Genomic DNA, 123790 nt, shown 5'->3' on the forward strand with positions numbered 1-123790 from the left:
CTGGACAGCAGGTGCCCGAGGAGCCGGGAGGGTGGGATTCAGACAGAGGAGGCTGCACGCCCCTCAGCTGCCCCGTATCGCACCGCCACCCAGCTGGTGACCTAGCGACCGGGTTGCGGGACGGAATGCACACGCCCACGGGCCTGCGGTTTCCCCAAAAGTTCTGGCATCAAGGGAGGTGGCTGTCCTGCCCCCCCTTTTTTGAAAATGCTTTATTTTTTTCACAAATTAAGTCAGAACAACACAGAACCCAGAGACCGGATGTGTAGCAACTCAGACACCTTGTCTGCTGACCCCCAGGAAGCTAGATTCGTGCCCTTGTACCCACAACCTGTGAACGTGACCTTAGTTGGAAAGAGGTCTGTGCAGATATAATTAAGGATCTTCAGATGAGATCGTCTTGGATTTAGAGTGGTCCCCAAATCCACTGACAGGCGTCTTTGCAAGAGTGACACAGAGAAACTGAACGCACGTAGGGCAGGTGGAGACAGAGGCGGAGGCTAGAAGGGGTGAAGCCACACGTCCAGGGATGCCCGGAGCCCCCAGAAGCTGGCGGAGGCAGGAGGGATTTCCCTCCAGAAACTCCAGAATGGAGAGAACAAATCTCTGCAGTTTCATTCAGCCTATTTCTGGTCATTTATTCTGGAAGCCCCAGGAAATGAATACACCAGCCGTCCTGGCTTGTCCTGGGTAGAGCGGTTTCTGGGACATGGGTCTTCCTCTGTGTGACTTATTCACTTACTACGATGCCCTCAGAATCTGGCCACACGGTCGTCAATGGCTGGCCATTCTTCCTTTTACAGTGGAATAATGTCTGTTGTAAGCACACCACGATTTCTTTACCCATTTGTGGACGGACTCTTAGGCTGTTCCCATGTCCTGCCTATTAGGAACGATCCTGCCGAGAACACGGGAATGCACGGATCTCTTAGCATGATTTTGTTTCCTTTGGACATGTGTCCAGGAATTAATTACTGGATCAAAGGAATAACTGGTTCCTCTTTTTTAACTTTTTGAGGAACAGCCATACAGTCTTCTGTGGTGGCCACGGCGATCGACACCCCCAAAACGCATCTAGCGTATTTGGTGAACGTGTCAGTTTCCTGAGGGTCCCAGAACAAAGCTCCTCAGGTTGGGTCCACCACACAACAGACACTGATGCTTTTAGTCCTGGAGGCTGGATGCCGGCAGGGCTGGCCCCTCCTGGGGCTGGGGAGGACAATCTGTGCGAGGCCTGTCCCCTGCTGCTGCTGGTGTGCAGACGGCCGTCTCCTCCCTGTGTCTTCACACGGGTGTCCCTGTAAGTGTGTCTGTCTCTGTGCCCAAGTTTCCCCCTTTTTGAGGAGGACATCGGTCATGTTGCGTTAGGGACCGCCCTAGCGACCTCACCTTAACTCGGTCCTCTGCAAAGACCATTCTGTTCCCAAATAAAGTCACAATCATAGGTACTGGGCGGGGGGGGGGGGGATCAGGAGGAGCTCAGGCCGAAAGGAGCCAGCGGGAGGGACGACTGTCACTCCTGGTCCGAGGTACACAAGAGCGGTGGGGGTCCCGGACTCTGCCTTGCTGCCCGCCTGGATGCCCACGTCACCACCTGGGGCAGAGGAGTCCCGGAACCCACCAGAGAGCCGAGCGTGTTCCCAGGGTACGGCCTCATCTAATCTGACAAACTTGGTTAAGTGACTTAAACATCCGCAGCCTGGTTTGGCCATCGGTGAAGCAGGCATGAGAGCACCTGGCCCCGAGGACCGAGTAGGGGTCAGGGGTCAGAGGCCCTGCTCCGCATGTGGGCACTGTAATGCCTGCTGAGGCGTGCCCACCAGGCCCCTGGGCCAGCCGCCCTTCTCACCTACTTCATCAAAGGGGCGCCTGGGAGGCTCAGTCGGTTGGGCGTCCGACTTCAGCTCAGGTCACGATCTCACAGTCTGTGAGTTCGAGCCCCGCGTCGGGCTCTGTGCTGACAGCTCGGAGCCTGGATCCCGCTTCGGATTCTGTGTCTCCCTCTCTCTCTCTCTGCCCCTCCCCTGCTCATGCTCTGTCTCTCTTGCTCTCAAAAATAAATAAAACATCAAAAAAAAAAAAAAAGACAACAGGTAACCGCTCTTCTTACAGAAACGAACGTATCATAGAATAGAGGCAACATTCGTGTGCTAAAATAAAAATGAAGCTTTATTTTTAAAAAGTTTTTTAAATGTTTATTTATTATTTTGAGAGAGAGAGAGAGACAGAATCCCAAGCAGGCTCTGTGCTGTCAGCACAGAGCCGGATGCGGGGCTCGATCCCACGAACCAAGAGATCATGACCTGAGCTGAAATCAAGACTGAGCCACTGACGCTCAGCTGACTGAGCCACCCAGGCACCACTTTAATTCTAGACGAGGCTAACTCTGTCACTCTACTGTCCTGAGTGGAAGCAGGCAATACTGGGTGTCCAGAGCTTTCTGGCCAGTTTGCTGTCGAAGTTACACAGACCAAACTTCACGGAAGAGAATTTGTACAACGTCTAAAATGACAAGAGATTATCGAAATCTGAAAAAAATGAAGAAAACAGTAGGAAACCCTAATGAAAAGCAGACAATTCAAAAGCAGCTCACATGGGAAAATGTGTGTGTGTGTGGATGTGTATGTGTGTGTGTATTTATGCAAAGGTTTCTGTATCTAAAACACCAAAAAAACCCATATAACTTTTGTTAGTCACACACATGCACAATGGTGCCTCTGGTCCGTAACTCATGTTAAAGGTATATAGGCCCTTTTATTATCTTTTGGCTATTTAGAAGTTTTGAATTTTAGGGATTCTTTCTGTCCTCAGGGTGAAACCCCAGGAGCCAGGCTTCAAGAACCTCTAAAAAAAAAAAAAAAAAAAAAAGGAGTTTTGAATTTTAATGTAGTTGAAATTTTATGTCTCATTTAAGAAATCTTTCCTTACCCAAGTTTATAGATATGTTTTCCAATATATTTTTTGAAACTTTAAGGTTTTGATATTCATTATTTACATTTTTTTAAATTAATTTTTTTTAATGCTCATTTATCTTTGAGAGAGACAGAGTACGAGAGGGGGAGGGGCAGCGAGAGGGAGACACAGAACCTGAAGCAGGCTCCAGGCCCTGAGCTGTACAGAGGATCTCGGGCAGGCTCTGTGCTGTCAGCCCAGAGCCCGACGCAGGGCTCGAACCCACGAACCTTGAGATCATGACCTGAGCCGAAGTCGGACGCTTACCCGATTGAGCCACCCAGGCGCCCCTAAATTGTTTGCTTTAAAATGGTTAATTTTATATTATGTGAATTTCATCTTAGTAAAAAGTATACTTATTTTAAAAAGAGGTAAGAGGCACCTGGGTGGCTCGGTAGGTTGAGGGTCTGGCTCTTGATTTTGACTCAGGTCATGACCTCACGGTTCAGGGGATGGAGCCCTGCATCAGGCTCAGGGAGGAGCCTGCTTGGGATTCTCTGTTTCCCTCTGCTCCCCCCCAACTCGCTCTTGCAAACTCTCTCTCTCTCTTAAAACAAATAAAAAAAAAACCCACAAAATAAGATAACTGAAAAAGAAACCCTCTCTTCCGGCACCAGCCAAGCTGCATCATGTCTGCTGTCATGTTGCGTTTCTGGGGACCATGTTCCCTTTGGGACACCTGAGGGGGGAGAGATGTCCTCACTGTCCCTCCCCCATGTCCGCCCTGGCCTGGCACCCGGTCCCCATCATCACCAACAGAGGGTGCCCAGAGAGTCCTGGTGCATAGCCGGGGCGTGCCCTCAGCCCACATTTGGGGAGTACCGGGGACAGGGAGAACCACAGGGCCATCACCCCGAACCAACATCTCACATCATGACGCCATATTGTTTAGAGGAACGTGTACCCATTCGGTGCGTGTTCACGGCCTTGTTTGTGCTGTGGGCACACGGACTCGGGACAAGCATGTGTCCTGCTTCCAACAACGGCTCGGGACTTCGGGGGCTCCTTCCTAATGGCTGCGAGTTCTGGACAGTCGTTGGTTGTCGCACACGTTCACAATCTGGACGTCACAGGCAGGCTTGCTGGACGGAGGATTGTGTCACTACCTGGGCCGCCCGCACCATGCCGACCGTCCGCAGCCGTGGATCTTTCTAAGGGAGTCACTGCCGTCGCCAGGTGCCCTACCTGCTTCTGGGAACACAGGAAGTTTATTTCAGAAAGCAATAAAAAAAAAAAAAAAGAAAGCAATTCCAAAGCAGGAAACTCTGGAGGAATCTCCAGGTGAGATGAGTTTTACGGCACTGAGAGCCCTGTCCAGCCTGTCACTTGGCTGTCTTGTGACTGAACCTGGCCTTGGAGAAGTCGGCATGTAAGTCCTGCCCCCACCCCAGGCCCTGGAGGGCCTGCACCACAGCGCCCCCCCCACGAGGTGCCCGGCAGGCATGTCGTCAGCCACTTGTTGTCAGAGGACAGAGGTGTGATGGCCCAGAGTCCGAGTGGGGGCATCTTCCCACCTAGAACGCCCTACACAGCCGGCCAGTAGCCGCGAGGACAGAACAAAGGAGTAGACCGAGAAGCAGGCGTCGGGGGACCAGGACCCAGGAAGGCGGGGAAGGGAGGTCTTGCCCCAACAGCTGGGAACAGACTTTGAGAGCGTCGCGTCCAGTTGGGGGCCAAGAGAACACGAGTGATGGATGATGGACAGAGAGGGTGGCGGTGGCTCAGAAACAGTGAGGCAAGAGGAGGGCAAGTGGGCGTTAAAACAGGGAAATGGGTCAGAAACCTGAGAAGAAAAAGAACTGTTGGAAATAGAATTGGGCCAAAGAAGAAATCCCCGGGGGGGGGGTGGGGGGGGGGCGCAGCTCCGTGGGCCTGGGGGGAGGAGTCACCTGGCCGGAGTCTGCGTGATCCCTGGGCTGGTGCTGGGCTGTCCTCACCCCGTCCCCAGTCACGCGTCCTGCTGGTTCTCGGCGACTGAGAAACATCCCCACTCAGGCCCAGACCCAGAGCCACCTCTGACCTCCGCCCAAGGCTCCTGTGAAGAGTGTCACTTACGTGGCACGCCGGCTGCAGAATCCCGAGGGCCCCGGGTGGCTCTGGCCACGGCCTGTCTGGCGCTGGTGGAAGGGTCCTGTGCCACCATTTCCTGGTCTGCAGTTCAGGGAAGACCGAATCGGTCCGAGGGGCACGCCCTGTCCTTGTGCGCACACAGGGGCTCCCACACGGTCACGTACGGGACTCAGCCAGACACAGCGCATGCGCCGATGGCCCCGAGAGCTGCCGAACGCCGTAGATGATAATGCTGGGTGTCTCAGTACATTTGGGGGGGACCCCCCAGGCGCATGCCCACAGCCGGCTGCTGGCTCAGAAGGTCTGCGCAGATAAAATTCTGAAGCACGGGTGCCCCCACAGGCTTCTATTAAAGGCCGTTCCGATGTGTACGCACAGCACTAGGCAAGGGAGCACTGTTTCGTGAGTCCACTGTCCCTTCTCTACCCAAATGCCGGATCAGGGGGCCCTTGTCTCTTCTCTAAATTTTCAGAGCAAAGCAGCAGATATCCGTGTGGCTAAGGATTCGGGGTTCGGTTCGTTGGCTTCTTTAGGGCATGTTCCCACCTGGCCAGGGGGCTGCAGATTTCCGAGCAAGAGAGGGGCCTGTGGCCGAAGACTCCCCCTCAGAGCTAGTAGAACACGGAAGCAGGAATCCCGGCCGTTGGGAAGCACCGCGCGTGTCCCTGTGTCACGCTTCACGCTCACCTGTGTCACGGATGTGCTCGCCTGTGCAAGAGGTCAGGCACCGCGCTCAGATCCCGCCCCAGGGTGCAGCCGGGGACCCAGGCTGTGCCGGCCACTCATCCAGTCCCTGGGGGCTTGCCTGGGCAGTACGTAAATAGAAATACCTACGTCCGGAGTTTTGGAACTAAATACTCTCTGGGTTGTCACAGTTTCTGGGAAACCACGAATGTCGAGCTATGTTGCCCGCCTCCGTGGGCTCCAGCCGCTCCAGCCACCGGCCCTGCATTTGCACCTGAACAGCTGCGCCGTGGGGGACGACAGGGACCCCCACGGGACCCCGCCCCTTCGACCTGTCAGGTGCTGAGGCCCACGGAGGAGCATCGTGTCCAGGGTCCACGGAAGAACTCGGACAACAGCCCAGCTCTGGGTGCCCCCTGCCAGGTCTCACCGCCCAAATCCCCCCCTCCCCCCAACGTTGGACACCGGAGCAGGTGATGGCTGCGTGAAGCTTTGGGGCCCAGCGTCGCCCCCACGTGAGCACGACCTAGGTTCCCTCTGAAGGCACCTGAGATCTGACACACGTTCTGTTCCTGATCGGATAACCACTCATCTCGGCCAGTGTGGGTTTCCCTTGCTATGTTTGCTAAGAGCGGGATGGTTCTTCCTTCGAGACGTTTTTTCCCCGGGGCCTTTCCCACCTTATCAGCCCTCCACCAGCCTCTGTGTTGCAATGTCAGAGCTTAGTTTACCTATTTATTCTGCTGCACAGCCGGAAAAAAATGAGTTTGGGGGACATCACCGCCCAGCTGAGCCCGCACACCAGCAGGCACTCGCCCCTCGGGCCCCCAAGCCCGGCCCATGGGAACTGGCTGCACTGCGGCGTGACCCCCAAGTCCTGGGTACCCACTCTTGGCACTGTGTGCTCTTTTCGACGGCCTTGAAGGTCATTTCCAGGAGCCGGAGGTCACGTAGCCTCTGACAGCCACGTGACAACAGAGACCTGGGGCCGAACGGTCCTGAGGTCTGGTTGTTAAAACGTCAGACACAGAACTTTGAAAGGGTCCAGACGGCTGTGTGTGTGCTCGGCGGGTCTGGAAGGGGCGAAGCCAGCGCGTCTTGGCTCGCGGCTCTCTCTGGGGTCACCCATACTGAGTTTTCACGCCCAGCGGTGACACACGTTTCCTTTTCAAAACAGACGGGTTTAAACTTTGAAAGTGATTCCGACTCGTGAACAATATTGAAGTCATTGTCTAGATGCTGGGCCCCGGGGTGGTACACGAGCGGGCAGCTTTGGGGGGGCACACTGACTCTCCAAGCCCGTGTTCACAACCTGACGGTCCGCAGACAAAGACAAGTGCCATACGATTTCACTCACGCGTGGAATTTAAGAAACGAAACAGATGAACATGTGGGAAGCGGGGGAGGGGGGAGACGAGAGGGAAACGAAGCAGAGGAGGGAGACTCTCAAAGAGAACAGAGTGAGGGTGACAAGGGAGGTGGGTGGGGGATGGGCACTAACGGGGACACTTGTCTGGATGAGCACCCGGTGTTGCATGCAAGCGATGAGTCACCGACTTCCACTCCCCAAACCGACATTGCCCTGTATTCGAACTAACCAGCGATAAAAACAAAAACCTGATGGTCCGGTGGGGTCAACGTTACTGCCCCTCTTTACTGACGGGGAGAGGCTGTCAGCAGGGGGCACAGCAAGGGACATCACTCTGCTAGTGAGATGCCTTGATGGGACTATGAGTGGTCTGAGGCTCTCCTCCAGTGACAGGGACAGGGGACAGGGGACAGGGAGTCCCTCCCGGGCAGACACACTGCCCCCAGCCGAGTGTCAGGGCCGTGACATCAGCTCAGGTGGCCACCACAGTCCCCCTGTGTCCCGCATCGGTCCCGCCCTCTCCGCTCAGCACACAGCGTAGAGTTGGGGAGGGGGCTGTTGGGGTGGATGCCCTGGAACCAGGGCGGTGGTGGTTCTTCTGTGGGAATCGGACCCTTTCTCCGGGGGGGTGAACAGAACGTGGCCCTTGCACTCCCCACCCCCCTCCTCGGTCCCCTAACCCTCCTCCAACCGTCCAGGACAAGAGCCCCGCACTCCAGGAGGGAACTGGCAGCTGCCTGCTCCTTCTGGGGGCGGGGTGCGAGGGGGATGGTCTCCCAGTCCTGCGGGGACCTGGTCGCTTCTATCAGGAGACCTTGCTCCTAGAAACTGCTGGCAGTTCATCCAAGGAGATGAGAGCTGTCAGTAAGGTGGCTGTCACTGTGTCACAGGGGGAGCCGCATCTCCTCCTGCCCTGGGGTTCCTTGGGGGCAGGGCTGGAAGCGAGGATCATCGCTCCCTCCCGGTCGAGTCTGGCACAGATGGCCGCGAGCCAAGCCAGGTATGTTTTCAAGGAGGCCAGGAAGGGGGTTCTGGGGTGCGGGGAGGGATGGGAGCTGCCGCTCCGGACCCACATCTTTCTAGAAGATCACCGCCCGCGTCTCTGTGCCCGAGAGCCAGCCCCGTGGGCCCAGACATCACGTCCAAGTCCCTACTATTTCAAGGTGCTGCGATGTGCCCTCATCACCACCCATTTGGACGTGAGGCCAGCTGTCTCTGTGGGATGAGTCCACTGTCTTCTTTCCCTGTTGATCTAGAATAATTCTTGGCCCACCAAGGACGCAGAAATCATTCTAGAGGCGGTTCTGAGGCTGCGGGGGGCGGTGGGGGGCAGGGGGGCAGGCTGTGCTTGGGTGGGTCGGGCCCGCTCTCTCCAGAGCAACGTGCCGTGGCATCTGCGACCACCTTGAGGGCACCCACTCTCCAACGGGGGTGGCCTCCACCTGAGGGTCCGAGGCCAGTCTGGGGGCAATCCAACCCCAGAGCCAGGCAGCAAGAGGCAGGCATCCTCAGCCCCGCCCAAGCCCCGCCCAGTCCTGGGGACCGAGGGGGAGAGGCTTGGAGGGGCGAGGTGCCTCTCTCACTTACCTGCCTTTTTCCTTTCATCTCGCTTCCCCTCCATGTACTCCTAGGGGTGGGCCAGGTCCCCCTTGGCCGGGGCACGTGGGGTCCGTGGCTGGCTGTACCCAGACTCTCCTTCAGGGGCCTCCTGGGCTGTCCCAGCAAAGACAGGGCCCACTCACTCCGGCCCTCATGGCTGGGAGTACCCGGGGCGGTGGCCACGGTGGAGTCAAAGCAAGGGCTGGGCTGGGGACAGCAGGGAGGGGGAGAGGGTGGTTATTGGTGGGGGGGGGGGGGGGGGGGAAGAGATCAGGCAAAACGGGCTTCAGGGTCACCCACAGTCTCAGTGGCTCCCTAGACGGGGCAGGGCCACCTATGTCCTCAGCTGGCTTGTCGGACGGTGGACGGGACCCCCGTCTCCCAGCACTTGCTCCACTGGGTGGGCCTGCTTCCCACAGTTCCCTGCAAACCGCACCCCGTCCTCTCCTGGCCCCTCCTCTCCATCCTCATGGCCTCGGGCCCTCCCTGGGCACCTCCAGCCCCAGGCAGCCCCTGTGGGCACCAAGTCTCTCCTTGGGAAGGCTCCCCCGTCTTTCCAGAAGTTCCCCAAGAAGACAGCACGGAACGCGGATGTGTTTACTTCAAGATAAGGGGCGTAGACTCGCCCCCAAACCTGGGCGGGAGGTGCGGGGACAAGAGCCTGCAGACCAAAACCGGAAAACGAGACCATCCGTGCCGACGGCATGGCCACAACGTAGTTTAAGGCTCTGTGTGTACCTCTACGCGCAGGTGCTCACACACACGTGCACACGCACACGCCCACGGCGGCACCTGACAGAGGCACGGAGGCGGGATGCCAGACGCTGCCTGCAGCCTGCCTAAAATACCGCGTTTATTAAAAAAGTGTAAAACAGGAAGACCGTGCAGCAGTCTGAGCAAAGTGGCGAACTTGGGCTTCCCCGGCCCGGGGGATGCGGGGCCAGCGGAGCCGCCCGTGCACCACAGCCCACACGTGCACACCTGTGCACACCTGTGGTCAGGTGTACCCCCCTTGGCTCGCCCAGGCTGCGGGAGGTGGCCGGGGGGGGGGGGGGACACGAAAGCTGCATTTGGCGGTAGCGTTAAGGCCGGCCCTGGGTGGAGGGCCCCACGGGAAAGGTCAGCACCTCCCCTGGAGGAGCCCGGATGGCCCCCCAGGTCCTTCCTGCGGTCCTCCTGCTGCCACGGGCCCCTCCAGCCACAGTGGCCGCGCTTGTGGGTCTGTCTGCCTCCCCCGGGCTGGCTTAAAGTGCTAGGTGCCTGGGAGGGAGGGCTGGGGCCGGCCCAGTTCTGCGGGCGATGCCCACGTTGTCCCCAAGGGGCTCCTATTTGAGGACGTAGTTAATGAGCAGCTGACACGCCATGAACACGCAGAGCAGGAACCAGGAGCGCGGGCTCTGTAGGAGGCCTGGGGCCGGCACCTGCCTGGCCCTCGCCGTGGAGCTCAGCATGGCCGAGAGGTGCCTGCAAATGGGGTGGAGGCTGAGCCAGGGCCCAGACAGGGGGGCCTCCCCTCCCCTCAGCGGACGGCTGGTCAACACAGGGGTCCCAGGGCAGGGTGGAGGCGGCAGGCACACATTCCAGGGAGGGAGGGGTCACGGCTGGGGCGGGGGGGGCTCTTGTACCCCCTTTCCCATCCCGCTGTCGGCCTGAGCCGTCTCCCCCTCCCCCAAAGCCATACGTTGGAGCCCGACGCCCAGCACCTCAGAGGTGACTCTTTTTGGAGACGGATTTTTTCAAAAGGTAATTAAGGTAGCACGGGGTCACCGGGGTGGGCCCTGATCCCGTGTGACCGGGGTCCTTGTAAGAAGAGGGGATCGGGACACAGACACGCACGGAGGGACGGCCCCGCGAGGACACAGGGAGAGGACGGCCGTCCACACACAGGAGAGGGGCCTCGGGGGGACCCGGCCCCGCCCACACCTGGACCTCGGGCTCCGACCTCCAGGACGGCAGGGGGGACAGTGCATCCTGTGGTGCGAGCCCCGTCTATGCACGGCGTCACGGCCGCCCCAGGACAGTGACCCCCACCCTGGCCTCGGATTATCGTCGTGTGCCTGGAAACTTCTGGCTATTCTCTGGCTACATGCCTCATAGCCAGCCTCCTGTGTGGGGCCAGGCGGCTGCTCCCACGGCTTCCTTTCTGCTTCCAGGCCGGCGCCATGCTCCGCCCCCCCCCCCCCCCCCCCAACCAAGGGCAGTGCCTTCTGACTCACACTGACTCAACACCCAGGCTCCTCCAAGCCTACACCCTATGTCAGGCATCCTGCTATTCATGTTTTTAGCACAGAGCTAGGGGCCCCCCGAGCATCGCCAGCTCATCCTGTTCAGAGGGACCCCCTGCAGCCCCCACACCGCCCAGAGCTCCTTCATCCTGTCCTCATGACACCAGACCCCCGGCCAATCTTCAGGGTTCTGGCACCGGAGCGACATTCCGGATTCCAGAGCCCCTGGCGCTCTCCAGGCGGGGACCCTGGGAGCGAGCCTACCTGTGCAGCTCCTGCTGGGCCTCCCGGATGGACAGCACGGCCTCGTGCAGCGCCTGCAGCCGCCGAGCCTCCTTCCCACACCGAGGGCACGGGCTCTCGCTGCCTGGGGTGGCCGGCCGCACGTCAGGGGACCCAGGGGACAGGGGATGGAGGGGGAATCTAAGGTGAGTTGCGTGTCCCGGGAGCCAGCAAGGGGGCCCCAGGGCCACGCCGCACCTCTCGGGTGAGGCTAACCCCTCGAGGATTAGAAGCACGGGCAGCGAGGGTCCCCCCCCAACCCCCACCCCTGGCCAAGCTCAGCTGGCCTCTGACAAGCCCTGGGACACAGAAACGGATGAGGCACAGCCCATCCTCCACAGAGGCAGGGACAAAGTCGGAGAGACACAGGGGCAGAACCGGAGGGTCACATGCGGACAGACACTGCCCAGCCCCGCCCCCCACACTGCCCCTGCCAGCCACGGGAGGCACCACCCTTCCCCCCCCCCCCCCCCCCCCCCGCCCAGAGTACAGGGTTGGGGACCGCTGCCCTCCACGCCCCTCGTCCGCCCCCGGGCTCAGGGAGGCGTGTGAGGGCCCCTGGGAGGAGGGTTGAGGTGGACCCTGTACCTGCAGGGGCAGCCGCTTCTCTGACCCCTCCCACCCAGCTCAGGAGGGCTCACCGGGGATGAAGTCACCGTCCTCCTCCTCTTCGTCGGAGAGCTCTGGGCAGGACTCGGGCGTGGAGCTGCTCTCCGTGACCTGGCTGTGGCCGGACGGCTGGTCGCTGGCCTTGCGGAGCCGCCGGTGTGGGCCGGGCCCCTAGAAAGAGGCAGAGCCACTGCCGCTGGGGGCCCGCCTGTGCCCACCACACCCCCCGCTGGCCTCATGCTCCGGCTGAGCCCCAGGGGCCCTGCCGGGGATGTGCCGGCCCGCGGACACGGCGGCACGGTTATGCCGGGACGGCTCTAGAAGGAGCGGCCGTGGCCGCTGGTCCCGTCTCACTGCGTGAGCTGACAGCTAGGGATCCCCCGGCACGGGGAGACGCGTCCAGAGGGACCTCCAGGATTGGCTGACCCCCAGTGCTTCCCCAGAGTACAGGGGCGGCCGAGGCGTGGCCGGCCGGAGGGGCTGCGGAGAGGGTGGGGGGGGGCCCGGGGGGCATCCAGGTGGAGGTGGCTGGGGCTGCCCGTCCGAGTCAGGGCTGAGGGGCGACGGCAGGGGTGTCATGTGGACGGCGAGAGACGTGGCCCCTGCTTGCTGGGGAGACTGGGGCCACCCTGCCTGTCCTGCCCGTGTGGCTGCCGGCCTCCAGCTGCGAGCACGCTGGCCCAGCAGATGCCGTTCTGTTCTCACAGACTCTGTGACGCGTGGGGTGGGTGGCACCCGTGGAGGACACCGCAGGCTTCCCTCACGGGCTGCGCCCTGGGGTTTCTCTCAGGAGACCTCTTGCTCGCCTCCTGGAGCCCCCCGCCTTCTCTCCCTGCTCTCCCTCGGCAGGTCGCTCCTTCTCCTACCTGACCGGGCCCCCAGGCTGCCCTGAGCCTCAGTTTCCTCATCGGCTGTCAGCCTCACAGAGGGCACCTCCGGGGAGCAGCGGGCCAGGAGCCAGCCGCCCCCGGCACCGCGCCCTGCACATCTGGCTGCCCCGTGAACCCAGCCTCCTGCAAACCCAGGCGTTTCGGGTGCCGTGCTGGGCAGGGCAGGGCAGGGGATGGGGGGCGCAGAGGAGGCCCTGCTGGGAGGGGGCGAGTGTAGGTGGGGGGGGGGGGATACCGGAGGGGGAGGGGCGGGCAGGTAAGAGTGAGGGTGGGGGGCGGCCGCCACACCCACCGCCTGACGGTCCCCTCCCGCCGCTGAGGTCGACCCCGGGCGGGGACCCTGGGGGAGCTGACCTGGTGCCTGGGCCCCGGGCTGCCCAGGAAGGCGGTCCGGTGGGCCGCGGTCCCCCGCTGCACGGTGTGCAAGACCCCGTCTTGCTCAAACTCGCCGATGTCCTTCAGGGGATCCCAGGGGCTGCGGCTGGAGGGTCCGGAGGGTCTCCGTTGGCAGAGGCAGTGGCCCCTGGGGCGAGGGGACCCGTCCCGGCCCAGCCTCAGCCCCCCAGCTCAGCCCCCAGAGGGGGACTACTGCCTAGGCCTGTGTGCAGGGCCCACGGGAGGGCGGCCGCGGAGCCCCGGGAGGACCCTCCCGCCCCCATCCCTGCCCCTCCAGGGCAGCCGGGGCCCCGTGTGGAGCAGTGGCCCCGGGGCCCCCCGGCACTCACTCCTCGTGCAGGTAGCGCCACTCCCGGGTGGCGGGGTCCAGGCGGAACAGCTGCGGTTTCCAGGGCGTGAGGTTCTGCTGGCGCTCGCGAGCCCGCTGCCGCTGTGCCTCCTCCAGCGAAAACTTCTCCCGTGTGGCCTTGTGCTGGTCGCCCTCGCCGATGGCCCTGGTGACGTGCTGCCAGAGCCTGCGAGCAGGGCACTCGCTCTGAGCCGGGGGCCCTGGGCTGTCCCGCCCGCTTGGCACCGGAGGGGAGGCTTAGAGCAACCTCCACTTGGTTGCCTCTGGCGACAGGCAGCTCACTCTCTCTCCTAGGGTGCTGTTTACTACGCACAATGAGATGGCTCTTTCCTACTCTGAGCTCACACCTCTCGCCCGCAGGGTCCTCCCTGTGGAGATGCTGGTCACCTGCGGGCAGTGACGGATCCCCAAGCCCTCCGTCCCTCCCCCCCGCAATTGCCCCAGCGGGACACGTCATCTGTCACGAGAGGTCGGCTCTGGTCCACCCTCCCTGCCAGCGACATCCTGGGACAAGCTCAAAGCACCGTAGCCCTGCCGACCGGGAGGACAGCCGCCTGCCCAGCCACCGCGGGCTGGGGTCCCGGGTCCCGCGGCCGCCGGCAGGCCTCACCTCTCCGACTCCAGCTCGGTCTGCTCCTCGAATAGCACCGTGTGCCGCTTCAGCCTCTGCCCCCGGACCTCCCCACTCGGGTTCCAGAAGAGCTCGGTGCTTCCTCGGCCCTCCTCCTTGATAAACACTTCTCTGTCCTGCCCCAGACGGCCCGGGCAAGGTCAGAGGTGCTGGCCCCATGGCTGTGCCCGTGCTCCGGGGGCCTGCCTGCGCCAGCCTCTTACCCAGTGTCCGGTGAGATGGGCCAGAACCTCCTCTCCGGACGTGATCTTCCCCGAGATCTGGTTGATGCTGGTGCTGCCCCCGAAGAAAGGCTGCGGGGACACCCCGCGACAGTGCTGCTGAGGGGTCGGTGGTCTCCCCTGGACCCTTGTGCCCCTCCGCGGGCCGGGGGAGGAGGAGGCTCCTTCCTCATGAGGGTGCAGGCTCCCCGCCCCCGGGACGTGGGAGGCTAGGATGCGACCCAAAGCTGGGGGCGGCCACGCTCACCCCAAGCCTCAGCTTCAGCTCGAGGATGCCTCCAGGGCGTGCGCCCCATGGAGGGGAAGGGGTCTGGGCCTGTGCCGGCCCCACCGTGCGGCCTGCGGGAACCCCCTCCTCTCTCCTGGCCCTGGCTGTGCCACGGAGATGCCAAGGGCAGCTCCCTCCTCCCGTGGGCATCTGCTCCAGAAACCCCGGGGCACCAGAAGGCTCCTCCCTGCCCTGAGGTGGCTGGGGGTGTGGCGGCCAGTGCTACCTTAAGCTTGAATTCCAGCTCAACTTGCAAGTTGTTCTTCTCACACTCGATGGTCACTCTGCCTCCCAGCTCCATGGTCATGGTGCCATACAGGATTCCTGAAACACAGTCCCTGCTCGGTCCTGCCTCGTCGTCCCGACCCAGCCACGCTGACCCCGAGGAGGCCGGTGTCGGACCCCAGGACGGAGAGAAGGGTCAGGGTGGGGGAGAGGACAGGGGCCCCTGGGGGCAGAGTCTCTGGGATGGAGAGGAGTCGGTCAGGGGGAGCGTTACCCCGACCACACCTGGCTCCTCGGTGACCCTCTGCCCCCAGGGAACGGAGTCTCTGCCCCCAGGGCTTGTGCTCCCAACAGTTGCTCTGTCCAGGGAATGTCCTGCCCTTTGCTGGGTGCCCTCCTCCAGGACCCCCCCTTTCCAGGCTCCCAGGGCCCCCACGAGACGCTCATCGCCATCTATCATTTGCTCTGCAGTTTGGGCCCCGACGTGAGCTCCTACATCCTCCCCGCTCATGGCTGCGCCCGGGATTGGCCCGGCATATTTATTTAAAGTAACACACGTATTTTTTAATTAACCTAGGAATGGATGAATCTTCCGTTTCTGGCCATACGGAAGACTTACTCTAACTAAAGACAAGAGCTGTGTTGTGTCGGTTGTAAAACACCTGGGCGTGTGGGATAACGTGGAAGAAAAAAAAAAAAGAGACGAGCCACTTGGAACAGAAAAGGGCTGGGAAACCCCCAAATCCCACGGGCACACCTGCGTGCTGCCCAGGACGGCCCTGCACCAAGTGGGGCGGGGTGCTGCAGAGCGGGGGGGGGGGGGGTGGTCCCCTCTCCGCTGGTGGGGACAGGGTCCCGAGACAGACACCAGCCTCCTCTGACTACACCTGTGGTTTAGACTTTGGAACCAGATAAACACTGCATTTCCACAAGCACTTAAAATATGACATTTGCCAAAGGAAAATGAAACTAAAACCAAGTGGAATTTTCCTGGTAGTGTGATCCTGCAGGGGGATCCGTCCCCGGGACTTTACAGACCCCAGGGAGACAGGCCAAGATAAGAACAATCACCACAGAGAAAGCACAGAGCGCTTCTGGCCGTCACGCTATCGGGCTGGGTGGTCAGTGTCATTCTGACTGGTGTGCGTGGTGTGGGAGAGGAAAGGTGACCGCGGTGGTGTCACTTAGAAAGGGGCTTTGTGGCAAGAGGGAGGAAGACGTTGCAGGTGCCCGGTCCCCAGGACTAAATAGAAGTCTGACGTCTGGGATCTGGATTGGAAACACGTAAACTCGTGATGTATTTTCATCTTAAAAAAAAAAAACAAGATTAGCTACTGTTTAGTTACTGGAAAGTCCTAGAGACAATGACGAAGCACTCCTAAGAGGCAGGTCTGGCTTGCAGCTGTGATACCGAAACACCGTTTCCTACTGGCAGGAAGCTTGGCTTCCTGCAGAAATGCCTGCCTCGTGGTCTATGGCAGGAAGCGTCACGCTCCCGTGGGGCCAACCGGGAAGGAAGCGGGGTGTTAGGGCCCGAAGGCGTCTTCCAAGAGGAGTCCCACACCCAGGTAGGAAGTCACTGAAGAGTCGAGTGCACCTTCAACCGACCAGTAAGGACCAGGGCGTCTGCACCGAGGGAGCCGGCCTGGGTGCTGCCGCCCTGGGCAAAGGGAGCCCCTCACCTTTGCAGTGGGCGTAGGGCATGGTGAGGATGTAATCCTCCGCACGGTTCAGGAACGTGAGCGTGGCCTTGCCGTCCAGCAGAGCCGACAGGGAGTTCCCTGCGGAGATGCGGCCGGGGGAACCGGTGAGTGGAGACGGACCCTCAGGACCCCGGGGGCCCGCCCCCTAAGTCACAGGCTCTGAGCTCCCTTCCAGCAGGTGGAAAGAGGCCCCTGTCCCTCCAGCTGTGTGACTGTGGGGCAGCCAGGCCTCTCACTAACCCTGTGGGTCACTTAACCTCTCTGTGACTCAGATTCTGGAAAAGGCCCACCCAGGATGCCACACGTTAAGGTTGATTTCAGTTACCGAAGGGGGGATTTTCAGGGCGTAGGCTGCAAACGTTTGCAAACTAGCCCAACTCCCTGCTTGGGTTGTTTTTTTTTTTTTTTTTTTTAATGTTTATTTATTTATTTTGAGAGAGAGAGAGAGAGAGAGTGTGAGAGGGAGAGCCAGCACAGAGCCCAACGTGGGGCTCGAGCTCACGAACCGTGATGTCATGACCCGAGCCCAAGTCAAGAGTCAGATGCTTCACTGACTGAGCCACCCAGGCGTCCCTACTCTGTTCGGATTTCGGGGAGACAGAAGCCACGAGCCACGTGGGGCCACAGAGCAAGTGCAGGGCAACTGAGGAGCTGCTCTTAAAACTTCATTTTGATCAATTTAAAGAGCCACACGTGGCTAGGGGTGCTGCATCGGACAGCCCAGCTCTAGACGGCACCTGTTGGCGCAGGTCCTTGCCCGTGACCCTCACAGTGTCCCCACAGGACGTGCCCTCCCTGCGGCTGAGGGGCGGCCGGGCTCTGCACAGACCCTGCCTCTCTCCGGGTCCCGAGCTCTTCACCACCCACGTGGTCCCTGACCCGGAGACGTGGGGAGGGAGACAAAGCCGGCCACCACGTGCGGTCTTGGGGACCTCCGCATCCTATCATCCCCCGGCTGGGACAGCCCAGGGGAGCCCCCTCACCGTAAAACCGGGACTTGGCTGTGATGTTGCCGCTGATGCAGAAGCCGTCCTTCCTGTTACTGACGTGGAAGGCGGACACGGGCGGGTGGTGGGACACCTGCGGGCAGAGGACAGAGGACAGTCCTCCCCGGGGAGGGCAGAGCCCGGCTTCCTGACGAGAAGCCCCCGTCCCCTGCCCCACCGCATCCCTCCTGGCCATTCCCGGCTCTCAGTCCCGCTGCCCAGGGAAGCGGAGGAGACCCCACATCGGTGCAGAGCGCCCGGGGGGTCAGGGTGTGCCGTCCCCTCCCGAGGAAGCACCTTCTGCTGTCCTGGGGCCTGTCCCCGACTGCAGCTCCCGGGAGGATCCCGACGGCGGCCGGGGGGCCGCCAAGAACGTGCACTGGGGTCGGAGTGCCCACCACGGGCCCGGCGTGCCGCCTGGGAGCGGCCGGGCCTTACCTGCTCCGCGATGTAGAAGGTGTGGCTGCTGGTGTGGGGGTGGAACCAGCGGCAGCGGAAGGTCTCCCCCAGGACGGGGTTGTACGGCTTCTTGATCCCCTGCGGGCAATGACCGAGAGGCGCACGTGAGGAACTGGGCCCAAGCGGGACGGGGTGTGGACGCAGGGACAGCCTGGGGGGCTGCCCACTGCCCACCCCCATCCCTACAAGGGACGGCCTGCTTGGCCACCAGCACCTGGGGGCAGCGCCCCACTTCCGCTTTGGGGAGAACACGCTTTGCCCATGGTTTACGTTCTGGGGGGGGCAGCCTATGAGGTGTCCTGTCCGGTTCCCGGCTCCGAGGGGGACCGGAGACCCTGAGCAGGTCACGCTTTCCCTGGACTTTGGGTGAAACCAGTGCACAGCCTGTTCGAAGCCCCCAGTGGCTTCTACTGACCCTTTCAGTAGGACCCCAAGCCCCCAGCCCTGCGCCCCACTCCCTAACTCCGCTCGCCACCTTTCTGCTCCCGCAAACCGCCCAGGTTCGTCCCCACTGCAGCAGGGAACAAGTTCCCGCTCAGGACAGCCCTCCTTCCGGGTCTCGGACCCCCTCATCTGATCGGCAGCAGCTGGCCACCCCTTCACGCCATCCAGCAGACCTCTGTGCACACGCACGTGTGTGTGCCTATACGTATGTGTGTGTGTGCACGTGTGATTGAAAGTACCTGTACGTGTGTGCCTGTGAGTGTGTGCATGTGTGCCTTATGTCTGTCCATGTGTGCCTTACATGTGTGCCTGTGAGTATGTGTGTGTGCGTGCACACGTGTGCGTGTGGGTGCCTGTAAGTGTGTGTACATGTATGTGTGTGCACACGCACATGTGCGTGCCTTACATGTGTCCATGTGAGTGTGTGCACATGTGTGTGCGCATAGGAATGTGTGCGCGCACGCACATGTGTGCGTGTGCCTGTACTTGTGCGTGTGTGTGTGTGCACGTGCGTGCCTATACGTGTGCGTGTGTGTGTATGTGTGTGCATGTGTGCCTGTACTTGTGCATGTGACTATGTGTGTGTGCATGTGCGTGTCAGTGTGTGCCTGTGTGTACATGTACGTGTGCATGTGAGCATGTGCACGTGTGCGTGTGTGCACGCACGTGTCTGTGTGTGCATAGGAATGTGTGCGCGCACGCACGTGTGTGCGTGTGTGCCTGTACTTGTGCGTGTGTGTGCACGTGTGTGCGTGTCAGTGTGTGCCTGTATGTGTGTGAATGTGTGCACGCGCGTGCCTATACGTGTGCGTGTGCCTGTATTTGTGTGCATGTGCGTGCACATGTGCGCCTGTATGTGCGTGTACATGTACGTGTGCGTGTGTGCACGCACGTGTGTCTGTGTGTGCATAGGAATGTGTGCGCACATGCACGTGTGTGCCTGTACTTGTGCGTGTGTGTGTGCACGTGTGTGTATGTCAGTGTGTGCCTGTATGCATGTGAGTGTGTACACATGTGCATGCATGTGTGCACGCACGTGCCTATACGTGTGCGTGTGTGCCTGTATGTGTGTGCATGTGCGTGTGTGTGTGCACGCATGCACTTTCCCCCGGAGACCGGAAGGCAATTTATTGCCCTCGGAGGCAATCGCTCCACGAGCGATAAAATGCCCTCGGAGGACGCCTGCCCCGCCTTTCCGAGCCCCGTCTGCAGCCTCCTGTCCGCTCCTCTCTGCCGAGCTGCCCGGATCCCGCCCGGAGCCACCCCTGCGGCGCCCCGTCCTGCCCTGGCCAGCCTCCCAGACGGACGCTCCTTCTCTGCCCCAGCAGCGTCCCACCCAGGGCCGCCACGTGGGCGCGCACCCCGCCCTGCCGAGGGCCCCGAGGCAGTGAAGAGACCTTGGATCTGCTGTGTGACTCTGGGGCCGTCCCTCCCCTCCCCCGAGCCCCAGTTTCCCCTTGGGCGCAGCGGAGGAGCAGAACCAGAACCACACGGTCACGCCCGTGTCCCACAGAATCGCCTGAAGGGCCCAAGCGGGACCCTCCAGGTCTGAGAGACACAGCGGCCACACACAGCGGTGCTGGGAAAAGGGCTGTCGCCCCTGCACCTCAAGGAACCCCTGGGACCTGCTTTTCGTGATGCATCTTGGGAGTCATGGAAACCTTTCTGAGAACCCAAACTCGGGCTCTGATGAGCACAGGGCTGCTGGGGTTGCAGTGAGAGCAGGGGGCCCACAGCCCCACACCTCCACTGGGCCCGCCCTCCCCGCCGGGGCCCTGACCTTGGGTTTCTTGTAGAAGCCTGACAGGTACCACCGCAGTACAAGCTTGATGCGGCTGTAGGCGTCCTCCTCCAGGGCGGCCCTGTGCCAGGACGGGAGAGGCCCCTCAGTCCAGGCCGGGATCCCCCAGGCCACCCTCTTGCCCTGTCCACCTTCCATCCACTTGGCTGGACACGGGCCACCGGGCCCCTCCCGTCCCGCCCAGCCCCGAAGCAGGGAAGCTGCCCGCCCTCCAACAAGGAATCCGGTTCTCCACCTAACCAGAAAGTGCCGGGGTGACCGCAATGCTGGGGCAGACAGGGTGCTGCTGGCTCGAGGGCTGGCAGGGCGCCTCTGCTTCCAGGAAGCCCTCCGGGGTACTCCTGCCCTCGCCCAGCTCCCGAGCCTCCCTCTTTCCAGCCTCCACAGCCTGCAGGGTTCGGCTTGAGGGCACCAATGCCCAGAGCTCGGGACACACAGAAGGTGCTCGGGGCTGGCCCCACGCTCACCTTTGATGGCTCCGGCCCTGACCTGACGGGCAGCCTGCCCCCCTCCTCCCTCTCGACCTGCTCCTCCTGGGGCCGGTCTTGGACACGGGGCCCGCTACGAGGCTGAGCTCAGCCGCGGACCCCGGGGCCCCTCCAGAAACATCCATGAAGGGGCCGGGGGCTGAGGGAGGCTGGGCTCTCCGGGTGCGCACGGGTAGGAGGGGCGCCCCCTGCTCGCTCACCTGGACAGCAGGTCGGCGTGAAAGTAATAGTCTGAGAGCTTGTCCAGGAAGGAGCGGGGCTCTAACACGAAGGTGGGCAGCACCACGCGGGACAGGTCCATGCCCGGCCGCAGCTGCCTCAGCAGAAGCCACATCAGACTTTTGTTCTCCTCGGACACAGTCTCCACCTGGGAGGCCTGGCCCAGCTGCCGATGGTGGAGATGGCGGGGGGGAGGCTGCGGTCAGGCCCCCGGTCCATGCCTCCCGGGGGAGCGGGGACGGGGGGCAGGACAGGGGTGGCCGGCTCTGGGCAGGGGACGTGCGCTTCCTTGGTCTGGCCCCCGGCAGCCCAGCCGGCCTGTCTCGCCCGGTCTGGCCCCTGTTCTCTCCGGCGACCCCAACCCAGAGGGGCACGTGCTGGCCCAGGCTGGCTGCTGTCTGCCTCCGCTCCTTGCCAGCCTGGCCGACCTGGGCTCTCCCCTCGGTCTGGGCGACCCCCGACTCTTGTGCGCGGGGTAGAGCCCGCCCACCCTGGCTGCTGAAACCCAGTGGTGCCAGGAGGCACGGTGGGTACGGGGAGACCCCACCCCAGCCCATTCAATCTTCCCAGTGGCCTGGAGACATGGGTGCGGGGGGTGCTCTGGGCCTGCGCTTCCTTTAGAAATAAGGGTCCAGGGTCACACTGCCGGGTGGGGACCGCTCTGGCCCCCGCCTGTCCTTCCCAGTAACACACTCAAGGAGACAGAGCTGTGGGGGCTCAGGGCTTTGTCCCTCTGGGTCTGGGCAGCGGGGTCGGGTGGCTGCACCTTGCCGTCCACGCCAACCAGCAAACCCTGAGGCAGGCAGAGTCTCAGAGGGTCACGGAGGCGTGGCCAGCTCCGTGGGGCGCTCACAGGACGGGGCAGTACAGCCGGGACACGGGGGAGTCCCACAAAGCCCGGGCGGAAGTCTAGCCCATCATCCCTCCCCGGGGACCCCACCGTCTTCAGCCTTTGACGCCTCTGGCCTCGGGCGGATCTGGACTCAGCTGGTGTGTGTGTGTGGGGGGGGGTCCCCTCAACTGCCTACCCCTCTGAGCCCCGATGAGGCCCTGAGCTGGATTTGGACCCAGGTGGCCCCTGCACCCCTTCTTCCCAGACTTACTCCTCGCAGTGGCCCCTGGGCACCGGCACTGCGGTCGTCCCCACGTTACAGAGGGGACAGGCGACTTACCCGAGTTCACACAGCTGAGCTCGCACAGCACAGGCGGGCCGTGAACTCAGGGCTGTGTGTGTCTGTGGCCCGAAGGCAGCCACCCCGAGGGAGGCAGGATCGGTACCTGTCTCCACCCTGCTGGGCCGCCTTACACAAGCTGCTTTGCCTCCCTGTGCTAGCACACCTGTCCTGGGGCCCCTGCCAGGTCTCCCGGGTCCCTCTGTGGAGCCCAGCCTCGTCTGTGCTGGGCCTCTGAAGGGTCCCTCGGGCTGCCCGCTCTCGGCCCCAGGGCCCTCACGTGCATCTCCCCCAGTGTCACGGCCCTGACCCTACCCGGCCTCACAGGTGCGTCGCCATCGGGCTGGGACCTGCCCGTCCTCCTCCGATGTGTCTTGAGCCCCGCCCCTTGGCCCTCCTCCAGGGCTGCCCGGGACCAAGGCGCCCTTGTCAGCCTCCCGACAGAGGCTCCTCCCTAGTGGCTCCGGGTTTCTACCCGCACTCCTTGGCTTTCTAAAGGCCTCGCTGGACCTCGGCGGGCCCCCACCTAACCCCCCCAGGGTCTTCCCAAACCCTCAGCAGAGTCCTCACGGCCCTCTGGCTCTCTCTGAGTTGTGGACACCACCCTGGTCTGGTCTGGTCCCCCAGCACTCCCACCCCGGGCACTACAATCTCCTGTCCAGGGGCCAGCCGGGCACCGAGGCCTCTGTCTTTTCCGGGGAGGCGGGGGACGGGGCGACACCGGCCGCCCAGGTGGGGAGGGCTCTCACCTCCCCAAACTCCTCGTGGACCTGCTCCACATACGTGGTCCCCCCGGGCGCCAGGCCCTCCAGGGTCTCCGACCGGACACTCCCGCTCTCGTTCGTCTTTCCGCTGTGGTCCTGGGCCTCGTTGTCCGACTCCTCTGCGTTCTCCCTCTCCGACTTGTCTGAGAAAGCGTCGTTCTCCAGGGAGGAGCCATTCAGCCTGGAAGGGAGGGGCGTGCCGGGGGCCCCAGGTCAGGGGTGCGGCCCGGGCGCCCCCACCCAGGGCACGGCTCACTGCCGGCACTGCACCCACATCCTCGGGTCTAACCCAGTGTGCACGTGAAGAAACTGAGGCCCCCGGGCCCAGTCTGGGTGAAGGAGGCTGCCTCCTGACCTCGGGGTCTGGTGGCCAGACCTCCATGGTGCCTGCCCCCCGCCCCACGTACAAGGAGACCCGTATGTGAGTCCCGGTGACAGCCGGGGTCCTGGGGTCCCCAGCAGGCCGGAGACCCGGGCTCGACCCCTGCCCACCGCACCCCTGCTCACGGGCACAGGTCTTGGTCGTGGATGGTGGCCGAGGGGGGCAGCCCGCAGAGCGAGGGGGGCGACGCATCCGGCGAGGACCCGGGCTCCCCATCACGGCCCTGCTTGCACGAGCTGAGTCGCAGGAGGCTGGAACAGCGCAGAGCCAGCTCTAGGGCGTCGAGCCAGCAGCGGCCTGCGGGGGGGGGGGGGGGGGTGAGCCCACTGCGAGCCCGGGAAGGGCCCCTCCCCTGTGCGTCCCCCACCCCCCTGGAGAGCCTTCCCAGGTGCCCCCGCCACGCAGGTGCACGTGGGCGAGTGCGGGTGGCAGACGTGAACAAGGACGGGGCCTGGCGGCCAGCCCCCGCCTGACTGGGGGAGACAGGAGCCCGGGGCAAGGAAGACGCCCTTCCCTCCCTCAAGGTCACACCTGAGCAAGACCCAGGCACCTGCAGCTTCTGCACACGGGGCCCTGCCTGACCACAGCCGCCTGTCCCAGGCCTGGGGGGCAGGGGTGCGCCTCAGGGGCCCCGGGGCTCCTGGTGGCCCACGGCACAGGCCAGGACAGTGGGCGGCAGGCTGGGGAGGGGGCTGCTGAACGTGGCAGGCAGCCAAGGGCGTCCTGGAGGGAGGGTGGCCCTGAGGCAGAGCCGGCCCAATCCACCCGCCCCCCATCCCTGCTGCCTTCCTGGCGGAGGCTGCCAGCGGGTGAGACCAGCACTGCTCGCATGTCCCAGGCGGCGCTCACAGCTGTGGGGACGCCTGTCCGCCAAGGTGACCCCCAGTGTCCTGGTGGGATTACTAACAGCGGCCTTTCCACTCACGAGGGCGTCTATGCCCGCACATCATGTGATCAAGCGTTATTCCGAGAGAAGCTTCAGGGGTTCGAGGCGTGAGATTAAGGACAGTGACGATACCTCCCTAGTCTGGGCCTTCAAAGTGCGGCCTCTCGGAGAGCGTGACTCTCGTTCCCTAACTTTGAAACCCACAGAATCCTTTGGGGGGCATCCTGGGCCTGGGACTGGGAGGCGAGGGTTTGCAGGGACGGTGGCCCCTGGTTCTCACAGGGGCACCCGGGGTCCTACGGGGTTTCACTGCAGGCTTGATGGGAGCCCGAGCACCCAGCCCTGGGGGCAGAGGTGGGGGTCACGGGAGCAGCCCCCGCAGGAAAGAGTGGGGACACCGAGGCCTGCTGAGCTCGGGGCTCGCCTCGTCGTTGCCACAAAGGACCAGACACCCCGAATGCTACGCATCCTTTGAGGCCCATTCCCGGGCCCCCTCCTCGTCCTCCAGAAAGCCCACCCTCATACGCACAGGGGATGTGGACACCGTCCCTCCCTGCTCACGGCCCCCCCACCCATCTGGGACCCAGCTCACGCTTTAGTCCGATCTGCCTTGTCTGACAGTGGGCTGCTCTCCTTCCCCTGAGACCACGGGCTCCACGAACACGGGGGGGGGGGGGGAGGGTGGGTCCCTCCTGGGGTGTGGACGGGACAATGTCCACCAGCCCCGCCCCCCCACCGCTCTGGGCCCCGAGGGCTTGAAAGAGGGGCAGCTGCATTTCCCCAGAGCCGCCACTGGAGGGCGCTCCAACAACGCGCGCCGCACTCGGGAGCCCGGGAAACTAGATGGCTCTCCAGACCTCAGGGCTTCCTTGGGGACAGTGTGCCCGTGCCTCAGTTTCCTCGTATGTCAACGGAGGTGAAAACAGTAGAACCTGCTGATTCGACGGGGCCTGGCATGTGCGTGGTGCTCAGCAGCTGCCATCTGGTTGCTTTAAATAAGGTCACTGGGTAGTCGTTACAACTGGGTGGCCGGGCAGTATTCATGTTTTGGCCTGGGGAAACTGAGGCTCCGAGAGGTAACTAGTGGATGGCAGGCCTGCCTGGCCCAAGCCCAGGCTTGTCCCGTGACATCTGCCTGCGTCCTGCTTGGGCGGCAGCGGGAGGGTCTGGACAGGGGCCGCGTGCACCTGGTCTGCGATGCCCCCGGGGCGCCCACTCTAGGCGGGGCCCCACCAGGGAGACCCACAGGGCAGCGGGGGACTCACCGTCGGACTCTGAGGCGGCCCTGAAGATCAGGTAGCTGCTGGGGAGGGGCTGTGTGATGGAGCCCACACTCTCGCCTTTGGGGCCCTGGAGAGACAGAGAGCCGGCGTCAGCCGAGGGGACACGCAGGCACGGGCGGAGATGCGGGTCACGAGGGGTCACGCAGATGCGCACTGAGACACACGCGGCCTCAGGTCCCCCAGGTGGGGCCAGACCCCCCCGGCCACGCCACACGGACACAGCAGGCAGTGAGAGGAGAATGAGCCCGCGGCTCGGTCCTGGGCTCTCCTGCGGCTCTGGAGTTCTCTCCGTCTTCGGGTGGCCGTAATCGGCACGCGCACGTTCGGGGTGCCCGTTCAGCGAAACGATGAGTAACTTTTTACAGCAGAAGTATACCCCCTGCAATCTCTGGGACATACCTACACTAAAAAAACCATTTGGGTGTTCGTCTGAAATCCTGCCGTACCTGGACATTCTGGATTTTATCTGGCAACCTGATGGGCAGCCTCCCGGTTAGGAAGGTGCAGCAGGGAGGGCTGGGCTAGGAGCGGCTCACACGGCCCGATTCCTCAGCCTCTGCGCATCGCCGTGTGCTCCGCCCGGGCCGCATCTGGTCCCCGGCCACCGAGAGACCTAACCCACGGCCGGGTGGGGGCCGGGTGGCGATGGGCCCACAGAGCAATTGAGATTAGGCTCCTGGCCGCCCATCGGCGCCCGTCTCTTACTCGGCCCGCCCGCGGGGCCTCGCTCCTCCCGGGGCCCGACCCCCCTGAGCCCTGGGGCCCCCCGGAGGTACCTTCACGGCCCAGACGGACTGGTCCAGAGGGTGGAATAGCTTGAAGCAGAAGCCGTCTTTCTTGGAGGGCCGCTCGATGAGCTCGCAGCAGTGCAACAGGACGGTGCCCACCCACTGGCCCACCTTGGGCGTCTTGTAGATGAGCAGCACGCCAGGCTTCAGCACGCACCACAGCTTGGTCCAGCTCTTCAGCGTCCCGCGGATCTGCGGGGAGGGGCACGGCTGTGGGGGGGGGGGCGGCGCCCCAGGGGCACCCGGACAGCTTGGGGGCAGAGCTGGGCGGTGGGCGAGGTCCTCGGGCTTTGACAAGGAGCTCAGAAATTACAGTGAATCCAGAGAAATGAGGCACTGCACCCAGGAGCAGGTTTCCGGGTGAGGTTCAAGGCCAGATCGGAGCCCCTCCCCCCGCCCCGGAGGACCCAGCAGCCGATGGGACTATTGTGATTGTCAGCTTTGTAAATTTTGGAGTTGGTCAGTTCTTGTCTCGCTCCAGAGAAGAATTTCACTGTAGCGCCTAATTTTTTATTTTGTGGGGGGCCAAAAGGAGCCCATGCCGGCCCAAGTCCTAGGCAGGTGACCTGGTGCTGGTACACTTGTCTCGGGGGTCCTTGGTGGCAACCCCGGGGTTCAGCAGCTTTCCCGCCACCTTAGGGTGGGCAGAAAGAAGTCCCAGGAGCTGAGGGGACCACCATCACCCCGGTCGAAACACAGACTCTAAGCCCAATCCGTGAGGCTGTGATACGGCCTCCCCTCCCCCGCAACCCCGGCACGGGGCCTCGTGGCATCCTGGGACTCCCATCCACAGGCCAGGAGCCCCCCCCACCTCAACTGGACACAGGGTCTCTGCAGATTTCAGCGGGTGAACATGAGGCCACAATGGAGCCGGGTGAGCTCTGATTCAATGACGTTTGGACACAGACACACGGACACAAGAGGGGCCACGTGAAGACAGAGGCAGAGGCTGGGATCAGCAAGCCACAGCCCAGGGCTGCCTGGGGCCCCCCAGAAGCTGGGGAGCAGGAAGGATACCCCACTAGGGGGCGGGGCGGCCCGGTCCACACCGGATTTCAGGGGCCAGCCCCCGGAACTGGGGGAGAATGCATTCCTGTCTTTAAGCCCCCAGCCTGTGGTCCTTTGCTGGGGCCCCCACGGGACACTGATCCAGACTCACAGCAACAAACACACCCAACTGCCTCCTGGGTGACTCTGCAACGTCCCCTGGGAAGGCCTGAGACTGGGACAACGTGCCCGCCCGTCTGGCCTACCTTCAGGCTGTCGGCCATGATGACCACGCTGGGGTCCGTCAGGGCGCTGAACAGCTGCTTCGTGGCACGTTTCTTCTCCTGCCGGTAGTTTTCCTTCTGCGCCTGGGAACCCGGTGGGCGGGTCAAGGGAGGAGGCCCTGAGCTGGCCCCCGCCCCCCTTCCTCCTGCCAGCCCGCCAGCCCACCGGGGCGCCCACTGCCCAGGCTGGGGGGGGGAGAAGTGGGGGTGGGGAGGTGGCCAGAGCACAGCCCGCCCCTCCCGCTGGCAGGCCGGGCCGTGGTGACCTCACTGGCCCACCCACCTGACAAATGACACACTTGTGTCCCCACTTCCTGGGCCCGTGCCCACCTTGAGAGCTTCCTTCTTGGTGACCTTGGCTGTTGGGGACACGCATTCCTTGTCGGACCCATTGTATAGCCTGTGTTCTACCTGCAAAAGAGATTCAAGTTGGGGAGAGAAGGGGCATCAGTGTGCACTCGGGGGCTGCAGAGGGCTGGGGGGTGGCCAGGTGCACTCGGGGGCGGCAGAGGGCTGGGGGGTGGCCAGGTGCACTCGGGGGCGGCAGAGGGCTGGGGGGTGGCCAGGTGCACTCGGGGGCTGCAGAGGGCTGGGGGGCGCCCAGGTGAGCTCTGGGGCTGCAGAGGGCTGGGGGGCGCCCAGGTGAGCTCTGGGGCTACAGAGGGTTGGGGGGGGCAGCCAGGTGCATTCTGGGGCTGCAGAGGGCTGGGGGGGGGGCAGCCAGGTGCATTCTGGGGCTGCAGAGGGCTGGGGGTGGCCAGGTGGGCTGGAGGCCAAGAGAACCAGAGAGGTCAGAGAAAGGTACTGTCCTCACATCCGTCCGACACCCTCTGTTCAGATTATCGGCAGTGGTGGGGGCCAAGGGTACAGAGACGGACAAGTCAGGGAGGCTGAGGACAGCAGGTGGACAGGAGCTCAGAGGTGCCGGGAAGCGTCCACCCTAGCCACTGCCGTGTGTCCAGCCTCTGGGGGGGGGGGGCACACGTGCAGAGGGGACTCTCACTCCTGGTGCCCTGGGAGCTGCTGAGTGGTGGGCAATGCCCAAGCCCTGTCCTGAGCCCAGACCAGAGCCGAGGACGAGGCACAGCCTGCCAGGCCCACTGGACACGCTGCACGGGCTGAGAGCAGTAATCCAGGATCTGGGGCTGGAAGGGGCTGCGGTCCTTTAACAGATAGAGAAACTGAGGCCCTGCGGGTGGAGAAAAGGCCAGGACTAAAGGCTAAGAGGCAGAGGGCGGAGCAAACTGTGGCCCAAATCCCGCCCCCCGCCCCCTTTCTGTTCAGCCTGTGAGCTCAGAACGGTTTCAACTTTTTAAGTGGCCAAAACAAACCACCCAGAGAATAACACTATTTTGTGAGACGTGAAAATCCTATGGTTCGTGGCCGCTTCTCCCCTGAGAAGCTTCAGAAGCTTCAGGCCCTGGGGGTGGAAAGGAGGGGCAGGCCACCACAAGTGGCAGAGCTGCGAGAGCCGTGGGTCATCCTCATTGTCCACATCCCGCAGATGAGACTGTGGCACAGAGAGGCTCCGAGCCTGCCCAGGGTCACACAGCTCGTGAGGGCCGAGCTGGGGCTGAGTCACAGGAAGGACAGGGTGCCTGCGGCCTCTAGAGCCAGTCTCGGAGCTGAAGCTCGGGTGACGGCGTGCATGCCAGACTTGGCGGGTGACAAGCCTCTGGGGGCCGGGACTGAGCTACAGAGACGCTCCTGGTTGTCCTCCTGGGGAGCCGGGCCTCTCACGCACCGTGCCCCAGCCCCCTTAGCACATGCTGTTCCCCCAGCCTGGAATGCTGTTCCCTGTCGCTGGGTCCTCAGGCCCCACCGAGCCACTCCCGAGAAGGAAGACAGCTCTGACCGCCCTGCTGCCTTCAGACCCTGACATACCTGCCCCTGGCCGGCCCCACGCCTTTTACAATTACCGCCACGCAGGCAGTCCTGTTGTCTGGAACTCCTGCCAGGGAAGTTCCATCCCAGCACACGCCCCGCCCTGGCAGCTGGGGGTTTGGTGAGCATCCTGGATGAATGAATGAATGAGTGAATGAATGAACGATCCTGCCACCCAGCTCTCCTCCAGATGTGACTCAAAGGAGTGGGGTTTGCTTTAAGCAACAGAGGAAGAGACACAGGCTCTGGGGCCTGGGGACCGGGGGAGGGGTGGGGTGGGGTGGGCCGGATGGAGCAGAACAGAAGTACTTGCAGTCACGTATCTGACCAGAGTCTGAGGTCTGGCATATATAAAGAGCGCTTACAACCCAACAACAAAGACAACACAACTCGAAGGCGGGCAGAGAACCCGAACAGACATTTCTCCAAGGGGACATCCGGTCGGTCAAGAAGCCCCGGACGGATCATCAGTCATTAGCAACACGCAAGTCAGAGCCGCAGGGAGCACCACAAAACGATGGAGGAGAACCCAGAAAGTACAAACGTGCTGAGAACGTGAACAAGGGGAGCCCTCCCTCGTCGCTGGTGGGGTCGTGAAACGGTGCAGGGGCTGTGGGAGCCAGTTTGGCATTCCCCGAAAAGCTGAACACAGAATGCTTTAGAATTCCCCATGACCCCAGAACGACCATCTGGCCCAGCAACAGAACAGGTAAGGCTCTGAAGGGTTTCCGTCTGGGGGGACGGAGAGGTTTCGGAACGACCCAGCACCGAGCACCCACTAAACACCACTGAGTTGTGCACCTAACACAGCGGGTTTTGGGATGTTTGACTTGGCCCCACGAGGAAGATGACAAGATCTGTATTAGCTTGTATCTTTTCCCAAGCCGCGTCCTCACAGCAGCCCCAGGTTGCCCTACGGTATCTGGGGTCCCCCCGCCAGGGGCCGACACGTTACCGGTGGCCTTGTCTCGTCTGGCGCTGTCCCCCCCCCCCCCCCGCCAGGTCGGACGCACCAAGAGAGCAGGACGTCGTTCTCTCCGTGAGCCCGACGCAGCACCCCAGCAGCGTGTGCCCCTCAAGAGACGCTCAGACACGGTTACGGAACAGACCGGATCTGAAATTTGAACCAAGTCAAGGGTTGCTGCCAGTGGCTGTGTTTTATTGGCTCGTAGAAAGACACAGCTGTGTTTCCAGTGTTGTTATGCCATAAACTTGTGTCTTGAGAAAATAAGTAGCCCAAGTGGTCCACCCCTGTCAGGGAACAGCATTGAGCCTTAAAAAGGAAGGGCGTTCTGACACCCGTTACGGCGTGGATAGACCTCGGGGACGTGATGCTGATTGAAACAGGCCGGTCACAGAAGGTCAGATCCTGCGGGATTTCACTCGTACGGGGACCTCACGGACTCACATCCATAAAGACAGAAAGCAGACAGTGGGCGTCGGGGCTGGGGGAGGGGGTGGGGGGGGTAGTGTTTTAATGGGACGGAGTTTCGTTTCGGAAGACGGAAATTTCCGGTCGCGGATGGGGGACGGCGGCACAACAGAGTTGAACGTGCTTAATGCCACCCGGAGCTGCGTGCTTAGAAATGGGTAGGGCGGTAAATCTGGGTTATGCGTGTTATACTGTAATTAAAAATGAAAAAATTAAATTAAATACAAATAAGTAAGCAAATAACTACGCTCTGACTCCTCCTCCCCAGCTGGCGGCCCTGGGGGCCAGGGAAGGGACATGCGGTCTCCAGCAGGTGGGGGGCACCCACCAAAGGTTTGGTTTCTTCTTCACCCGAGGCAGACACAGGGACAGACCACGAGAGCCACAGCAAGCCCTCCTTTGCTGGATGAGGCCACGAGGCCCCAGGGGAGCAAGGCAGTCACTCGAGATCACACGGGGTCGCAGGTGGTCAGGCAGGGGGCCAACCGCCTGTCTGTCTGCACTGCTCCCCAGCCCCATGGCAAGAAGCCAGAGCCACCAACCCCCGTCAACGTCTGGGGACCCTGGCCTGAGACCCTCTGGGGGACAGAAAGGTACGCCTAACACCCTCCACGCACTGCCCGGGGCCCCGGTGCCCACCCTGGATCAGAGGTTCTGCCTGGAAGGGCACAGCCGTGCCTGGGCCAGGAGAGGCTGGCCTGGGAGGCCCGCGGGGGGTGTGGGCGCGTGGGCTTCCAGAACTCGCCCTGCGGAGGGTGTACCTGGTGGAGGGAGCGCCGAGGCAAAGGCAGAGGGAGGGGAGGCTCGGCGGTTTGCCTACAACAGAAAGACTCCACGGACTCCTCTTAGAATCTCCTGTCCCCCAATGCCACCGAGCAGCCCAAGCCTTGGTCCGGCCCCAGGCCTCCCCGGCCCGTGTTTTGCCACAAAGGCGGCTTCGATGACACAGCCCATGGCACTGTTTGTGACTCCGCCCCAGCCGTCCTTCCCAGACGTGCAGGCCGGGGTTCAGAGCCACTCCTCCGGGCCCGCGTGGGCTGGGGACGGCGGGCTGTCCCCTTCCTCCCATGGCCAGGCTCTTACCGGTGGCCCCTTGGTGGCAGAGCCCGGGGTCGGGGGCCCTTCGTCCCTCGGCAGCGGCTGGCCATTGGGCTCCAAGTCCTTCCCTGCAAGAGAGCAGCTGGAGTGAGGACCTGGGCACAGGGAGGAGCCCGGGCACCCTGGGCGCGGAACGTCCTTCGAGGACCGTAAGGCCAGGCCCCTGGTTTCAGGGGAGGAACGCGGTGTCCAGGTTTGGAGGCCCATGGTGGGTTCAGGGCACCTGGACCGCGCCTGGCCTGCCCCCTCTCCCTAACCTTCTGGGAGCTGGACTCTGGGAGGGAGGTGGCCGGGCACTGTCCCTGCACCTCGACCTGGCAGGTGCCCGTTTTCCTGGCCAGCTTGCTTGAGGGCGAGGGAGAGAAAGGGGAGGCGTCCGGATTCAGTCCCGGGGAAACAGCTGCCCTTGCCTAGCTCCTTCTGTCCTGAACGGGGCTTCCGAGGCTGCGGTTTATGGGCAGGAGGAAGAGGGGCTGGTTTCGGGCTCACAGCCGGGTCCCTGTGCTGAGGAGCAGAGGTGGTAGCGCTGGGGGCGAACCATCCCGGTGGGGCGGGGACACAGGTGTCCCCAGACCCAGCCCTGGCAGGGGCTCCACAGACCCACCTCCCGGAGCCCCTGGGGGGCCGGGGGGCCGGGGACCGAGAGCCGTGCCCTGCAGAAGAGCCAGTATGGCCACCTGGGGAAATGATTCTGTCCTGGGGGGCCCGGCTTCACCTAGGGCAGCAAAGGCCCTAGGACAGAGGCCACTCAAGGTGCCCTGGCCTCCCGCCCCGGCAGGGATGCTGCCTCTCTGCCTCTGCTTCTGCAAAGCCCCCTGCGCCCTGACCTGAGGCCTGGGCTGGGCGGTGAGCACGGGGCTTTCCCCACCTCCAAGGTGCCCTCTCCTCCAGGCCCCCTCGATTCAAGGGCTGTCCTGGGGGGCTCCCCCAGCCTCTGTCGCCTCCCAATGTGGGTGACGCCTGCTGGGGGATCCTCCTAGCTCAAGGGAGCTCCTCTTGGAACTGGCTCCTCTCCTCCGTCCACACCCACCTCCTCACCCCTGCCCCCAGGACCTGCCCTCCCCTCTTGAGAAAAGGTCTTCACCTGCCGGGTCCTGCACTGCATGGGGCGGCCACTCTGGGGACCAAAGACCTCTGAGACCGGCCACCAACTGGGATGTGTCCTTCCCACCCCTTCCACCCCCCGCTCCGGAGAGGGCATGGGAGCAGAGAACAGATGTCAGCTTTATTTCCCTAGGTGTCCTGTGCCCTGGCCCGTGTGACCTGACACGGCATGTTCCTATCTGCTCGTGAGACTGGGTGGGATGTCCCCAGAAGCCCCTCATGTCCTGACAGCCTACTGGCCTGAGGCTCTCCCGGTGGCAGGTGGGGGCAGGACGGACACTGCGGCCGGAACAGCTGGGGCGTCCCTCTCCTCCCTCCCGAAGCTGGCAGCGGCCGAGGGGCGGCCTGCCCGCCGAGGAGGCGACGTCTCCCAGGATGGGGAGGGAGGCGGGCCCTCTGGGGCAGCAGTCACAGACACGCAGACGGCTCTCAGCTTGGGCTCTGCTGGGCGGGCCCGGGAGGAACGAGGAGCTGGGGTGGCGGGGACCTGGGGCCGGGCAAGCACCAGCAGGTACGGGTGACCCGGTCCCCTGCGTGCTCAGTGCTTCACCCACCGGCGGCCTGAGGGCACCCAGTCTGGACTGTTCCCTCCCAGAGCCCGGGACTCCTTTGTAACTGGGAGCTCACATCCCCATTTCACAGAGGAGGAAACTGAGCCCCAGAGAGGCCCTGAGGCTGGCCCAGGGTCACCCAGCCAGAACTGGGGCGGGGGTTCAGGGGGGCTGTCTCAGGAGGGCAGGTTTGGGGCCGCCACACCACACGGCCTCTCCACGGACGAGCTGCCCCATAACCCCGGCGAGGGAGCCCCCTGCTGACCTCCCATGACGCCACGGTGGATGGGGCTTAATCGCCCTCGCTGACCAGGACAAAACCCGGGAAGCCACGGGCACTGACCTGGGCCGAGGGGGTAGAGCTCATTCTCTCCACTGAAGACCAGATTCCGGGTGAACTTCCGGGGGTCGGTTTTCTGGGGGGTGGAGGAAGGTGGACACAGAGAGAAACGGCGCCTGAGGAAGGCCTCCTCCTTCATGGCCTGGGCGCTGGGAGGCTTCTGGAAGGAAGGACGGGAGAGAGGCGGTCACACCTCACGTTGAGACCAGGGGAGCCCAGGGGCCGGCGGGCATCCTCCCACCCGCCCCATCTTAGGGGCATGGAGACACATCCTCCCACCCGACTCCTTAGGGGCACGGAGTCGGGAGTGGAGGGCGTCACCCCGTCTTATACTCAGGCCCTCACTTGGGGCGTCTCAGGAGTGGACGAGGAGGGCCTGGCGGGGGCGGGGGCGGGACCCAAAAGCAAGCAGGGGGTGTCGCCCGGTGAAGACCACGCCCCCGTGGGAAAGACCACGCCCCCGCAGGAAGCCCCGCCCACCCAGACACACGAGCCCCACACCTTGCTCTGGGGACACCGCACCCCCAGGCCAGCACTCCCTTGGCTCTGCAGGACCCTGGCTGCAGCCAAGTGGACCTGAGATGTGCCATGGACCCAGGCCAGGCCACCAGACCCGCCCTCCCCGGTGACGGAGCCATTCGAGGGGAGATGGCCGCTGACGCACCCAGGGGAGGCGGCCGAGAGAGAAGGGCTGTGCGGTCCACAACCCAGAGCGCCGGGGGCAGCTGGCCCCGCCTGCACATCCTGCCTCCTGCACCCCCTGCCCCTGGCTCTCCTCCCTCTGCCTCGGCTCCTCCTGGGGGTCTCTGTTGCGGGCGCCCCAACAACGTCACACCGAGAGAGAACGCAGGTGTGCTGAGAGCCAGAGGCACCCCAGTTCACACCCTGCCCTGGCTCTCCCGAAGGAGCTTCCTCCCTGCCCCAGGCACAGCCCAGCCCATCACTCACGAGCAGGCCTGGGCCCTCTCCCAGATCCTCCTGCCCTGGGCAGGCCTGGGGCAAGCGGTCGACATAAGTCCCCGACATCAGCCCATTTTATAGATGAGGAAATCAAGGCTCGGAGGGCTGGAGGCCTTGCCCTGTGGTCATGGCCCGGTGGGTGGTGGCACAGCAGGGACCCTGACTCCTAATCCCGTGCTCATCCGCTCCCTGAGGACCTGGTCCGTGAAGGCCCACTGACCCATCTCTCCTCCAGGTCTGGGGCTGCACCACCTCCCTGGGTGGGCCCGTGGCTTCCCGCCAAACCCAAGACAAAGGCCCCATTTCCTCCTGAGGCCCTGGGCTTTCAGGGCTTTCAGGGCCGGGGCTCAGACACAGAGCCTTTCCTGCTATGACTGGGCGGGGCTCCGGAGTGGGCGGGGCCCAGGGCATCTGGTGGTGGCCCCGGACCTCCTCCCGTGGCAGCCCCAGAACCTTCTCTGTGCCCCCCCGCCCCCCGAGGGTCAGAGTGAGGGGCTCCCAGCCCCTCCCTTCCTAACCACTATCTTGTCACCTGGCTAAGCTGGTGGTTACCTTTGCTGTTTGGGATTTGGGCCCAAGGTCACACAGCCAGTAACTGGCGAGACCTGTGTTTGAGCCAATTGGGACCGATTCAGAACCCAGCTCCTGGCCGACGCTCCCACTACCTCAGCTGGGCTTCTAGCAAACCCGCTGCTGGGCCAGAAGGACGGGCATCTGGGGGGCCCAACCCTGCCGATCAGTGTCAGTGGACACTTCTAGCCTGCCAGGAAGCCAGCACCAGAGACGAGGCCCAGCTGACTGACTGACTCATCCGGCTGAGATTTTCCAAGCACCCAGGTTGGTGGCCAAGACGAGTCAGACATGAACTTGACCTGCAGGGGCCCCCAGGGAGGATGATGAGGGGTGATGGCCCAGGTAGGCCTCCCTCACCTGGGGTCTCACCTGTCTTAGTGGTTAAGTCTTACAGACTTGGTGTGGGTGGAGGGACTCTTGTCCACACTGCCTGAGCCTGGCTTACAGCTCAGTCTCAGCTCCCAGCTGGCCCATCTGCCCCAGCTCCACCCAAAGCAGAGTAGAGACGGCGTGAGGATCCTGGCTGCCTTCTCAGACCCTATAGGTGCCTTCCCCCAGCACTGCTAATGGCCAGTGGGACTCTAGTCTGTGAGCTGCACCATCCACCCATGTACACCGTCCTCCTTCCCTCCCCCTTCCATCCATCCACCTGTCCATCCACCCGTCCATCCATCTATCCCTCCAATCATTTATCCATCCATCCGTCCATCCATCCATCCATCCATCCATCCACCCATTCATCCATCCAATCATGTATCCAGCCAGCCAGCCAGCCGCCCATTTGCCTATCTATCCATCTATCCACCCAACCTCTCATCGCTCCCTCCCTCCCTCCTCCATGGATCTTTCCAGCCAGTCAGCTGAGTAGTCCTCCTTTTCTCCCCACTTCCTTCCTATTGGCCTAACACATCAGAGGTGACCTTCAAACAACTGAACTGCTCTATGGACACCCTCCAATCCGAATGCAATGCAGGTGTGCACCAGTGAATGTCCCCTCTGTGTCCTGACACCCCAGAAGAGTGCTGGGGCCCCTACAAGCCGCCTCTGACCTGCCCAGACGGGGAGGGGTCTCTGAATTCGTACCTCCCTTGGTCGTCCCACCCTTGGCTGCTGTTGACTCTGGGCGCTTGATCTCTGCTGTGGGCAAGGCAGGGGTGAGGTGTTGGGGAGGGGGTGCTGTTGCATCCACTGCAAAAGTTAATCCGGGTCACATCTCCCCAGTGGCTCCCGGCCCAGAGAACACAGGCCAGCCTCAGTCCCCTGGCCCCCGTCTTCCAGCCCCTCCACAGCCCCACCCTTCCTCCCACTCACTCTCCCAGCCACACGGGCCCCTTTCTGTCCCTGGAGAATGCAGAGCCCGTTCCCCGAGGGCCTCTGCTCTGGACCGTCCCCCCTGGAATGCCGTCGCCCACACCCCCGCCTGGCGGGGTCCTTCCCACCCTCAGCTGCAACGTCGCCTTCCAGAGGGCCGGCCCCCTTGCACCTCACACAGCAAATTCTCCACATAGCGCTCCGAGCTCCACAGCCTTCTCCCTAGGGTTCCTTTCTTCTCCACTAGCTTTTCCCACAGGACACAGGTCCTAGGAGAGGAGTGGTGTCTGTCCGTCCTGTTCACTGTCTATCCAGTGCATGCATGCCAGGAGCAGGGACTTGCGGCCTGCCCCAGAGGCCCCTGGGGCGAATGAAGGCTGTGCAGCCAACGTCCTTGGGCCTCGTTCCTCCTTCTCTGCAGGGCAGGGCAGGGTCCTCAGAGAGGTGGCCAGGGTGGGTGTGGGGCAGATCTCCATCGTGGCCCTGGAGAGGGTCCTGTCCCCACCTGCCCGCCACGCCAGGGGTGGCGCGAGCACCAGAGGACCGCGGCCCCGCCCTCCGGGTGCCGGCAGGGGCGGCGGAGGGGGTGGGTCTGGCACAGGGAGGCCTCCTGAGGATGAAACGGAAGGCTTGCAGGCCCTGGGCGTGCAGCCCCCATGCAGCCCGGGGGAGGAAGGGGGTGCTGAGGAACGGGGGACGTGACGACACAGACCCCCCCCAGCTGAGCCAGCCCCAACCTGGGGCCGCACTCACGGTGGGCAGCCGTCCCCTCTGTCCCTCACTGCCTGCCTGGTTGCTCCCCAGGCCCAGGGTCCAGCTGCTCAAGGGCGCAGGGGCACTCCCTCTGGTCTCCCATCTGGGGCCTGAGAGCCCCCCAACATCAGTGGGCGACGGGTCCCACGCGGGGCTGGCCCCGAGCACGCAGGTACAGGTCAGGCTGTGCCCCTGGCTGGGCCAGCCCGGCGTCCCTGAGTTGACATCTTCGTTTGGGCACCTGCCAGGTGACATGCTCTCTGATGCTGGGCCAAGGCCAACAGCAAGGCCTGGGGAGTGGGCACGGAGCCCACCCCGCCCCCACCCCGGCACACTCCCAGCCCCCACTGGAACCTGCCTTCTGGGCAGTTTCCTGCCCCCAAGCACTGTCCCCTCCACCAGCACCCAGACGCCCACCTTCGAGCCAGAACAATGGTATCCTTATAAAGAAAGGTCACTGGTGCCTTATCAGGGCTCCGCAGGCGGGACGCACAGCCCGGTTATCTGGGCCAAAACCCGCCAAGCCTCAGCTCTCCGTGGGAAGGCCTGAGACAGAGAAGGAACCCAGCAGGATCCAGCAGAATGAACGCACCTCCCACTCCACCCGCAGGCGCACAAGTGGGGGTACGGTTCTGACCACATTCCCCCGGTCCCCCCACAGATGCCTGGGGACCACACACAGAGCTGGGGAGAGGGGTCCAGCCCCACTGCCGACGGCTGTGTGCCCCAGCTCGCCACGTTTCTCTCCAAGTCCCTATTTGTAAATGGAGGTTTCTTCTGAGCAGGGGGGGCAAAGCCCCAGACCCGCGGGGGCCCAGGGAGGGGCCCAGAGGGGCCTGGTGAGCTCTCAGACCAGGGGCCAGAGTGAGGGTCCGGCCCAGCCATGCCGGGGGCAAGAGCAGAGGTTCCCAGGCAGGGGGGACAGGGCTCAGGTCACCAGAGGCTCTTTGTCACCGATGGGAGCAGAGAAGCAGGGCCTCGTGGCCTGGCTCCCACCACCACCGCCGCCAACGTGGCTGGGCTCATACCTTTGCCTGAATGCAGGGGACCGTAAAAGGCTGCGGGGAAAACGCTCCAAAGTCACAGACAGGCTCAGGGATGAAGCGACATAAGCCCCCCCCCCCCCCCCCGTTTGGCTCTCTGACCTCACAGCCAATGGACAGGGAAGGACAGCAGCCATCAGTTAGAAGACAGCAGCCATCAGTTGGAAGACAGCAGCCACCCTGTCAACAACACCCCCTTACGTTCCAGAAACCTGCTAAGGTCCCAAGGCTAGTGGCCGTGAGGACCCTGCTGAGGGGAAAAACCACCCAGGTCTCCAGAGCCACGCCAGGGAGGCCACCCTACGCTCCAGCCCAGCAGCTGCTCTGGTCCCTCCTGAGGGCAGACACCAGCACGAGTTTTCAGAAGCGTGCCGGGCTGCCGTCCCCAGGCTGGACCGACCATTTGGCTCAACCTAGGCAAGGTTGAGAAGGCCCCAGGGGAGTGGCAGCCTCTTCAGGACATCCCGGCATGCACTTTGGTGTGTGGGGGCTGGTCCTTCAAGGTCTCCCGGTGCCCACCTGGACTGGTGTTCGGGCCCCAAGGGGCTTTGGGACTGGGGTGTTTCCCATCTACCTGCTGTGCTGGTGACCCCCAAGGTGCCCCTGGGCCCTTTCATACGTGGTACCCCATCAGATGCAATGCAATGGCACCCAAGAGGCAGGGAGAGAAGATCTCAATGTCCTGTTTAACAGATGCAGAAACCAAGGCCCCCAGAGGGAAAATGACCAGTGTAAGGCCCCGTGGCATAAGCCAGGCCCTCTCTGGTGGCACAGCTTCAAGCCCCGAGTCCCTTCTGTGCTTTGGAGGGCTGAAGCCAGGGCCAGAAAGGAGGGGAGGGGGCCAGGCTCCGGTGGGGGGTGGTCAGCAGAAGCGGGGCCTCCCCCAGAGAGACATTTCCCAGCCGTGGCTGTGGAGCGTGGAGGAACGCGGGGCGGGGGCAGGAAGTGGCCTGCCAGCCTGGGCGTTTCTCAGGCTGACTCAGCTGGGTCATGTGGCTGTGGGTTAGGGCCGGGTTCTGGCATCCGCCCACCTGGCCTCCTGACCGACACCGGGCCAACTGCAAGCTGAGTGCCGGGGTCAGCTGGCCTGGGCGCCGCCCACATGCACTGCCCGGTGCACACCGTTCCCACCGGGTTCTGGGAGCCCCAGTCCCCGGGCTGGGCTCCCTGTGGTGCCCTGAAGGCCTGACCCCACCATGTCCCCCCAGATCCTGCGGCTGTCCCGACCGAAGGGGGCTGATTTTCAGAGGCAGACTGTAACCCCCTTTGGGGCGGGGGTGCAGTGGGGAGGGCCACCGCAAGAGGGGGCATCAGGAGCCCAGTCGCCCCACCCTCCCACACCTGGAGCAGGGAGGTGGGTTGGGGCCCCGGAGCGACCTCACGCCCCCTTCTGGAAGAGGAAGCCCATGTGGGGGGCCTGGCCCTCGTCTACAAGTCCTGGACGTACCTGGGCGGGGGGTGGGGGGGACCTGCCCCGGGTGCTGAAGCCCTCTCTCTGGGCGCCCCCACCGCCCGGCTCTCCCCCCGGGGGAGGAGGCCCCACGGGCCGCTGTCTGCCCTGGTAAGGGGACTGACGGCCCCGCAGTTAGGTGGCCGCCGCAGTGGGGGCACACGGCCAAAGCTGGGGCGCTTCTGCCTGGAGCCGGCTGCTCGTCTTCCCTTATTATGGGGCTGGAGCCTCGCGTGTGGGCAGACAACTCCCGCAAGAAAGCTGGAGAAAGTGGGTCACGGGCTGCAGTGAGCCACAGCTCACGTGTGCCTCACTCCCCCCGAGGCTGGGGCCCCAGGGGCTGCAGCAGGCTGGGGCGGGGGTACAGTGCAGGGAGGCGGGTCACTGCGGACCCCAGGGGCTCGGGCCAGCCTCCCCTCTCCTCCAGACCCCTCCAGCCTCAGTGTCCCCCACTGCCCGCCCCCACATCCCCCCATGGGACCCTCTGCAGCTACTCCTGCTCAGGAGACTCTGGGGTCGGCAGGTGTCGGCCCTTCCCGAGGGGAAGGGGGACCCTGGGGAGGGGGGAAGCCGAGGGTTGGGGCCGCACCCTGCTGGGGACCCTGGGAGGGGGAGAGTGTGCAGGCAGGGATGCCCCCAGGTGGATCCCCCTCTGCGGAGGGGAACCGGGGGTCCCTCAACAGCGGCCACCACCTTGGACTCCACCGGCAGGCTGAGCCCTCAGGAGGGAGGAGGGTGGTTCCGGGGCCCCTTCCCCGGTCGGGCCGCCCGGTTCGCTGGGCGTCTCAGGAAGGGGAGGCCCACAAGGAGGCCCAGCTTGTTCTGCACCCCGGACGGACCGTTCCCCTCTCCAAAGAAGGGTGTTCTCACACACGTGGCCCCTTCACCGGTTCTGTCATGGGTTGTCTTAGACGCCAGCCTGCCTGGCCCCAGGCTGCTCGGCGCTGGGTGGGAGGCGTCCTGGCATGCTCAGGGGACACGCGCCCCGGCTCTTGAAGGACCCCCTGTGTCCAGCCCCTGGTCCTGTGCTCCTGGGCATGTGGGGTCTGTGCGAATGTCACGTCCAGTTTTCACACAATGTAAATCCCACCTGGGCAGTGCCCGAGGCTGTTCTGGGGCATGACCGGAGCATCATGACTGCACCACATCCACCAGCCCAGCTGGCCTTGGGCCCCCCCCCCACCCGCCATCAGAAAGGGGGGGCAGCCTGGGCCCCTGGGGATGGGCAGCATCCTACACACACCTGCTGCACGGAGTCAAGTCAGCGACGGCGGGGGGGGGGGGGGCGCTGCTGGGGCTCCTGGCTCCCCGTCCTCTGGGCTTGCACACCAGCCTGCACACACACACACACGAGAACCCTAACCCATACACTCGGACATGGTGCTGTTCCTGCCACAATCGTCGACAGGAGCCCACAAAGAGAACACGAGTGGAACAGGGCGGAAGGCAGCCCCCGTCGGGGCCCAGGGGCCACTCCACTGCTCTGTGCTGTGGTTTCGCGGTCTGTGACAGGCCGATGACGGTACGGACGCGGAGGGCTGCTGTGCAGGCTAACAGACGAGGCTCAGGAAGGGTTTAGAAGGGCTGCGTGTGCTGTTTGCCAGGAAACGCGAACTACCACTGTTTGTGACGCTAAGCCCTAAAGAAATAAGCCTGGTGGCTCAGGAGCGTGGGGACGCCACGGGGACGCCACGGGTCCCGAGACGGCGAGCGCCAGGGCCAGCAGAAACCAGCACAGTCTCCCTCCCCAGGTGGAATGAGGCTGGGGGGGGGGGGGGCTCCGGAAGGCGCGGGAGAGACCGCGAACAGCGCCCACGAAACGCAAAGGTGGGACGTGCACGCGGGGACCCTCGGCGGGTTCGCACGGCGGCCCGGGGGATCGGGCTGCTGGACGCCACGCAGTAATTATGCTCCATCCTGTCCCAGAACCAGCCTCGGGCACGGTCCAGGCGGAATCTACCTCGAACAACGCGGGATTCCCACAGGCCCCTTCCCCGCTCCCCACTCTCCGGCTGCGGGCATCTCCTTCCCACGTGCACCATTCATTTAGTGCCCGTGGTCCGGCCACACGAGGGCTGAGATGGCGGCGTGAGCGGAAGTCGGGGGCAAAATGATCGAGCCTCTGCCACAACTGACCGTCTCAAATAGGTAACACGGAAGACACGTGTCCGACAGCCGCCTATTGGGTGGACAATTCTATTGCCCCCTCCTTCATGCCCCACCGGACCCGGACTCCACAAAACCACTTCAGGCCACGCGGGTCCCGGGTCAGGGTGAAGCTTCCTAACGGACCCCTCCAGACTCTCCCCTGCAGGGGACAAGGCTCCAGATCTGGGCGGGAGCACCTCCCTGCCCCAGACGGCAGCGGAACCCCGGGCCTGCGCGGTCCCCTCTGCCCCTCCGTGCACGCGGGGTCAACGGAGCCACCTGGGAGCGCCGCTCAGGGATCTGAGCCATGCCCGGCTGCAGCTCCCCTATTCGCAGGAGCCGCCAAGGACCCGAGACAGGTGGGACCACCACCCAGAGTCGCGGCTGCTCCTGCCAAAGGCCAAACGTGTCTCCAGGCCCGAGTGCAGGGGTGCAGAAACCCCCTGCCTCCCTCCCGCCCACCTGGAAATGGGCGGTAGCCGGCTTCCTCCAGGAAAACCTGCCCTGGGACGGGACATGCACCCCCACACTCCCCCCTCCCCATCCTACACGGGCTCAGCAACCCCCTCCCCCCGGCTCCCGGGTCCCCCGCAGACTGGAGCTTCCAGAAGGGCTCAAGCTCATGCCTGCAGAGCACTGAGGTAGGAGCAGGTTTCACCGGGTTTTGCGGCGTGGAGGGGCCCAAGGGAGGCCTGGCTTCCCCGACGTGGACGGTGAATCCTTGTATAAACTGGAAACTCCCTGCTCAGCGGCGGGTGCCGGTTCTCACACAGCAGAAGCTCCACCAACGTGTGCACGCCACCCCTGCGCTCTGTCCTCACTGGCACCGGATGCTGAATGAGTCAGCAGGTGGGCGGCAGGCACGATCCCCCCCCACGTCTGCCTCCCACTCTGTCCAGGGGCCGGGAGGATCCAAGTCTGGAAAGCAAAGCAAAAAAAAACCAAAAACCCCAAGCATTCAAACGCTCCCTTCGCATGCCTTCTCTCCATTTCACAGATGCAGTAACTGAGGCCCGAGAACCAGCTGACTTGGCCAGGGCCATGCGGCCGGTTTGTGGCGGCCCTCCCCGCTCCCAGCTCGCCCGGAGCAGGTGGTGCTGGGTCCCGGACCCACATCGCCCACTTCTGCTGGGACTGCTCCGGGAGCCAGGACTGGAACTCCAGAGAGGGAACGTTTGCCGGGCTGCGTCTTTGCGATATCCCCAGGCTTCCCGGCCCTGGGTGAGAGCCCAGGACCCCGCTGGGTGGACAGGCCGTCCTCCCCCCCCCCCCCCCGCCACTCCCAGGCCTGCGCTCAGCGGGCCCACCTCTGCCGACTCCCACTGTGCGCTGTGCCATCCTCCCCCTCGCGAAGCCTGGCCCTGCAGGTTTTCATCCATCAGGTGAGCAGCCGACGGGGTCTCGCAGGGGTCCGGGCCCCCCCTCCCTTCAGCCTCCAGCGTGAAGCCTTATTCCCCCGCGGACCAGCTGGGCAGGCCGCCGCTGGGGTACGAGCCGCAGCCCTGCCGTCTGGGCCGCTCTGCTAACCAACCGTGGCGCGCTCCTGGTGACCCCGAGCCAGGCACCCCCGGTCCCCGCCTCCACCAGCCCCGCCCTGCTGGCTTAAGGGGAAACTGGTTCTGGCAGAAGTCACGTGTCTGGAGGAGAAAGTGGCCCTGCCAGTCAGGTGGGACCACGGTGGCACAGAGCCAAGCACCCTCTGCCCGTCCTGCCACGGTGGGGACGGTCCAGGAAGGTGACGTGACGGTTCGAGGATGCGGTGCCCAAAAGGCCCCCAGGACCTGCAACCAGCCCGGAGCCAACCCCAGGTGGGGGCACCCAGCCTCCTGGGGAGAAAGCATCAGGAGACACTGGCCTGACCCGTGAAACACGGGGGGCCATGCCTCGGGTCCCTGAAGAGGCCAAAAGGGAAACGAAGACGTATTCCACACAGTGACGTGGGCACCCACGTTCATTCACGACGGCCCGGGCACCTGCCGGCGGGTGGACGGGTAAGCCTCGGCCCATCCACGCCAGGGACTGTTCTCTGTCCGCGAAAGGAGTAAAGTATTGTAACCCCGTCCACAGGCCCTGGAGGGCTGTGTCAGGAACTCTGGCAGAGGCACTTGTGTGGGGTCGGGCACGGTTTCTGTTTTAAAAAGTTGAATTTCCACTGGGGCGTGTGGGTGGCTCCGTCGGTGGAGCGTCCGACTTCGGCTCAGGTCGCGATCTCACAGTTCGTGGGTTCGAGCCCCGTGTCAGGCTCCGTGCTGACAGCTCGGAGCCTGGAGCCTGCTGCACATTCTGTGTCTCCCTCTCTCTCTGCCCCTCCCCTGCTCATGCTCTGTCTCTCTCTCTCTCAAAAATAAACAAACATTAAAAAGTTGAATTTTCACAACTTATCACATCTCCACTGACCATCGTCCCCACCTGATTCCGGCAAACCCCAAGCCGCGTGGCGCTGACCCATGACCCTGACCCTCTCTCTAGCAGCCTTGTTGGCACGCCTGAGCCATTTTACGGACACTGAAGCAGTGGCCATCCAGCCCCGAGTCCTGCCACCTGTGAGCCATCCAGTGGAGTCGCTGAGACATGGAGAAGGGACCCCTGATGACCCAGGTCGCCGAGAGTGGGTCCCCCAGAGATATCAGGACTGAGAAACCGCTGTGGGGGAGATGAGAAGGCTTATTCCCAATGTCCCGAGACCTACATTTGGGTCTATTCCCGACACACGGGTCACACCGCAAGATGACATGTCCCAAGACACCAAGCGCTAAGCAGGCGCCTCGTGAGCAGCAGGGGACAGCTAAAAATGACACCGAGAGTGACAAAGAGCTGGTCCTGGATCATGACATGTCCTTCTGGGTCAGGATGGACACCCGTCCTGCCATGTCAGGTCCTGATGGCCCGCTGTCCCTTCCTCGACGCCCGCCTTCCGGGACGCCCCAGGGAACCCAGCCTGCCAGTTGGGGCCCCGCCCTGGGCACCTGCATTGGCACACAAAAGCCTCAGCTCTGTGTTGGGGACAGCCTGTCCCGGCCCCCGGGAGGTGGTGCTCGGGGGAGCTTCCCGGTGGCTCCCCAGCCCACGTGGGGTCAGACGCCCAGTCACGTCCTGAGACCACAGGGCCACCCCCTCCAGGCTCTCTGACCCGGGCGGGTGAAGGGAAGAAGCGTCCCTCCAGCCTCTGCAGTCACATGGCCCTCCCCTGTGTGTCTGTCTTAATATCCCTTTCCTTTCTCTTAAAGGTCACTGGATTTAGGGTCCACCGGACAATCCAGGACGATCTCATACCAAGACCCTCCATCTGTAAATCCTTAATTCCAAGCAAGGTCATGTGCAAGCAAGGTCACATTCACAGACTCGGGGGCTAGGACTAGGACAGATCTTTTGGGGGGGTCATCATTCAACATTCAACTCACTGCAGGGTTTGAAGGTCACCCAGCCCAACGGAGACCTCCGGGATGGCGTGTGGGGGGCTCGCCATGACATACCCAGTGTGGGCAGGTACGCGGTGCCCCCCTTGGCTTGCGGGGACCCACCGGGCCCTCATCTGCTCTGCATCCACCTGTTCAGGCCCCTCCTGCTCAGCCGGGTTAGGCCCAGGGCCTGCCGGTTCCTCCCACTGCCCTGAGGACCCTCAGCACAGCCACTTCTTGCCCTCCCACCCCCTTGACCAACCTCCTCAGGGCTCCATCCGCTGGATGACGCCTCAGACCCGCCCACCCCGTCCCTCTGCCTCGAGCCCGGGCAAGCACTGGAAGGTATTGGCTATTTTGCCCCGCTGGCCTGTTCCCGCACCAGGTCGCCGAAGCCAGGGAGCTGGCGATGCACCTGTGTCTGGGCCAACGGTGCCTCCTTGCTGCCCACGCCTCCCTGCGCAGCCCCACCCCGCACCCAGCTCGCCGTCACCCCCACTGAAACTTCCAGAGAGCCAGCAATGCTCCCCTGTGTGCTGAGCTGGCCATGGAGGACCCGATCTGACTCCCGCCCGGGACCTGCTCGGGACCCCAAGGCTGGGAACGACCATCGGGGCCTGTGCATTTCGGGGTCGGCCAGGAACAGGCGTCTGCACTTGGAAGCTCCTGGAGGAGGGATCACAGCCGCCAGTGCTTAGACCCAAACCACCAAGAGCCACCTGCTGCAACGTGCACATCTCAGCACCCAGAACAGGAAGTGTAGGGACAGCAGGGGGCCCGGGACCTTCTGGAACGGGTGCTCGTCCATCACGCACCTTTATTTTGTCCCTGGAGGAAGGCTGTGCCACCCACGGCACTCCCAGAGGATTCAAGCGGGCTGAGAGCCGTCCAGTTAGGAAATGCACCCTGAACACACACACGGGGTGCAGCTGCACCTGCAAACGGGGGGCTCGGGGAGCCCGCCCACCGCCCCACCTGGGCCACACCAGGAGCCCAGAGAGCTGTCACTTCTCTCTGGACAGCCACCTGGAGCTCATGGGGGAGGGGAGGGGAGCCGGTTCGCTCGCCGTGGGAGGGTGGAAAGGGGGTCTCGTGAGCGGATTCCCCTAAGGACCTGGGGGGCCGGTTGTAGAAAATGCTAGGAGAGATTCCAGCCAGAGAGGAGGCTGGGAGGGCCCCACGGGCACGGATGCTGGACCCTGGGGACAGGGCACCTGGGGAAGCCCCCTAGGTTTCCGTTGCACTTTTGGTGCCACGTCTTCAGCAGAATCACTAAGCTGCCGCAAGCAGGCCGCATGCCCAGGGCGCCCAGGACGGGCAGGGATGGGGGAGGAGGAGGGACGAGCCTGGGGGCACCTGCAGGGCTTGGGAAAGCGCTGAGTCTCCACAGCCTGTTCCAGAACAGCACCTGGCACAGAGGCACACAGACCGCACGAGACGATCAGGCGGCGTCGAGCCCCCATCGCCGAGGTGGGGGGAGCGGCACCCCTCTTTACGCGTGTGCCCCTCACTCTCCTTCCCGTCACGCACAGCGTGGAGGGGCTGGGGGTTGAGACGTGGTTCAGCCGAGGACAGAAGGGTCTGGCACCACAGCTGCCCTCGCACCCCGTCCCCAGCGATAAACACACAGATAGCGCCTCCTCGGAGTGGGGACGGTGCGCGTGGCCTGGGCCCGTCTGGGCCCCAGCAAGGCTCCCGGGGATCTGACCACTCGCCCTACCCCGGGGCTTCAGCTCTCTCCGCGGCAAATCCAGGCACGTGAAAGACCCGCGATCCCAGGGGAGGGGGCCGGGGCACGACACACACGAGCGACCAGCTGCACGCCTCGCCCAGTCCCAAGGGCACTAGGGGCGGGTGTCAGTCCTGGCCGCTGAGCCTGGGGCACTCCGCTGGGGGGCTGGGGCTGGGCGGGGGTCCTGAGGGCCCAGCTGAGCCTGGCAGAGGCTGGAGGAGGGGTGCTCGGCCACAGCCCTCACGTGGGATGCGTCTTACACTGTGTGCCCCCAAAGGGCCTGGTGTGGGGCTGCCTTGGCCTCCAGCTGCCCAGGTAGGGGGGTGGGGCTGGTCACAGACCAAGGCCGGACCACGGTGACAGGCCCCGGTCTGCTGGTCAGTGGGAAGTGCTCCGATTTGGGGATTCCCCAGTGTACCCCGCAGGCCAGCCCAGCGGATCCCGTTGGCACGCAGCCCTGCGCGGGCCCAGCTCAGAAGCAGGCCTTGCGAACGGCGGAAGACGGACGGACGGACCAGAAGGAGGGAGAGAAGGAGGGCAGTTGTAAACGAGAGTCAAACCCTCAAGCCCTGGAATCCGTTAGGCCGGTGAGCCACCCCCTGGAGACTTACTCTAGGGAATAAAATCCCATCCGATCGATATGGGCGCGAAGGATGGCTCTGCGGGTTATTTACGGCACCAGGCACAGGTGGGCACCAGCAAGGGAAGGAGCGTCCTGCTGTGGACATCGAGCGTGGCAGCATAAGGGCCACGGGATGCACGTCTGTGTAACAAGGGGCTCGGAAGGCGCCAAGCGTGGCCAGCAGGCTTCACCGCAGCCTGAGGTCTCGGTGATAAGGACCACGGAGGCCTGCGTGTGTGCACGTGTGCGTGTGGCGAGGGGCCTCCTCCATCTGCCTGGGCCCCACGACGAGCGTGTGCGGCTTCGCTGTAGGAAAACGCCCCCGGCCCAGCCATCCCCAGGCTGAAAATAAGTGAGGACAATTGGAGACGCTGTCTCCTTGGGGGGACGCGGGGGGCGTGGGAGGGGAGGGCCTGGCAAGGGGCGTGGGGGGGCGGCGGGGGAGGGAGGCCCAGGTCCCGCCTGTCGGGCACCCAGTGGGCACTCAGCCAGTAGCAGCTGTTAACGACCCGGGGGGCCCAACCCACGGGGGGCGTGTATACATTAGGTGCTTGGTGTCCACACGAGGCTGACTGAACAACTGACCTTCAGGGCAGGCCTGAGCGGCCAAGAACAGACTGGGGGGATCCCGGTGGGGGCGGGAGGCGCCAGTGGAGGCAGAGGCTGGGGACCCTCTCTCACCCCAGAAGCCCACCACTCTGGGAGGGAAAAAACGGCCCCAGGACTCTGTCCCCTGGGCGTCTTCCAGGAGGGTGGCCTCAAGGTCACGGGGGTCTCCGGGGTGTGACCTCCAGAACCCCGCCCACAGCACTCAGGTGTGGACCGCCGGCGGGCCCTGTCCTGGGAACCCTGCGCAGACCTGGAGGGGAACCTTGGGGGCCCACTCCCCTCCCCTCCCCCCGACCCCCACCCCGCCCGGGACACGCGCTCTGCCGTTCGCCTCCCTGCCGGTGGCTACACAGCAAATGAGCTCAGAGGGCTATTTTAAACCGCATTCAGGTAGATGAGAAGCGGCCGCCTTTGGGGGTTGGTGTCGGCAGCCGCGGGGTGCTGAGGGGCCCCGGTTCCGCGTCCTCTGCGCGTATTTGACATTTTCCATGCTTTACAGTAAAAAAGGAGAGGCTTAAAGCTTCCTCTTCAAGACGAAAAGGGAGAATTCTGTAAGAGCCTTAAAGCAAGAGAAGAAAGTAGCACATCAGAGTCCCAGCCTCCCGGGAGGCTCGGACTTTAAAAGACTTAAAAAGAAGCCACGCACCTCTGAGGGTGCGAACAGGTGACAGCCAGCTGGGGAGAGGCTCCAGACCTGAAACAGGGGCAGCAACTAAGATCCAGAGCCCGCGGGACGACGTGGGGGAACAGGGGGCAGCGGCCACTGCCGACGGTGCCCAGCGGCCTGGCCTTTGGGGGCCCGCAGCCCCCTGTGAGCGGGGACCCCCAGTGGCTGGGAACCTGGCCCAGCCAGGGCCCCTGTCCCCCTGCTGCAGAGCCGCCTGCGGGACCCTCCGGGCCTTCGGCTTGGCAGAAGCCTCCCCCAGAGGCCCCAGCCCCTGACACGGTTCCCCCCCCACCCCGCGCCCGGGGCAGGTGCCCGGCCCCAGCACACGGCGGGGCTCCCAAGGCGAGGGCTCCCCCCAGCCTCCTCCTTGATCATCACCACCTCTCCCTGACCTGACGTGTCAATGGGCAGCCGCTGTCCCGGCCAAGTGCCAGCGGCTCGCGGGGCAGCCAGCCGGTCCTTGGGCACGACCAGTGCGCTGAGTGCCTGGTGCTGGCACACAGGAGCGCGGGGCCGCTCTGCTCCCTCCTCCACCCTGAGTGCTCACCACCCTTCCCTAAACACACAGCCGCGCACGGGCGCGTGCACACACGGGCACACAGACACAGACACACAGGCACGCACACCCTCAGCAAACCAGGAGTGACCCAGGTGTCTGAACCTCATCAGCTGCCGCCTCCCCCTTCGCCACCCGGCCTCCGAGAGGGCAATGCCGCCAGGTGTCAGCGCTCGGGATCTGGGCAGGAAGGGCCTCAGGACTACGAGTGTGTGCACGCGGGTGCACGTGCACGCGCAGGGAACAGCCCCCACCGGCGAGGGGCACCCAGGAGTAGTTCTCGGGGCCCCCGGGAGACAGCACTGTTTTCTCCCTTTTCTTTTTTGAGACGGCTCTTTCTGAAGGTGTGCTTCGACCCCCAGGTAAACACATCTGCAGTCGCAGCTGCCCTGCCCCCAGGTTCTCTCCTCTGGTCCTGGGGTCAGCAGAGAGCCTCAACCGTGGGCCGGGAGGGGCTCTTATCTCCGGGCAGGTGAGGGGCCAGGAAGCCAAGGGCCACGGTCTCCCGCAGCCTGGATGCCAGGGCCAGCAGCCTGTGCCCAGCGGGCGCTGTGAAAGCTCGCGGGACACACGTCTGGTCAGGGGAAGCAGGGACCCAGCGTCACTCCCAGCTAAGCCCTGGGCACCTGTGTGGCCCCTCGCCTCTCCAGAAGCCTCAAGGATCTTATGTATAAATAAGGCAGCCCCCGGCCCACACTGAGCATCGCTGGGGACATGACATGTCTGTACCTGCGACATCACCTCTGTGTTTCCAGAATGCCGTCCCTCTCCTCGCCACCACCCTGGTCAGCTGAGCCCAGCTGTCTCGTCTCTGCAGCGAGCTCCTGGTTGCTGCCCACGGTGGCCACCCTCTCCTGGTGCAGGGGGTCGAACGGTGTCCCCCCCTAAAAGATACGTCCACATCCTAACCCCGGGACCTGTGAGTAGGGCCATCTGTGGAAAGGGGGTCTTTGCAGATGTGACCAAATGAAGGTGAGGCCACACTGGAGGAGGGTGGGCCCTGATCCAATGACTCTGTCCCTATAGGAGAACAGGACAAAGAGACGCAGGAGGGGCCACGTAAAGACAGGGGAGAGGCTGGACGAGGCAGAAGGATCCTGAGAGCCTCCAGAGGGAGAGGGCCCTGCCCCCACCTGGATTTTGGACTTCTGGCTGCAGAACTAGGAGAGAATATTTCTTTGGTTTCAGCCCCCCTGCCCAGTGTGTGGTCCCTTGTTACACCTGCCCCCGTGGGACGCGGCACTTGGTTCAAGGTGAACGCTGTGAGCGAGAAGGGCCTGAATCCAAGGCGGGTGGGACCTTCATTCCTCTGCCCGGAGGACAAGGCTGAGGCCCCTCGGGAGGAGGGAGAGGAGAGAGACGCCCCGACAGGGCAGGGGGAGGGAGAACGGGGCGGGGCGGACTGCAGCTCCCCTCAAGTACATGGGGCCTTCCGGCTCCCCATCTGGGGCGTGTCCAAAGCAGCCCCTGCCCCGCCCCCTCGGGCAGCCCACAGGCCCCTCCCAACCCCAGCAGCCGAGGACGCAGTCCCAGCCTAGACCAGGCAGAAAACTGGCCCAGACTTCACAGATGCCAGCCTGTCCCCTGGGGAGGGGTCGCCAGGCAACGCGGCAACACCGCGGCCCCACGACTGAGGTCACCTCCCAGTGTCCCAGCAGCAGCCTCTCGTTCCCACTCACCAGTCCCACTCAGCGGCTCCTGGAAGCCCCTGGAATCGGCCACCGAAGGCCCCTCTGCCTCCAGAGCCACGTCACCCACACACAGTCCCAGAAACGTGGACCGAGAGCAGACAATGCTGGGTGATGGCGGGGGCTCTGATCCTCGCTGGTCTTGGGGACGACGCTGCTCCTCTCTTTAAACGATGTTTCCAGCCTCCCGACTGTGGCAAGGGAGGAGGGTCTGGTCTTTCCGGTGCTGACCTCTGTCTAAGGGCAGGTGGCTGGGGCGTAGACAGCAGCCCTGGAGGCAGGGTGTGGGGGTAGCCACGACCCAGGCCAAGGCCAGTGTTTTGTATTCGCCTGCTATTTATTACAAGCAGGTGAGGATTCAGCAACTCAAATGTTCTTTTTAGATACAAATGCACGTAAAAATAAGTGAGTGGATTTAAAGAGCCATGTTTTAAAGTAAAACAAAGTCAAGCCACAGAAAACTCCAGAAGCTGTGTCCCGAAAATGCCAGAAGCTGCCGAGTACAGAGTCCCGCCCCGGTCAGGGACCTTGTGCTTCCTTTGGCCAAGCAGGCCCAGGCCTCGGATGCTGTGGGTTCCCATTCCCGGGGTCCCAGCCAGAGTGGCCTCCTTTGCCGTAAAATAAAATGTAAATACTGGAAGCCACACAGACGGTTGCTTTTTTAGACACGCCCCTCTGCGGTCACCCAGGCCAGAAACCCAAGCTGTCCCGCCGCTCAGGGCCCCGCCTGCCCTCCCAGTCCAACCAGACCCACCACCGCCCAGGGTGCACCTGTAGGACCCAAGCCCCAGGCCCGTCCACTTGGAAACATTTGCCTCTTACGCCTGTTCCGCAGTCCCCTCCCTGGCTCACAATTTATCTGAAGCCCCCAGCGTCCGAGCCTCTGGACGAGCAGGGCACTGGAGCCCCGGAGCCCCAGCCCCAGGAGCCCGGGGGCCTTTCCTGAGCTTGAACAGAGCAGAGCAACCCCCTGAAGGTCTGGGTTCGAGGGAGCGCTGCATGCCCGTTGGGTGCTGCCAGTCTCCGTGAGGGTCCCCACTGGACCCCGGGCCAGAACGAAGAACCCACAAAGAGCAAAGCCTCTGAGCGGCCAAATCAAGCATCACATCACAGGACACCTCCGTTCAGGGTCTCGAGCGGCTCACTGACCGAGCTCGGGGTCTCCCTCGGCACGTGCTCACGCTGGGTCTGTACACGCTTGTAACAATCTTACTGACCTGGTTCCCTCGGTGAGAGTGGACTAGAAGCAGAAACAAGCCTTTTAAAGAGGAAGATAAAATAACCAAGAACCCTCCAACAAGAAGCATAAGGAAAGGAGCCTGGGGCCACTCAGTAGCGTGGACAAGCCGTCACGGCCACGTTGGCAGGTGGGAGGCCACGCGGGGAGGTGGTGCCCCTCCCGGCCGCATCGCGCACCTCGCCGAGTCTCGGAACAAAACGGGGATGAGAGTAGGACTTGCTGCGTAGGGTTGTTTAAAGGATTAAAGAAAACAGCTCATTTCAAAGCCTTCAGAAAAATGTGAATCACTATTAAAATTAATCGTAACGATCCCACAAGAAATGTCGCTGGGAAAGGGTTCAATTATTTCTTGCCTATCCCCCAGGTTGCAAGGCATCCTGTGGGTATAACTCACTGTGGAAAGATTTCCACTGAATGTGTTTCAAGGTCTGGTGCTTAGCGGGGTGAGCTGCCCTCGCCAGGGAAAGCCCCGTGTGGCCCGAAGGAGCGGGTCCCCGAGGGCCACGCACTGTCCGGGGTTCCTCCTGCTCCAGCAGGCAGACCGGGGCGGCCGGGGCGTCACCCTCCAGGCTCAGCCCCGGCAAGTGATGAATGGCCACGTCGGGGAGAACAGGCACACCACAGACAAACAGCATGTCCCTTGCGCTTTCGAGATTTAAAAATAAACTGAAGAGCAGACACGGTTCAAAACAACGACCAGGTTGGTAAGACAGTCATTGGCCTGTGTGCCTTCCTCCTGTCGTTCCTTAAACCGCAGTTTAAAAACTGACCGCCAGTCCCGGAGGCCCCTCTGGCAGAAGGCGGGAGTAGAAGCTGGTGGCACCCCACGGGGGGGCCGGCGGTGGTCTCGAGGGGGCAAGGACCCGCCCGGCCGCACCAAGAGGGACAGGGACACCCAGATGCACCAAGAGGGACGCACCCATGTCCGCTTTACCCGGAAGAAGTCCCTCCCCCTTTGCTGCTGACCTGGAGGTTCTGGGCAGGGCCCTTACGAAGCTCACGTGGTCCACCCCACCCAGGTGCTCCCAGGATTGCCTGCTCTTCCCACAGGGTGCTCCCGGTGCTCTAACCGCATGGGCCGAGGCCGCTGAGCTCTTCCCCTCCTCCCCTTCCTCCTCTGCAGGGTGGGTACAGGTCCCCACACGCCCCACACCGCCTGGCCAAGGACGCCACACAGCAGCCACCCACCTGGTGTGAAACGGGGAGGGGCAGGGGACCGGGGAAGACGCCCCCCCTCCACCCCCGCCGGGTGTTCCAGAGTGCAGGGCCGGAGGGCAGATGCCTGCGGGCTCTGAGGACTCCGCTCAGTGGGCATCAGCACCCCCCACCGGGGCGTCGTCCGCACCCACCCTGAAGGAAGGGCCGTGTTTGGTTCCATAGGGGCCACCATGGAGGGACGGCAATACCGGGGTGTGGGGTGTGGCCGTCACGTGCCCCGAGGCGCCCACCTCTGGCTCCCGGCCAGAGTGTTTCAACCTGGGGGCCTCTCTGCTCTAACCGGCTCGGGGCAGAACCCTCAGCTGGACCCTGGCCATCTCTGGTTCTGGCTACTTTTGTTCCCCGCCTATCGAGGTGTAAAAGAAATTTGTAAGATATTTAAAGCACACGTCACGCTGCTCCCATGTCCCTACACATCGTGAAAGGACCCCCCCCCCGCCTCGAGTGAGTACATCTATCACCTTGAAATTTATCTTTTCTGTGGAGGTGAAAGCATCTAAGTTCTACTCTCCTAGCATATTACTTCTTAATTTTTTTTAGGTTTATTTATTTTGAGAGAGAATGAGCATACCAGAGGGGGAGGGGCAGAGAGAGAGGGAGCGAGAGAGAATCCCAAGCAGGCTTTGCACGCTCACCGCACAGCCCGACGCGGGGCTCGAACTCATGAACCGGGGGATCATGACCTGAGTTGTGATCACGAGTCAGATGCTTACCCCACTGAGCCCCGCCCCGGGTGCCCCTCTCTCAGCATATTTCAATGACACAATAGTGTGTTATCCACTGGAGCCACGATGTTATAGATCTCTGGTTAACAGAACGTTAACAGAACGTGCTGGTCACTGAGGGACCCCTTGGGGACCCTGGCAAACATCTATGTAGCATGTGCCCCTGCGGTGGGGCCATTCGGCCTGCAGCCCTGGGCCAAGGGCAGGTAGGGGGGAGGCATGTTCCTCCGGTGGGATGGGCGAGCCTGTGGTCTTCCCACAGGGACAGGACGTGGCAGGTGGGGCCCCAAGGCCAGCAGAGTCGGTGAACTTGCTAAGAAAGTGCGTCTCTGGAGCCCAGGACCCTTGCCCTCCCAGTGGACGCGGCCCCCTCCCCCCAGCCTGGGCCTGGGTCCTGGGAGGAGCCCCCGCTAACCAAATGTTGTCACTTCAGCTCTGCCCCTGCTGTGTGTTCTTTGCCCCAGCTGCTCGAGGGGACAGGCTGACTCCCCCCGACACGTGCTGGGGTGTGCCTGGCCGCCACCTGGCCACATCCAGCCGGGCCAATGCCCCAGGGCGGCTCCTGCCTCGTGCCCCAGGAGACCCCGAACACACAACACGCTCCTGGGAGACGACGGAAACGACCTGAACGTCCCTCGGTGGGAGAAGGGAAATGCGTGATGTGTTCTTTACAAAAAGCAGAGAACACGAACGAGGACCGATCACTTGTGACAGGGCGGCTCAGGAGCCTGCGTACGTGCGTTTATGTGGTTCTCGGCTACTCCAAAGTCACGATGGAACGAGAGAGAGCACGAGGGGAGCGTCGGCTGGAGGCGCCTGCATTTGTGTGTGGGTCTATCCATATATAGTCAAAACACAAAAACGCCTGGGAACGTCCGCTCACAAACCCTCTGGGAAGCAGGGCCCCGCGTGGCTCAGGGCGGGCGGTCCAGGCCCTGTGCTCTACTGGAGCTCCCAGCCCTTAAACTTGAAGCAAACAGAGCCAGATGTTGAGGCCTCGAGGACAGAGCAGAGGACTGGTTGTATTCTTTTGTGTGGTTCCGGTGTTTAAACATTTCACAATCATTAACCACTCATCAAAGTTTTAATTGGTGATAAGGAGACAGTCCCTCCCTGTTCCCAGCCGCGCCTAACCCAGGCCCAGGGCCGACTCTGCACTTTCAACCCCCGCTCTGGCTGCCGTGATGGCCCATTTCACAGATGGGAAAACCGAGGCCTGGAGCTTAAGGGGCTCGCCCAGGGTGGGCGCCCGGCCTGGTGAAGCGTCAGAATCGGGCAGGGACTCCTGGCCAGTTTGCCGACCGCCGAGCCTCCGTTCTAATCACCGGGCGCTGGGCATCCGTGCGGTCGGACGGGTCACTGCACAGAGTCCCCACAGGAAGTCAGGAGCACTTTCTACAGGAGGTGTTTACAGACCGGGGCATCCGGCCTCACGAGCTCCAGCTATCTGCCTGCCTCTGCGTGGAAAAACAAAACACCCAAAGCAAACAAACAAAAGCAGCAGCGGCTCGTGGAGCAGCCGGGAAAGAACAAACGACGTTCTCCCAGCAAGTGTGAGAGGGAGTCGGGGGCTCAGACCGGAGGGAGTGCGGCCAGTAGCAGAAGACCAGGCACATGGGAAGGGAAAGGGCAGATGGTCGCCCCGGAGACTTCAGGCTCCGCAGAGAAGGTGTCCGGCCAGGGCTGAGCCTCCCCGAACGTCCCGTCTGCTGTATTCAAGAGCTTTCCAGGCAGGGAACAGCATATGCTAAGGCAGAGAGGTACAGGCAACAGGTCCTACCCCCTCCACCGCACGACACCTATGGCCCAGCTTTGGGCTTTAATGCCAGGCCCCAGGACCCCCGAGGCCCTTCTGTGCAGCTGGCCTCGGGTCAACACGGACGTCTGGTTCCTGACCCACAAGGAGCTGGGCCAGAGCCACCAACTGGAGGCGGACGCTTACCCAAGGGGCATAGCAGCCCCTCTCCCGACTTCTCGCAGGACTGCCGTGGCCCGTGCTTACAAGCGGGGAAAGGCAGTTTTAGGAGGTAAACAGATTGCTGTCAGGAATCCCTGAGCCAGATCTTCCTTGGCCAGGCCTCCAAATCCGGACTGAGCCCTAACACCACCCACCCCTCAGTCCCAGCCAGGCCTCTCCCCGACCCAAAGCCCCAGGTCTGTGCCAGGCGCCGGGGGCCCGGGTCAGGATCTCCTGTTGTTGACTCACCTCCCTGCTCAGCCGGGCCCCAGCAGCCCGGGGACAGGGATCCCAGGAAGGACAGGGCTATGCTGCTACCCCAGTGCTACCCCAGAGACCACGAGAGGGCTCTGTTCCGGGGCGCACTGCGGAGAGGTGGAAACAGGGCACCCCCTGCCTCCCAGGTTTGGGGTGAGGAGCCCACAGCCTACGCCCAGGGCAGGGCCGTGCCGGTAGGGGCATCCTGAAGGCCTCCCCGCCTCCAGGGTGGCCGAGCACTGGTGGCAAATGAGAAGAACCCGAAACCCAGTCCCAGGCGTGACAAAGCAGCCAAGGCACAGAAAGCCACACCCCACCGACACCCCGTAAGCAGCACGGGCCCCTGGCAACAGTTCACGTCCCAGAGCAGGGGGACTTCAGGTCTGCGTGCGGGCTCTGGGTTTGGGGGCCTTCCTGACGAGTGGGGTGGAGTCTGTCCTAGAATGGCCTTCCTGTTGGGCCGCTCGTGGTCCCCTGGGGCCGTGGTGGCCCAGGGAAGCTGATGGGTCACCGCAGGCCCTCTGAAGGGCCCTCTGTCATATTCGCCCCAATAGGTGGGCAGGACACCGGCCCACCGTTCCTCCCCAGCAGCAGCTGGCCCTTTAAGCGACCCTCCTGGTGCCTATTTACCCCAGCAGGCAGCAGGATGATGCCACCACAGGGGCCCCCTCCCCTCGGCCTGGATGGCCTGCCCTTCGTGGAAGAGGCTCTTCCCAATGTGGCTGTGGGTGAGGGACAAAAGTTCCACCCTGCCTGCTGGCCGGCAGAGGACCAGGAGGCCCTGCTCCCCCTCCTCCCTTTGCCTCCTGGGGACTTGCCTGTCTCCACAGCAGAGCGTGGCCTACGCCTGGGCAGAGGACCAGGAGGCCCTGCTCCCCCTCCTCCCTTTGCCTCCTGGGGACTTGCCTGTCTCCACAGCAGAGCGTGGCCTACGCCTGGTTTCCAGACTCCCCTGGCCTTAGCCTGTGGGACGGGGTATTCCCAGATCCCCTCCTTAAGCCTTGTGCACATCCATGTCACTGGGCGGGCACCGATCAGCCATGGGGGCCTCATCTTCCCCTTGAGCCCTTCGTCCCAGCCAGGGTCAGAGGGGCTGAGGCAGGCCAGGCCACCTCGCTTGCCAAACAAAACATTAGGCGTTCCTCCCAGGTAAGCCCCGTGCGCTCTCTATTTACAATTCAGGAATGACAGTCACCCTGGGGAAGGCGGGAAGCTGGGCCTTTTGAATATGAGCACATCCGGTGAAGCCAGGGGACAGGGACAGGAGATCTGGGAGATTCGGGACAGTGTGGGAGGAGGGCATCGCATCCAGACACTGGCTCCCCCAGGCAACGACGATCGTAGGGCTTCCCGTGACCAGAGCACCCACTACGTGCCAGGCCCCGAGCACGCATTCAGCCAACAAACGAACAATGACCTCCCGTGCTAATAGTGCCCGCCGTGGGCCCGGCTCTGGCCCACCTGCTCTCTCCACAGCCAGTCATTCAATGAAACCAACGCGGAATGGAGATCGCTGAGACACGGATCAGGGCTGCTAAGGAACAAGTAACGGCCCCCCAGCCACGGGCACTGTCCTCGGGGACAGAGGGTCTCCAGGAGAAGCAACACCCGAGTTGAGGTCTGAATCAGCATCCTGGGCAGAGGGCACGGGGAATTCAAAGGCCCCGCAGGGACGGAGGCTGGGCCTGGGGCTGGACGCCGGCGGGGGAGACCTGACAGAGGTGGACGGGACCTTGTGCGGCTCAGGAAGGAGTCTGGAATTATTGGGAGATCAGCGTGAATGACGGGGCACTCTAATGGGGAAGCTATGTGATGTGGTCTATATTTTTAAAGCTCATGCTGGCTGCTGGCCGGAGAAGGACCAGAAGGGCAGGAATGGAGCCTGCTGGGTGGCTGGTGTGGTCCAGCGGCTGCTGGAGGACAGCCAGGGCCGGGCCTGGACAGAAGAGTGGACATCAGGTAGGCTACACCAAGCCCTGGCTTTGAGACGTGCGACAAAGGCCCGCCGCGTACCCTGGATCCCCTAGAGCCAGCCGGCCAGCTCAGGTCCCGAGCGGTGGGGACCGTCTCTCCCTGGCTCGATGGCCTAGATAATGCTGGCAGGTCTCCGGTGGCCCTGGGCCTCCCGGGGGGCCCGGCCGGACGGCTCTGGGGCCCTTCCTGGGGTCATCGTGCACCCCTCTCTGCGACTTCAGGCTCTGCAACTCCCTCCCTGAAGCTCTTTCAGGCTGCCCCACATCTTGGGCCCCCGACTCTCCTGGTGCCGGAAAGATGATTCCTCAGCCACCTCGCCGGACAAAGAACTCCAGGCTGGACCCATCGTCGTGCCCCTGTCCCCAGCCCCGGTCCGCGTTTTCAGTCGGGCAGGTCCTGAGCACACTGCTGGTGCCCGCTCACAGACGCCAGGCCAGCATCAGCCAAATTCACGCCCGCCTGCACACGCTGCACGCCGGGGCCCTGGTGTGGAAGGACCCCCGTGCTAAGAGAACCAGACGCTCCCACGTGCAAGTTCCTCGTATTCACCCGTCACTACCGCCCCCTGCAGAAGTTCCATGGTCCGCCCGGACGGCTCCCCAGGTGAGCAGCCTGTCCAGGCTGGCTTGGGACCCTCACACAGCTCATCCTTCGGCTGTTAGGTTCTGTTTCCCTGGCCTGGAGGCGCCGTCGGTTATGGGGCAGAGCCGGCACCCAGGGCCATACCCGGTTCCTTCGAGTCAGGACGCCAGGGTCCTCTGCCAGGCACGGTGCGCCCCTGCGCTCGGCCCCCTGCGGCCCCACCCCGGGGTCCGGGCCTCCCCCATTCGCCTGTGAGCCGGTTCCGCACCGCTTCGCAGGGCCGGCCGCACACCTGTCGCCTGAACGACAGCCGGGAAAGGGGCGGGGCACGCTGCTGTCACCTTGGGTCGCGTGTACGTGTGCTGGCACACTCACAACCAGCTCAGCCACAGAATCAGCAGAAAGCACAAGTCCCCAAAACACAGCTGCCGAGGAAGACACATAACAGTCTTCAAACCGCCAGCTTGTCACGGGGAGGAGGAGGGGGTTCTCCCCTCCCGGAGCGCAGCCTGTCGGGTTACTCTCCCAGCTCGGGAAGCTTCCGGGAGGAGAGATTTCAGGAGAGACATTGATCCTGGACGCTCTCAGCATAGTAAATAAAACCCACCCTCAGCGGGGAGGGCTGCGTTCGGCCTTCTGTAAAGAGCCAGCAGCAGACCTTCGAAGACGACAGGTTCGATTCGTGGCCCCACTCCGAACCCCACCCCCACCCCCTCCCCGCCCCCGCCAGGCCCGGCCCAGGAAGGAGGTGCCACTTGGCCTCCGGGATGGACCGCCCAGGCTTCCACATCTGCACAGAAGGTCAGAGGGTCCTCGCCCGGTCCATCTGTTCCGTCACCTTCTCTGAACACAGCCCGGCAGGACACCCCAGACAGACAGACACCCTCGGCGTCCACCTCCCTGGCACCCGGGCCCTGCCCCACACACGCGTGCTGAGCCAGCACACAATAGAATCTGCAGATCTGGAGCTTGGAGCCTGAAGGGGAGCCGCCGGCAGGCGCCCCCGAACTGCCTGCTGCTCGCAGAGCCTGTCAAGTTCAAGGAGCCAAGGAATTGGGGCAAAAATGCAGCCAAGAGACCACTCAGCCTGCGACTGCCCAGCGCAGGGTTTTTGCTGACTGGGACCTGGTTCCCTACGGCGCACACAGGTCCAAGGACACACACGTCCAACCCAAAGGCTGTGTCCGCGTCCCTAGCTGTGACGCCCTGGGCCTGCCCCTGGCCTGGGGGCTGTACCCTGGGGACAATCACAGACGTGCGCCTGTAAAAGGCATTTGGAAGGGGCTCAGGCAGACATATAAATTATTTCTAGCGTAGACAGAGCAGCAAGTTAGTCAAACCCTGGACGGCAAAAGAGCAGAAATCCAACCAGCTGCTCCAGCAAGGCCAGGCCTGGCTCAGCTCAAGGATGTGTGGGGGCAGAGAAGCCACCTCGCCCCTGGAGGGCCCTGTCCACACCCCCAGACACTCGAAATCCTAACTCCAGCTGGCTTCTGACAGCAGACGGCCCAGCCCAGCGGGGGAGGGGGCCCTGGCGGGGCCGGGAGGAGCCCAGTTGGAGAGCGGCCCTCCAGGGGCTGCCGGCAGCCCCCCCCCCCCCCCCCCCCGACACCGCGTCCCACCCTCCCAAGAATCCTCAGGTGCACAGGACCCTCCTAGACTCGTGTCCCTCCCCCCCCCCCCGCCCCAACACTTCCTGACGCTCTGTCTCCCGGGGCCGGTGGCCTAGAGACGGTGGCTGGGGCTGGTGGGTGAGGCAGGGGTCCTCCCTCCCTCGCGGCCCACCCACGGCCGCCCTCGGAACCATCCCGCCCCTGCGAGGCCGGCGGCCGGATCCAGACCCGGCCCGCCGCGGCACACCCCCTCCCCCCGCGCCCAGACCCCTCCCCCCCACCAGGGCCGGCTGCGTGGGGGGCGCGCAGGCCGCCCCCCCCTCCCCGCACTCCCGCGTCCCCGCTCCCTGGGGCCCCGCCGGGCGGGACTCGGGCCGCGCGCGCCGCTCCCCACGCCCGGGCCCCACCCGCGGCCCGGCCTGCGCGCGCCCGGGACCTGCCCCCCGCCGCCCCGCGCTCCCCCTCCGCGCGCCGGGCCGGGGCTCCCCGCGGGGCTGCGTCCCGGTGCCCGGGCCCCGCGGGCCTCCCGGCGCAGGGCTCCCCGGACCCCGGCGGCCGGCCCGCGGGGCGCCCCGGGCCCCTCCCCGGGCCCTCCCGGACGCCTCCCGCGCCCTCCCCGCCCGCCGCGCCCCTACCGTGCCGCGACTCGGAGCCGGCGGGGCCGGGCGCGCGGGGCTCAGCTGGCGGCGCGGCCCGGCTGCAGGAAATGCCAGAGGACTGATCCAACCGCGGAGCCCGGGGAGGGAGCGGCGGCGGAGGGAGGAGGGAGGAGGGAGCCGGGAGGGGAGGGGGCGGGGAGGAGGGAGGGAGCGGGAGGAAGGAGCAAGGGAGGAGCGGGGAGGAGAAGGGAGGGGGCAGCAGGGGGGAGGAGGAGCGGGTAAGGGGGAGGGGCGGGAGGGCCGCGCTGGAGCGGGGCGCAGGGACCCCAGCCTTTCTCGGCCCCCCTCTCCCTGGCCGGGCAGGTCCGGGGTGCGGCCACCGGCCAGGCCGCCCCGGGCAGGGTTGATGGTGGTGAGTGGGGGGCAGCCTGGGAGGGCTCTGCCAGAGACAGGAGAGTGCATGCGGGCCTCCAGACCACCCTAGGGGAGTCGGGGTACCCCCTCTCTCATCCTGAGCCCAAGAAATGGTCATCATTTTTGTCCCAGTCACAGACACTCCTGGAACCTAGGGGGAACCCCAGAAACCGGAGCCCTTTGTCCTTGTGCTACATGTCTGCTCTGACCCGCCCCCCACCCACACCCCGTGTTTCTAATGCACCTCAGGACTCCTGCTAGGAAGCCCCGGCTCCTGCAGATTTCCTTCTGTGTGTCCCCCCACATCCCTCCTGCTCCCAGAGACCCTATTAGACCCCAAAGCCCCTTTGCATAGAAAAGACCTGCTGAACAACCCCAGCTGGGAGCTGAGGAGTGAGGCTCTAAAGTGCTCTGAGCTCCTTGCTGGCCCCAGGGTCTCCCCAGCCCTGGTCCCCCAGACTGAGGCGCTCTAGAACCTTGGTCTTGAACCGCCCAGGGCCTTCCCATAGTAACTATCCCCCAGAGACCCGGACTAGCCGAACCGGGCCCCTTTCAGGCATCCCCAGACCAGGTAGGACACGTGAGGGCACAGACCTTTTCCAAGCAGAAACTCTCTACCTGTTCCCTTCCAAGGGAAGAGGCTGACCCTCAGCGGAGCCCCAGCCTCCTACCCCAGGCTGCTCCCCCACCCCACCCCCCGCCGCCCCCCTGCCAGCCTCCTCCCCTAGCCTCCTTCCCAATCTAAAGCTGCTGGCCCACACATGTGTTTCCACCTTTTCATTTTATGTTGGGCCAAGAGTGCCTCAAGGGCGGCCCCTAAGCCTGAAGGTCAGGGGGATGCAGCCAGGCCACCAGGAGACAAGCCTGGGATACTTGCCTGCCCACAGGGGCCCCTTTCAGCCCCAGGGACTGTAGAAGGCACTGGGGGGGGGTCCCCTGCAAGAATGCCTACCTTCCCTCTGCCGCCAGCCGGCAGGTGGGTGGCCCGGACCAAATCCCTTCCAGCCTGAGCACTCTGCCCACTGTTAGACCAGGCAGTGGTTCCCCTGGGGCGCAGAAGCACCAGCGACTGATGGCGCTCAGAGGGGCCACGGGCTGGGGTGTGTGATGCCTGGGCCTGCTCTGGGCTCCCTCCACCCCCACCCTCACCCCCAGGGCTAGCCTGCCTGCTCCTACCCCCAGAGTCACCTTGCAAGGCCTTCCCACGCAGAACTGCTCAGACAAGATGCTCAGGGCCATAGTGGACCCCCGTCTCCAGGAGAGGGTCTGCTCAGTGCGCAATGCAGGGAGGACAGAGACCACCCCGGCCAGGACGACTCTTGGAAGCCTCTGCGCAAAGCCGGGGTGTGGTGGCCAGGAGCCTGGCAAATTGCTTGCTGCTGGGCCAATCTACAGGGGACTGAGGAAGAAAACAAAGCTGTTGGCCCCGGGGGGCGGAGGTCCCAGGGGCCAAAGTAGGGAAAGTTTCCAGTCACTGATGATGCTGGCTATTGGAAGCCAGCTTGATTTCACAAAATGACACTGCTGAGGGTGAAGGTCAAAGGGACACCCGGCCAAGAATAGGGATGGGGAGGGGGGAAGCCCCCCTCCAAGGTGACAGAGGCGGGTGGGTCAGAGGGTGGAGCCTGACCTGATGCACTCACTGGGATGGATGGCCAGACGGCCACATGGGAAGGGAGGAGGGGGACACGCTACCGGCCCCGGCACCTAGGTGTCAGGTGCCCCGTCCAGCTGCACGGCTGGGACTAGACTCTTCCAGGGGGGCCCCCCTTCCAGCTTCTCGCCTGGTTCTGGGGAGTCGGCCCGATGAAAGGGGATGCCGCCCAGCTCCTGGCAGGTGACCTGTTCCTCTGGGCCTCAGCGCACCTGCCTGTCAGATAGAGGCAGGGTCGGGGCACCGTGCTCAGTGCAGGAAACACAACTGTGAGGAGGCTGGGCGATGAGCGGAGCACAGAGGACAGCCGCCTAGAGCTGCTGGGGCCCGAGCAAGTCCGGGCACCCCCGTGCCTTGCTGTCCTCACCTAGAAGTGGGGACGAGAGTGGCCCTCCCTCCTCCCCAGCTCCGCGAGGCCCAGAGTCCCCAGAGGGGGAGCAGACTTCTAAGGCGGACCCAGGGGGAAGGAACGGCTCGCACTGTCCCTGAACAACGGCCACGGGCTTCTTACTAACTTCCAACTCGTGATAATTCCGCCAGACCTGCCTGTGAGAAGCAAGAGTTTTAAAGGCTCCTTTGCAAATGTGGCCTTGACTCTTGAGTGAGTGGAATGTAATTGAAAGCTAAGGCGGCTGCAACCTCAGCCGGGGGCGACGTGGCCTCTCCTCTTGAGGCGACGCTGGTGATGTCTGGGGACATCCCAGGGTGTCGGCCCTGGAAGGGGTGCCCCCGACAATCTAGTGGGTAGAGGCCGGGGATACAGCTAAAAACCCATCGCCACACAGGACTGCATCCCAAGCCTGGAACCATCTGTTTCCAGAAACCCTGCTGTAGAATACACTTTTGACTGTTGGGGTCAGTCCTTAGTTCCCAGCGGTGGCCCGGTCCTTGGGGATCGCCCAGCTCCCCCAGACCTCCTGTTGATGTACCCACACCCTATCCCACATTCCGTGCTGAGGGGCTCTGGACACACTGAGTCGGTTAAACCACCCAAACGCCTTAGGAGGCAGGCGTTATCGTGACCGGCTCTGTTTTACAGATGGGGAAACTGAGGCACAGAGCCGGGAAGAAAGCTCTCACAGTGGGCGAGGATTCACTCCCAGCCGTGTGCTCCGAACCCCTCCACCCTGTTGCCCAGTTAAAGGAGAAGCAGGCCCAGAGAGCACCCCTCACAAGCCCCTGCCCTTTCTCTTGTACCTGGCTGTCCCCCTGGCAAGGGCTGGAGTAGCCAGGACAGGATGGAACATACCCGGGCCTGTTTCAGAGAGGGTGCCTGCAGGGGTGGGCTGCCGGGGGCTCCGGCCTCTGCAGGGCCAGGCACTGGTGGGCCGTGGTCCACGGGGGAGGAGAGAGCTGGACCAGAGGCATGACAAGCCGCCTCCGTCCCTAATCTTTCCAAGCTAGCTCAGGCTGCAGTAATGATTGCTTCCCATTTCTCAGGGGAAAAGACTGAGGCCCAGGTAGTAAGGGTGCCGCTGGAGTTAGCTGGGATCCCCTACTCCTAGCTGGGCCCAGATCCCGTTGCCCTGGGCAGCAGCGGGGCAACCTGGGGGGTTGGCCAGGGCAGGTGAGCCTGACCCCCTCGCCACATTCCGAACAGAAGTTCAAAGCCCACACGCTTCCACAACACAATAGCTGATCAGAAAAACACTTGTGGTGCTTATCAATGCCTCACCATGGGCCTGGCACTGTGTCCCCACTTTCCACGTGTGACCCACTGCACCCCGGCTCCCTGTAGGTGGGGGTCACCATAGCAGTGAGGTGAGGCCATCAGCTGGGGGCCAGGCAGCCCGGAAGGACTGAGGCGGGGCTACATGTCGGGCCGGCCCTGCCGGCTGCTGGAGCTCTTCCCCAGTGCAGGAGGCGGGCTCTCCCTCTCCTTCTCTGGACTGGGCAGGACGGGGAGGGGCCCGTGTGGCTCTGCGGCTCAGCGGCTCAGTTCCCAGAGTGGAGAGGGGAGGTGGGGCCTGGGGTGGAGCAGAGACGTTCCTTGTCCCCTGATGTGGCCCTCTTCCTCCACGAGCTGAGCCACCAAGCCAGGTGGGGGGCGCAGAGCAGGGGCCCTTTTCCGTTGTCTCGTTCTCTCCGGGGAACTGGTGAAGTCCAGCCCCGGAATCGGCCTGCAGAATGCCGGAGGGGGAGGAGCTGCCGCTGTGCTGGGGGGTCCTGAGCAGGCCTGCTGCCTGGGTGGCGCTCGCACGTGTCCCCTGCTCCCCTGCCTCTGCCCGTCGCTGGGTTACACGCGTACCCATCCTCCCGAAAGACACGCCTAAGCCCCTGATGGAGACCCACACCTGCCGGTATAGAGACGTGGCATTTCCCGACTCTCGGCGACACCTGGAGGAACAAGAAGGTGCTATTTATAGGGCAACATCCCCCCATGAATGTCCAGACTCTGCGTCTGGCCCTCCTGCGTGGGCTCAGCGCCTGCGGCACCCTCCAGAGCACTGAGCACCGAGAAGGGGGCAGGACCACGGTGGGCACGGCTGAGAGGTGGGGTGACGCGCCTGGGGAGTCTCGCGGGGTCGCCCCGAAGCACCCTGAGGGTCGGCAGCGCCTGGAGGAGCGGGGCCAGCTGGCTCGCCCCCGGCCTCGGGCTCCTGCAGGGCCCTCCTGGAGCTGGGCCGGAACATTTCTGCCTGCTGCTGACCTCTCCTCCGGGCGAGAGCAGCATCCGGAAGCCGGATTCAGCTGGAGAAGGCGCTGGCCATCCTCGGCGCTCCTTGGCCTGTGGATGCGTCCCTCCGTCGGCCCCCGACCTTCCGCCCTCCTGTGTCGCTGTCCCGAATCTCCCTCTCCTTTCTCGCATAAGGACACAGTCGTTGGATTGAGGGTCCACCAAGATCATCCAGAATGATTTCAGCAGGAAACCCTTGACTTCATTACACCCGCAAAGACCTTATGTCCAAATCAGGTCACAGTGTCAGGCCCTGGGGGTTTGGGCGTGGACCTGTCTTCCTGGGGGACACACGTCACCCCACGACAGCAGGTAACCTTAGGCGTCTTGCGTTTGCCCGTCGAATACCCGCAGTGCTTGTATTGGCGAGCCAGTCCTTGGCTCGGGACCTTCTTTTCCTTTCTAAATGCTTTTGTTCCGATGGGCCTCTGGGTGGCTCAGTCGGGTGAGCGTCCGACTCTTGATTTCGGCTCAGGTCACGATCCCAGGGTCGTGGGATGGAGCCCCGCATCAGGCTCCACACTGAGCCTGGAGCCTGCCTGAGATTCTCTCTCTCTCTCTCTCTCTCTCTCTCTCTCTCGCTCTGCCCTCCTCTGTGTGCTCTCCTCTCTCTTCCTCTCTAAATAAATGCTTTTGTGTGAGTCTCCATTTGAGGACACAGCCCCAGGGTCCTGGAAGGCATTGACCAAAGCAGATCCAGGCTGGACGCCTATCCCCTGCCCTCCCTACCTGGTTCCAGACAGGAGGGAGTAGGCAGCGAGGGCTTTTCCTGGAGCACTGAAGGCTGAGCCTTCCCTGGGGCCTGCGCTCCCGGTCTTGTCATCACGAGCTGGCCAAAAGGGATTTGGCAAGCCCACTTAGGGGCTGAGAGCCGGCTTTCTAGAGCCTGCCCTTGGGAGAACCATGAGAAATCTGGCAAATGGTCTCTTCTCTGTCGGGGAGGGCCCGGGGCTGCTGCCTCGGGACACACGGACAGTGAGCGCTAAAAGAAAAGGTTCCCAGGCAAGATCTGCGGCCACAGCGGCCGCTGGGTGCCTGACGGAGGTGCTTCGTCTCGGGATGCGGACACTGTCCCCGGGAGGGCAGCTCTGCAGACTCCCAGCGCCGGGCCTGGTGGCCGTCTCCAACGCTGCTCCCCTGGCCAGGGCACGGCCTCACCCGCCACTCTCTCGCGGGGCTGGCTTCGGTCGGCAGGCAGCACTCGTGAACCAGGAGGCAGACGAGAAGCCCGGCAACAGCACGCACAGGTGACGGAGAACGCGGGGAGGGAAGGTCACGCGGGTCACGTGGCAGGGCAGCCGCGGAGCACGGGTCGCTCGGGGCCGCTTTTGGTGTCCCTGCAGGAACACCGGGACGCCCCGCCGCTGACAATGTCTACACTCGCTTCGGAGGATCTAGGGTGGCAGTTCTCAAAGCGTGAACTTGGAGCCCTCCTGGGGCCGCTGAGACCGTTCCAGCCGTCCAAAGCATGACAACACTCGCTTCGCTTCCAGGAGGCTACTCGCCTCTCTCGCCTGTGTCCTCTTGCCGCTTACGGGGAATATTCCAGAGGCTGCAGCCATGCGAGGTCGCAACGGATTGAACGCGGAACCAGGTGTGAGAATCCAGCTGGCTTCCGTTGAGCCAGACATTAGAAAGACTCTCAAAACCATGCAAAACAATTCCACTCTCTCCACTAAATACTTTTATTTTGGGAAATACAGTCTTCGTGAATAATGCGCTATTTAAGAAGATAAATAGCGCATTATTTATGTTACTATAATGGGCTTGTCACTGTTATTTTTAAATGAACCATTAAATATATTTTTTAATTGGAGTAAACATTGACGAACTAATCTGTAGAAGCAAATGTTCTTTGTGGTCCCGTTACTTTTCCTTAAAAGGGAAAGGATCCTGAGATTAAAAGGTTTGAAAGCCACTGATAACAATGAGGCTGGAAGGTGGATTATAAAGATTTCAGTATGGCTGGAATGACCTTGGGCTTTGGAGTCAGGACGATGTGGATCTAGGCTTGGCCACTCCCACCCACTCCTCTCCTGCTATTATCATCATCATCATCGACACCATCGCCATTGTCACCTCCGTCATCGTCACCATCACTGCCGTCACCACCATCATCCCCCCACCACCATTATCGTCAAGTCTCCACTACCCTTGCTGTACCAAAGTACCTGACACATTTAAATGTAATCTAACAGGGGCTCCCGGGTGGCTCAGTCGGTTGAGCGTCCGACTTCGGCCCAGGTCGTGATCTCGCGGTTCGTGAGTTCGAGCCCCGCGTCGGGCTCTGTGCTGACAGCTCGGAGCCTGGAGCCTGCTTCGGATTCCGTGTCCCCCTCTGTCTCTGCCCCTCCCCAGCTCATGCTCACACTCTGTCTCTGTCAAAGATAAATAAATAAAAAAAAAATAAATGTAATCTAACAAAATATGCAAAAAGTCTGTTTGCTGAAAATACAAAACACTGATGGGAAAAAAAAAACACTGAATAAGAAATAAATGGAGAGACATACCATGCTCGTGAACTGGAACACTTAATACTGTTGAATGTTAATTTGCCCCCAAACTGATCGATAGATTCAATGCAATCTCAGTCCAAATTCTGGTAGGATCTTTTGGTATAGAAAGTGAAAGCTGAATCTAAAATTTACACGGAAAATGAAAGTAACTGGAATATCCAAAGCTGTTCTGAAAAAATGTAATAAAATTGGAAAACTCACACCGCTTGACTTTAAGACTTACGCTAAAGGCAAAGAAATCAAGATTGCAGTATTGGGAGAAGAACAGACACAGAGGTCAATGGGGCAGAAACAGACCCACACATATATGTCAATTGACTTCTGACAAAGATACAAAGGCAATTCGGCAGAGAAAGGAGAATCTTTTCGGCAACAGTATTGAAACAAGTGGACAGCCACGTGCAAAAATAAACACACATAAGCCATGGTCCACACCTTTCACCTTAACCAAAAGTCAACTCAGCATCTATCCTAGACCCGGAGACATAAAAGCACAAAACTCAAAGGAAAAACACAGGAGAAACTCTTTGTGACTTTGTTGGGCCGTGGTTCCTCAGCTACAATACCAAAAGCACAATCTGTACCAGCATAAGATGATACATCGGACTTCAGCACCTCATCAAAGTTCAAAACTTCTCCTCTTTCCAAGACACTGTTAAGAGAGTAAAAAGACAAGAGGCGCCTGGGCGGCTCAGTCGGTTGAGCGTCCGACTTCCACTCAGGTCATGATCTCATGGTTCATGAGTTCAAGCCCCACGTGGGGGCTCTGTGCTGACAGCTCGGAGCCTGGAGCCTGCTTCAGAGTCTGTGTTTCCCTCTGTCTGTCTGCCCCTCCCTGCTTGCGCTCTGTCTCTGTTTCTCTCTCAAAATTAAATAAACATTAAAAGAAAACTTTAACGACATTAAGAGGACAAGCCACAGGCTAAGAGAACATGTTCGCAGAACACGTATGTGATAAAGGACCAGTATTCGGAATACATAAGGAATTGTCAGAACTCACTAAGAAAATAAAAGCAACCCAATAAAAAGGGGGAAAAGATCTGAGCAACCTTCTTACCAAAGAAGGCGTACCTGTGGCGAATAAGGCTACGGGAAGGCTTTGCTCACGAGGGTGTTACAGACGGAAGCCACCATGAGATGCTGCTACGTGCCCGTTAGAGTGGCTGGAACCCCCACCACGCAGGCAAGGAACCCCAGTGCTGGCCCGGCTGTGCAGCAGCAGAGCCCTCACACGTTGCTCACAGGGGCGGCGAAGTGTGTGTGTATGTGCAAAATGGTGCCGCCGCCTGGGATGACAGTTTGGCGATTTTTCCTAGGAAAAGCACACTGACCATGGGGCCTGCCCATCCCACGTCTGGGTATTTCAGTAAAAACCTACACCCACACGAGGCTCGATTCATAATGGCCCAAGACTGAAGCAACCCAGTGTTCTTCACAGGAGGGGATAAGCAAACTGTGGTACGTCCATTCAGCGGAGAGCTAGTCAAAGGAACAGAGTGCAGACGGGCCCGACAACACGGATGAGTCCCAACGCCCCGCAAGTGGATGGAAAGGCCTACGTGCGGCATGATGCGCGTGGCGTTCTGGAAAAGGTGAGGTGTAGGGACCGGAGCCACATCGGTCTTGCCGGGGGCTGGGGGTGGGGGTGCACCGACCGCGAGGAGACACCTGGAGGTTCCTGGGGGCTGTCAGAACTGTCTTTACACTACGGCAGACGTGTGCAAAGCTCAAACCGCTACCCCCTGAAAAGGGCGAACTTTACAGAATGTGATCCCACTTGACAAAAGCGTGTCGGGGGAACGATGGAAAAGTGTATATACGTAAGTGGTAAGCAACAATGTGAAACATCAAAAAGGAGTGAGTAGGACGGGCTCAGCTTGCCCGCACACACCAGGCCCTGTGAGGGCTCCGGAGAGGGCCCCGCGTGCAGGACCAGCTCCAGACCTTCCCAGAGATGCTGCCAGGCCCAGGGTCCTATTGCCAGGCCCAGGCCGGGGGACCCAAGCCCTCAAAGGTGTGGCTCCCAGAACGTGGCCAGGGGGCAGGGGACGATGGAGGTTGGTCATCCGCCAAGGCTGGTGTGACAGCCCCGTGGGGCCGGCGCAGGACAAGGCAGCCACAGATACCGCGGGCTGCGGAGGGCAGGCTGGACACACGTGAACGTCCATGCCTCAGAGCCTCTGGAAGTGTCCCTAGAACCGGGAGCGTGCCCGGCCGGGGAATGACCCCAGCCTCGTCCGGGCTGAGAGAGGAGACGCGTCCGTCACTGCAGGCCTGAGGGTCCTCTGCCTGGTCCTCTCCAGGGGCGTTTGGCCGCGAGCGTGGGGCAGTCCTCCCAGACGCAGCTCCCGGCTGGGGGCCTGGCACCATTCCCAGAGTGGGCGTGTGCAGTGGGGGGGCAACCGGGGGGCGGGCAGGGCCTGGCTGGCCCGCAGCTCCTGTATCCCCTTGGGGGACAGATAGACTCCAGAGGAGGCCTCTCGTGGGCACAACCAGCGGCCCCCACTCCCTCTCCTTCCTTCCTGCTTCCTAACGAAAACCATTTCCTTGAAGTCCACACCCTCCGTCTGGCAGAGTTGTAACTCTCCCTCCCAACAACTGACCATAATTGCCTTGATTCTTATTTGAGGCCCTATTTTGTGGGAAGAGCCTCAGCCCGTGCAGATTGGGGACGTTTATATTTCGACCGTGGGCCTCTAGCCACTTAGCCAGGCCCAGGACGACAGCCACACACAAGGAATGGAGCTGGACCCCTACCTTAGGTCACGCACAGGCCGGGCCAAGCGGGTGACAGACCTAAGTGTGAGGCCGGGAGAGAGCGCAGGCACCAGCTCCTCTGATGACGGTCTTGGCGACGTTTTCAGGCCAGTCTCCCCAGGCAAGAGCAGCGGACACTAAAACTAACAGGCGGGATCACAGCCAACGGAAGTTTCTGCTCCGCGAGGGAAACCACCAATCAAACGGTAAGGCAACCCCCTGCTTGCAAGAAGATGTTTGCAAATCGGACGTCCGACAGGGGTTAGTATCCAAACTATATAAAGAACACCTACCGCTTACTATCAAGAAGAAAAAGTAACCTGATTTAAAAATGGGCAGAGGACAGGAACGGACGTTTCTCCAAAGACACACAGATGGCTGCCGGCGTGGGAAAGGACGCCCGACACCCCTCACCAAGGAAATGCCTCGCACCTGTCAGAGTGGCCACAAGCAAAAACACGGACAACAACAGGTGCTGGCGACGAGGATGTGGAGGAAAAGGAACCTTCGTGTGCTGTTGGGGGGGATACAAGTTAGCACGGCCACTGTGACAACAGCATGGAGGTTCCTCAGAAACTTAACAAGATAGAACTAACGTGTGACCAGTAATTTCACTTTCGGGTATTTATCTGAAAAGAAAAAGAAAGAGAGAAAGAAAGAAAGGGAGAGAGAAAGAAAGAAAGAAAGAGAGAAAGAAAGAAAGAAAGAAAGGGAGAGAAAGAAAGGAAAAAAGAAAGAAAGAAAAAGAAAGAAAGAGAGAAAGAAAGGAAGAAAGAAAGGGAGAGAGAAAAAAAACAGGGAGAGAGAAAGAAAGAAAGGGAGAGAGAAAGAAAGAAAGAAAGAGGAAGAAAGAAAGAAAGAAAGAAAGGGAGAGAGAAAGAAAGAAAGGGAGAGAGAAAGAAAGAAAGGAAGAAAGAAAGAAAAAGAGAGAGAAAGAAAGAAAGGGAGAGAGAAAGAAAGAAACAGGGAGAGAGAAAGAAAGAAAGGGAGAGAGAAAGAAAGAAAGGAAGAAAGGGAGAGAGAGAAAGAAAGGAAGAAAGGAAGAGAAAGAAAGAAAGTAAGGGAGAGAGAAAGAAAGGAAGAAAGAAAACGCTAATTTGAAAAGCTATCTGCAACCCTGTTTATTGCAGCATTATTTACAATAGCCAAGATATGGAAACGACCTAATTGTCCGATGGATGAACGGATAAAGAAGATGTTATACACACACACGCACGTGTGCGCGCGCACACACACACACACACACACACACACACACAGGAATATTACTCAGCCATAAAAAAGGAAATCCTACCATCCGCAGCAACACGGATGGGCCCAGAGGGTATTACAGTAAGTGAAATAAGTCAGAGAAAAACACCGTATGGTTCACTTCTACGTAGACCCTAACAACACAAAACAAACACACAAAGCCAAACAGGAACCGACCACAGGAAAGAAACTGGTGCTTGCCAGAGCAGAGGGGAGGGGGGCAGGCGAAGTAAGAGAAGGGGATCTGCAAAGAACAGACTTCTAGGGGCACCTGGGGGGCTCCGTCGGGCGAGCGTCCGACTCTCGATTTCAGCTCAGATCACCGTCGCTCGGCTCGTGAGATCCGGCCCCGCGTGGGGCTCTGCGCCGAAAGCATGGAGCCTGCTTGGGATTCTGTCTCTCCTTCTCTCTCTGCCCCTCCCGCCTGCTCTCTAGACCTCTCAAAGTAAATAAAAATAAACCTTAAAGCAAAAAGAAGTGCATATGGTTAAGACAAAACAGACAATAACAACAACAAGCACAAATTTCAGTTGTAAGATAAATAAATAAGTCACCAGGAAGTAAGGCGCAGCTCGGGGAATACGGTCAACAAGGTAGTGGCCCCAGTCAGGTGACAGGCGGTGCCTGGATTACCAGGGGGATCGCATCCCAACGTATGAAAACGCCGCATCGCAATGTTGCGCCCCTAAGACAAAAAAGGAGCACTGCGTGCCGATTACACTCGGCAAAGGAATATATGTTGGTGACCGTCGTAAGTCTCAGCCTTAAAATACTGACAACTGATCGTTAATTTCTCTTTGGCAGACGCCATTTCTTCCCACTGTGTATTTTTATCAAGTGTCTTGCTTCAGCCCAATAATTCCCTAACTCAGGGACACCTGAAATGGGACACTCACCTGCTCGACCCCATGTGACCCAAGGGACTGGTGGATTCGCTCATCAGACATATTAAAGGGAGAGCACACCGGCCCACGTCTCTGCAATTAGTGCAAATGTCTCTCCTGTGGCCGCTCTCTGGTCCCTAAATCGATCTGTTTTCCCAGTTTCCGATTCCAGCTCCAGACAGAACACACAATCAATGTCAAGCAAGCAGCATAGCCCAGCCACGGGATGCTCGACAAAAGATAGAGACAAAAGATAGATTCCGGGTGGCCTGGCCCTCCTAACCCTTCTAAGTCTGGATGTGTCAAAGTAACATTTAGATACAATTTAACTGATAGGGCTCTTCAAAAACAAAAAACAAAAACCTTCCCCTACTTAAGGAAGTGTATTTAGATACAATTTAACTGATAGGGCTCTTCAAAAACAAAAAACAAAAACCTCCCCCTAGTTCTGCTTTAAAAGAGAGAACATAGTCACAATTGATGTTTATTCTCAGACTCGGTGATAGTATGATTTCATGTCTTTTTTATTGTTCGTTTCCTGGAATAAAGGGAGGAAACTTAAAAACAAAAAATCTAGACCGACACGATTCCACCAGACTTTGTGAAATGATGGGAATGTCTGGTAAGCTCTGTGGCCCACTTTGGTGGCCACCAGCCACGTGTGGTTTGCCAAGCACTTAGAATACGGCCGTGTGACCGGGGAACTGAATCTTAATGAATATGGCATCGGTTTGCCTGGGCCAGTGTGACCAGCGGCTGCTATGACAGGCCACACGGGACTAGACTCTGACAAGCTGTGTATCTGCTTTTCCGCAGTGACCTCTCTCCCTTCAGACCCCAAACCTGGTTAGCAGGTGAAAAGGGCCCAGGGCAAAAAGAAACTGCCCATTAAGATGTCAGTACGACTTGGGGCACCTGGGTGGCTCAGCTGGTTGAACGTCTGACTTTTTTTTTTTTAATTTTTTTTTTAACATTTATTTATTTTTGAGACAGAGACAGAGCATGAATGGGGGAGGGTCAGAGAGAGGGAGACACAGAATCTGAAACAGGCTCCAGGCTCTGAGCTGTCAGCACAGAGCCCGACGCGGGGCTTGAACTCACTGACCGCGAGATCATGACCTGAGCCAAAGCCGGCCGCTTAACCGACTGAGCCACCAAGGCACCCCTGACTCTTGATTTCTGCTCAGATCATGATCCCAGGGTCGTGAGATCGAGCCCTGCATCAGGTTCCACGCTGACAGCATGGAGCCTGCTCAGGATTCTCTCTTTCCCCCTCCCTCTCTCTCTCTGCCCCTCCCCCTCCTCAAAAGTAAATAAACATTAAAAAAAGATTTCAATACTCCTGAAAGCAATCTACAGACCCAATGCAATCTCTAGCAAAATCCCAATGACTTTTTTGCAGAAATGGAAAAATCCATCCAAAAATTCATATGACATCATGAGGACCCCTGAACAGCCAAAACGATACTGAATAAGAAGAACAAAGCTGAAGGATCTACGCTTCCTGATTTCAAAACTTCTGACAAAGCTATGTTATCAAAACAACGCGGCAGTGGCATAAAGAGAGACGCACAGACTGATGAAACGGATGAGAGCCCAGAGGTCAACCCTCACACGTGGTCGAACAATCTGCAAGATTCTGCCAGATTCTGCCAAGACCGTCCAATGAGGGGATTTTCAGGAATGGTCTTGGGGGTACCCAACACGCACGTGCAGGAGAGTGAAGTTGGACCCTACCTCACACCATGTACAGAAATTCACTCAAGATAGATCAAAGCCCTAAACGTAAGAGCTATAGAAAGAACGCCCAGAGGAAAACATGGGGGGGAAAGCCTCATGACCCTGGGTTGGGCACGATTTCTTGGATGTGTTGCCAAGGGCACAGGCAACAGAAGGAAAAGTAGACAAACTGGACTTAAGACTGAAAACTTTTGTGCATCACAGAACACCACCTGCCGAGTGAGAAGGGACCCACAGAAGGAGAAAATCTCTGCACACACCGGAGGAGGGATTAGTATCCAGCATACATAAAGATCTACAACTCAACAACAAGGGATTCGATTTGAAAACAGGCAAAGGGCTTGAAGAGACACATGAATGGCCAATGAGCAATGGGAAGACGCAGGACATCGCCAGTCCCCAGGGACATGCAAATCAAGGCCACAAGGAGATACCGCCTCACGCCCCTCAGGACAGATGGTGACTGTCAGAGGAGCAGCGCCCTTCCCGCGGCTCCCTGAGCAGCTCCCCCCGAGCCCAGGCAGGCGTCCACGGAGAGTGCGGTTGGTGCACTGCAGCCAGGGGAGATGTGGAAGAAACAAATGTTCACAAAAGCCCATCGTGATGGCCTATTTTGTGTCTAAGGGAAGCCCAGACAGGCGGCAAAACGCTATTCTGGGTGCGTCTTGGAGGGCATTTGACCTTAACGCTACAGGACCTACCCAGGGCTCTTAATAAAGCCAAATATTGTCTGAAGGAGATCCTCATTAAGTTGTTACTGCATGCAATACGGAAGCTACACACACACACACACACACACACACACACACACACACATTTAGGTCACGTTAACAGAGGTATGTTGTGTATATCGTAGGAGGTGAGGATCCCAATGAACTGTAACCGGCATAAGCCCACCTGAGCTCCAGCTGGGACGCTCAAAAGTACTGCCCCGTTTTGAACGGCGCCAGGGGCAGAACCAGGTTCCAGTGCATTCCCTCCAGGATTCGGAGGCTGCAGCCTGTCTCGGTGGGAGGGGATCGCACCGTTGACTCTTGATGCGTGTGTGGGCGAGCCGGCGGCGGCAGCCTCCCGCGCGGGTGACACTGCTGCCTGGGGAAGCCGGGCTGTGCCAGCTCCGGATTCCACGATGCAGGTGTGGGTGAGGGCGAGTTTCTTCTTTGAAGGTTTTCATTAACGAAAATAAACGTGGTTTGAAAGGGAACCACGGGTTTCGAAGCCTTCCGATCCCGGGTGTTCACGAGGTCTGGCTGACGTCAACATAAATGGGAGCACGAGGTCCGGAAAACGGTGGCCGCGGAATGCGGTTTGGGGAGCAGCTATGGTTCCATAAGAGGAGAGGCAGGTGGCGCAGAAGATTAGCTCGTCTGCTCCATCAGGGGCTCAAAACGTGGGCCGTGGGCGGCAAATCCGGTGCCCACTCCCCGGCCTGGCTTCGTCGGAAGGGCTGTGCAGAGGGATGGCTCTGAGCGAGGCGGGGAGCCGTCCCCGCGGGCCGTCTGGGAACCCGCGGCTTCTCGAACAAAGCCAAGGGGTGTGAATGCGGGAGCTGACGCCAGGGCTTGACTGCACGTGGGCCAAGAATGTGAAGGGGGAAACAACAGAACGACGGAAAGGCACGTCCTTCAGCCTGGCGTGTGCCTGGCATCCTCCCTCCGCAGGGACGCGCTGCTCCCAGGCTGGGCCGCTTTACTCGTGAGCCCACCCCTCCCTCAGCTCTGGGCTCTGGCCTCGCTTCCTCCTGGAAGCCCTCCCGGATATCCCCTGGCTCACTCACCTCCCCCGAGTCCCCTTGGAGCCCCATCTGTGTGGGTTGTCAGGCTCTTGAGGGGACTGGGGGCTTGGCGGGGCTCACGGTCCAGCCTGTGAGAAGGAGGGGATTCTGAGGTCCTTGGTCCTGGGGAATTTTGCTCTTCGGGTTCTGGACAGGGAGGTTTTGTCCACGCCAATCACGAAGATATGAATCTGCTCTCTGCGGGTGGCTCCCCAGACAGCCGCGCTGGGGTCACTCGGCCCCTCTTATTTCCAACCTGGTTTCCAAGTCGGGGCTCTGGAGTCCCCACCTCCTTCCATAAAGCCCCTCCCCAACACCTAGGAGCCCGCCCAGGACCCTGAGGTGCAGAGTAGGAGAGGGCCTCCCCCGCCAACCCCCATTCCCAGGGGCTCCTGGGTAATTGGTGGGAGGGGGATGGAGTTTTACAAGCACCCCAGGTGACGCAAATGCACAGCCAGGCAGATGAATTGGGTCCCTTGGGGGGGCCCCCAACCTCCAAAGCCACAGGCAGGCCACAGACAGCTCAGCTCAAATTGGCTTACTTGCTGAGCCAGGGCCCGGGGAACCGGATGCCAGTCGCGCAGGTTCTGGGGTGCGAAGGTCTCCCCCCGCCACTTACGAAGGATCGTGGAATGGAAGGAGCAAGGAGGGAGGGACAGCTTGGCTGGATCTGGCTGCTGTCCTTGTACGGAAGCAGGAGGTCCGGTGGGTGTGGGTACATGACCCCCACCCCCAACACACGCACAAACGCCTCTCTATTTTAGAAATAGGTCACTTGGAGCAAAGCACTGTGAGTGGCATACTCCCCCCACCCCTGTGGGCTGCTGGGATTCCAGCTCTGGGCTCGGGGCGGGGGTACGCAAGGGAGGAGCAGGGCGGACCCGCCAGGGGTCTGTGACCCCAGAAAGTCACCGGGGTCCCCCCTGCACCCGGAGAGGAGGGGAAGAGGCTGGCGCATCTGAGAGCGGGCCTGTGTGTGCAGAGTGAGCAGGAGCCCCCAGCCCTAGGGACACAGTCCGGGTGCAGCTGGCACGGGGTCCCACGTCTCAGGGACGGGGGCCGAGGGGGGGCGGCGGTGCGTGGCCGGGAAGCTCTCCAGGCCTGCAGCCAGCCCCACCCCTTCCCCCTGGCCCAAGTGCTGTTTCCTGCACTTTCTGGCCTCCAGCCAGGGTAGGTCTTTAGGGACCCTGGGTCAGAGCCTTCCTGACAAACAGCAGGCTAAGGAAGATGGGGGCACTCTAGGAACGATGATCCCTGCCCCCCCCAACCCAGGGCAGGCCATCCCTTTCCTGGTGAGAGAGAGGAGCGGCAGAAAGGGGACCCTCCCAGTGGGCACCTCTGCCCCAGCCCCGAGTACGGGCCCCGGGGATGGAGTCTTCTCGGCGGGCCCAAGTGAGCTCCAGGCATCTGTGGACTCTGGCTTCTCCGCGGCACCCTCCTCGCCTCTGCAGCCCCTCTGTCCCCTGCCCTGCCTCCAGGCTGGCCGGGGGCCCCTGCTGAGATGGGCAGAGGGAAGGTTCTGCTCCGGCAGAACCAGGGGCCCGTCTCTGCAGCCCTGCCACGTGCCCCCTGGTCCCCGGGTGGGCAGGGGTGAGGGTGACGGCTCCTCTCTCTGCAGGGCCAGCGGGGTTATTGCTGTTTTCTGGGGCTCTCCTGCAGGTGCACTCCCTTACTTAGGGACCCCCCCCCCCGAGACCCAGTATGAGGTTCTCTGGATATGCTTAATGGCTCCTGGACACCCAGGGCTCTGAGTGCTATTCTGACCTGGTCAGAACAGCTCTCTCCCTGCTAATTCACACTAAGGGTGTGAATGTTTGCCAGTAGCTTATCTGGGATCTTTCACTATGAAGCTCGGCATTCTTACTGGGAGGCACAACCTTATTCATCTTGATCCGAAAGGGGTTTGTGGACAGGGGTTCCTGGGGGGCTCAGTCAGTTGAGCATCCAACTTAGGCTCAGGTCATGATCTCACGGTTCATGGATTCAAGCCCCGCGTTGGGCTCTGTGCTGACAGCTCAGAGCCTGGAGCCTGGAGCCTGGAGTCTGTCTCGGAGTCTGTGTCTCCCTCTCTCTCTCTCTGCCCCTCCCCTGCTCACACTCTGTCTCTCTCTCTCTGTCTCTCAAAAATAAATAAATGTTAAAAAAAATTTTTTAAAAAAGAATACAGACTTCAAGCTGTATCACAAAGCTGTCATCATCAAGACAGTATGGTACTCGCACAAGGACACTCAGATCCATGGAACAGGATAGAGAACCCAGAAATGGACCCACAAACGTATGGCCAGCTAATCTTTGACAAAGCAGGAAAGAATATCCGATGGAATAAAGACAGTCTCTTCAGCAAGGGGTGCTGGGAAAACTGGACAGCGACACGCAGAAGAATGAGCCCGGACCACTTTCTTACACCAGACACAAAAATAAACTCAAAATGGATGAAAGACCTAAACATAAGACAGGAAGCCATGAGAATCCTCGAGGAGAAAGCAGCAAAAAACCTCTTTGACCTCGGCCGCAGCAACTTCTTCCTCCACACGTCTCCGGAAGCAAGGGAAACAGAAACAAAAATGAACTATTGGGACCTCATCAAAATCAAAAGCTTCTGCACAGTGAAGGAAAAAATCAGCAAAACTGAAAGGCAACCGACAGAATGGAAGAAGATATTTGCAAACAACATATCAGATAAAGGGTTAGTATCCAAAATCTATAAAGAAGTTATCAAACTCGACACCCAAAAAATAATCCAGAGAAGAAATGGGCAAAAGACATGAATAGACACTTCTCCAAAGAAGACCTCCAGATGGCTGACCGACACATGAAAAAATGCTCCACGTCACTCATCATCAGGAAAATACACATCAAAACCACACTGAGACACCACCTCACACCGGTCAGAATGGCTCCCATGAGCAACTCGGGCAACGACAGATGTTGGCGAGGATGCGGAGAGAGAGGGTCTCTTTTGCACTGCTGGTGGGAATGCAAGCTGGTGCAGCCACGCTGGAAAACAGTAGGGAGGCTCCTCCAAAAACTAAAAATGGAACGACCCTACAACCCAGCAATCGCACTACGAGGCATTTATCCACGAGATACAGGTGTGCTGTTTCGAAGGGACACACGCACCCCCATGGTTACAGCAGCCCTATCGACAATAGCCAAAGGATGGAAAGAGCCCAAATGGCCACTGATGGATGAATGGATCAAGAAGATGTGGGATGTAGATACAATGGAGTATTAGTCGGCCATCAAAAAGAATGAAATCTTGCCATTTGCAACTACGTGGATGGAACCGGAGGGTATTATGCTAAGCAAAATTAGTCAGAGAAAGGCAAATATCATATGACTTCGCTCATATGAGGACTTTAAGACACAGAACAGATGAACATAAGGGAAGGGAAGCAAAAATAATATAAAAACAGGGAGGGGGACAAAACGTAAGAGTCTCTTAAATATGGAGAACAAACAGAGGGTTACTGGAGGGGTTGTGGGGGGGAGGGGCTAAATGGGGGAGGGGCACTAAGGAATCTACTCCTGAAATCACTGTTGCCCTACATGCTAACTAACTTGGATGTAAATTTTAAAAATAAAATAAAATAAAAAAAGAATAGCCATGGGGCGGGGGTGGGGAAAGGTGAGGATGATGGGTCAGGTGTCTCTGAAACTTCATTCTGGCAGACAGCCCAGCAGGTTGTTCAACAAGCCTCAGACTCCCCCCTCCTGTAAAATGGAAATTTTAACACCCCTTCTTGGCCAGGTTTTCAGGAGGGTTCCATGACAGAATGCCCGTGAACAGCAGGGCCCTGTGCCCGGCATACAGTAGGCGTTCCATTAATGCTCCGTGGTGTCTCAGCGGTCAAGATGGGTGAGGACTGGTGCTGGCATTGGCCCTGGTCCTTCACAGCGATCGTCATCAAGTCATCAACGCACAGAGCTGTCCCCCCTGCCTGTCAAGGGGCTCTCACCTTGTGAACTAGGCAGCCTCTGGCTCCAGCCTGGCCTCGGCCCCGCCCACCTGCTCCTCCTGCACCCGCCTCCCCCCTGCAGCTCTGCACCGACAGGATCCAAAGGATCCCGCGATCCCACAGAATCGCCAGTGGCCAGTTCTGCAAACCCTTACCCCACGGTGACCTCTGCTGGTCACTGGAAAGAAGGAAGTTGCTCAGGGAGAAGTGGGGAGCAGGGAAAATCTCACGCATGCCCGGGGCGGGGCGAGAACAGGCTGGAAGCCGCCCGGTGGGTGGGTGGGTGGGCGTGCGGGGCTGGGGCTGGCGGAGGGCTTGCTTAGGGAGGGCGCTCACCCCCCTACTGGCTACGCTCACCTGCAGGAAGCGGCCGGCCCGGGACACCAGGCAGGGATGCGTGATGCGTCTACCAGCCAAGAAACGCCAGAGATCGCCTAGAACCGACCGCCAGAAGCGGGAGAGGCGCCTGGACCAGACTTCCCCTCGGCCCCTGGGAGGAAGCAGCCTTACCTAGGCCCTGATCTCAGACCTGCAGCTAAATGCCTGCTGTTCAGCCCCCTGTCTGGGGGCTTGGTTACAGCCCCCCAGGACACTGATACGCACCTAGGGGTGCAGGTAGAAGGCTGAGGCACCCCAGGGCCCTGACAAGGGTCTTAGGTGGGCTCATGAGGGGGTGACAGGTGACCAGCAGGTGTCAGAAGGGCCCTGAGGCCAGGTTTTGATCACTTGGCCTGTGAGTGGCCAAACCACTCCAGCCTGGAGAAAGGAGAAAACATCTCAGGTGCAGCAGAGGACAGGAGCTGGGTGGGGGGCTCACCAGCTCAGGATCCCAGCAGGCCGTGGGCCCAGGCCCTCGCCACCTGCTTCGGGGAGCGCCTGTCCCTCCTGCTCACACCTGTTTGGCTCCCCTGCCCCCCCTCCCCACCCACCCAGCTCTCGTGACTTTGTTGACTTTCTGGCTTGACTCTGAGCCCCTGCAGCGAGGTGCCGCCCGTAAGGATCTCCAGACCCCCTCGAAGGTTTCCCAGCGCGGACACCAGGGCGGTCCGGCCGCGCGTTCGCCGATGGCATCTGTGGGAAGCCCTTAGCCCGGCGCCTGGCACCTTGCAAGGCCTCCTTGCTGATGTACTGGCCTCAGCAACCCCTGCCTCGCCCACCCGTGTGCCCTGCACCCTCCGGATGTTGCAGAGAACTCGGGCAGGGCCGACAGAAATGAGAAGGAGCTTGCGCAAGAAGAGGGAGAGGAGACAGCCTTGCCAGGCCGGGGACGGAGAGGTGGGAGCTGGGATTTCAGCAGCTGACAGGCCCCGTCTGTGCCAGGAGGGCCTGCTGGTCCTGACTTCTCCTTCGCACAGCTGACAAGGACGTCGAGCCGAGGCCCGTGGCTCCCGAAGGCTGCAGGGTGTCTGGATAGCGGTGGGGGTGGCCCGCGGGCCCCAGGCAGGAGGCTCTGAGCGAATGTGGCTGTGGCTCCACCGTCTCCCAGGGTGCGGGGCCTTCGGAGCCCGGGCCTGGGGCCTAGCTTCCCTCTCTTTGCAGGGGCCCTGGGAGCCGGTCTGCTCTGCAGGTGGGCCGGCAGGTGGCGGGTTCGAGTTGGCTCGGCCCCGCTCTTATTACCAAGGTGCCCTGGACGGAGCCCTGGGTGCACCTTTCGACCCCCCTGGGGAGCGAAGCAGGAAGGTCCCACCTCCTGGGTGCCATTTGGGCAGACAGACGGCGAGCAGGCGGGTGGAACTTGACCAGCCCGCCCAAGGTCAAGCTGGGCCCACTCTCAGCAGCCCCTCCCTGCTCGCTCCCAAACTTCCGCATCGGCAGGGCGCTGTGCCTCTTCTCCAGGGCCTCGCCGCGCCCCCAACCACCGCAGATCCTCGCAGGGCCTCGGAGGGAGGGAGGCGTCTCCCCCCTGCTCAGTTCCGTCCAACACCTTCCAGGGGCTTCCCTCGGCCCCTCGTCCGGACAGCCGCACGCTGGGTCTGGAGGCGGCCCTGCTTCTGCCGCTGGGCTGTTTGCTCCCTGCACACCTCCGAGGCCTCCTCCACGGCTCTTCAGGCCACGCTCCGTTCTCTGCCGTGGCCCCAGGTGCCCGCACGCATGTGTCTCCTGGTGCCTGGTGGCCTGGGCTCGGGACTCCCTCCCTGGGGGGCTGATTCCCCGGGACTGGGCCTCCTGGGTTGGTGATGGCCACTCTGCCCCGCGCGAACCGTTTGACCTTGAAAGTTACCGAACGTCGGGGCGGGTGGAATTTGAGGGGGACCCGAAGACCCTTCTTGGGCCTGGAGCCTGTGAGTGTAGGAGACGTGGCTCCTGGGATGTTGTCGTATGCCTTGGCGACAGTGATGTGAGCCCCCTGCTTGGTTGACTTTGGGTTCATGGAAAGGGAAACCGGGGGCGGGCCTGAGGGCTGGGCCCGGGGGTCAGACCCGGGGGAGGGGGGGGCTCCTGAGTGAGAGAGGCCTCTGCACAAGACAGGGTCTCCATGGCCGGCTTGCAGGTAGAGGAACCCCGTGGCAGGGAACTCGAGGCGGCCGGCTGGCAGTCCGCGAGGGAACGGACGGGACCTCAGTCCTACAGCTGCAGGGAATCGAACTCGGCCAATAACCCGAATCAGGAGGAGCACAGCTGGCAACGTGATTTCTGTCTGTGGGGCTCTGAGCACAGGAAACAGTAGCTGGGGGTCAGTTCTGTTTTTAAATGTTTATTTATTGACACAGAGAGAGAGAGAGAGGGGGAGGAGCAGAGGGAAAGGGAGACAGAGAATCCCAAGCAGGCTCCGAGCTGTCAGCACAGAGCCCGACCCGGGGCTCAAACTCACGAACCATGGAAGGGTGACCTGAGCTGAAATCAAGAGTCGGATGCTGACCCGATGGAGCCCCCAGTCGCCCCGTAGCTGGGGGTCATCTTAAGCCGCTTGTTTGTGACAATTTTTTCCACGGCACTAGCTGACCAATACGACTGCCGCGTGCCTCCGTTTCCCCAGCTGTGAAATGGGGTCATGGGGCCCTTACTCACAGGGAGTTGTGGGGGTTCAAGGAGGCCCCAGGGCAGTGCCCTCAGGAAGCAGGAGGGAGGCATGGTCACAGCGATCATCACAGAGCCCTGTGTTCCGCGTGCCCCACTGCTCTATTCCCCATCTGCTCAGCTCTTTTCCGGGGCCCGCGGTGCCATGGGGGCCAGATGGGGGCCGTGTGCAGCTCTTCCCTGCCCTTCCTGGCCCCGAAGGAGGTTACACAGGACAGTGCCCATAAATGTTTGCTGAAAACAGCCATGGCCGGACAGACAGAAGAGCCGCTGGTCAGAGAAGGGGTGTGCATCCCCCATGGGGTCCGGCGGCCCCGGCTGTTATCCTTGGAGCAAGCAAGCAAGGCCGATTGACGGAAGGGCCGATCTCTCAGGGGTTCCCTGGTGAGACGGTGGGTTCCTTTCCCAGGGAGGGAGCCGGCCTCCTGCTGAGCCAGTCCTCAGGGCCCCAGTGAGCTGGGGAAGGAGCCCAGAAACACAGGAGCCGGGGCGGCCCAAGGGATGGGAGGGGGAGAGCCAGGGACCCGGGGCTTGGGGCGGCAGGGGTCTGGAGGACGGACGTGTGTGTGACAGGGATGGATGGGACAGCTGAGGCCTGCCATCTGGAAGACGCTGGCTTCTTCTGACTCAGTCTGCCAGCTGAGATGTGAAATTTGCCAGCTGGAAATCAAGGCCCAGAAGGGCCCTGGGACACATCCCGGGTCACCCTGGGGCGGGGCAGAGAGCGGGCTCTTCTGGCTGGCAGGGTCTGGGCATCATTGCCTGCCCTGGCCTCGCCCAGGGGAGAGAGAGGGGGAGGGACCCCTGCCGAGCCCTCGGTGGGGGCTGGGGGTGGGACAGGAGGCCCATGTGGGGCCCGGATGGTCTCAGTCCCTGGTGGCTCCTTGGGAAGGGAGGCAAGAGCCCAGCCAGGAGGCTTGCCCCTCCTCATTGCTCACACGGGCCCAACTGCACCCCCAAAATGTCTAGTACCTTCACCTCTTCCTCTGACTCCCGCCAGCTCCCAGCACCCCCCCCCCCCACCTCGGCCCTGCCCTTGGCCACAGGTTCCCTGCAGAAGAGACCTTAAATCTCACCAGCCAGAGGCTCCACCCAAAGGTCGTAGGAACACCTCCAGTGGCCCCGCAGCCCCTCCTTGTGGGGAGAGGCCAGGCTCTGACCCCCGGGGGTGGCGGGGAGGGGCCCGGGCCCAACGCCTGGCTCCCTCTACTCTCTCTGCTCTCCTCCTTCCCTGGCTGCGGGCGAGGAGCTTGGGGCCTGAGTCGCCTGCTTGGTATTCCTCTCCTCACCTCCTCCATGCAGGCGGCCAAGGCGGGGAGCCAGCCGGAGGCCTGGGAATGTCGAGGAACCAAGAGCAGCGTGCTCTGAGGGGCAGCGGGTAGGGTCCGGCACTGGGAGCGGCACACAGTCTCCTAAGAGGGTCACTGCTCAGCCTGGGGCCCCTTCAGGGGATGGGGCGTTGAACAGACCTGATGTCCCCTTGCTGCAGAGGCCAGGAAGCTCCCTGGGGAGGTCTGGGTGGCTGCCCTGTTGGCCTCGGGTGGAGGGGTCTTACCTGCTGGGATGGGGGCTCAGCCCGGCCGTGGGGGCAGGTGCCCTGGGGTCAGAGCCCAGAGCGACGCCAGGCACCCCCAGAGAGCCTTCTGTGTAGCCTCGCGTACCCGGAGCATCTCACCGAGCACAGGGACTTTAAGCACCCGGCCTGTGGGCACAGGGTCTCGTCCCTACAAGCCTTTCAGGAGCCCCCTAACTACCTGAGACGTGTCTGCCCTCCAAGGCGAGTAGAAGACACACGGCAAAGCTAATGGTTGTCGGGGCGCCCAGGGGGCTCAGTCAGTTGAGCGTCTGCCTCTTGATTTCGGCGCGGGGCGCGATTCCAGGGTCATGGGATTGAGCCCCGTGCCGGGTTCCGCGCTGAGCACATTCTCTCTCCCTCTGCCCCTCTCCCCTGCTCATTTTCTCTCGCTCTAAAAAAGTTAAATAAAGCAAAGCTCACGATTGTTTAAAGGGACCGTGACCACAGCTGACGCACACAAAGCGTGAGGTCACGACGTGCCAGCCACCCTCCCCCCCCCCCCCCCCACGGGCTCGCCTAATTCTCACACGACTGGCCAGGCCCGCACAAGTATTCATACCACCATCCCATTTCACAGACAGGGAAGGCAAGGCACAGAGCGGATGCGGGTGTGGCCTGGGACACGCAGCTGGGAGGAAGGTCGACGATGGGGACCGGGCCCCACAGCGCCTCCATGCAGTGCCCGTTTGGCCCGCCAGCTCTGTGGACTTGCTTTTCCCCGGAGAAACCTCCAGCCCCGAAGCCTCTCCCCCCACGGCCCACCCAGGGTCCCGAGGGGCCGCTACTGCCCCGAGGGTGCTAACAGCGCCCCCTGCCCCTGCCCCTGCCCCGTGTTCTGAACCGTGCCTTGGCTGCAGCCACCTCTCTTACATAAAGGCAGGAGGAGGGAGCGCCTCGGTGGAGGCCTCGGAGGCGCGGGCGCTGACCTTCCCGGGCACCCGGCGGGCATCGGCCTGCCCTGGCACGGGCACATCTATGCAGTCGCCACGAAACTCGGAGAAGTGAGGAACTCACCCAAACGTGGAGCCGGGAGGGGGCTGGGTTTGCTCCTTCCCCCAGCACCTCAGTGTGACCTACAGCTGTCCCACACGGGAGCATCGGCCGGCACTGTCCCCTCCGTGATGCCGGGGGTCCCTGGACCTCAGGCTGGGGGTCAGCTCCCCCTGAGATCTCAGGCCTGAGGCCAGGCTACCTCCAGCCCCGCACGGTGTCCCGGAGGACCGGCTCTGCACAGGGTCCCCCCCGCCAGCCTCAGGGGCCGGGGAAGCGGACCCCGCGGACCCCACAGTCTCCCCCCAGGCCCAGGATCTCCCCCTCACCGCCCTGAGCGCCTCTCCGCCTGGTCCTCCATTCTGCCAATGCCCCCCTTCCCAAGTCTGGTTTTTAAAAAAGAAATTGTTGAGGGCAAAGCCTTCAAAAGTCGCTGCGAAGGGATGGGCGCGCTTCCCAAGTGACCGCGAAGGGGGCGCTTGTCTGCCCACAAGTCCCCAAGCTCCCGTCCTGCCAGGCGTCCCCCCCCCCCCCCCCCCCGCCCGGGAAGGGAGGCCGGCCAGCCGGCCCAGGTCCCCTGGAGGTGGCGCCGGCCTGAGCGAGCGCCCGGGATGTGGGTGCAATGCAGCACGGTGCGGCCGCCCTGGCCCCGCTGCCCACTCGGCTCGGCCGCGGGACGCTGGTGGCCCGGCACGGCTGGGGGCGCCGGGCAAAGCCAGCACCAGGCTGGCTGGCGCGCCAGCCCCCAGGGAACTCGGAAGAAGTCAGCAGAAAACCGGGCGCTCCCGCCACCTGCTGCTCCCCGGCCCCCTCCCCACGCGGCTCCAGATTCCCCAAGTCCACAGCGCCCACCCCCCCACCTGCCGCGTGGCCCTTCCCCGCGGGCCCGGGGGAGCCCCCTCCCCGGGCGGCACTCACCGTGCAGCAAGGCATAGGGGCGCAGGCTCGCTCCCCGCTCCGGGCTGGTCTCCTCTGCTCCAGCGCCTGCCGCCGGCTGTGCCAGCCAGATGGCTCAGCCAATGCCACGGACCCCGGGCCCCCCAGCCGGGTCTTCTTGGAGGGGACCCTGCTGCTCCCGAGCTGGCCAAGGTGCGCAGGGAGTGTCTGGCTGGTGGCCGGGGACGGGGGGCGGTCCCGGGGGCTGTGCGGCAGGGGGCAGGGTGCGGTGGCCGCAGGGGACCTCAGCTCCCGGGGGCTGTGGAGGTCAGCATCCTCGCTGTACTCCCCCCCCCACCTTGCACTCTCCGGAACCCGCAGCTGTCGCCTCCTGCCCCAGCCCCACCGGCAGGACCAGGACCGGCTGCTGAAGCTGCCTCCCGCGCCAGGAGGATCTGGTTCCAGCGTGGCTGCGTCCTTCCGAGGTACACGAGGTGACGCCGGGCTGTTACCTAACACCCCCAGCAGCCTCGCCCTCTCTCGGGCAGGTTGGTTTAGGGATTACAGTGGGAACCATCTGGAAGACCCTCCTGTCAGGGCACCCTCGTGACCTCCCGTGGCCTCTCCTCCTCCTGGCGCACAGAGAGGGTGGGCGACTGCTGGGGTCACACAGCAAGTCAGGAGCACCCGAGAGCCCTCCTGTATCCTAGGGTAATTCCCCACCCCCCCTGGGGCATCCAGCTCCTTCCCAGCACCACACCCAGCCCAGCCCAGGCTGGTCCTGCCCATCCCTGCTCTGTCCACCCTCCCCTGCCCAGCCCAGCCCTGCTCACCCCTCACCTGCCAGCCCCGCCCAGGACAATGTCTGCAGCATTGCGGGAGGGAGGGAGGGTTGACAAGCCTTTTCTGGGAGGTTGGATTGGGAGAGCGGCAGGTCCCCAACATGCAGGTGACCCCTTGCGGGCTTGGGGGCAAGAGGTGGGCTCAGTCCACCTTCTGCGCGGCCGGAGCTTGTCCCGTCCACCTCTGCCCCATGTGGACTGGTAAACAGCACCCTCGGACCCCTGGGCAGGTCCCTCAGCCTCCCGGTGCCTCAGTTTACCTGACCTCATGGGGCTGTGGGGAGATGATCCGTGCAGGGAGATGTAGCCGAGTTGATGGTATGTAGTAAGTGCTCAATAAACACACTGCAAACCATTCTTTCTCTCGTTTGATCCCCACAAGAAGGCTTCCCGGCAGGTGGCGAGCTCCCATTCTGCAGATGTGGACGCGGGGTCCCTCCAGAGGCTCAATTATCCCGGTCACTGACAGGATGTCTCAGATGATGGCGAACCCCAGCCTCATGTCTGATGTGCCGCAGAGGGGAGGGACAGCTGTGGCTTAACGAGGCTCACGGAGACCCTCGGGGTGAGGGGGGCCGGGAGAGCGTGTGCATACGTGTGTGTGTGTGTGTGTGTGCGCGCGCACGCAGAGGGGCTGGCAGAAGATGAGACTGACACGCAGCAGGCGAGGCAGGTGACTTCCCATCTTGAGAGCAGTGAGGGGCCAGGATCCCCCAGGAGACGGGCAGCAGGGCAGGGGCGGGACTGGGGAGGTGGGTTCGAACCCCGGGAATGAGCTCGCTCCCCCACACAAGCAAAGAAGTTTTGGAGCTGCCTCCAGGGGTGGAGAACTCCAGCCTGTCCCCACACAGGTCCGTGGCTATAAGTCCCCAGGCCCTTCCAGGGGGCGACGCCCGATGACTGGCTGTGGCTCGGGGGGTGCCGGATGGCCTCTTGAGACCCAGACTCCGGCTCTGCAAGCCGCCCCTCCCTCAGCCTCCAAGCCCTCGCTGGTCTGGGCCGGGACCTGCCCCCAAAGCCTCTCTGGTGGGAGGCGATGCCAGGAGCCACCAGTATAATATCCAAGATCCCTGGAACAACACTGACATCACGATGGCCTGGAATCCCGGGAGCAGGGGTGGGCACCCCACACCCAACCCTGAGAAGTACAGGCTGACAATCCCCCTACCCAGCCCCACAACGTCTTGACTCCCACATAGACACCAAGCAGCGCTGCCCTGGCTTCAGAGATGCTCGTCCCTGGGTGTATCTGTCACGTTCATTTTCGTCTCGTCCATCTTGTGGGCATTCTAGGATATTCTGCACACATCAGCCGGAGCGAGGGGCTCCCAGCATTTGCCCCTGAGACTTCCTTGTAGACCCCAGGACAGAAGCCCTGTGTGCCAGAGGCCAGAAGGAGCCAGCTAGAACCTTCCGGATGTCACCATGACAGTGTGGGGTATGGGGCCATCCGATGTCCCGCTCCCGCCAAGGAGGAAGGGGGCACCCCAAGCAGGTGCGAGGGGCAAGGGGTGGGACCTCCGCTCCTCGGGCCGGAGCACAGCCGAGGAGGACAATTGCGTGACTTCTCTGGGACCCGTGCCTCGTGGCGATGTGGCCCCAGGAGTCGGGAGTCCGTGGAGTTCAAGTGACCTTGCTCCAGTGCACGCCGAGGATGCCATCGGTTTGCAGGGAGCCTGCCAGTCTGACGAACGGGAAGGGCAAAGTGATACGTTTCCATTTTGGTTGCCTTTTATTGCAAGGGCAGACATTCTGTCCTTTCTGGGGAAGGGAACAAAACTTACCTCACGGAACCATAGGGTTTGGCCCTTAATCAAGCCGCGTGTGGCTTGGGAAGCTTTTGTTTTCCAGGAAATTTGTGCGTCTCGGCCAAGAGGGAAAGTCTGCTCGATTCTTCAGATATCTTTCCTTCCCTCTTCCCCCGCCCCCTCCATTTCCTTCCTTCCTTCCTCCTTCTTTCCCTTCCCTCCTTCCCCTTCCTTTCCCCTCTCCCCCTCCCTTTCTCCCCCCTTCTATTAGTGTTTCCCGAGCACCTAACAGGCCTTTACCTAAAACAGGGAATATCACATTGGAAACAAGGCTCCTGACCCCCCACGCTTGCCTGAGCTTGCGAACAGGTGCGTGTACCTGCTGAGTAGGCTAGTTTCAGGTTAGGATAGAGAGGTGGCTGAGGTCAGGTCACGGGAACTCAGAGACCTGCCCAATGAAGAAGACTGTGTGTGTGTGTGCGTGTGTGTGTGCGCGCGCGCGCGCGCGGCTGGGGAGGGAGCCGAGGCGCCCAGAGGTGGGTGTAGGGCGGCCATGAGCTGAGATGCGGAGCATGGTGTGGGTGGTTCTCTTCCTTCTTCCTCCCTTCACCCTTGACAGGGATCTGGGGATGCCTTGAGGAGGAGGAGGAGTGATGGTGGAGAAGATGGTGATGGTGATGATGAGATAATGGAGAAACAGAAAGAGTGCCCTGCCAGGCCCCTGGTGTGAGGTGGCATTCCTGGCCCCAGGGTCTCCTGGAGGCCTAGTGGGTCCCCCAGTCCCCGTCAGCATGGCGGCTGGAGCCCTACTTCACCTGGAGACTCTCTTCCCACCTCAGCCTTCTGGCCAGCCCAGCCCCCCGAGCCAATCTCCATTCCGCCCTCAGTTTACCCCACCTTACCCCCACAGTGTGATGTTAAGGGTGGATCTTCAGACCCCACGAGGGGCAGCGGGGATGATATTCTAGCATAGGGAGAAAGCCCATCTTCAGTGCCGTTCTGGAAAGGCTGCCCTGTGCGGGGGTTGGCCTTCTCCCTGGGCACAGATGCTGAGCAGTGTCCTGATGAGACGCTAATGAGGAGGAAGCCTGGCCAGGCCCATCCTGCTGGCTGCAGGGGTCCCTCTCCATCTGTCTGCTTGGAGCTCCCGGGTCTCTCTGGCGAGACAGGGCCTGGGTCCCCACAGGAAGCCGCCAAATGTCCTTAATCGGTGTCTCTGCAGTGGCCTCCCCTCTCCGACAGGCCATCAGCCAGGCCACGGGCCACCTGTCGCTCCCTCGCTGGAGGGCCCGCCCACTTGTCTGCAAGGCAGGGTCGTGTCTAACAGGCCCCATAAGGCTGAGGCGGGGAGCGTCCTCCTCAGAGCTCCCCTCAGTGTCCCCCCCCAGGCATGTGGCTCCCAACGTCACAGATGTGCCCACACATCCGTGGGAGGGGGCCTGGCTCTGTTACTGCCCAGCCATGTGACCTGAGGCAGGGCCCACTTTCTCTGGGCCTCAGTTTCTCTGTCTGTACAAAGAAGGGGTCCAGTCTGGGTGGAGTGAGTTCTTATCTTTGGAGGGGAATTCAGTCCCATACACTCTCCATTGCACATCAAACACAAAGCAGTGTTCATCACACCCACAAGGAAATGAGCCCTCTCTTGTGTGTTCTTGGGGGTTTCTGGGTCTGTTTTTCCCACTTTTCACCCAAAAACAAAGGGGAGCAAAGAGACCCATTCACTTTCCTCTGCGATCGGTGAGGAGTGGTCTGGGCTCAGGGTGACAGCAAAGAAGGGGTCCTCGGGGGAGTGTCAGGTGCACCTGCAGAAAACCAGCCCCTCCCAGCCTCCCTCTGTGGCCAGTTTGGCAGCCTCGGACGTTCATGGGAGGCCAGAAACCTGATTTTGATGTGAAATTCCCCAATTGGTAAGTGCTGATGACTGATTTAAAAATATTTAATCCTTGGAGCATCTGGGTGGCTCGGTCGCTTAAGCATCTGGCTCTTGATTTCGACTCAGGTCATGATCTCACGGTTGTTTAGTTCCAATTCCGTGTGGGTGTAGAGCCTGCGTGGGATTCTCTCTCTCTCTCTCTCTCTCTCTCTCTCTCTCTCTGCCTGCCCTTCCCCAACTCCTGCCCGTGCGCGCACTCTCTCTCAAAATAAATAAACATTTAAACAAGAATCTTTAATCCTGTGAATGCCAGGAAAGGTACCCATCTGTAGGGTTGAAGGTCACCAGCTGCTGGCCTCTGGCCCATGGGGCCTGCCCTGTGTTGTGTCTGGCGAGCTCTTGGGCCAAGCAGGGTCCCGGTTGCCCAGTAGAGATGCTGGGTGGTCTCCAGGGTGTGCAGTGTCCCTGTCGGCAGCTCCAGACAGGGTGTTTGGAGAAGCCCGGTCTCTTTCAAAGCCCCCGCCGGGTCCCTAGGATAGCAGGAGGCGGTCAGATGCTGACACACAGGTCCCCAGGAGGCTCTGGCTGGCAGACGTCGGCCGGTAGGCGGGATGCCAGGGCACCACACGAGGGCGCAGAGGGAGGACGGGTCCGGGCGGCGGGCCTCCCTGGGCCTGAGAACAGTTTTCTTTTAGCTCCAACACCTGCGATAGCTCTGCAAACCCTCAGCTTCTGCCCCGGGTCAGGCCTGCATCCCGAGTGCTGCACAGAGCCCAGCGCGGCAGACTCAGCCCCAGAAAGGCACAAAGGCACGTGCTGGGAGGAGCGAGGCCAACCCTTTGGGGCCCCTTCTCTGGGAAGGGGGATATGCTCACCTACAGGTGCCAGTGGAAGGAGGAAGCCAGGTCTCCAGCCTTCCTGTTCTGGGGCTATGTCCTGCCGATTTACCCGTAAGTCATAGGCCTGGGTCCCTCCCCTTTCCCTCCTGCTTACAACCAGCTGCTACAGACTGAATTCCTATGGTGAAGCCTGAACGCCCAGCGTGGTAGTGTTCGGAGGTGGGCCTCTAGGTCATGTGTGTGTGTAGCTCCTGTGGAGGGATCGGTGCCGTTGTAGGAAGAGCCACGGGAGATGTCAGGCTTTCTCCACTGCAGGCACATGGTGAGAAGGCAGCCGTCTGCAGGCCGGGAAGAGAAGCCTCACCCAAAGCCCACCTTGCTGACGCCTCAGTCCTGGACTTCCAGCCTCCAGAACTGTGAGAATACGTTTCTGTTGTTTAAGCCCCGAGTCTGTGGCATTTTTCTTGTGGCATCTGAGCCGATGGAGAGACCTGAGTCCTGCTTCATGCCGAACCCCATGTAGCGACTCTGTGCAACCCTTGGGACATACGCGTTTTGAAATTCGGAATCGTTATTATTCTTTTCATTTAGAAAGGGTAAGGTGATGGGGCACCTGGGTGGCTCCGTGGGTTAAGTGTCTGACTTCAGCTCGGGTCAGGATCTCACATTTCAAGTGCTGACGGCTCAGAGCCTGGAGCCTGCTTCATATTCTGGGTCTCCCTCTCTCTCTGCCCCTCCCCTTGCTTGCGGTCTGTCTCTTTCTGTCTCTCAACAATAAATGGACATTAAAAAAAAATTTTTTTTAAGTCACCAGCTCCTCAATTAAAGAAAGAAAAAAAGGAAAGAAGGGAAAAGAAAGAAAGAGAAAGAAAGAAAAAAAGAAAGAAAAAGAGAGAAAGAAGAAAGAGAAAAAGAAAGAAAAAGAGAGAAAGAGAAAGAAGAAAGAAAAAGAGAGAAAGAAGAGAGAAAGAAGAAAGAAATAGAAAGAAAGACGAGAGAAAGAAAGAAAGAAAGAAGAGAGAAAAAAAGAAAAAGAAAGAAAAGAGAAAGAAGAAAGAAGAAAGAAAGAAAAAGAAAGAAGAGAGAGAAGAAAAAGAGAGAAAGAAGAAAGAGAAAAAGAAAGAAAAAGAGAGAAAGAGAAAAAAAGAAAGAAGAAAGAGAAAGAGAAAAAAAGAAAGAAGAAAGAAAAAGAGAGAAAGAAGAAAGACAAGAGAAAGAAAGAAAAAGAAAGAGGAGAGAAAGAAAAAAGAAAAAGAAAGAAGAGAGAAACAAGAAAGAAAAAGAAGAGAGAGAAGAAAAAAAGAAAGAAAGAAAGAAAGAAAAAAAGAGAGAGAAAGAAAGAAAAAGAAAGGAAGGAAGGAAGAAACACGAGAGAAAGAAAAAGAAAGAGAAAGAAAAAGAAAGAAAGAAAGAAAGAAAGAAAGAAAGAAAGAAAGAGAGAGAGAAAGAAAAAGAAAGAAAGGAAGAAAGAAAGAAAAAGAAAGGGAGTTCTGTTTCTGGCAATGGCACCAGAGCCGATCGCAGACCCATCCTCCTGATATTCGATGGCCACAACCTCTGGAAAAATTAAAAATTAAAAACAACTGTCTGAGGACATAGGGGAGAAGGTGAAGCAGGCAGGAGTTGCAGGGGACAGTCTGTATCAGTTTGCTGTGGTTGCTGTAACACGTCACCAAAACCTTGTGGCTTAAAGCAGCACAGACTTCCTACCCCACAGTTCCAGAGGCCAGAAGTCTAAGCTGATGGGCCGTGCTCCTTCTGGAAGCCCAGGGGATTCGGGTCCCCTGCTTTTTCCAGCTCCTGGAGCCCCCGTTCCCTGGCTCGCAGGCCGTCCTCCATCGGCACGGCTGTGGGTGCGTCTTCTCTGACTCTGTTTCCACCACCTTCTCCCTGCTGCCTCCCTTTTTTAAGGACCCTGGTCCCCATCGGGACCCCCGGACAATCCAGGGTAACCCCACCCCTCATCTCAAGATCCTGAACTTAGTCGCACCGCAAAGTCCCTTTTACCGTGTAAGGTGACACCCACAGGTTCCACGGATTGGGGCCTGGATGTCTCTCAGGGGGCTTGCTTGCACACCACAGGCACCAGTGTTTGGAATCCTTGTATCTTTTTGACGGGCTGATCCTTTCATCAGCAGAGAAAGGTCACTGTTTGTCTCCAGCAACAATTTTTTACTTCAACTCAATTTTGTCTGGTGTTAGTATAGCCACTTGAGGTCTCTTTGGGTTAGCGTTTGCGTCATAAATCACTTTACACACAAATTATTTGCACCTTTGAATCTAAAGTGTGTCTCTTATGGGCAGCATGTGGTTGTATGCTTTTAAAAAGTCTGATCTGGGGGCGCCTGGGTGGCTCAGTCGGTTAAGCGTCCGACTTCAGCCCAGGTCATGATCTCGCATTTCGTGAGTTCGAGCCCCGCGTCGGGCTCTGTGCTGACAGCTCAGAGCCTGGAGCCTGCTTCACATTCTGTGTCTCCCTCTCTCTCTGCCCCTTCCCTGCTCATGCTGTGTCTCTCTCTGTCTCAAAAATAAATAAACATTAAAAAAAAATTTTTTTTAAAAAGTCTGATCCGGTAATCCACGCTTTCCTGTGGAGTATTTACATTACAAAGGGGGTAGCCGTTGTTGGGGGGGGTGGGTGCGCATTATTGGGGATGCTCCGTGAACCCCAAGTAGAATAAATACAAAAACAACCCCATCTAAGTACTTTGTGGCCAAGTTGCCAAAATGCAGAGGTAAAAATTCCAAAAGCGCCCAGAAAAAAACGATGTACGATATTGGAGCCAATGATAATAATTAAGTGTGACTTATCCCTTCAAATCATGGGAGCCAAATGCCCTTTCCAAATGGAACATGATTTTATATGCTGAGAGAGAGAGAGAGAGAGAGAGAGACAGACAGAGAGAAATCCTGTTAATCTAAGTTTAATATTCCACAAAAATATCCTTGAAGACAAAGGGAAGGAAAAGACATTTTCAGATAGACAAAGGCTGAGAGAAATCGTAGTCATTGGACATGAAATACAAAAGAAAGCTTTTCAGGCTTGAGAGGAATAATGCGGATGAACGTAAAAACGGAGAGCACTGGGGATGATGAGTATGCGGTGACCATAAATGCACACTTTCTGGCTTCTCCCCCGGGGAGAAAGATCTTTGGAAAGATCTTCGCCAGGAAATCCCAGCCCAAACCATTTTTTGAGGGTGACCAGTGCCTTCCTTTCCACGACATTTCCCCTCGAGCACCAACACGTTTTCTGGTGATACCCAAGAAACATATCCCAGGTTTCTGTAGCAGAAGAAGACGGTGGAAGTCTTCTCAGACACTGAATGATCGTTGGCCAGAAGCGTGCTGCTGATCTGGGCCCGAAGAAGGGTTACCGAATGGCGGTGGATGAGGGTTCCGACGGGGGACAGTCTATCGTGTTCCTCTCCATGTTCTTGGAGGTTGGCAGATGAATTGCCCTTCTGGTTAAGCATCCTTTGGGGATACTTTTCCCTTATCAAGGCAATGACCAATATTTCCAAGTTCCAATATGCTAAACATTATACTTATTTTTCCCTGTATATGGAGAGACTGAGGGAATAATTTTAAAAGCCCATACGTAACAAAAGACGCTGTTGCATGGCTAAAAATAAATAAAGAAATAAATAAATGCACATTTTCTTCTTAATTTATTTAAAATTCTACTGGCCATGAGGCGCCTGAGTGGCTCAGTCGGTTGAGCGTCCGACTTCGGCTCAAGTCATGATCTCGCGGTCCGTGAGTTCAAGCCTCGCGTCGGGCTCTGTGCTGACAGCTCCGGGCCTGGAGCCTGCTTCGGATTCTGTGCCTCCCTCTGTCTCTGCCCCTTCCCCACTCAGACTCTGTCTCTCTTTCTCTCTCTCTTAAAAATAAATAAACATTAAAAACTAAAAAAAAAAATGTAGAAAAACTGAACATTATTTTAAAAATCGACCTAGTTGAAGATTTTGGAAAGTGGCATCTAAGAATTACAAGTGCACAGTCTTTCCATGTGCACGTGGAACACCCACCACGACAGGCCACAAGCTGGACCACAAACCGGTCTCAATGAACCCGAAAGAGTTGAAGGACATACGGTGTTAGTTATTTTCAGGCCACAAAAGAATTGTATTAGAAACTAACAACAAAACAAAGAGATAAATAGAAACTCTCTAAATGTTTGGAAATCCAGTAACATACTTTAAAAAGAAATCACGTGGGGCACCTGGGTGGCTCAGTCAGTAAGCGTCCAACTTCGGCCCAGGTCATGATCTCGCGGTCCGTGAGTTCGAACCCCATGTCGGGCTCTGTGCTGACAGCTCAGAACCTGGAGCCTGCTTCACATTCTGTGTCTCCCTCTCCCTCTGCCCCTCCCCACTCACACTCTGTATCTCTCTCTCCCTCTCTCTCTCTCTCTCAAAAATAAATAAACATTAAAAAAAATCACAAAGAAAATGAGGAGATATTTGGAACCAAATGATAAGGGATGGAGACTCTCAGGAGGCACATAGAGAGAGCAGTGCCTGAAGGGAAACCGTGGCTTTTTAAATGCCCATTCCCAGAGAAGCAGGAAAGAGTAAAAACAAACAAAAAAAAATCTAAGCTACTTAACTCGAGAAGCTAGAAGAAGCAGAGCAAATTAAAACCCACAGAGTAGAAGGAAAGACAAAATGAGGATAAGCAGGAGTCCATCTAAGAGACTGCAGATGAACAAACAGGGAAAATCAGCAAAGCAAAAGATGAACGATATTGATAAAACCCTAACCAAGAAGGGTCAAGAGGAGACAGAAAGTACCGGCAGGAGGCACAGAAGAGACAACACAGACGTATGACACGCAGTCATATCCAACGCTAGGCTAAATGGCTGTTTGGTGAAATGGAAGCATTGCTTGAAGGATAAGACTTTCCAAAACTGATGGAAAAAGAGAAAAGGAACCTGAATGCCCCTCTATTTGTTAAAGAAACAGAAATTGTGTTTTAATTTTGTTTTTTTAGTGCTTATTTATTGTAGAGAGACAAAGAACAAGCATGGAAGGGGCAGAGAGAGGGGGAGGCACAGAATCCAAGCAGGTTCCAGGCTCCGAGCCGTCAGCCCAGAGCCCGACGTGGGGCTTGAACCCTCAAACCATAGGATCATGACCTGAGCCGAAGTCGGATGCTTAACCGACTGAGCCACCCAGCCACCCTGGGAAATTGTGTTTTAAACTCCATTCACAAGGGGCACCTGGGTGGCTCAGTCGATTGAGCGCGCCTGACTTTGGTTCAGGTCATGATCTCACGGCTTGTGAGTTCAAGCCCTGCGTCGGGCTCTGTGCTGATGCCTCGGAGCCTGGAGCCTGCTTCGGATTCTGTGTCTCCCTCTCTCTGTCCCTTCCCTGCTCATGCTCTGTCTCTTTCTCTGTCTCTCAAAGATGAATAAACGTTAAAAAAAAAAAACAAACCATCCACAGAAACTCTAGACCCGGATGTCTCCCCAGAGGAACAGGTACTGGCCTCACCCACATTCTTACAGAGATGGGAGCACGAACAACTCTCTCTGATGCCCCAAACTGACAAGGACACTATCGAGAAACCAAGCGAGAGAGCACCTCTCATGAACATAGATGCAAATACCCCTATCAAAGTATTGGCAGATCACGTCCGTTCATGCGTAAGAAGGACAAGACGCTATGGCCAAGTGGGGTTTATCCAAGGAGTGCAAGGTCAGCACTGGAAACTGAGTCAGTGTAATTCACCACATCAGTACACGGAAGGAGAGAAACCATACGATTGTCTTAAGAGATGAAGAAAGCATGTGATAAAATTCAATAGCCCTGCACGATTTATAAAAACCCAAATCGTGGGTTTGGAAAACCCTCAGAAAACTAGGAATGGATGGGAATTATATCAGTATGACAAAGGCTATAAACAAAAGTCCTACAGACGACGTCGTGTTTCACGGTAAAATATTGAACACCTTCCCTGTGAGTCCGGGGTAGGCGAGGGGGCCCACATCTACCATTTCTGTTCACCGTTGTGTGGGACGGCTTAGCCAAACCAGAGAGGAAGTAGAAAGACTATCTCGATTTGCAAATGGTGTGACCCTGTTCTTAGGAAACCCTAAGGTGTCTTCAAAGAGACAACTAGAATGAATTCGTACATTTAGTAATTTGGTAGGATAGCCGTTCGATCGTGTAAAAAATCAAGATCGATATAAGAAACCAATAAACTGTCGACAAACAGTTGGAAAATGAAACCCAAGGCTTACTGCAGATAGCGTTACAAAACCCCAGGTGCCTAGGCATAGATTTTACCAAACATGTACAGGCGACCCACTACGAAGGACAGCTGGCAGAAATCAAATCCCAAAATAAATGGTGTGTGTGTGGGGGCGGGGGGGGGAACCATGCATGAGAAATGGAAAACTCCATGAATTTTAGAGAATAATTGAACAGATTTAATGCAATCTCAATAAATTTCCCGGTAGACTTTTGAAGACATTGTCAGGCTGATTCTAGAATTTATACAGAAATGCGAGTCTCAAGGAAGAAACACAACGTGGTAGGGCTTGTACCACTGATGTCATGACTTCCTGTGACGCCGCAGTAATTGAGACAGGGGGGCGTTGGCACGAGACTAGCCAAGCAGAGCAGCGAAACACGGGGTCCGCCATATACCATTGGTTGAGTTACAATCAAGGCGCCAACGTGATTCAACGAGAAAAGGGAAACCTTGCCAACAGCTCTTGCTAGAACGATTGGCTATCTGGGAAAGCGAAACCAAACAACTGAGATTTGACCACTGTTTCAGACCAGCCACACTTACTTCCAGATGAACCGTAGGAAAGGCAGACTTGGGAGGAGGGCCACATGTGTACCTCGTGCCCACGTTCCCGGGGGGTCCTCTGTCCCTTGTCGGGTATACACCTGCTCCATTTCCTGGGGGCCCAGCTGTCAGAAGCCTCCCATGGGGGTCTCCTTCTTTCTCTTTTTCTTCGCAGGTGCCATGTTTCAGACCTCCTATTTCCCCCCACCAAGGGCAGCCCCTTCCTCTTCCCCCCTCGCAGCCTGTGTCATACCTCCTTCTCCTGGAAGCCTCCCTTGCTTTCCGAGTGAGGATATGTGACCCTCCTCCATGCTTCCCTAACACTAGGGCAACCAGGTGATTGGTCATCCACACGGGGACACTTGGGAGTAGAAAGGAACACGCTTATGATACCAGGGCAATGGCCGTAAGTTGGGGTTAAGGGGTGCCTCCCTAAACCCTCTGCACACTTCTCTGCACACCTTCACCTGCTGTCTTTGTACTGTATTTATGTCTGTCCTTTCTTCAGACCCCGAACCTCTTGGGAGACACGGGCCACACCAAAGTGCATCCATATCTTGGGTTTCTGTCCAGTGCTTAGTGATGAAGTTTTGGGTGATGGGGTTTTGGGGTGATGGTGAGGTTCAGAGCCGACAGCCAAGAAAAAAATTCTTGAAGACGTGTTTGGTGCAAAAAGGTGATTTTATTAAAGCACGGGACAGGAGGGACAGGACTCGTGGGCAGGGAGAGCTGCCCCAGGACCCGGAGGAGAAACTGGGAAGATTCCAGTGAGATTTTCATATGCTAAAGAAGGCTCACAGGATCCTGGAGGCCTAGCTATTGTCAGGGTAAGGTTGTTTTTCCCTCTAGCAAAGCATTAACGTTAAGACAGTAGGGCGCCAGTGACAGTCACGACAAAATTTATTGCAATGAGAGGCAAGGCCAACCGATCGGGACCGACACTCTTGACCAGAGTGCGGTCTCGAACAGCCGGGGTACAGAGTTTTTATAGCCAACCGCATCGTCCTTATCATCACCTGGGAACAGAACAGAGAAACCGTTCCCAGATGGGGGTGGAAACAGTTCAGACGTGCCCTTGCCCCAATCCAATCAAACCCTAATCCAGTTGATTTTCCTTAAACTTGTGTTCCCTTGACTGATAGCACAAGGCTGTTATCTCTTAATCTACAGTGTTAAAACAAAGTTGTTATTAAGGCTACCGGTTAGCCCTGCACTACAATTTAACCCTTACAGTGGGGTGCCGAGGTCAGGGCTGGCTGGGGACACCTGGAGCTTTGCTGCATGTGGGAGGCAATGTGGGTGGCTTTGCAGGTCAGGACGGGCCGACAGCACCTGGGGTCGCCTCTCCCCCGGACGAGCCGCCTTGACCTCCTTGCTCCTCCGCCCCCTATGCACACTGGGGCTCTGGGCTACTCGCTGGAGGTCACCCAGCTAGAGAGGTGACAGCCGCTCGCCGGCTTGTCTGGGCTCAGGCTGGCACCCCCACTGCAGAAGGGTCCCCGGCCAGAGGACCCCGCGATCCCCATCTCTCTAGATGGGGCTGTTTATCACGTGCCCTAGACACTGCTGCCTCCTGTCCCCTCCTGTCCCCGCCGCCACAGGCACACAGATGACGGGCCCCACAGGGGGCCCCCCTGCAGCTATTTCCAGGGGCTGACCCTGGGGGCACCCCACCTCTGAAAAGGCCTGCCTCCCGCATCTCCTTTTCAGGCCTTCCAGGAGGCCACACCCCTCTCTGGGGACTGGCAGGAAAGGTCACCAGAACGGACAGTCCCTCCCCAGCCCTCCGCATCCCACCCCAGAGCAGCTTCCCCCACGGAGCGGGGCTCCGGATGCTTCGCCCCCTCCCTCCCCGAGCTGCAGCACCGGCCCTTAGACTTGAGGAGAACAAAGGCGAAAGAAACGTAGATAAAATGAATTTAAATCCCTTACAACTTGCAGCCCTCCGACGCCGCGTACTTGAGAGGCAGGGACCTTCCCCTAGGAAGTCACCGCTGCCTCGAGGTTATGCTTTCCTAGGGGTCAAAGGCTTGAGAATAGCAGACCTCCAGGATCTTGTCTTTTTTCACATATGAAAATCCTTTTGGAAACTGCCTTGCTCTCTGCCCCTCCCGACCTAAAAGTATGGACTCAATCACTGCTCACCACCCCAGCGCAGCTCTTTCTGCCCGAGGGTCCCTTCCCCGCCCTTTAGTAAAACCACCTTTTTGCACCGAAACCGTCTCCAGAATTCTTTCTTGACTGTCCGCACTTGGCGCCCTCTGCTGGAGTCAAGGGGAGCCGGAGCCCTGGCTTCCTGGGGAGGCACAGAAAACCCGCAAAAGCCAGTGTCTCCGGGGTGCGGGTGGCGACCGGTGACTTTCTCATCTCTCCACTTCCTTTTTTTTCTTTTTTAATTTTTAAATGTTTATTTTTGAGAGAGAGAGAGAGAGAGACAGAGTGAGAGCAGGGGAGAGACAGAGAGACGGAGACACAGAACCTGAAGCAGCTGTCAGCACAGAGCCCGACGCTGGGCTCGAACTCGGGACAGGCGAGATCACGACCTGAGCTGAAGTTTGACGCTTGACCCACTGGGCCACCCAGGCGCCTCTCGTCTTTCCGGTTCCCATAGGGAGTGATGAGGGAGCATAAGGCGGGCCGAGGGGAAAATACAAGCTAGCACTCCCTCCCCCCACCAGGTGACATTCCTCGGGCCCTCCCCGGCGGCCCAAGGACAAAGGAAGGGAAAGAAATGGCTGGCTGATAGAGATCACAGTCGTGCAAGGCATAGTCTCCATCAGTTTACAAATATCTCAGTACATTACAAGAAAAAGGCAATCTCGCCAATAGTCGGATCCCCAGTAACCCACAGACTCAGGTTCCTGGAGCCCCAGCATCGCCCTCCCCTCCGTAGTGATGTGGGAACAAAGGCAGGCAGGAAGTTTCCTTATGACCTGCAGCCCATTGACACACTTGAGGCAAATCCAGAGTCTGACATTTCTGGAACCCTCCACGGTCCTACTGTTAATGCCTTCCTAGAGGGAAAAGAGCCTTCGCTGGACAACAGCCAGGCCTCGTGCATTTTAGGAGCCTCCGAGTCCCTCTGGAGGCCTCTCTTTTGACTTTACCTCCCCAACTTTGTTGTGTCTAAGGAGCCTCACACCCCAGTGCAGTCCTGCCCGCGGGCCCTGTCCTTGCGCGTTAGTAAAATCGCCTTTCTGCACCGAAGACATCTTCAAGAATTCTTTCCTGGCCGTCGGCTCCAGACCCCCGCATCACCACCCCAAAACCGAGCAACACAGAAATCTTCCGGTGAAAAAATTGCACACCTTTCTAAGACAAATCTCCCGCAGTTGTAAAATGCTTTGTTGCCACAGGCGCAGAATTAGCGTGTATGGAACGACCTCCTTTTGGTCCCGGTTGAAGTTTCTGGGGGTCTCCAGAAACACAGCTAAAGCGTTCGCACCCAACATGCCTCCCCTGGGTCCAAACACTTGGTGATTTATCTTTGCAGTATTTTCTGCAGGGCTTGAACGTTTTGACAATGACCACGGACTATCTTTTTTCTTTCTTTTTTTTTTTAATTGTTCAGAAAACACTCAAAGCGATTTGCACTTTGAAAGCTACAAAGCCTGGCTTCAGTTCCCTCCCTCCCCGCCCCTCCCTGTCTCTCCCTTGTCTTTCCCCCTTCCCTGCCCTCCCTCCCCCTCCCCCCTTCCTTCCCCTCTCTCCCCTCTCGCGGTCTCTCCTTGTCCTTCCCTGTCTCTCCCGGTCTGTCCCTGTCCCTCCCATTTTTTCAGGAGGAAAGCCCCAGGGCAAACCGGGCAGGGAAGGGTCTGCAGGGGGCGGGCAGGGCTGGGGCAACGGGTGGGGGATGAGCCAGAATCCCGGTGAGGATGGGGGCTGGGGGCCAGAACACCCTCCAGGCAGCCGGCGGTGGGGCCGGGAGGGCAGGCGGCCGAGCCGCGGCCACCCTCCCGCGTGGAGCCCGCCCGGGGCGCGTTTGTTGAGGGCGCAGCGCCATCTGGCGGCCGATGGGGAACCGCCCGGAGGACGGGACGGGGCGGGACGGGGCGGGACGGGGCGGGCGGTCGTCGGCGGGTGGGGGGCTGGGGTGAGGCCGGGTTCCACGACCTTCCCGCGGAGGAAGAAGCGACAGCACCGTCGTAGTGGCGGACAGCCCGGCACAGCCAGCGCCTGGGCTCCTGTCCCTCCAGCCCCCCTCCCGGGCCGTGCGGGGTGGGGGGCGCCCGTCCTCAGCGCTGCTGCAGGTGTGCGGTGGGGGCCCGAGCTGGAGGGGGGCGCTGCGGGTCCTTGTCCCTCCCTCCTGCCCCACCCCCCGGGGCTCTACAGGCCGCGCTGGGCAACAGGGGTCAGGACCATGGCCCTCACTCTGTCCTCAGCCCTTGGGTCCCCGACCGGGGAGCTGGGGTGTGGGGGGGTGGTCACCCGGGAAGGGTCTGGCCGGGGCTGGGGCGGCCCCTATAGTGAGGCCCTATATTGAGGCAGAGACTGGCCCCTGGCCCCTCCCCCCGTGCGGCCTCCTCCCCCAGGGACCTCTGCAGAACCACCCACAGCGGCTGGCGTTTGCCCGGCTGCTGGCCTGCGGTGAAGCAGATGAAGGGCTTGGCGTCGCGGGAGGGTGGCCAGCGGGCCAAACAGGGGCCGCAGGAGGTTGAGGAGGGGCCACAGGCTCCAGAAGACCAGCGGGAGGCCGCAAAAGAGGAGCAGGAACCCGGAGCCCGGAGCCATGCCCCACAGCTGGGGCCGCGGGCGCTGGGAACGGCAGTTCACCCAGAGGAAGGGCGCCGGGCTCCCCCGCGCAGGCCGCGCAGGCCAGGGACAGCAGCCACGCGACGCTGGCCGCGTGGTACCGCGCGCAGGTCAGGGGTCTGGTGCGGGCCGCAGCGGGCCGCAGGCGTTGGCGGGCCGCAGCATGGCCGGCGGGCTCAGGGCCGAGACGAGGCCGCAGACGAGGCCCGAGGTGCGTCTGGGCCGGCAGCCGGGGCAGCAGGTGGGGAAGACGCGGGACAGGCAGCTGCATCGGTGCCGAGGCCGCCAGCAGCCCCAGCCCCACGGAGAAGCCCGCGAGGGACAGGTTGTCCCGGGAGCCCAGGGCGGCCTGGACGGTGGAGAAGCCCAGCTGGCAGCAGAGGAACAGGCTGTCCGCGGCGGCCGGGCGGAGGACGTAGACGGAGAGGGGGCCCTTTCTGACGCGGAAGCCGAGGTGCCAGAGGACAGGCCCGCTCCCCACCAGCCCTCCGAGGCCGACGGCCAGAGTGAGGTCGAGAAGCACGCTGTTGGAGGTTCTCCAGAGCCCAAACATCAGGCCCTGGAAGGAGGCACAGACGTTGGTGCTGGCATCGCCCCGAGGGAGGCCAGGGGCACCGCCCCAGGAGGCAGGGGTCATCCCGGGAGGACAGCCCCAGCCCGGGGGGCCACCCCCCGGGCCCCCGGGGGATGCCCAGCCCTTCTGGCCTCAGCAGGAGACTCGGTAGTGAGATGTGCCTGGCACGGGGCACGGAGGTGATGGTGGCTGGTGGGGGCGGGGGCTGCCCTCCTCCCAGCTAGATGGCTCGGCTGAATGCGCGAAAGACGTGCGGGGCTCTTTGTGGTGGCAGAGGTCAGCAATGGGCGGGGCAGGTCTCTGCACGCACGGGGACACCCGTGTGGCCCACACATGGCGGGGCCGTCCTCCCTCCGTCAGGCACCCTGCGCCGGGCTTCCCACTGGGGGGGACCACACTCTTGCTAAGTCTGAGGGGTGTTGTCCATCGATGGCCCCGGGGACGCTGTCCTGCCTGCACCGGCTGAAGGGGAGGGGGAGGAAGACGCTGTTGTGGGGACGGCTGGGCGGGCGCAGGAGGGCAGGGGTCGAGCCCTGGGGCTCCTGCTGCAGGGTAGGCGGGGCCGAGTGCTTCTCTGAACCCTCAAAGCCGGGGTGGGGGCCTTGGTGACGGGCCCTGGGGAGAAGCCAACGTTTGCCGCCAGCTGCTTTCAGGGCAGCAGAGGCCAAGAGTCCTGTCCCAGCCCAGGCCCCCGTCCTGCTGGGGACGGTCTGGAGGAGAGGGAGAACGTGGCACAGGGAAGTCAACTGAGGCAGCCCAGGATCTCTAGAAGCCGCTCCCTTTCCTGCGCCCCTCCCCCAGACCCACAGTGGTCCTTGTTCTCAGCCCAGAGACGCGGCTGAGGGGCCACCAAGACGCTGGCTCCAGGTTAAGGGGGAGGGGGGCTGGGGGAGGAGAGAGACAGAGACAGATGGAGAGATGGAGACAGAGAGAGACACACACAGAGAGGTACACAGGGACACAGAGCCCACCTAATGCCCCGCGGACACGACACCGTTGCCGGGCTGGACCCCCGCTCCCCTCTCGGCACCCCTTCCTCCGCCGGCTCTGTGCCCCCCCACCGCCCAGCACCCAAGCATCCTTGCCAGCACCCTTCTCTGTGGTTGTCCTTGTCCCCTTGGGGATCTCGACTTTGTCCCCTTGAGCCTTGTCCCACATCCAGACACCCGGCGGCTCGTCCTCAGGGCCAGCGGACTGGGTTGGCCTTTGGTGTTGTGGGGTGACTGTGTCGATCCTCTCCTTTCTGGGCTGCCGTGTCCCCAAGGGACACCGAGGGGGCTGACCAGATTGCCGCTCGGGGAGGCCAGGCCGTGCCCGGAGGGCAGGGGCGCTGCCTGGAAGGAGCTGGGGAGGAGGGGCCTCGGTCCTGGCTCTCAGAGCGGGGACACCTGCCTGGGCACCCAAACGGGGACCCAGAGCGCCAGCTCTTAAATAAGAGAGGGTCTGCTTCCCCATCCCCGTGCCCCAGCGCCTGCCCTCCGACGTCCTCGGGAAGTGTCTCCTCACCTGGGCCCTAAATCCTCTCGTGTCCTCTGGGGCCCAGCTGCTGGCCGGACCGAGGGAGTCCCGGTCAGTTCCTTAGAAGCGGGAGGAGTGTCCTGCCCAGTCACAGGCACGAGCTCAGACAGAGATGTCCCCACTGTGGGCTGGCCCTCGCCTTCCTCCTCAGCCCATCCTGCGAGCGACTGTCCCCCCTCCCCCACACCGCCTGGTGCAGGGAGGGGAAGGAGCAGCAGACAGGGACCCCATGCCCAGCCTGGGCTGGGCCACACCTTCTGGGTGGTTCCACTGACGCTGTGCCTACTCCGGGAGTCCTTTGGTTTGTTGCAGAGACACCTGTGAGGCAGGAGCCATGGGCGTGTGCCCACCCTTCCTGTGTGGCCTTGAAAGAAGGAGCTAACACCCCCATGCCTCAGTTGCCCCCCTTCTTGGACTGACTGTTCACACACCTCTCAGGGCCTGGCTTGGGGCTGGATCCCATGATGGGCAGGTGTTGCTGTGGGTGGTCCGCAGAGGTCGGTCGGTCCCCCTTTCCCAAGGACCGCTCCCCGCTTCTCATCTACCCGCCAACCACAGTCCCTGGGGCCCTAGTCATCAGCAGATTCTCTGGGGCTAAAGTGCTTTTCCAAGTTTCGTCCTGCAGAGCTCCACAGCCTGGAACGTTCCTGACCAGGAATTTCCTTCTCCACGGCCCGTGGTCTATAATTGCTGGAGACTCCCAGAGCTCCTGGCTCTGTGTCAGAAATTATGTCGCGAAGATGCCGTGCATCCTAGTGTTTCTCAAAGGGCTTCAAGCTCATCTCCATGACACAGGTGACCTGCGGGGGAGCCAGTGTCCTACAGCCTGAGAGCCCCAGCTGGGCCACCGGCTCCCCAGCCCCCAGCCCCCAGCCCCCAGCATTTCTGCCCTTGGAAGAGAGGCACAGGGAAAGGAGGGGCCATGTGACCCCCGAGGCAGAGGCTGGAGGGTCACGGCCACAAGCCCAGGGATGCCTGGAGCCCCAGAAGCTGGAGGAGGCAGGAAGGACCCTCCCTGGAGCCTCAGAGGGAGCGCGGCCCCTCGACACCCTGATTCAGTCAGACCTGTGGCCTCCGGACCGTGAGACCAGAGTCCTTTGTGAGTGGCCATCTGTGGTCCTCTGTTGTGGCTGCCCCGGGACAGGGACAGGATGCTGCTGTGCGACACGTGCTGCCCACGGGGCATCTCACGTACTCCCACGGTCCGCCTACCCCACCGATGGCCACCCTGAGGCCCGGGAATCGCGGATAGCTCGGCGGAGGGGTGCGGACCTGGCGGGGTGGTGGGGAGGCCGGGCTGTCAGTGTCTGTGCGCACAGGGTGCTCGGTTCTGGAAGCCTTCGGGTTCCCAGACCCGCGGAGTCCGGCCGAAACCACAAACAACGAGTGCTGTTTGTTTAGACGCATCTTTCCTGAGCGTCTCCTGCGGTTGTCCAACCCCTGAGTGCGCCACTCCAGGGGCTCCGCTGGGTGAGTGGGGGGCATGACATCATCTGTGACGTCTGCAGGGGACAGGTTCACACGGCGCCAGCCCAGCCCAGCTCGGAGGCCGCAGGCAGGCTGGCGAGCCTCGCTGTCCCTCCGTTTCCAAGCCTGTAGGCGCGGGCGAGGCCTTAGTCACATGATGGGGACACGAGGTTGCCCAGGCCCCCCAGGGGCAGATGGCAAGATGGGGACGGAGCAGGGCGATGGGGGCATCCCAGCACCGCACCCACCGGCGGGTCTGCGGAAGGGCTCGGTAGTGAGGGTGCGTGCTAACGTGGGCCTGATTCTCCAGAATGGTGAGGCCCACACAACAGGGGACGACTGTCAGAGGAGGAGCGGGCCACTGGGAGCACAGCCAGAAGCACCTGGCTGGTCAGGAGGCAGAGGGAGGGGGATGTGGGGGCAAGGTCTTTACCTTGGCGCTAGCTGGACCAGTCAAGGCAGCGCAGGCCGGCTAAAGACGGGCAGCTGGAATGACTCAGGGGCTCCGGGGCAGAGGGGCTGTCCCTGCGGTCTGACACAGGGCAGGAGACGGTGGCCCTGGAGTGTGAGAGCCCAGTCTGGCGGTGGGGGGGGGGGGGGGTGCGGGCTCTGCATGGGCTGGTCTGCACTTGAAAAGTGCCAGCAGTGGTCAGTATCTCTCAGCATTGGCTAAGCCGGAGCGGTGGGGGCAGCGGGAAGGGGACAGTCCCTGCAGGTCAGCAAGGCCCCGGAAGCCAGAGCTTCAGAAACGCGTAAAACGCGGGGAGATGCAGAGGAGGAATAGTGGACCCGGGTCCGGCTCAGGCTCCCGGGGCGGGAGGGGGCAGCCCACTGGGCTGGGAACCCCCCAGGCCCGGAAACCAGACCCCTGGGCCGGCACTTGGCTGTGCTGGCTGCAGTGTGGACCCTGGTGTGGGCTCTCTGTCTCCCGAAGCCGCGGCTGTCCTCGGTGGTTTACGCGCTGTCCTGTGTGTTACGCGTTTGATCTGTGCCCAACACGAGGACTGGACGGGGTGGCTTTTCTACTTTTACTGTAGCTCTAGTGGCTGTAGGAAAAGTCGGAAAGAATTAGGCTTTTTCTCTAGAAATATCCCTTCACTACAAGAACCGGGCCCAGCCTGCCGTCTTGAGCCCACGGAGCGGGTGGGGGGCAGGACGGCTGCACAGGGGCCCCCGCGGCCCACGGAGCCCCGAGAACAAGCCCGGGCTGGCGTCCGTCCAGCAGCCCTCCCCCCCACAGGCCCCCACACCCTTCCTGGGAACCACTGGTTGCCAGCCCAGGGATGTGCCTGTTCGTGGGAGCACCACCCCGGCCAGAACAGCTCCAGAGGCTCCTGGGGCCCGGCCTCCTCGGGCCCTGAGCTGTCCCCCCTCGCGGCCTGTGTCAGGACACTGGCTGTGGTCTGGCTTTGCCTGAGGTTGGAGGAGATGGGGCCACGGGGCAGGGAGGTGACAAGGCTGCCCTCGCCTGGGGGAGCCTGGAAGCCCAGCCCCCTGCTTGGCCAGCAGCTCCGGCTGGAGGGGCAGCCCATCCCTTACCCAGAGCCTTCTGGAGTTCAAGGCCAAAGTCAACGTGGGCCCTGGACCCAGAGGTCAGTGCCCCAGGGCAGGGGGAGGTGTCAGAGTTAGCTGGGCCAGAAGGACTGGGAATTCAGCCCGCAGGCTGGGGAGGGGTGCAGGGAGGGAGGGCGAGGTCCCACCCCTTCCAGAGAGGCGCCTGAGCCTGTCCCACTGTTTGGTGCGGAGAGCTGGGTGGGACTGACCCGACCCTGGGGGGGTGGGGTGTCCCACAGGGGGGCCGGGGGCCCTGCACACCGCTTTTCTGCTTTTCTTTTTCTGGTACTTTCCTTCGTTATTTCGTGATTGTTTTGTTATTTCCTTTGTTGTCCTTTGTCGTTCTTTTTTCTCTTTCCATTGAGAATTTTAATTCTTTCGTTCATATTTTCACTGATACGAATATGAAAAAGTACAGATTTTCCTGTTTACACGGCTTTAAATGCATTTCATAGATTCTCACACAAAGTGCTTTCGTGATCATGTTTTGGACACTTGGAATTCTGGCTTTTGTTTTCCTTTTCGTTCAAGAGTTGTTTAATAGAGTGTAAAAACGTTCCTGAGAAGGACCCTTCCCTGTTTTTATTTTGTTCTTAATTTCTCGCCGTATTGCCTGGTGATCATGGTTCAAGCCATTTCGCTGCGATTTTATGGGATCAGCAGGCACATTCACAGGTTCTGGAAGGGGAACGAACATCTTTTTGTGGGGCCACCAGTCGACACATCGCTCATGGGCAGGAGTACAGTTTGCCCTGTTAACAACGGTTCCGAAACTGTGGAATCAATGGGGGGAGTTCACCCGCCTGGGAAGCATGGCATCCACAGGCCGCTCTCGGGGACACCTCCCGCCCTCGGTGTCGCACCCACAGGGTGAAGCCGCTCCCTCTGTTGGCCGCCAGAGGCCAGCTCTCGGGGCACCCCTGCCAGGGTCTGCCGTGTGCCCTCCACAATGTCTCTCTAGAACCAGCTGGGAAATGTGTCACCATGTGTCCCTATGTCACAAAGCATCCCAAACCTTAGACCCCACCCTCTCTTCTGGTCTGCGAGTTGGCCGGGCCAGCTGGACGGCTCCCAATCTCGCGATGGCAGACAGATGGTCCGCTGGGTTGGAGCCTGAAGGCTCCCGGGGCTGCGTGTCCAGGATGGTTTGCTCTCATGCTGGTGCGGACGGTCTGGGAGCCCAGCTGGAGCCGTTGGCGGGAGCTCCTACCTGCAGCGCCTGCGGCAGGGCCCCTCCCAGCCGAGTGACGGCTCCGGGACCTGGCGATGGTTCGAGAGACCCAGGGGAAGCCGCAACGCTTCTCGTGACTTCATCCTGGATGTCCCGAATGCCACTCCGTTGGGTTACGTTGGTCGGAAGGCCAGCCCAGAGTTCAGTGGGGGGATTAGACCCCAGACTTCCCGGCACAAATGGTCCCCCAGGGCCGCTAAGTACCAGGTGGGGACAATGGCTCCCTTATGCCCCATCACCGTGTCTTTACTGTGCTAGGGTCGCTGGAGATTCATCCCCCAGGACAGTGAGGGACACTGTCCTGAGTGGTTTGTAATGATGAATGCATGGTCTTAATCACTCCGTGAGCTAGGAATTTCTGTGACCCCACGTTGCAGATGGGTAAAGGGAGGCCCCAGAAAGTCAATTAGCCTGTCAAAGGTCAGGGGCGGGATCAGGAATGAAACTCTTTGTCCACTGAGCCAGTGCTCTCCTCAGCGTACCATCCGGGAATTGTGTGTGACCGCTGGTGCAGACTCCTCTGGCCACTCTTGGGGTATTTTCTCTTTCTCGAACTGCCTTGCTTTCTGCTAATGTCAAGTTTCAACTCTGCCCGCCTTGCAGTATTCCACTTGACAGAGGACTCACACCGTCCAGGTGCCGGAGGTGGGGAGCTGCAGGCACACGCACAGGGGCACGCAGACAGGTGCACACGCACGCACGGGAGCACACGCACAAGCGCCCACGTATGCATAGGTGCACACACAAGGTACACACACAGGTGCACGCTCAGCGCACACACACGCACAGGTGCACACGCTCGCACAGGCACGTGGAGCTCCAGGCCCCCTCGGGTTTGGGCGGAGGACCGAACGGCACAAACACGGGGTGAAGTTCGAGAGGCTGGGGAAAGGGCCACAGGACAGCAGTCGGCCGTCCGGTTCTCAATCCCCCGCGCCAGTGGTGTTCAGCTGGCCTGACCGACCACACACACGTGTAAGGCTCCTTGTCAGGGTCTACAGATGGTCGCTGTGGCCCCACACCCAGCACGTCAAGCTCGCAAGCTGCCATTCGGGGAGTCGTCTCTGGAGATGCGCTTAATTGAAACCAACGGAAAATAGCATGTTTTCCTGCCGGTTGGGGTTGGAATGGTTGACCCCGGCCTTCTGTGACCTTCTTAGGGGACTTGGGCTATTTGGATTAGTTACGCCAGTCCGTTCTCACAGGAATGAGTTTTAGCTTTGAGGAACTGTCGGTCTGGGCCTGTCGCAACGTTTTTGGGCAATTTGGATGTTTTCAACTTAAAAAAAATTTTTTAACTAATTTTTGTTTTTTTTGAGAGAGAGAGAGAGAGAGCAAGCCGGGGAGGGGCAGAGAGAGAGGGAGAGAGAATCCCAAGCAGGCTCCAGGCTGTGCAGAGCCCGACCACAGGGCTCTATCTCATGAACTGTGAGATGTGACCCAGGTTGAAACCAGGAGTTGGACATTTAACTGATCGAGCCCCCCGGACGCCCCTGGATGTTTTCAACATTGGCAAGAGGAGAGAGACACATGGAAAGAGAGTGGAAAGAACACAGGGCAGCCCGGGTATTGTGCAAAATCTGATCTTGAGAACCAGGTGACTCTCCTCTTGGAGCTGGGCATCACCGAAAGCACACGGAGCGATTTTCAGGAAATACCACCCAACACCGGGCCTGGCTGGCTCTTCCAGGGGGGCCCGCGTAATGACAAAGAGACGGTGGCCGAGGAGTTACAGATGGAGGGGTGCTGAGGGGCCGTGGCAACAAAAGACAACAGCTGCGAAGGGGACATTTGGGGACAATCGGAGAAATGCCACCTGGGTCAGAACCCCGCATCTGGGTCAGATTCCCTGAGTGTGGCAGTCCCGTGGCCATGGCTGGGGGACAGACTTGGGGGGCACGTGCTGCAGTGTTTAGATCTCTGTCAGGTGTCGGGGCGCCTGGGAGGCTCAGTCAGTTGAGCCATGGGCAGGAGTACATGATCTCACGGTCTGTGGGTTCAAGTCCCACGTTGGGCTCTGTGCTGACGGCTCAGAGCCTGGAGCTGGCGGCTTCCCCTTTTGTGGTCGCTGCGTCACAAGATGGAGGCTCTTGGCCTGATCGGATCCGACCGACAGCAAGAGGAAAGTCTTTCCCGGAAAGTCTGGTTCCTTTGCTCCATCCTCTTGGCGGATTAAGGGACAGACTCGAGGTGCGGTACTCCGTTTTGGTCTCATTCTACTCCTCGCCCACCGGACAAAGGGCGTACGCGGAGGCGCGGTGGCTTTAAACGCGTCGCCAAGCATTGGCGGTAGCTCTGCTACCCCGAGGTGGGGTATACGTGTCCCTCCCCCAAGCTAGGTGGCCTTGGCCGACGGAGCCCGACGCTCTGTGACTTCGGAGGCTGGTGCAGAGGGGCCAGGACGCCTCCTCCGTGTTCGCTGGGACACCTGCTGAGCCCCCAGGCGCGAAGTCCGACTCTCCTGAGGCTTCCACGCGGCGAGGAAGGCAGAGCCACGTGGAGGCGTGCTGGCCGACTGTCCCCGCCGAGCCGAGCCCAGCCACGGCGCCAGCCAGTGAGCGGAGAAGCTTTCAGGTGAGGCAGCCCCGAGCTGGGGGCGTCTCCGCTCGCTGGGCTCCCTCGTGTCGTGGTGGCTTCGGCGTGGGAGCCCCTGAGTCTTTCCGGCTGCAGCCGGCCCGGCGCTCAGTGAATCAGAGGCCACCCGTCCTTCCTGTGCTCCGTTCTCCTAAACAAGGGAATCCATCCATAACGAGATGGGTCGGTCGCTTGGGGCCATTTGAAGGAGCGTTTGTTATACGGGGACTGGAGACTGGCCTTAAGTGTCGTCCCCTCTCGCCTGTGACTGGACCCAGTCTGTTGCCTCCGTCGGGCAGTGGGGGTTCTGGGGGGGGTTCTGGGGTGTCTTCCAGGCATGAGTGACAGCGTTATTCACGTCCCCGTCCACATCTGGCTGTCACAAGAGACAGGAGTCCAGTGGGTACCTCATCGTGACCTGCAGATCTAGGACCCGTCGATCCTACGAGACCCGTGGTGGCAGCAGGAACAGAGAAGACCTCAGGGAGGCTGAGGGGCAGACCCTCACCTAAAGAAATGAGATGCGGTAGGTAGGACGGCCGGCCAGTGGGCCGAGGGGCGGCGCTCCGGCAAACGATGGCGGAGCTCTTGGTTATCCGTTTGGGAGAAGTGGCCTTGAGCGACACCTTACTGCACACGCGCTCCGTGGAGACCTGAAGGCAAAGGGCAGAACTTTAATGTTTTTAAAGGCGCCTGGCTGGCTCCGTTGGTTAAGCCCCCGACTCTGAATTTCGGCTCAGGTCAGGACCTCACGGTTCGGGAGTTCAAGCCCCACACGGGGCTCTGCACGGACAGTAGGGAGCCTGCTTGGGATTCTCTCTCCCTCTCTCTCTGCCCCTCCCCTGCTCCCTCTCTCCCTCAAAATAAATACATAAGGCTAACAAAACCTTGAACGTTTTTAGAAGGCGATAGAAGAATGTCCCGAGTGGCCTCACGCAAATTGCAAAAAAAAAAAAAAAACATGGCAAAATATAGGAAAGGACTGACAAAATCACCTCACTAGATATCCACACTGCTGTGTATTAAAAGCCACCAATAAAAAGCAAGTCAGGCTGCAGACTGAGAGGAGAGACTTACCACGAGTACAGTGAACAAAGGCTGATACCCCCGTAAAGAAGACGACGCTCGGTGGGAAAACGGGCCAAGGTATTCACGGCGTCCGCAGGAAAGGAAACCCACGGTCGTGCGTGGGAAAAAGCGCTCAGCCTCACGACCACTGAAAATCACAACCCCAGGGCGGCCCCGCTTGGAAACAAAAGGCCGAAGCCGTGCGAGTGGACCAGCGGGAGCCCTCGGGGGCTGGTGGGGAGTCACTCGAGCCTCGCTGCTCTGGAGCACGGCGACTGGGAAGCCGGGGATGCGGTGCTGGGTCCCGGTGATTTCTCGTTCCGTTCTACCAGGCCGGTCTGGGCAGGAAGTTGCGGGCAGAGCCCTGGCGTTCTGGGGCAGGGACGGGCCTTCTGGGGCAGAGAATATATCAAAATCTGGAAAGCAGCTCCCGGGGTGCCCCCGGGCTGCAGCAGAGGCTGCAGGCCTGACTGCGGGCTGGCGGGTGGTGGCCATGTGCCTGGGCCACCCACCCTGAGGTAGAGACCGATAGACTCCATGAGTCCTGATGTCAGCCGGGCAGGCAGCCACCTGTCCTCAACCGATGTGGTGCTTTGGGGTGGGGCATGAGCAGGTCCCGTGGGTCCAGGAGGTTTTAGGAACAGGTGGCTCAGACTTCCATGTCACCAAAGCCTCTACTTTAGCTCACTCTTAAGGACTCGAAGGCGGTCCCTGGGCCACACGGTGGAGGAGGAAGACCTGGGTCTCGTCCACGGGTACGTTGATATGATGGTCCAAGCGTCGCACGAACAGCTCAGCATAGCCCTACCAAGGGGTGCCCACAAAAGACAGCGAGGAGGAGGGGAAATTCTCATGGTGGACAGAGCGGCGAGCATCCGGTCCACTTTGGAAGAAGAAGTGACCGGAAAGGAGGAGGCACGTGCATGCCTGAGCAGTGGCCAATAGCAGGGCTGAGAGACGGTGAGCAGGCCAGCCAGCCTGCACGTCCCCCGCTTGATATGCTGAAGCCCCGACTCCCCCGTGGGACTGTATTTGGGGATGGGGTCTGTAAGGAGGTGACTAGGGCAAAATGAGGTCCTGGGGGTGGGGGGGCCTGATCCAGCGTGACTGGGGTCCTCAGAGGAAGAGGAACAGACATGGGGGACGTGCATGCAGAAGGACGATCGTGTGAGGACACAGCACCTGCCCTCAGGGACACGGCTTCACCGCACACCAGCCGTGCCCACACCGTGGGCTTCTGGAGGCTTCTGGAGGCTGGACGCCCCATAGGAAATACGCCCCCTATCCGTGGCGTTTGGCTATGGCAGCTTACCGTCTCCCAGTGCAGTGGCGTTTGGAGATGGGGCTTTTGGGAGGTGGTTGGGTTAGGAGGAGGTCAAGGGGGTGGGGCCCCGTGATGGGATTAGTGCCCTTGTGGGGGCGCCTCGCTGGCTGAGGGGACGCAGCAAGACAGGGGCCGCCTGTATTCCAGGAGGGGCCGCACCAGGAAGCGTGCCGGCATCCCGATCTTGGACTTGCCACCCCCAGAACCAAGAGACAATAGATCTGTGTTGTCCGAGGGACTGGGTTAGCCACGGCGACAGCCTGGATCGGGGTTTCTGCCACTCGGTCATCAAATGGCACCATCAACGTGTAAGTCTGAATCTGTGACACACGCTAGGGTGATAGAAAGTAAGTCAGTAGGACGCTTTGACCTGACCTGCTCTGTTTTGGGCCTTTGTTCCGGAAAGAAAAGAGTACGATCTGAATAACAACATCACGAGGATGGTTTTCTTTTCTTTATTTATCTTAATGTTTATTTATTTTTGAGACAGAGAGAGAGAGAGAGACAGAGCGTGAGCAGGGCAGGGGCAGAGAGAGAGCGCGAGACACAGAATGCGAAGCAGGCTCCAGATTCCAGGCTGTCGACGCGGGGCTCGAACTCACGAACCACGAGGTCATGCTCTGAGCTGAAGTCAGACACTTAACCGACTGAGCCACCCAGGCGCTGCTCTGAGGATCGTTCGAATCCGAACATCTCAAGAACAGCGTTAGCACGCGCGTCACTTGTGTATATGAAAGAAAGAGGGCACACCGCTCACCGATACATTCGGCACGTTTTACAAACCGGGTTGAGATTTAGGCAACGAAGACAACGGTATGGGTTTCACCTAACAGTCACGTATGAGTGGTATTTCCTAACCAGGTTAAAAAAATGCTATAAACCAATGCCGAAAGCACGGTGGGGCGGCGGGGGTGGGGGGAACCCCCAAGGACGTGATTATGGAATCCTGGCTACAAGGTCGATGTGCCTCAGGGAGTATGTGCCCTGCGTGGTGGGTCGTGACTTACCAGTTCCGCCGGCTGACGTGCGTGCTGAGACGTAACAGGCAGTTTGCTGTTTGCTGGGAACACCGGCCAACAGGGGGGACGGGGGGGCATGGTCCCTGCCTGCTGTCGCTTCAGGTCCAGGCGGGGAAGGTCTGAAACAGACAGACCCTAATACGTGGTACATGATAACCAAAACATAACATTCCATAAGGAAACAGGTGACAGGGAAGGGCACAAAAGGGGTCGGGGGCTCCGAAGAGGCGTCTCTAAGAAGGGAAAGGAGAGACTGCGGTTTGTACCGGTGATGAGGGGCGGGCGGGGGCGGGGGGTGCAGGGCTTGAGCAGGGAGGGTGTTTTCTGGGCCAAGGGGATGACGTTGGAGGCACACCTGGGGCCACGCTCAGGGCACCGTCGCCATCCTGGGCAACCGAACTATTGCAGCAGGTGGAGGCCGGGGCGCCTGGCTGTGCTGGGCACAGGGGATCGGTTGGGGGTCGGTGGCAGAGACAGAGCCCAAGTCTGCTCACGGGGCTCAGCTGAGATTCCGGCCACGGGGGAGAGCAGCTGGTGACATGCGCCTAGTGGTCACGGTGGAGGGAAGGGGACTAGTGTGGGGATGCTCTGGGGCGGTGGGTGCAGGGGACTTGGAACCAAGGAACCTGGAGGAAGCGGGAACAGCTGGTCAACACCCTGCTTGGGCCTGGATTTCAGTTCCCCGAGCCAGACACGGCTTTCTTCTGATGCAGTCGTGTGATCCCGGCTTTCCAGGGAGGCGAGGATGGGGAAACTGAGGCTGAGGGGGAGGCAGATTTGGGGGCAGTCAGCCCTCATCTGGGGGATGGGAGGGATGGGCGGGGTCGGAGGGGGCCAGAACCTTGGACACAGGGAGGGCGGAGGACCCGGGTCGCCTCTCCGCCTCCCATCCCACTCCCAGGGGGTTTCCCATGGGCACTGGGGAAGGGGGGGGTCACGGGGAGAGGAGGCGGCTGTGACACGGGGGCCGCGAGAGCACACGCGGGTGTGGTTGGCCAGAAGAACGCGGCTTTGTGACGGGGCCGACCCTGCGGCTGGCAGGGGCCCCCTCCCCTTATGCCTCTGTCTCACTCGGCGGGGCTGGAGGAGGGTCTTCAGCGACCCCGGGCGCCGTCTCCTGTCGAGGTGCAGAGCGAGGACGTAGATGGCCAGGTGAGCCGCAAGGGCCACATGGACAGCAGCCCCAGGACGCCAGGGGCCAGGCTCAGGGAGCTCGTGGCCGCCGCGGTGTGCTTCGGGCGGTGGCGGCGACACCAGGAAGGAGAGCAGGTGCCCGGGGAGCTCTCAGCGCTCGCGGCTGCCAGGAGACAGAGGCCCGCCGCGTTGGAGAAGCTGGCGAGCGCGTCCAGCACCACGGCCGCATGGGCACGTAGCGCCAGGGTGTTGTCCGGCCGGGCGAAAGCTGCGCTGCCCAGGCCCGGGCCGTCGGCGACAGCCAGGTGCGGGAAGTGGGGGCCGCTCTGGACATGGGGGCGGAGAAGCCGGCAGGCCACGCTGCTGCCCACCACCCCGCACGCGGCCACCGGCACCTGGACGGAGAGGACCGCCTCCGGGGACAGGGCCCCCTGGCTCCCCGCCTCATTTGCCGCGCGCGGATGGCGGTCTTGGCGTCCCTGTGCGGAATCCACGTCCCAGGCGGAGCTGGTCCAGGGAGGGCCGGGCACACCTCGAGGAAACGAAGGTTTGCTACCTTCGCGGGTCTGGCACCTGCCGAGGGCCCTCCGCCTGTCGGTCACTCTCGGGGAGCTCTGGGGCCCCTGAAGGGGCCTCCTAGAGTCCTGAGGAAGACACACGCCTGAGCCCTGGGCCGCGTGTGCACCAGAGCGGCCTCGACGGACGGGGAAGACCCACCCGGCTCAGGACTGCCCACTGGGGGTCTCTGTTGGCTCTCTCGGGGAGGGTGGGCCATTTGTCTCGGCCTGTCTGGTCCTTCCCTGCGTGGAGTTCTGAACATCCCATATCCTGGAGCCCCTACGGTCCCGGGAAAACCCGGACCCCGGCCACCCTGCTGGAAACCGAGGAGAGGGTCAGTGTTTCCTCCGGAAGCCGACATCTGGGCTGGACCAGGTGGTCTGATCCAGGCTGAGGGTGTGGCAGTCGATAACCCGGGGGAGGAGCTGCCTGCTTCCTGCTTCAGGGTCCCCATCTGCCTACAGGTTGCTGCCACGGGCCGACCTGCGTCCCCCAAAATCATGTTGAAGTTCCAACACCCAGCATTTCAGAATGTGACCATATCCGGAGACGGGGAATTCACAGAGGTGATCGGGGTAACACGGGGTCACCGGGGTGCCCTGATCCCGTGTGACCGGGGTCCTTAGAAGAAGAGGGGATCGGGACACAGACACGCACAGAGGGACGGCCCTGTGAGGACACAGCGGGAGGACGGCCGTCCACATGCAAGGAGAGGGGCCTCGGGAGGCCGGCCCTGCCCACGCCTGGACCTCAGGCTCCAGGATGGGGACAGTGAGTCTCTGCAGTGTGAGCCCCGTGTGTGGAACTGTGTTAGCAGAGCCTCAGCAAGCTGATACGGTTACGAAGTCACCTGCGGTCTCAGAATACTGAGAGCTTCCTGGTTCTTTCCAAGCCGCAGAGACCTTGTTTCTGGATCCCTGAAGCTTCTGGAATGACTCCTGAGAGCAGATAAAAGCCTGTGGTATGCCTACAATTACCCCACGGGCGGCCCTGAGGGCTGCAGTCACACACGGTGCCCCGCTGGGGTCTCAGGAGGACTGGAGGGCCCTGCCCCAGATCAGCTCCGTGTTTGAAACTCCCCCCACCCGACCTCGCCGGGATTACCAAGTCCCCTCGGGTCAGTGGCCCTGCTTGTGATGCAACTGCCTGACCCCCACACCCCCCATCCCCCCCTGCTGCCGACTGTCTGACCCCCCCACCGCCCCCCACTACCTGCCCCGACTGCCAACATCCACCTCAGGCTCTGCCTTAATGAACTGAGTCTTAAAATCTGACCACCAACAGGGGCACCTGGGGGGCTCAGTCGGTTGAGCGTCCGACTTCGGCTCAGGTCACGATCTCGAGTTTCATGAGTTCAAGCCCCGCATCGGGCTCTGTGCGGACAGCTCAGAGCCTGGCGCCTGCTTCAGATTCTGGGTCTCCCTCTCTCTCTGCCCCTCCCCCATGCGCGCGCGCTCTCTCTCTCTCTCTCTCTCTCTCAAAAATAAAAATAAACATTAAACAAAAAAAGAAATAAACGTGGGCGGAGGAGTTAAGCTGTTGAGTCAGAAGAACCAAGGAGGTCCAAGGTCAGCCCTGGGTATCCTGCTACTCTCACACCGCTTCTAAGGGACCCCTCCCGTCCTGTCCCTCGTCAGGACACCCCCCCCCCCCCCCCGGCACAAATCCTGAGGTTGGACGTTGCAGGAAAATACACCCCTGGGTTAAGAAGGCGTGAGATGAAAGGAGGCGGCTCCCTCTTTCCGGTTACCTGGGCCGTCTTCTCGAGGAGCTGGTCCCGCAGAGGCCAGGATCCCCGGAGGCCAAAGTCCCGCCTGGGGTCGGGGAGTGCCGGAGGCACCTCCGCTTTGGACAGCGTCCTGCCAGGGAGTGACCAAGTCCCCTGGGCCCCTTGGGTCTTCCCGCGTGGAGGCCACTTGCAAATCTGGAGCCAGGCCTTTATCTGAGACTTCCTATGTCTGCATCTCGTGACCCCCCGCCCCCCGGCCTGCCCGGCTCTGGGGCACTCCGTTCCCGGTGGCAGCCTCGCAGCAGAGGAGGGGCTCCGGGGGAAGCCGACGTCCATCCCGCGTCCACCTCCAGACGGGGGTCCGGCCGGGCCCCCCCCCCCCCAGCCAACGCGGGTCGGGAGGGAACCGCGCGGCCTTCCAGCGGCTCCCACGCGTTCCTGTCCTAACTGCCGTGAGCACGATGTGGACGTCCCTGCAGGTCTGAGACCCTCACGCCGGATTCCCTGAGGCCGGGCCGAGTCCCCGGCGCTTTGCTGGGCCAGACGGTCTCAGTTCTGTTCTGCGGCCTCTGAGCCCTTACAGGCCGCGAGTAAAAAAAGGCTTCGTGCTCTCTTCCATTCGTTTCCATGGGTCGATCAACCGGCTGTCTCGTTAATTTCAAGCAAGTCTCTTGGAGTCCACAGAGGCCATTCCAAGGGCACATTCAGCGTTCGCTCGGCCGACGGCCCCGCGGGCACTTGGGTGTCGCGCCCGGCTTGCTCAGCTGCCCTTTGCCGCAGGGGTGAATCCAGGCCTCGGGCTGCGTCACGCACGGCCAGGCTTGTCACTTGGTGGAGGGAGCTGGGGGCCACCCCTGTACGGGGTCCGGCTCCAAACAGAAGAGGCGGCAGGCTCTGCACACGAGGCCCTTCTTCCAGATGCTCGGCTTGGTGCCGTGGCGGGGACGTGGGCGCAGGACATGTGTGAATACGGTGACTTTAACGCCCCTCCATCTAACCCGAGGGAGAGTCGCCTGCGGCTCTTTGGAAACCATCTACGAAGGAAGTTTAACCCAGGACCATCCTTTCAAAAAATGCGTCTGCTGTCTCTGCGTTGCTCGCTTTGGGCAGAAGCCCACGGAACGTCCGGACACGGTGGGTGGGTGATGAAGGAGGGGTCCTGGGGTCAGAGAAGAGTCTGCTCTCCGTCAGACGGTGCATCCCGAGCATCTGCAGAAGGGCCGGTAGCACATAGGGCCTCTAAGCCGTGCACACCCGTCACGCGTCCCTGTCCCCGCGGCTGGCTCTCTTCCTACGGAGCCCAGTGTGAGGACCGACGGTGTGTTCATCAGCTCTGGCTGCAGTGACACCACCCGCACCGGGGTTCGCGCGACGGTGACTCATTCTCCCCCAGCGCCGGAGGCCGGAGCCCAAGGTCCGGGCGTGGGCAGGGCCAGCCCTCCCGAGGCCTCTCACCTGGTGCGTGTAGAAGGGCTGCGCGTGGGGGAGATTTTCGGCAGAAGGAGCTCGGATCGGGGCGGATGCACAGGGTACGTGCGTCTGACAACAAGCGTCGAGCGGGCGTCCCCGGGGCATCCTGCGCGGACACGCCTACTCGCTTCTCTTCGCCACCGTTTGGAGAAAAGGTTGAAATCTCAGGGGGCTGCTGTGCTCTTGGGTCTGAGACCTTTCTTCCTTACCTGCAAGGCAACGGGTGCTATGCATTTCTGTTTTCATGTGGGGACATCCCACAAATACTGTTCTCTGTTTTCATGTCTATTCTGTTCAAAATACTTTCTAAATTCTCTGTTGATTTCTTCTGGGACACGTGCTGTTGAGACGTGTGCTGTTTCGTTCCCAAACACGGGGGGATTTTCTGGGGTATCTTAGGTCTAGGGAGTTTGTAACTTGTCCTCCGCTTTGGAAACCTTTCCTTTTTGTCTCCCCCGCCCTGGCCTCATTCGGGGACTTGGGCGGGGAGGGCGGTGTATATCAGTCCACCTGCTTCCTTCAGTGCATTGATGCCCTTCTTACTTTTTCCAAGATGAGTTCTTCTCTGCCCTTTCCTCAGGTTTGCTAGCTTTGCTTCCGCAGCATCTGATCGGCCATCAACCCTGGTCCTTTGCGTCTCACACACTGCCATTTTCATCTACAGCTTAAAAAAATTTTTTTTAATGATTCTTTATTTTTAAGAGAGACAGAGTGTGAGCAGGGGAGGGGCAGAGAGAGGGAGACACAGAACCCGAAGCGGGCTCCAGGCTCTGAGCCGTCAGCACAGAGCCTGACACGGGGCTCGGACTCACGAACGGTGAGATCGTGACCTGAGCTGAAGTCGGAAGCTCAACCGACTGAGCCTCCCAGGCGCCCCTGCACTGGGTTTTTTTTTAACTGTTGAGTTTTGAGAGTTCTGAATTCCAGGCACAAGGCCTTTGTTAGACACGTGTCTTGCGGGCAAGCGTGGGATCTAGTTGACCGGCTTGCCCTTGGATGGATTGTGCTTTGGTGTTGAGTCCAAAATCGCTCACAGAGCCCTCGGTCCCCCGGATTTCTCCTCTGCTTCTCTCCTAAAAGATTTACAGTTTTTCCTTTAAAGTCTTTGATCCATTTGGAGCTATTTTTTTTATCTAAGGTGTGAGGTGGAGGCTAGTTTTTATTAATTTTTTGCCTACGGAGGTCTACTGGTTCCGGGGCCATTGGCTGAAAACACTGCAGGAAGTCAATTGGACATACTTGTGGGTCTCTCACTGTCCTGGGAGCTATATCTATACGCTTCGCCCTCTAAGCAGCTGCCCTGAGGCTCACAATATGCATTTTCACCTCCATAAACCTGCTGTGAGCTCATAGCACACACTTTCCCCGCATTGTAAAAACCTCAGGGCAGCAAATCCCACACCTGGAGGAAAAGGAGTGAGACAACACATCCTTACGAGTCTTCTCGTATCCCAGCAACCTTGACAAGTGCCCCCAGTGCCCAGGGACGTGTGCGCACTTTTCCCGTGGCCCCCGGGCTCCCTCGGCAGCCTCCCCGAGGATGTAACCGCGGGGACCCCCCCTCCCCCGTCTGCCTGTGCCCTCGGGGCGCTGCTGTCCTGCTTGATGCTCAGGGGCCGTCCCCTCTCATCTGTGTCTACCCCCAGTGGCTCTCACGGCCCGTGGCCTGGCTTTCCACCCCACCGCGGTGTTTCCTCTCTCGAAGCTTCTTGATTTTTGCATCGTATTTAAGGAGGATGTTTTCTGACAGGAAACAGGCGAAGACGACCTCTTACGTCGTCGTTTTCTACCGTTCCGTGGCGCGGACACGGACGTTTATACTCTAATTGGATTGGTTTCCAAAGATGATGGGTCTTCCTTCCTTATTGTCTGTTTCGATAGTGAGTGCTCACAGCCACAATTAATACAGACCCACCTAGTCCCATCTTCCTGCAGCGCGGTTTGTCAGGAACCAATACGCTTTGCTGACTGTTTTAAGGGAAGTCTTTATAGATTTGGGGCAAAAAAACCTTTGTTGCTTATTTGCACTGTAAATATATTCTTGGGGTGCCTGGCTCGCGCAGTAGGAAGAGCGTGTCACTCTTGATCTTGGGGTCGTTGGGTTCGAGCCCCATGTTGGGTATAG

The 123790-nt window shown here is 60.7% G+C and overlaps 2 protein-coding genes and 1 long non-coding RNA gene across 8 annotated transcripts; all 3 read right to left on the reverse strand.

Annotated features, from left to right (window-relative positions):
* Window positions 1-9505: 9505 nt before the first annotated feature.
* Window positions 9506-61684, reverse strand: OSBPL5 (oxysterol binding protein like 5). 6 transcript variants are annotated; one of them, XM_027045738.2, is made up of 22 exons: window positions 61538-61684; window positions 33829-33985; window positions 31816-31898; window positions 27747-27827; window positions 27399-27500; window positions 26134-26337; window positions 25340-25424; window positions 23314-23485; window positions 22792-22987; window positions 20852-21036; window positions 20143-20224; window positions 17898-17996; window positions 17457-17553; window positions 16453-16551; window positions 14772-14869; window positions 14260-14349; window positions 14036-14172; window positions 13406-13591; window positions 13035-13161; window positions 11823-11961; window positions 11164-11266; window positions 9506-10138 (listed from the first exon to the last, which is right to left on the reverse strand). In XM_027045738.2, exons 2-22 carry the CDS (start codon window positions 33962-33964, stop codon window positions 10000-10002), a joined length of 2640 nt encoding a protein of 879 aa, XP_026901539.1. In that variant the 5' UTR covers window positions 33965-33985; window positions 61538-61684; the 3' UTR covers window positions 9506-9999. The 6 variants fall into 6 exon arrangements, with proteins under 6 accessions (XP_026901539.1, XP_026901533.1, XP_026901532.1 ...); XM_027045732.2 differs by lacking the exon at window positions 61538-61684 and adding an exon at window positions 43371-43581; XM_027045731.2 differs by lacking the exon at window positions 61538-61684 and adding an exon at window positions 34774-35086.
* On the reverse strand, window positions 30432-31809 carry LOC113595516 (uncharacterized). The gene is made up of 2 exons (XR_003416044.2): window positions 31494-31809; window positions 30432-30923 (listed from the first exon to the last, which is right to left on the reverse strand). It is a non-coding gene; the product is annotated as an uncharacterized LOC113595516 (long non-coding RNA).
* Window positions 61685-104117: 42433 nt separating the features above from the next.
* Window positions 104118-104998, reverse strand: MRGPRG (MAS related GPR family member G). The gene is given in 5 exon segments (XM_027045103.2): window positions 104118-104310; window positions 104312-104490; window positions 104492-104568; window positions 104571-104709; window positions 104711-104998. Coding segments are annotated over 5 exon segments (876 nt in total).
* Between the last annotated feature and the right edge of the window lie 18792 nt (window positions 104999-123790).

Source organism: Acinonyx jubatus, chromosome D1, assembly GCF_027475565.1.
Source record: "Acinonyx jubatus isolate Ajub_Pintada_27869175 chromosome D1, VMU_Ajub_asm_v1.0, whole genome shotgun sequence".
Taxonomy (NCBI): Eukaryota; Metazoa; Chordata; class Mammalia; order Carnivora; family Felidae; genus Acinonyx; species Acinonyx jubatus.

Bases quoted from the DNA above. Each gene is read 5' to 3' on its own strand.
- OSBPL5 (XM_027045731.2), bottom strand. From the start codon at position 34,851: ATGTCGGGGACTTATGTCGACCGCTTGCCCCAGGCCTGCCCAGGGCAG. The intron at 31,899-33,828 runs GTCAGTGCCCGT...GCTCTCTTGCAG, and splicing joins GCTCTACCCCCTCGGCCCAG to GGAAGGACTTGGAGCCCAAT. The intron at 13,162-13,405 runs GTGAGTGCCGGG...CGGACCCTCCAG, and splicing joins TGGCGCTACCTGCACGAGGA to CCGCAGCCCCTGGGATCCCC.